The sequence below is a fragment of the Macrotis lagotis genome, chromosome X, assembly GCF_037893015.1.
Source record: "Macrotis lagotis isolate mMagLag1 chromosome X, bilby.v1.9.chrom.fasta, whole genome shotgun sequence".
In the NCBI taxonomy this organism is placed as follows: domain Eukaryota; kingdom Metazoa; phylum Chordata; class Mammalia; order Peramelemorphia; family Peramelidae; genus Macrotis; species Macrotis lagotis.
Window position 1 is genome coordinate 226,701,376 of NC_133666.1, and position 144,179 is coordinate 226,845,554.

The following is a 144,179-nucleotide window of genomic DNA, read 5'->3' on the forward strand; positions in this document are numbered from 1 at the left end:
CAAAAGCTTTTGGAGTTTACTGAATAAGATTGGGAATAGCATTTTCAGATCTGTGCTTTAACAAAATCACTTTAGGGATTGACTATATTTTCATAGTTTTAATAGACAGACAATGAGAATTTGTATAGCACATTTTAGTTTGTTCATTGCTGTTGCATTCCTTATCTTCTTTAGTCTATGAAGCCAGAACTTTTGATTGGGCAGATATTATTATCCCCATTTTACAGTTGAGAAAACTAAGGGTCAGGGGTGGCTAGGTGGTACAGTGGATAGAGCACTGGCCCTAGAGTCAGGAGTACCTGAGTTCAAATCCGGTCTCAGACACTTAATAATTACTTAGCTGTGTGGCCTTGGGCAAGCCGCTTAACCCCATTGCCTTGCAAAAAAAAAAAAAAAAAAAAAACGTAAAAAAAAGAAGAAAGCTAAGAGTCACTTAGGCTAAAGAATGTTTTGTCTAAATTAGATAGTAATATACATCTGGGACTTGAATTAGAATCATTTCATCTTAAGTCTAGGACTCTTTCAAATTTACCAATTTACTGCCCTTTCCAGTATACATTGAATATGAGAACCACAACAATGTGATTACTCTGTTTGAAGTATTTACAAACTTTTGCCACTGGAAAATGTCAATATGGAAATGACCTTAATGTTACCACATTTATGTTAAGCAATGAGCTTGACTTTGCCACCTGTTAACTACATGAATTTGAATGTCACTTAGTCATTCTCTAAGCTTCTTTAGTTGTAAAAAAATATTATTTAACAACTTTCCTTCCTAATTTATAGAACACATTCAAGTAGCAAACAAGTCTATTTTGAAAACTCATGGAGTGCTATTTATGTGCACAATGTTCAGGTAAGTGAAAAGAAGGTAAATTTGAAAAAAAAGAAGATATTTTTAAGAGGAAAGAAAAGGAAAAAAACCTCAGTTATGAAGGCTTGAGAACCCTGAGATTGCTTCTTTAGCTATTGTACCAAATAGCTCTTTACTTCTCTAATGAATGAATTCTCATTAGTAAGACTTTTTTTCCTCAGATCTACTGGTTTCTAGTTGATCTATACTAAAAGTAACTAAAAAGTTACATTGTAATGATTAGTAAGAAGTCTTTTGGAGATTTCTAACTCAAAAAGGAAATTTAAAGGAGAGAGTAATAATCAGAGTAAGCCATGTAGAGACTCTCTTGTAGTTTAAAGTCATGTTATAACCTTAAAAATAAACTAACTGGAAATTATGATGGCATTTTGCCACTTTGACATGTTAGAAGGATGATACTGTTATAAAACCTGATATCCCTGAAGATTATTTCATTATTACATCTATTGAATATATTGAGATTTTCTAGAAATATTTAGCCTTGAAGCAATGAAAAAGATGGGGAGAACCAGGGTGTAGGGAAAGAGAGGACCATAGATGGAGAAGAGTAGTAGATTTTTCAGCATATTAAATTTGGAAGATTCTACTCTAAATCTTAGGACTTAACCATTATAAATTTTAGGCATGGAGTCAGTCAGATTGTGCATCAATGTCTTAATAAAATAACAATATCAACAATTTCTAACTTCATTGACCAAATTGATTCTTATGCTCCCACTTTGACTATTTGCTATGTCATGACAAAAATGACATTTCTTTGGCTAGTATGGTTAAGATTAAAAAAATCAGTGACTAATACTAAAGACACATCAACCTTTTGTCACATTGGATATTTGATATTTGTAATAAGACTTTGAAAAATAGTTCAACTGGGAGAGAGGGAAGAAAAGTCTCTTTTTTAAACTGCTTAAACTGCTCACCACTTGGCCTGTCATTGTGCTGTGTGCTATAGGATATTAATTTTTAAAAATGAGACCATCAATACTCTCAAAAAATTACTACTGATAACATGCATGGATTAATGTGGGAAGCAGAGTATCAGGGGCATTTTTTTCTTTTTTTAAAATTATCCATTTGGTATCTCATTTTGCTCAGTTACATATAAAAATAATTTTGAAGATACATTTTTCTAAAGGGATCAGAAGAACAGATCGAAATACGAACACATTTCTTTTTTAAAAAAAACTTTGAGGGGGATAAGAGCATAAGAGATAAAGGAAGACTCAAAATTTTGAAGGTAAAAAGAGAAAAATAAAATAGTAGCCAAACCATGCCCATTCCCCTTGCTACTAAGAATATGGCTATAGTAGAACCTTCTTTATACAAAATGTATTTAGCATTTATCTTCCATCTGGGCCACTGTCATATTGTGTTTCTGCTGTTGCTTGCTAGTATTGTCTGATGATCTTAAATTATGCTTGGTTTCTATTTGTCCACAGAAGCTTCAATCACCAAAATATAAGTTAAGATACCTCCCCTGCCCCAATATGTGTCTATAAAAAGGTGGGAGATAGGGGAGGGACCAACCTGACAAAAATAAATCTAGAATCCAGAGAGTCAGGAAGATCTGATCACTATGTTGCCATTCTGTTCCCATCTCTTTCACCCTCAAAACATTACTATTTCTTCTGGAATAAGCACTTGATGAGCCAGTCCTATTTTAAAAGGTTCCTTGTCCTCAGTTTGTTCTAGTAATTCACAACGATTCTAAGACCTACCTGTCTGAGACTCTGTGGGTAGCTGTGATACATATTTATGTTTGTAAATTTAGTATCTTTGAAAAGCAATTACCACTTATGAGTGATACATAATTATACATGCATGTATATTTATATAACGTGTTATGTGTATATTGCATATTAGTACAAAAGCTGATGGAATATATTATAGATGTATATAATTACGTGTGTGTATATAGGTATAGCTGCACATATAAATTATATATATGAGTATATATTATATAACCATATATAAGTATATGTATGCATGAATATAGGTCAGTTAGGTGGTATAGTGGATAGAGAGCATCAGCCCTGGAAGATATGAGTTCAAATTTAGCCTCAGATTCTGAATTTCTATGTGACTCTGAAAGAAAAAAAATCAATTAACCCTATATTATCTAGTTTCTCATCTATATAATGAGCTAAAGAATACAATGACTGATCTCTGAAATATATTTGCCAAGAAAACCCCAAATGGGATCATAAAAAGTCAGATACAACTGCAATGATTCAACAACAGTACAGAAATAGGCATATAAAATAGCATATATACTATATAAACATGTAAGTATACATCTGTGTGTGTGCGTATATATATGTATGTAAATAGATATACAAGTTAATGTATGCATAGCAAGTTGATGTCTTGTTGTAATGGTACACTTGGGACTTGATACATGGCATTACTTTGCAGGGAAATTGCTTTGAAATAAGGTGCTTCTACTGCTTCTATAACTAGACTCCCTCATATGTAACAAAGAATAGTAAAGAGGAATTGTTGGATTAGGTGAAGTACTTTCCAGCTCTAAATCTATGAACTTATAAACCCAGTATAAATTTAATGAACTTATCAGTAAATTTAAGTCGTACTGATACCTGCCAAATGAAGAGAAGAACTGAAGCTTTTTTATCTAAATCACACAAAAGCACTTTGGTCCAAATTACATGAATGCTAAAGTTAGCAGGGCTCATAGTTGTTGTTGTTATATTGGTTTATTTTTTAGTCTTCTTCTGTTTTCCTTGGTCTAGTAAGTCAGAATAATTGCCTTCATTCTCTAGTATACTTTTGTGACCTCCCCCTTAAAGTCAGAGAAAAAAGTAGGGAGTGACAATGGGGGTGCGTAGGAGGAGGAGATAGCCATTAGCTAGTAGCTACCATTTATATAACTTTAAAATTTATAAAATGGCTTACAATTAACATCTCATTTTATCCTCTTAAACTGTAGAAGATAGGTGTGTTATTATTTCCATTCTGAAAATGGGAAAACTGAGGTCTAGAGATTAAATTACTTACTCAAAGTCACAGTTAGTATCTGAGGCCAGGTTTGAACTCAATTCAGCTGTCTCCTGCATAATCTTATTGCCTCAATGAACAGATTGAATATAAAATCCACAGGCAGAATCCAATAAAGGGCAGGAAGATGCATTTTGGACAGGACACAAGAATCACTCCTTCACTCTCGGGAAAAGAAGTGAAGTATTGACTTTGTCCACACTTTATTGACTGCTAGTTTTATTTGAAGGGCCTGTGTGATTTGGGATTTTGAAATTCAGTTAGGTCAAAAGACAATCTGTAATTAGACTGATCATTTTTAGGAATGGAGAAGGATTTGTGTCAGTTTAAAAAAAATCTGAATGAGGAGAGAATTTGAGAAGTTGGCTTAATTGCATATTACTTTAACCTTTGAACAGTACAATTCATAACAGTCTTACTTCAGGACCATAGCAAAATTCAAAAATATTCAGGTCCTCTACATAACAGGAACTTACTTGCTCCAATGATAAACACACACACATGAAGGAAAATTCCACTGACCTCCTCTTCACCTCTCCCTCAGAAACCTAGCCTTCTTAAAAAGTTGTGTCAAAAAAGAATAAACACTTCAGTTTCAGCAGTTTGGGGGAGGAAGGAGGTGAATACTTTGCTTTTCAATGAACCATACTATGGCTGAAGTTCTATGTAGTGGAAGGCCAGGGTGACTGTGCTAAGAGGAACTAATGTGCCTTAAAGAAAAATTAAGAAACTGTTTGCCTAGTTTAACAACCAATAAAGCTCATGTAGTGGTCATTTTGCACAATAATCCCTGGAGGAACTTTTCAACCTTAGAAACTTTTGACTGGGAAATGGTTTATATCTTTCCTGATCACCTGAGGCACTGAATGATCATAATCTGAAAGAAATAAGACTTGTTGTAAGTCATATCAGATGGTTTTCTAGGCAGGATCTCTCCCTTAGTTATTCAAAGGCATTTTATGCCTGAGAAACTTACAAATGAATTTATAATGCAAAGAATCATAAAAGGATAACTAACTATTCTGATATTACTCTGCCAGGTGGATAGCCCTCTTCATGGAATGTATGTGGACATTGGACATAAAATGTTTATCTGCTTTATCCTCTGAGGCCTTGTTTTCCACACTCAAGGCCAAATCGGATGTGACTAAAAGATTCAGTCAAGCTGAATAGTTATGGCAGCAGGGAGTCCAGAAGAACTAATACCAGGTCTAGTGGAGATGTGGAAATCAGCCATGGCTAATTGGTTCACCTCTAGATTTGTGTTGTATCCAATTCAGTTTCAGCCATGTAGACATAGATGAGGTAAAACACAGCATGCATGAGTAAAGGTTCTTACTAGTCTGTCTGATTGCTCAGCATTCATCTGAAGTCAAGATTTAAAAAAAAAAAATTTAAAAATTAAAAAGAAAAAAACCAACAGTCTGCACCATAAAAATGGAAAGAGGTGATTTATTTTATTTCTCACTTTTCATTGAGATTTCTGAGATTGTGTAGATGAGCAAAAATAGATTCTGTGAAAGGTTCACAGAAGGGTTCGATTTGAAGAAACAAATATTATTTTCCTACAAAACACTAAAGAATTATGAGAATACCTTTCGTCTGTATGTTTGCAGAATACTTTTACATAAAAGTATCTTTCCAAACAAATCAATTATGATATCTTTAACTTTAAATTGTGTAACTTATGCCTAAGATCAAGGGAGAAAGAGTAAAAAATTCAGTTATCAGAGTATTTCCAAATATCATTTAAAGGCATCAATTATTATGACTGGAAAATATGCAAAGAGCATACAACATGATTGGGCAAAAATTTATTTAAATGAGTTTACCAAGACAATGGAGAATTATGGGGTCAGGGTCAACAGGAAATGATTTAGGTGGACATTAAGATGGAAAACAGCAACAACAGCAAGAAAAGTTGATAGGAGTTATCATAAACAGATAATAAGACAAGAAAAATGAAAATTTTTTGAAGGAAGATTTGTGATAAAAATTGTCTTTCCACTCGTTTGTTACCTTTACATTCTTTGATATAGTTAGGGCAGTTTCATTTCATGCATATGACAGAAATTGTTTGATGCTGTGTTATAGACAGAACCTAGTTCATTTTAGGTAAATAATAAATCAAGAACAAGCTCTGTATTTGAATTGGGTTTCTCGGCTTGAATCAGTTATGGATGGGGTAGGAAGGCAGAGAATAAAACAAAAAAAAGAGCAAAGTGGGAGGAAAGAGGAAGGAGAGAGTAGGTGGGTGGTTGTTTTCTACAACATCAAACTGCCACTTCAGTTCATATCTACTGTAAATCATTATTTCAAAAATGCAATTGACATAGAGGGAAGGTTTATTAAGAATTCTGAGGGAAAGACTAATTCAACTCATAGGTTTGTTTCCCCCTGAACAGAGCTATCTTTCCATCTATCTTCCTACTCATCTATTTTCTATTTTTCTATCTGTTCTGCTATTTATAGGAATTCTACTTCATTTTGGTCCATTTTATAAGTTTATATACTGAAAAAGTTTTCTTTTGCTAGCCAACTTTCTGGTGTTGAATTTCTGACTTAGCTAGCTGGTCTGTCAGTATACAAGTACTGGAAATCTTGCCTTGTTGGGAGGGTTTTCCAGAGTTTATGCTTCACTTCATTGTGGCATCTCTTTTGAGAAGCCAAGCATCCATCCAAAAATCATCACCTGGGTATTATCAGAATTACCCAGGATCACAAAAACTAGAAAGACATTGACAAAATTTGATCTTTCTTAAGAGAGGTAACAACCTCTTAAGAGAGTTTTCAAATATTGGAGACAATTGAAGTTAGAAATAATGGAGTTTTCAAACTATTTCATTAGAGGCAGTTAGGTGACACAATGGGTAGAGCACCAGCTCTGGCATCAGAGAACCTGAGTTCAAATTTGACCTCAGATATTTGAGACTTACTAGCTGTGTGACCTTAGGCAAGTCACTTAACCCCACTGCCCCACAAAAGTCAAATAAAAAGAAGTACTTCATTGAAAAAGAAAACTTTAAAGATAATTACTAGTTTTAATCTGTAAACACCAGAAATTTCACATTTTATCTTTAGTCATTTGAAAGAATTATGAAATTCTTTATAGCGATTCAGTATTTGTGCCTGGCTAATGAGAAAAGAAAAGAAAGAGAAAGGAGAGAGATTTAAATTCACATTCAAATTTCTGTTAAGGGCTGTGTTAAGTTAGGTGGTGTCCTCATCACATTATATAACAAAACAGTTGATTCATTTGGTCAATTCAGTCAAAACAATCTTTCAGTTCTATAAAAATAAATAATAGTCTTTTCACTGATTCAACTAAGTTATCAGTGCTGTTATAATTATATTCATAATTATATTCATTGGTATTTTATTTTAAGAATATCTTTGCAGCAAGGACATTTACAATGTCTATGTATTTTGATTACCCTTCAATCAATAAACAAATATTTATTAAACACAGCCTGCTAGAATATGTTCTATCAAGTTGTATTTACTACATGATAAACTTTGTTTTAAGTCCCAAGATAATAAAGAAAAGTGAGTTCACTCCTGTCCTCGAGGGGCTTACACCCTTTACAAAGAATCATGGATGGGAGCATCTAGGTGGTGCAGTGCATAGAGTACCAGACTTAGAGTAAAGAGGACCTGAGTTCAAATTTGACCTCAGACACTTGATACATGCATACTTACTAGCTGTGTGACCTTGTGCAAGTCAAGAAAAAAAAAAGAATCATGGGTTCCAAAAAGCATAAATGAATGGGGGGGGGGGGTGGTATTAAAGGTATAGGCAAAAGGTAAAATCTGTGCAAAAATGTGAGATAGAATATTAAAATGAATAGTAAATACTTCATTTTGACTGAAATGTAGAGTAGATGAGGGGCAAAATGTGCAATCAACTGAGACTGATAGGTTGGAGCCAGACAATGAAGGACTTTATTCATTTTGGAGGCAACTGGGGTTATGTGACCGTGCCCAGAGTAACTATCTGAGGTCAGACTTAAATTCAGGTCCTCCTGACTCTAGGTCCATGCTCTATCCACTGTATCATCTAGTTGTCCTATGAAGGACTTAAAATGATAAACAGAGACTCATGTTTTATCTAAAAAGCAATGGAGAAATCTAAAGTCTTCTTTGAAGAAGTGACATGCTTAGATATGAATTTTAGGAACATCAACATTAAAATGGAGAGAAATTGGAGGTAGAGAAAGCAATCAGAAGCTATTGCAATACTCTGAGTAGGAGGTTATGAAGACCTCGTTTTAATTGTAGACTGAGAACAGATAGACATAAGTGATATTGAAGAAATGATATTGATAATGTGACACAAATTGCATATGGGTAGTGGATAATTGAAGAATCAAGGATGATTCTTAGATTAAGAATCTGTGTGGGCCACTACCACTGCCCAGAGTCTGCTGAGCCCTCAGTCTGTCACCACCACCACTCACTAAAAATGAACTGCTGTAGAATGCCAAAACGGCTGAGCGATTTGATAACATGGCAGCCTGCATAAATTCTATAAGTGAGTAAGGAGTTGAATTATCCCATAAGGAGAGGAATCTTTTCTTTGTTGTTTGCAGAAATGTAATAGGAGCCCAAAGTTCATTTTGGAGGGTTGTTTCAAGTATTGAGCAAAAGATGGAAGGTGCTGAGAAAAATCAGCAGATGGCCTGAGAATACAGAAAAAAAATTGAGACTAAACTAGGAGATATTTGCAATGATATACTGTCTCTATTGGAAACAGTCTTGATTTCTAATGCTTCACACAAGTTTACTCGTGAAGAAAATAAGCAATTGAAAGTGAAAGGAGATTGGCTGAGGCTGTTTCTGGTGATGACAATAGAGAAAAATAGTGGACCAGTCACAAACATATCAAGAAGTATTTGAAATCAGCAAAAAAAAAAAGCAGATGCAACCAATGCAACCTATAAGATTGGGTCTGTTCTTGAACTTCTCTGTATTCTATTAGGAGATCCTGAACTCTCCAAAGAAAGTCTGTTCCCTTGCAAAGACATCTTTTGATAAACTCATTGCTGAATTTGATACATTAAGTGAAGAAACGAACAATGACAGCATACTAATACTGCAATTACTGAGAGACAACTTGACATTGTGGACCTTGGACACCCAAGGAGATGAAACTGAAGTAGGAGGAGGGGAGAATTAACCAGCCTTCCAACTTTTGTCAGCCTCATTCTAAAATTTACACATTAGACCATTTATCATCTATGCTGTCCCCACAAATAGTTTTGGTTGATGATTTATGACAGGTTTATATTACTTCAATTTAGAGTTCCATATTTCCCATGTGGTTTTTATGTTTAATATTAGAGGAGTAGAGTCAGTTAACATTTGGGGACTTATCTGTTTTTTTCCTGAGGTGGCTGATTAGGTAGATATGGAATTTTTATAAAAGGTTTACATGTTTGACATAGTTCTTTTGGTACACTGTGATTTCACAAAGCCAGTGTTAAAACAGCTTCCATATCCAAGAAAAGAAAACTGCCTGGATATTGGCCTGTCATGGTGGAGGAGAATAAAGGATAATTGGTTCCAGATACAGGTGTAGCTATTGTGGGTACTTTAGGGCTGGAGCACTCCTGAGTGTGGTAAAAACAGATGTCCCATAGGTATTGCATGTCATACCATGTGTATCTAAGAACTGTACAATTTCAACATGTACACTTCTATGATTGAAGTTGCTAAGATTTAACTCAATCAATTTACTCTGGAGCTGCACAGACATGATTCATATTCTATTATTTGTGCAGAGTTACCTGCTCTTTATTTTCATTATTTTTGCTTATTCATTTAATTTTTATTTAAATGGTTTAGGCAACATAAGAAAATAAGTGCAAGTAAAGATACAGTTAAAATGAATTGCTTGTTATTCATAAAGTCACTTAAAATAAAGCTCAGTAGTAAAACAATAACTCATGTATTTAACTTTTTTAATTTTTTTTGCTTTTCTGATTTTTTTTTATACTTGCCTAAACATGCAAGTGCTATAAAAATAGTTAACAGGGAAATAATCTGAGATGATGGTTAGTTTTCTTTAAGGTCTTGCGAAATTTCATGAACAATTCAAGCATAATTGTTACAAACATATGTATTAAGTTGATGGAAGTAGAATAAACTTTTATGAATGGACTTTTCAACTACTTTCTCTACAGCTTCTCATGAAAATCAAATCTTTAGTTCTGAAACTTCTCTAAAGGGAATTTCACATTTTGAAGATTTACTTTCCACTTGGTAGTCATATATTGGTCTTTAAAAAATAAAATTCAATATAAAATTATAAAATGGCAAAATTTCCATGTGTTCCATATTGTTCCAAACATTATTCCCCTCTCCACCACACTGATTTTCAGTTTCTCTTTTAAAACAAAAGATGGTCTGAATAAAATCATATATTCCACTTACCAAGAAAAAAAGAAAGAATCTGTGTGACTAGAAGAATGATTGTAGTACCTTTGACACGTATAGCGAAGTTAGGAGGAGAATTTCATTTAGAGAAAATGCTAATTTAAGTTTTAAACATGTAGATTAAAATATATGGGACATCTAGGAGGCAATGACAAACAAGAAATCTGAAATGCAGGGGTGAAAATTAGATGTCAGTTTGAGGATCATCTGCATTGAAATGACAGATGGATACATAGAAGTTGATAAAATCAGCAGTAGGAGATGTGTAAGGAAAGAGTACTAGATGAAAGGAAGCTAAAAATAAAAATAAAATAAAAGACCAGTTCAGCAGGTAGGGAGAGAAACAAGAATAAAAATGTCATGAAAACCTAGAAAGGAGAAATCTAGAAGGAAATGAGTCGTCAACATATAAAAGCCTTCAGAGAAACCAAGAAGGATGAGATTTTGAGAAAAGGTCATGTGATTTAATAATACAAAAAGCAATGGTGAACAAGAAATAAAGACTTTCATTTTTTAAGGGTTGTAAGGGAATGAGAAGTGAGTGGAAGGTGGGAAAGTAGAGGAATTTTTCTTCTAAGAATTTGGAACTGAAATGGAAACTTCAAGGGATATAGGACCAAGTAAAGAGTTTTTGTTTAAGAGAGATCTGAAGATATCAAGGAAGGAACAAGGGCATTAGGGAATAGAATATCAGGGAGGGCGAGGGGAATATTTATGTGATAGTCTTCTGGAGGTGAGAAAAAAGGATGGGATCAAGGGATCAAGGAAATTTTGCCATTTTATAATGGAGTCAAGAAGTACCAAGTTATCTTCTGCAACTAGAGATGGAAAAGACAATGAGGATGATCATAAGGTAATTTAAAGTGTCAAATTTATAAAGATTATAGATTAAGAGACCTTAGAGGCAAATAATCCAACCTACTTATTTTATAGATAAAAAAATGATAGCCAGAGAAGTCAAGTAATTGTCCAAATCACACAAGTAATAAGTACCAGAGATAGGTCATCTTGAACCTAGGTCATTTTACCCCAAATCCTGTGATCTTTCCACTGCACAATGTGCATCATATAGCATGTGTGATAAATTCCTCTCACCTGTGCCGCTCCCAGCATAGCTATTGCAGATTTATTGTGTTCTTTGGTTTTATACATATTCTCAAAAGGATAGCTATCTTTTTATTCATCATCACAAAGGGCAGAATTGATTTACAATAGGACATTTTCCCCCAGAGAACAAAGAAAATTCACTCTGCTACAAAACATCCCTGGAGAGAGTGGATTGCATATGAGGATCCTATGGGGAAACAATGCTGGTGGAGGGGTAATTCATACCTCCCAAAAAAGTGCATTTTAAAATATATGAAATATAAAATACTATATTTCCATGTCCCTTCAAAGATAATAATAAAAAATAATGTGATTATTCTTCACTGAAGAAAAATGAAGGGGAGGCAGTTTAGTGATAGATTAGAGTCAATGGTAGAGCAAACTGGTGGGGTTTCAATGGTCTAGTGAGACCTGCATTCAATGCATGGAATGACATCTGTCTTCTCTCCCTTTCCTAGTATGATAGCAGTTTATTATAGATAATACTATTGATATTATCAATACTACAAAACATTGACCTAACATTTGACTTCCACTCTATAATCATGACAGTTCCACATTAGGAAATATCTCAAAGCAAAATGCTTTAACTCTCTCAGAAGGAGCAGAAAGCACAATGGCTAGACGATCTGGAAGAGGCTGCTCTTAGTGATGAGTGGAAACAAGGCAAATAGCAACATGCCTACACTATCTTAGTCCTGGTGTCCTAGTGGGATTGGGGGGACAAATGAAGCTTTAAAAAAATTTAAAAAGAAAATTTCATAGGAAACTTTGGTGAAATTGAAGGAAAGAATCATGGGATCTATAGAGTTCAGATCTAATTAGGTAAAAATTAAATCACAATCTTACCACGATTATTTTTTTTAAGGAGAGGTGGAAATAATTTCATTGTAAAGTAGTAGAATTTAATTTTATTAAATACTCTTTAAAAATACATGTTTTCTGGGCAGCTAGGTGATGCAGTGGATAGAACACCAGACCTGGAGTCAGGAGTACCTGAGTTCAAATCCCCTGCCTCAGACACTTAATAATTACCTAGCTGTGTGACCTTGGGAAAATTTAAATTTAAAAAATACATGTTCTCTCAGAACAGAATATTTTACTAACTGTTCACTACAGCATTTTATAATTCATAAGGCACTTTTTTGCCAACACTGAAGAAAATAAGGCATGTACAATTAGAGAGATTTCTACAATTGATTCAAGAAATTCTCACTTGATAAGGCTTCCAATACTTTCATCATCTTGGTTAGTCTCCTCCAACCCTAAAATATAGTTCCTGGAACTGAACATAGGATTATAGCTGTAGTCCGAACTGGAGAGAGTAAAATGCCATGTCATATTCTTGATTCCTATTGAAACAATTAAATGATACAATATTAGTTGTTGGAGGATAGATATTGAAGTCAAAATTTCTGAGTTTGGGAAGATCTTAGTTCAAATTCTGCCTCAGACACACTAATTCTGTGATTCTGAGCAAATTATTCCTTCTCTTTGGATTCATTTTCCTCAAGTAGCTTTGAGGAAATAGGACCTCATCAGTTTGGCAAAGGGAAAGGAATAAGTAGACATAGTCTTAGGTACTGGGTGGTAGAGAAAGACAGGGCTGCCAAAAGGTAGCAATGGGAAAAGAATAATGAAAAAAAACATGTTATTCAAGAAAAAATATTTTTGCAACTTTCTAGCACTTACCATATCTTGATTTGCATTATAGATGTGACTGCACTGTCATTTTTGAGTCCTCCAGCTTTCTGAGAGCAAGACTGCCTCTAAACAAAGTGTGTGCGTCTGCCTCAGCACTGCTACAATGCATTGAACACAACGTGGGCTTAAGAAATATATGATGAATTGAATCAAAATGAAAATTAATAGGATTAGTATCTATGATATTAGCTATCTGTTACTATTTGTTATCATCTTTATCAACTTTAATTAGTTTTAAAGAAAAAAAATGTGGTATAATAAAACATTAATTCTGCAGTAAGAACTGTTTTCTAATTCCAACCTTGTCACAAACTAATTAGATGAGTTACTTCTCTGACCATACTCTTTGTCATCCGCATTTTGTACAGTGGGCTGACCAAACAGTTTCCAAGGATCATTATGGCTTATAGAATATTAGTAAATAGAACTAGAACTGGGAGAGAACTGAAAGGTTATCTCTTCCAACCTTCTCATTTTACAGATAAGAATAAGAAAGAGTAAGTGACCCAGGTTATATGGGGCAGAGTTGTGATTCAAACTCAGTTCCTTATAACTCCAAGTTCAGAACTTAAGTCATAGATCTATGATCTAAAATGTATTCAGTGATAGTACTCCTCAAAACTAAAAATCAACCATACTATTACTTTTGAGCTGGGGGTTCATTTTCAAGGTTGGACATTATCTTTATTAACATGATCATCAGCTATGAATATATCTGAAATTCAAGGAAAATTTTTGTTGCTGCTTTGCCTGGTTGTGTATGATAGAAGCTGAATCATGCAAGAAAAAGAAAGTTCACTTGGTCCGATTCCTGGTGGAATTTTTACAAAAGTGCACAGAGACCATCAGCAGTGATCAGATTACTGTGAGAATTTTATACTCAGTCAATTCAATTTGGGTACTTTTCAAATTTATGGGTGACATTACATGGGAAAAGATGGTCATTGGATGACAGAGATAGGAATTGAAATGTTCTTGACAAGATAGAAGGGTGACCTAATATCTATTATAATGAAAGGTAAAAGGGATAAATGTGAGATTTTTTTACTTTTAGATTCATAAAATCAATTATCCAAGTATAGTATTGAAAATGTTGAACTTTTTTTAAGGTCAGGATTTTGTAGACTATAACAAAAAAAATAACAACAATAATAACAACATTCACATAGTTCTGAAAGGCTCACAAAGTGCTTTAAACTAATAATCTATTAAATTTTTTTACAAAAATTACATGCAAAGGGGGCAGCTAGGTGGCTCAGTACATAGATCACTGGCCCTGGAGTCAGGAGTACCTGAGTCCAAATCTGACCTCAGACACTTAATAATTACCTAGCTGTGTGGCCTTGGGCAAGCTACTTGACCACATTGCCTTGCAAAAAAAAACCCCTACCAAATAACGTACAAAAATTGCATGCAAAGTAATGGCAGGTTTTATATCATCAGTCTTCCATCAGTATGTCTTTGCCCAGGTTGTCCTCTGCAACTCCAGTTTTTATAACTTTTTACTTTCAAGCTCAGTTCCTATACCATATGATTTTCCCATCCCCCTCTAGCAGCCAGTCCTTTGTATTGATTTTCATTTAATATATTTTGTATACATTGTGTCTTTCCCCTACAGAATGTAAGAGCTTTTAGGGAAGGAACATAGGAAGCACTTAAATGTAGGTTGGTTGTGGAATTACTTCATTTTGTAAGTGAAAAATAGATCTTCAAAAAAAGGGGGTCCTTGATTTATCTTAATGGTCTCTATTGAACAGATGGGGAGATATAGGAATACAAATCACCTGACTGGAGGAATGTGTGATCCATCAGCAATACATTAGGAACATGGATTAAATTTCCATCCTTCTCAGTCAATTTTGGGATTTGTTTCAAACAGTCATTTTCCAGTCATATCTGACTCTACATTACCCAATTTGGAGGGAGGGAGGGAGGAAGGAAGGAAGGAAGGAAGGAAGGAAGGAAGGAAGGAAGGAAGGAAGGAAGGAAGGAAGGAAGGAAGGAAGGAAGGAAGGAAGGAAGGAAGGAAGGAAGGAAGGAGCTGTGTTTCCCAACTGGCCAGTAGTGTGAGGTCTCCTACTACTCACAAAGGTTGTTGTTTGTCCTCTGTTCTCAATGAAGACCATGACAACAGGAAGATGATGCCATGGATGCAAGTGAACTGTATTTAAGTGAGAGAGGGTTTTTCTCACTTTCTCCCCTGGAGTCATCTGGCCAAATATGGATCAAGAAGACAGGAGATAGCCCTGAATGGGAGACGTAGGCCTTCTTAAAGCTAAGGTCTTTATAAAGCAAGCCTCAGACTGAGGCAATGACCATTCTGTGACTGAGGGTAAATAAGAATGAGATGAAGCAAAGAAAGCAACTTTTCTTAAGCATCATTCCTTAAACCCAAATCACACTGGATGTCATTGATTGGCAATCAAAGTCAATTCCCATTTGGTCATTGTTTGGGCCCTGATTGGCTTAGTGTGAATGAAAATATTTTTTTTCTGTTTTGTCTAGAAACCCTGAGGGACTTTGCCTGCCAGTTTGATTTTTTTTCTTTTTTGGACCAAGTTAAAGTGAAATTTACATGAAATTTATAGCACATACCTTGCTTTTATTTTTAAATAAACAATAGATTCAACATGTAATTTTAAAAGCAGTCCTGTTAGTTAAATGCCTGGGGTGGGGCTAATTTAGCCTTTTTTGGTGCTGGATACCAATCATTGGTTCTGAGTCTGCATTGCTTACATTCTTTGCCTTTTACCTGCCTTGGTTTATCTCTTCTCAGAAGTTCTTCAGAATTTTGCCAGTCTTATGTAGTCTTGATTGGAAAAGGCACTTATATCTCTTCTCATCTCCCACCTTTAAAAAAATTCTTTGTACATATTAACAACAACATTGTGAGATGATCAACTATGATGAACACAGCTCCTCTCAGTTCAGTCAGTGATCAAGGACAATCCTTAGAGACTTGTTATGGAAAATGTCATCCACATCTAAAGAAAAAGAAAGACTATGAAGTCTGAATGCTGAGCAAAGCATATTATATTCACTTTTTAAAACTTCATGGTTGTTTCTTTCTCTTTCATGATTTCTTTATTTCCCCTTAGTTATAATTCTTTTTTCACAATATGCCTAAAATGGAAATATGTTAAATAGGATTGTACATGTACAATTGTACATGAGATTATATTATGAGAATGTTCATGGCCATAGGGAGGGGAGGCAAGGGAGTATGGTAGAAAAATGTGGAACTCACAAGCTTACAAAAGGATAAATGTTGAATTCCATCTTAGCATGTAATTGAAAAAATAAAAATAAATAAAAGGAAAGAATAAAACATCCATTTCTTCTGTTGATTTTTTAGTCCATTAAGTCCATGTTTTCCCACAATTCCTCTGTTCAAATTAATTCCATTATTTCTTCCTCCTCCCCAAAGAAATTCTTCCCCATCTACATTTCTCCATATCTGTGGCACAAAGCTCCATCATTTTCCATTTTGGTCCATGGAATCATCACTGTTCTTGATCCTGTACTTAAAATTAGTTGGCATATCTTGTTATTTCTATATCCACGATGTCTCTTAATCTTTACCTCCATGTCCATGCAAGCTGCCATTACCATAGCTCAAGTAATAGTCTCCTAATTGGTTTCCCTTCCCCTAACACCTCCCCACTCCAATACATCCTGCGCAACTGCCAAAATATCTTCCAGAAAATAGTCAAGTCATGTTGTTCCCCTATTCATTGTGAGTAACTCCCTAAGGATTTTAGGATCAAATATTATTCCATCTTTATAACATCCTTTTTAATATCTGTTTTTGTATACAATGTACATCTGTATTAGTATACATTTATATAATCCATAAAAATGTAAATTATACTCATATTGAGAGTATAAGCTCAAAATGTTTTACTAAAGAGAGTATATGATTAAAAATGTTTGGAGACCTCTGGTATAACACATTTAGTTCACAAACATTGACCCCAGTAGGACCAGTTAACCACTAAGGGAATGCATTCAGGTCTTTTGTTGACAAAGTAAAATATGCCCCAGCAATATAATTTCCAGTCTTTTGCAAAGCTTAGAAATGGGGACACAGCAGGATAATAATGTCGTCATTCAGATAGTCCTCTCTGGGGGGAAGGAAAAAAGGCCTTACTCATTTTCACTAACTGCCTCCTACAAACCAGATTTGGCTGCTATCCCCCACACTCTGACATCTAACTCTTTAAAGCCAGTATGCAAAATGCTTAGGCGGTATTATTCATCAGCTCCCTTAAAAAATTCATTTGAACTCCTATATTTATAGCATTACACAAATAAAAATACCATGAAGCAAGAATAAACACTGTCTCAAAAGTATTTCAGGCCAGTGGTGTGCAGGAAACTTTAGAAGTGGGCAGCAAGGATACTGTACACACTGATTTTTATTTATGATCCACACCTTGAGTCTTGGATGGAGTAGGAAAGTTGTGTATTCCTTCAGAAGTCCAATTTATCTGGGAGCCAAACAAGGGGGACAACTGAAAGAAATGGCTCAAAGTTAGTTGAGGTAAACCCTGGAATGTAAATGAGTGTAATTTAAGTTATTTTCCCCCTGGCTCACACAGTATTCTGAACTGTCAAAAGGTGAGCATGGTCATCCCACCAAAAATAAATTCACTCTATTCTTCATTTAAACACTTGAGTTAATTCTGTTTCATGACTCCAAGTTGGAAACATAGGTGTGATTTCTAACCTGATCTTCCCATCCCGCATCCAAACAGAGAACTGATGTTTTTATAGCTCCAGTAGCTTGGTTGACCTGGTAAGGAAGTCAATCACCACTCAAAAACCTGAAGATCAGTATATCCTAATAAGCTGGTATTGAATTGAGGTAAATTGATAACTCAGAAGAATTATGCCCTATTCAGAAATAACTACTATCTGTAACTTCTGATAGCAGAATGCTAAATTGAATCATCTAGGTTCATTGCTTCAAATTTGATTTTTATCAGAAAGAGGTCAGAATAATTGTCTCCATTTTGAAAGAAGAAAGTTGCATATGAGTTAGGAGACTGAGATTTTGTGAGTATGATATCATACTCACATACATCACAGTGAGACTGTGATGATCCAGTAAAGGCTTAGGAATCAGGAAGACTGATGTTAAAGTCCTATCTCTGATATAGACAAACTATGAAACCCTAGACAAGTTACCTTACCTCTTAGGGACAAAGATGGTTCCCTATGATTATAAAGATATAGATAGATTTGTGTGGTTAGAGACTGTCCATACTGAGAATTCTCACTAATAAGAAAATCATGTCTTGGCTTCCATAAATCTATCTATGGATCAAATAGATATGCCTAGCAATGCCCTTCACAAACACCCCCACCCTATTCTCTCCTAAAAAAATGTTTTCTAGTTTCTCTGGTGGCACTGGAATTAAAAAAATAATAATAATTTATTATAATGTATCACTTTCATTGAGGAAGATGAGGAAAAATATGTTTCTTTTGGTTGCTCCCAATAATTTGAATAGCAGTAAAAGGTGAAGATGAAGTGATATCTAGACAATGCATTACCACATCTCTAAATAGAGGATTGATTTCTGCATAGTCAATCTTCACAGAACCTGATGGTAGAGGAAAGTGGGAGAGAGACATGTAACAGTCAATGTCAGTAGAAGGAAAAATCTGCACTTAAGTCACATTCATTCCCTCTTCATGCTCAGTTTTATTTTCATGGTCAAATTGCAAGACAATAATAGGTATATGTGTTTAGTTTTTGTTTTGTTTTGTTTTTGACAAGTTTACCAATATCTATCAGTTTCTAGTATGTTACCTGATTGGGGGGTGGGGGTAGGGGAATTCTAGATGTATTTACCTATAAATAACCAGATAATGTCCAAAAGTAGAGAAAATCTCTTCTCCAAATGGTGGTATCTCTTGAGATTGGTCTAAAAAAATCTCCCCAAAGCAAACTAGTTCTTTCAATCTTTCAATATGATTACTGGGCTGGTGGAGTGAGGGTGGCAGTAGATCAGAGATGGAAAGAAACAAGTTTAAACAAGTTTGCCATTTTGCTTTTGAAAGTTTTAGAAAAATTATCAAACTTTTAATTCTATGGTATGTTGCTATCAGCATTTTCCCCTCATTGGAAAATCAGCAGATGTAAATCTAGGAAACTTGCTTTGATTATTTGTTTTGGAGAATTTTGATTCTTTTAAGAAGAAAAATCAAAGCAAGGATCTTTTCTAAGCAGACTCCTGGAGGAAATCTCAGTGAGAAGGAAGTCTAATGTAAACAATTTTTTTAGAAGCCTATCATATATGGAATTCCAGGTTGGATGAAGATTTTTTTTTTCTTATGAAGGGGGTACCAATTTGTCCCTCCTCAAAAGTCCATTCTAACCTATAGATGTGAGATGGGGAAGGATAAGAAAAAAAAAGAGTTAGAAATCAATCATCAATTATTTATTCAGCACCTACCATATCTCAGACTTTGTGTTAAGGATCTGAATGCAGAAATTAGTCAGTTCTTGCCCACTGTGAGCTTAAATTCTTCTAGAATCAAACCTTTCTCTCAGAGCTATTGTCAGGAAAGCAATTTATAACTGTTAACTATACTCCTATTATTTCTCCTTCAAGAAAGCTGCAAACCAAGATACTAATGATGGACAGGGATTAATACCACTGACTCAATAGCACAACACAACTCTGAGACAGTTTAGTTTAACTTTGCTCCAAGTGGATAGTGTTGTGGGCCTTTTGGGCAAGAAGAGAATCAAAGTTGTTTGTTTTTCCCCCACCTTCCTTTTACTATTGTTTTCTGTCTCCTGGGGAAGAGAACTTTTATGTATACTTTTCTCCTTTAACTTCTTTTACCTGAGAACTCAGGAATATTTTTCAACACAACCATATATATAATAATTTAATCAATTACTATAACCATATAAGAATATGATTTGTTTAATCCTTTGGGCTCTAAGTGATCCATTACACCTGGTACAGATTTTCCTAAACCCTGAAGACCTGCTCAGATGTCACTTTATGGTGTGAAGCAGGATCTCAAAGGCTATGTTGTACAAGTTCTGGAAGTTTTACCTGACAGTTTGAAGCATCAGCCCAGAGATGAACTATATCTGTCACCCAAGAACCATATCATTAAGTTCAAAGAAACTCATTACCAGATGTTTGGAAACCATGGAGCAAATTGTTTTGGACATTGCAATTTATGAAACTATCCAGAATCATCATCATCATTTCATCATGATTTTGTTTTGCTTTACTTTGTTTGTTTTATGTTTCTGGTCTGGACCATAATTTCTTTCTGTAGGTTGATCTTTCGGAGGAAATAGACCTTCCATCAATGGAGAACAGCAATTATGTATTCTTAGACAGTTGCCTGGGGAATTGAGAGGTTGACTATAGTCCTACAGATAAAATGTATTGAGGTCAGGTGTTCCTAACTTCAAGCCTGGTCCTCTATCTACCATGATATAAACATAGTCATGAATTGATGGTGAACAATATAAATTGCAGAGAAAAGGAGAAGGTTGCCTTATTTGTGATCATCCTAGTAAACTTTACTGTTCTACTTACTCATTCCAATTTTCATTTGCTGCTCCAAGTGATCTGAAGTGCACAAACAAGATATGCCTCCCAGGTTAAGATCATTACTTTTCCACTCACCATCAGGCTGCTAATTCAAAAGTTGATTGTCACCACCTCCCTCAGTCTCCTTTCCATTTGAATGAAAAGCTTTATCTTAACCTAAAAAAAAACAGATTAAACTTAGAATATTAAAACTAGAAGAGATATTGTAGATAGATAACCTAAGGCAACTCCATTCCTCCATTTTAAAAAATTAGGAAAATAAGAGGTTGGAATATGCCTAGGATTATATAGCCTGGGTTTTTTTTTTTGTTTATTTTATCTGCACATCTGAAATTTCTATTATAGGAAATCCCAATGCAGATGAGCAACAGCTCTGTGATTTAATACTCTTAGAAAGTTGGCTGGGTACTCACTCAAAGATTACCTATTTTGCTAAGGAGTCACATAACTAGTAAATGTTAGAGAAAGGACTTCAACCCAGCTTTCCAGAATCTATATCCAACACTATTCCTACTGCACCAATGTCTTTCTCATGAGTCCTTTTTGAGTTCAATTCCTGCCTCAGACACTTATTTGTTATGCAACCCTGATCAAGTCACTTAATCCTATTTGACTCAGTTTCCTCAACTGTAAAATGAGCCCATATCTTTGCCAAGAAAACCCCAAATGGGGTCACTAAGAGTTGTATATAACTGTACAAGTGAATAACAACAAATGAGTCTCAAAATAAATGTAAGATTACTCAAGAACAAGAACCTTCTTATTTGTTTGTTTCTACATAAGATCTAGGACAGTGCTGTGAATTTAGAAGATATTCAACAATGAGTTTACTAATTAATAATACATCTATCAAGCACCTACTCTTTGCTAAGAATGGGGTATAAAAATGAAAATGCCTTCTTTGCTAGGAACTCACATTTTCATAAAGAACATATATGGAAGGTAAACCAATATTTGGTCAGTTGATTAAATTTAGCCAGAAAAGTATAGATGACTACAACCATGGATTTTTTTAAACAACTGACATTTTACTGCATCATATGGCCACAATAAAATATTTTCCTTTCCCAGAAAGCAGAACTAATGACAATGGGCAGAAGCTGAAGGATAGCAAATTTTGTTTCAATGGATGGGAAATTTCCTAAAAATTAGAGCAAGTCAAAAGAAGAATGGATTGCCTGAGAAGTAGAGAATTCCTTCTCATTTGGGTACAAATCTAGGATGATCACTCATTAGGTTTATCATGTATTTTTTTAAAAACTTGCCTTGATTAGGAAAGAACAAGAGACCAATGTCAAGAAAGCCAGTGAAAGGGGCAAGATGGTATAAGAGTATGGAGACAATGAAATATAAAGTGATTAGATATAGATATTTTTTCCTGATTCACAGCTGGTGAAGAACTAACTAGGTCTCTCTAAGAGGATAACTATAAAAATAAATGTGGATGAATACAGCACACAATGTATAAAGCATGAAAGTCTAAGGAAATGTAGAATAATAGAATAACGAGTCTGGAGGAATTATCAGAAGAATTTGGGGAAAGACTGAATTTAAAGTAAGGGTTTTTAAAGAACCTGTCCTGGAGGTAAAGTCATTTCAAATAAGTCATTCAGTAAACATTAAGAATGTATTATGGGCTGGGAACTGTGCCAAGGGCTGCATATGTGAAGAGAAGTAAGACAAACTGATTTCCAGTAGCATATATTCAAAGGGGAGAGGCAATGTACCAACCACGATGTACCAACAAGCTCTATATGGTATTAATTGAAAATAGTCTCAGAGGGGAAGGCACAACAATTAAGAGGGATTGGAAAAGGTTTCTTATAAAAGGTGGGATTTTAGGTGGAACTTGAAGGAAGTCAGGAAGCCTAGATGAGGAGTGAGTACTTTCTAGGAATGAAAATTCTCAGAAGATGAAATGTCTTGTTTGAGAAAGAGCATTGAAGCCAGAGTCACTGAATCTAAGGATGTATGGAGAGCAAGTGTAGGAAAAAGTGTGGGGTGGGAGATCAGGATGGGAGTTAGCCATAGATTTTGAAGGACTTTGAATACAGAGCACTTTATAATTATTTTGGAAGTGATATTATTTCACTGCAATTCACCGAATTAGGGGGAGATGAGTTACATGGTCAGACCTGAACTTTCAAAGTAAGTGAATAATGGCTAAGAAGCAATGCTGTGTAAATTAGAAAGTGCATCAAAGAGATAAAAATGGGAATATACTCAATCATATATGACATTTGGGGCAGCTAGGTGGCACAGTGGATAGAGAGCTGATCATGGATTCAGGAGGATGGGAGTTTGAATTTGACCTCAGATACTTGCCACTTACTGGCTGTGTGACCTTGGTCAAATCACTTAACTCTGATTGCCTCACATTCAGGGCCATCTCCAGTCATCCTGATTCATATCTGGCCACTGAACCCATATGGCTCTGGAGGACAAAGTAAGTGAGGCTGGTAACTTAGGACTGAACCCCCTCATTCAAATCCAATTCATGTGCTTGTCGTGGCATCACCTCCCTGATGCCATGGTCCTCTTTGAAAATGAAGGGCAAACAAATATATGACATTTATATTACTAATGCAAGAAATCTGGGATTGAACTGTTATTCTGAAAGTCATAATATCTCTTGCATTCACCCCCTACTTCCCATCTGAACTATTTCAATAACCTGTATAGGGTGGTCTCCCTTACACACATCTCCCTTTATTTCAATCCATCCTCAAGTTGTCAGAGATCTTCCTAAACCATAAGTCTGACCCTGTCAGTCTCTTATTCAATAAATTCCAATGCCTCCCAATTATCCCCAAGATCAAATTGAAAATCCTGTTTAACATTCAAAGTCTTTCATAAACTGTCCTCAGTCTTTCCAGTTTTCTTATATTTTATTCCTAGATCCAATAATACCAGTCTATTTGTAGTTGGTCAGTCAGGATACTCCATCTGCTTACCCATTTTACTATACTTGGAAGATGTGTTTCTTACAAATTAAAGTTGTAGTAACCCTGCACCCAGTAAGTCTGTTAGTGCCATTTTCCCACCATGTGTTTATATCATGTCTTTGTCACATTTTCGTAATTCTCACAATATTTCAAACTTTTTCATTATTATTAATTCTGTTAGTGATTTGTGATCAATGAACTTTGATGTTGCTTTTGGAATTATATCAGGGCACTAAGAACTGTGCCCATATAAGACAATGAACTTAATGGATAAATGTGTGTGTGCTGACTATTCCACTAACCTGCCCTCCTAAGTCTTTCTTTCCTTCCCCTTCAGCCTCCCTATTCCCTGAGCAATAACAATACTGAAATTAGGACAATAGTTCTACAACAGTCTCTAAGTGTTTAAGTGAAAGGAAAAGTCAAACGATGCAGCAAACTTCTTTGTCTTATTCTAAGAAATTGTACCAGTCACCCCCATTTTCAGCAACACCCTGTTCAATCAACTGCAATCAACATAGACCCAAGACCTTCCACCAGCACAAAAGTTCAAGTCTTCGGAAGGCTCAGATCATGGTCAGCAATTTTTAAGCAATAAAGTTTTTTTTTTTTTAATTTAGGTATGTACCTTTGAAATAGATGAAAGAATAACATAAATCCTGGAAGACAAAAAAAATTGTGTGACTTAACTTGAATGTGATATTTACTTTATTGCTGTCCTCTAGAAGCAAAACTGTGATATATCCTAGGTATGCATATATCTTTTCATTGGCTATACCCAGACTTGGAATATTCTCCCTCCTCATCTCTGCCTTCTGGTTTCTCTGGTTTCCTGCAAGTCCCAGCTTATAGAGGAAGTCTTTCCAGATTTCCTTTTATTTCTAGAATGGGAGCTACTTGAGGTTAAGACTGCTTTTTGTTTGTTACTTTTTATTGTTTTCTTTTTTAACCTTTATTGTATCCCCAGCACATAGCAACATGCTTAGCACATAATAGGTATTGAAATAAATGTATGTGGATAGATTGCTACCTGATTACTATACTGCCAGGGTGCTACTGGCCATAAAAATGGGGGGGAGGCTCATTTGATGAGAGAGAAAGAAGAAATGTCAAAGCCTTTCAATTAATGCTGTTTGGACTGGGATTGGGGCAGGGACAGAACTCTTAGTGGGCAGCATTACTCAGTTATTTCCCGATCTGGGCTGCAAGGATGCTTTCAAGTTTTGATTCCATGACCGAGATCATCTCCCATCCTGCCTGTTATAAAAGGCCTGCTTTAGCTCCTTTGATCTCGGCTGGGAGGCCACTGTTCACTACTGTTGGGAAGCGGTTTCAAATCAGCAGGTCAGCCAGATCTTTTGAAGCTCGAGCCATTTATTCAGTAGTTAGGACACCAACCACAAGCAGCCAGAGAAACCTGAATGGGATGTCTGGAGCTGGTCATTAAGACAGGGCTTTACTGTTTGTGGTCTTCAGCTGCCTCAGGAACACCATGGGGAAAATGAAATGATAAATGTGTATTCAGGGCAGTTATATAATTTACTTACAGAAGATCTATATACAGAGTAGCTGTATGAGCATTGAATGTTTGATTGCAAATACATCCCTAGCACCATTGTAAATAGCTGTTTTAGGGCTGGAGTGGGGGAAGGGAAATCCAATGGTGATGACAGCTATGAGTAATCTACCTGGAACTTAGCAACTAATATTACCACAGGTATTTTATTGTTCACAAAATAGGATAGCTCCTGGCTTAACACATTCCCAAAGAGCTCAGTTAACTCTAATTGCACACTTGTAGAGAAAGGGGCCAGAGTCTCTCAGTTTATTGCTCAGGATTTCACTAGAAGTATTCTACTTCTGGTTGGAGGCAAATCTTGAGTGAGATCAGGTGTTAAATAATGACTAGAAAGAGGATAATGTTCCAGATTTGGGATTCAGGCTTTTAATCTTAACTTACCCAGTCAATTTACTCAAGCACAAAAATATATAAAAATGTGAAAGCAGGGTCCCATTTTAATTGGAACAAGAAACTTCCTCCACTATAAAACTGCAAAGAAATATATGGAATATATTCATTCTGAGAGGTTGAATGGAATAGTGAATAGAGAGCAGACCTCAGGAGTCCCACCTCTGACTGGTTATGAGATCCTGTGTGGTTAAATCCTGACAACTCTGACTTCTTTAAGGATTCAACTGAAATCCCTCTCTGTGCAAGAAAGCATTTCCAGTCCTCTTCTTAAGTATCTTTTTTCTGAGATTATCTGCAACTTCTACTGTCTATATCATGTTTGTGAATAATTGTTTACATCTTATCTCCCCATTAGACTGAATTCTTGAGATAAAGTCTGTCCTCTCCCTTCCTATCTTTGTGGTGGTTTTGTGAATAGGGACAGCCTGGGCCTGGAGTAAGGAAGACCTCTGTTCAAATTCAACTTTAGATGCCAACCTTGAGACCTTAGAGAAGTCATTTAACCTCTATCCATTTCCTCAATTGGAAAATGAGAATGAAAATACCTACCTCCCAGGTGCTGTGAGGTTCAAATGAGATAATATACATATGTATACATATACATATGTAAAATCCTTAATGCAATGTCTGGCAAACAGTAGGAGCTTACTAAATGCTTGTTAAATTGATTTCTCTTAAACTCTCAAATCCCCCTCCTCTCTAAGATCCTAGATTCCAGTACTGATAGAGCCATTTCCTTCACTGAACAAGAAATTACTTTAATTAAATCGAAGGCCCCTAACAAAAACAAATGAACAAACAAAAACAAGGGAATCTGTTGTTTTTAGTTGCCATCATTGAAGAAGACTAATGATTTTGAATTGAGTAAAATAGTCCTTGACAATGTTTGGTTCTTGCAGCTAGAGGCAGATGTGTGGAAGACTCTCTGTTTTTGTGGCAGTGTGTGCCAGGATCCAAACTGTTTTATATTTAAGCAGATTACATCCTGTGGAAAGATACATTTTCATGCTAGAATTAGTGTTTAATCCACACAATTGATAAGATCTGGTAAGGGAGCAAGGAAGGAAAATACCCCATCTCCACCCCGTCCCCCAAAGCCCATTGAATTGAATTGTGTGTTTACATTGCAATCAGGCAGCAAGACCAACAGCCGAGGATTCTCTGCAGGTACTGTTAGTCTTGGAAGCTATTGCATGACTAGGTCATTAGAGAGACCATATTTTTTTTTTTTTACTCCGTGGATCTTTTAACAAAAATTGCGTTTGGCAGGGAGGAGAAGAGTGCGTCTTCTTAACATTAAAACCTTCTCTCAGAGGCCTTTCCAAGATGTTTTGGATTGCTTTTTGCCGTTCACTTTCTGGCAGCCTGACTCTTCCATCAGTGTTTACAGAAGGTCAATAAACCCAGCACATTCTGGGGCTGCGAAGAAGTGTGTATGTGAGAAAACCTGCTGTTGTTGCGGTAAATGCAGTGTCCACAAGTTCATTAGGCATGCATTTGTTCCTGGAAGGGCTGGCTATTCCTGTAACTGGCTGCCGCCAATGTTTTTAACCATATTCTCCACTTTTATGCAGACATTACAGGGGGGGAAAAAAACCAGGCTTCTGTTCTCAATGCCTGCATCAATTTGGAATTGGTTATTTGATCTGCTCATTTTACCTTTCGTCTAAGTGTCTAGTGTAAAGGGCAGTCTGGGACACTGCCGTTATGTCTGGAGCTTTCTGATGAGGCTTTGGGATGAAGGGCTCTGTGGCTTGGGGAATGTTCCCAAAGTGCTTATTTTGTTTTAATGAAAATAAGGGAAGAAGTACTGAAAGAATAACAGTCACCATCAAAAATGAGAAAAAAATCAATCATTTATATAACCTTGATACGACTTCCCCACACATATTTAAGTAAGTAAAATATTTACTTCTTTCTTTAAAAAAGAAGTCTAAATTGACAAATTATTCTTTTCAGCTGCTTATCACTAACTATAGAAACTTATAAGATTTTGCTTTCTGGTATTCAAATTGTCTCTGAATGATAGCATTCTGTCCTTAACCCTTAATGAATGCAAACATGTCTACTACTACTATCTAAAATTAATCAAAGTAAAATTTCATAAATTACCATGGTAAGAGTGCATTAAAATCAGTGTTATGATATGATTATGCAGCCCCAACCTAAACCTAATCTAATTAGAAATGCTTAAATGATCATGGAATCTTTCCTATTTTCCCATAAGGCAAAAAGCTCCTGTCCTTATTGATCTCGTGTCACCTTAAGGCAATGACAACCTTGAATTTCCTATGATAACAGTATCTGACAAAACATGGCTCCAGTTTACTTATAGCAGGCATGTTAGAACTCTTGAGAAGTGCAAGACACTTCCATCACGAATGGAACACATCTGTCCAGGAAATACACTTCACGGTGCCAAAATGCTTTTAGTGTATCTGCCCCCAGAGTGCCCTATCAAGCTACAGTACCCTGTCAGCAAGTGCCTTGTAATTCCTTTCCTTTTATGTTGATGAAAGTCTTGATCTATTATGCCAATATTGCATACTTTCCACAGTCTCCCATAAACTATTACTCAGTGATGTGCATAGGAAATCACGCTCTGTTCTTTCAATGACCAACCTCAGTTAAAAGCATTAGGCTCGGCAGAAAAGTAGTAGCAGGATGGTCAGACTATATAATTTGCTCTAGCTCAATTTCCAATTTGGAAAAAAATAAATCAGGAGTGTAGGAAGGGGGGTAGGAAGTGAAGTACCCACAATGGAATTGGACACTACTGGAAATAAATACATTACTTTCTTTGGGAGCCAAGTATAGTGAGGAAAGAAGCTATTTGACTCATTCCTTCCACTTAAAGGGTGACCTGATTCTGCCCCTATTCACTATTGGAGTTAGGAACAACTTGCCTTGGGATTTCCTGAATAGTAGTGGTTCCTATCTCTGAGGCATGGGGCTGAATGATCCTGGATTAACCTTCAAAAGAATTTAAGGAATTCAAATGGGTCTTATTATAGGGAATAAAAGCTTCACAGATCCTATATTATACCCTAGTTTTTCAGAATAAAAAAGCACCCCATTTTGGAACCCAAAAAAGACCCAAATCCTGATGAGCAGATTTAAAAAATGGAAGAAGCAGAAGGACAAAGGTTGAGCAATTTTTATCTAGATCAATCTTGACTGAAGCCCAAATTGTTCAGTCAGAACTGGACTGGACTCAAGAATAAACCAAGTTATTTCCCTCTGACAATTTCCAAAGTAAACATATATTGAAAGCTATTAGAGAAAGTTTCAGATGTTACTATGCTGCAAATTTTCTGTTATTCAATAAAGAATTGAACTTCAGTGTTGCCCAGATGATGAAGGGAGGAAGAGGGTCATAGGATAGATATAGAGTCAGAAGAGATCCTAGGGGTCAACTGTTCCTATGTTATAGATACAAAAGAAATAAAAACAAAAATCTGAGCCCACAGGATTGAAGTATAGTCAAGTCTGTGAAATATTCAAGATTTGAACCCAGCCTTCCTTCTGATGTAGCATGCTACTTCTACAGAAATCTCTGTGGGGGGAAAAATGATACTCCTAGTTACCCTTGAAGAATTTATTTATATTTGTGGATAAAATGTATAGATTTTGACATTCCTTACTAAAGAGAAGAGCACAAATTGGACCAAGGACTTTAGAGTGAGGAAGTGGTTGAATCCCTTAGCCAAAGATAATAAAAATAAATTTTTAGTTTTTGTTTTTAAGGTTGTGAAAGCACTTTCTCACAACCCCCCATGAAATAGGTAGCACAGTTATCATTATTATCATTGTAAATATGAGGAAACTGAAACTAGGTTATTTTTATTAGTATCATCATCAATCATCATCACTATTAATCATTATTATCTCATTTTGGTTATTTTTTAATGAAATTTGCATAGAAACAGTCCTGGAACAAGTCTCTTTCTCTCTCTCTCTCTCTCTCTCTCTCTCTCTCTCTCTCTCTCTCTCTCTCTCTCTTTCCTGTGAGATATGTATGTATATACACATATTTGTTCATACATACACACACATGTGTCTACACACTCATATATTGCTGGAGACACAGATGGCTAATTTATTTTTATTTAATAATTATGGTGCCCATTTACTATAGCTTAGAAAAACTGTAAACCTTTGAGAATAAGAATCATTTCATTTTTGCCTTTATATCTCTAGTCCCTAATAGTTCATAGCAATTAATAGGTGCTTAATAAATGTTTGTTCATTAATTAATTGGTCCACAATTTTTGAATTAACTTTCATTTGCTTTACTTTCTCTGCCTGAGTTCTTGTGTCTCTGTAAGACCTAGAGTGGGGGAGGATGATAGAACAAAATACTGGAAAATAGTTTACAATTCAAACAAAATAAGACTTGACTTTGATTTTTTGATTGCTTCCTGAGATATAGGCATGGATAAATTTCCAAATCAAGATAATACTAGTCATGGGACAGCTAGGTGGCACAGTGGATAGAGCACCAGCCTTGGAGTCAGGAAGACCTGAGTTCAAATATGGCCTCAGACACTTAATAATCACCTAGTTGTGTGACCTAGGGCAAGTCACTTAACCCCATTGTCTTGCAAAAACAAAAACCAAAAAGATAGTACTGGTCACAATTTGTGCCATGCTCAAAGGAAAAATTACCTCCCAAGCTAGAGTCAGACTTGATTTTCTTTTGTTTTGTTTAATACTGCCTTCCTTGGTCCAGACTTGTGTCTTCATCTGTGAAGAAATCCTGCTCTGAAGAGTCCCACCATTGATGCATATCTACAACTATTCTGTAGCCTAGAGAGCCATGAAGAACACTATGAAATGTTAAATAATCTGTCCATTGGAAAGTTACCACTATGTCTCAAATATGTCTAATCTAAGTCTTCTTGATACTAAGCCCTTTATCCTCTTTACCATATTGCCACTGCTCTTTTATTTTCTTGGACTTGTAATTTTATCAGTGAAGGGACATGGAAGAAATTTCTTTTTATGTTAGTAAGTAGCAAAGCCAAGAATCAAATTCATTCTGAGTATAAATAAATAGCATATTCTATGATTCATATTGCATCTTCTTACTTTCACATATATTTCTTACTCATTTTTTCTTCTGAAATCAGTCAACAACTTATTTTATCTTTCTATTCATTTCATTCATTAACAATTTATTGAAAGCCTATGTGTTTGAGATGTGTGTATGTTTACATATGAGACATATCTACAAAAGAAAATAGAAAATATTTTGCAAATTATCAAAATAACTTAGCTTTGGGACCCCAGGTATCATCCCACTAGAAAGAATATGTTTCTAGTGAAATTGAGGCAATAAAAGTTCAAATGATTTTGCTCAATTATATCTGTGATAGGGACGGCTAGGTGGCACAGTGAATAGAGCACTGGCCCTGGAGTCAGGAGGACCTGAGTTCAAGTTCAGCCTCAGACACTTAATAATTACCTAGCTGTGTGGCCTTGGGCAAGCCACTTAATCCCATTTGCCTTGCAAAAAAAAAAACTATATCTGTGATAGATGGAGGGAGAGATTCATATGCATCTAATTCCTGACCTGTGGTTAAACCCACTGAGCCACAATACTATGTAAGAAAAATTCTAGACTCATAGTCAAGACTCATGCTTCCAAACAATTTTAAAATGAAATAGTTGTATGAGATAATTTTCAAAATTCCTACTAGAATCAAAATTCTATCTTTCTAAAAAAAAGGAAAATGGATTTTTTTCTGACATATAGGTCAAAAGATGCTGGTCAAGGTTGATAGGAAATTCTTATTAAACAACATTCATGTATGACTTCTTAGACCAACACATCTAGGATTTTTTACTGCCTTGGTGTAGGTATTGAAAGGTCAAAAGGCGAATCCTCAGTAAAAAGAAAGATGTCGATATAAATGGAAGTGAATGCAAAGCTGTTTATTGAAGGAAAATACAGTGGACTGAGTCTGAGCAGACTCCAGTCATAGATAGTGGGGTGAACAAGTCTTTTTTATAGAGTATGGGATATAGGAGGCAGGGTGGCATGGTTTCTGTAGGGATTGGGAGCTACTGGGTTCTCAAAGGAGGATGTGCTTTGTTTAGGGGTCAGCAAGTGAGATTGAGAATTGTTTGGAGTTTCTATGGAGGTTAGGATTCGTGTCTTCAGGAAAGAATAAGCACTGGGGCTGTACTGGACAAAAATAAAACTCAAACCTGGATCCGACAGGTATTCCCCTTCATTGATATAAATCCTAACCCATCCAATATTTAGCAGATGGCCTTCAAGAGACTGGCCAAACGATTTTCCCCTGAAGACAACTAGGTGATGGGATTCTCTATAGTCAAGATGCTTATACAGGTAATAGCTTTCCAGTCTAACACCAGAGTTATACACGAAACTTTCACTGCAGAGTAGGATTTACTAGAGTTTGAGTGTCACTACATAATCCTTGAACAGCCTTTCACACCACAATGAGTCATAAGAATACAACGTTAATACTGTGTGGACTCACCTGCTAAGAATCTGCTTAGTCACTTATTAGTCAATAATGCAAAAAATTTAGTGCTGTATTAAAAGCAGTCACTTGCATCCAGTTGAGCTTTTTAGTTGTTTGAAAATGACTACCCATGGTTATAAATTATAGCTTAGCTTATTGGTAGTAAGCATTTGCCTTTTATAATTTTGAAAATTACATTAATATATGTATATATTAATTATTATTGTGATATCTACTTACATATATTAGCAGGTATACACATATGTATATATTATGTACTTGATGATGTTTGGTTTTTGTTCCAAAGAAGATTATGATATCAGGATGATGCCAAGACAAGCACATAAATTGGATTTAAAGCTGTGCTAAGTCACCAGCCTCACTTTCTTCTCCAGAGTCATCTGAGTCCAGTGGCTAGATATGAATCAGGATGACCAGAGACACACACATATATTATGCATATACATATAGATAATTGTGTGTGTATATATGTATATATACATATAGACAGAAATTCAGACTGACCAAGCTTCAGCTTTAACCATGATTTTGTGAAAAATGGGTATATACCATAAGACCTTTGGACCCCTAAAGAGATTATAATTACTACGAATCTAATATACTGTATTCTGATTGAAACTTTTCTTGGCTGACTAGGTTGGCTCCATAGGATAACATACTAATGAGCTAGGGCTGATTCATTAGCACATCATGATCACCTATGATTGGTTCATGACATATCTGAGTCATATCATGAAATCTGGTTCAAATTTCAGTCAGGTAGCAAGGTGGGCTCAGTGTCTAAGGCATTCATGTGTTTGAAGCATAGTATTAGTATGACTCAACAATACCAATTCCATTTTACACCTAGTCCAATTGAGTAGTGCAGAAATATCATGGATCTAGACCTGTAAAATTTGAAGGTAATACATTATCATTTGTTTTATCATTTAAAACAGTACTGACTTCTCATTATTGCCTTTTTTCCCCAATGAAAATAGAATGGTGATTATGGTTTCATCTTTTAATTAAAAATTTCTGAACATTGGCGAAAGTCCCTTGATGTGACCCACAGAGGATTTTTACCAATGAATAACATTGGGTTTATAGCAAACCTTTTAGATCCCCAAAATTCAGGCATCTTAAAAGAACAAATTCCCAGTCTAGATAGAGTTCAGATTAATATTTCTTATCAAGTACTGCATGCTAGAGGCAGCAGACAATTGCAAAATGCCTACTATGGACACTTCCAGAATTCCAGGCACTTACAGAAAGATAAAAGGATAAATAAGACATGATCCAAACTCAGCTACAGCAATATTTTTCTGGTAGAGATCAGGAAGTTCAGTTAAGAGAAACTTCTTTCCTAATTATTTTTAAGCATATACATGCCTCTGTGTGTGTATGTATTCTTAAATTATAAACATAACTGCTAAGGAAACATTGAAGTTTGTGTTCTATTTTAGACAACAGTCTACAAAAAGCCTCCAATACAATTTATTATGAGACAAAGTAGTGGGTGGAAAAATCCTTAATATTATTCTTTTGGTAGCTAAAGCAGACAGAGGAACACTCCGCTTATAACTTATCACTGCAGTAGTGCCTTTTAATTATTCATTTTTGCCTTCTGAATCATGTCTTAAAGTTCTGTAACCCTTGGGTTAAGAAAATGCCACAAACATGTGGTATTTTAGACTGTCTTCTCCAGATCAAAGAAAGCAGAGGGGTTAAGTGAACCAAGTTATAGCTCGAATAACTGAGAAAACAGTGAGAAGCTTCTGAAGAAGATTCAGTCTAGGCAATATTACATTGTAATCTGTGTTAGACTTTTCCTCTTCTGCAGTGTATCACCTGAAGTAGGATGACAGGGAGAGCAAAATTAAGATAACCTGGGAAGATGCAGAGAAAAAATATTTTCTGTGACTTGGGATGGTACTAAACACAACTGCCAAGTCTGGACCTGTTGGATAATGTTTGCCTTTCATGCTATAGTTGATACTATTGTTACTTTAAATGTGTTTTTCATGTTGCAGAGTGTGACTTCCTGTGGGTGAGTCTATGACTGATAAGGCTAATGTATTATGAAGTCCCCTCAAAAAGGTGACAAGTTTAGTCCTCCCAGAGCTTAGAAAGACTAACCATTGTTTACAGTAGCTGCCACAGTTTGTGGTTCAGTCTACCACTGTGATTTATCTCCTGATGGCTCAGTATTGTTTTATTTTTTTAAAAAAATCAGAACTTATGAGGCACCTACTGTGTTCAAGGCTGTTGCCCTATACATTGGAAAAAGAAATATGGAAAGAAAAAAATTGTAGTCAACTAATTAAAGATTTTCTGTTTTAGTTTGTTAAATTTTGAAATATTTTATTTAAATTTTTATTGACATTTGTGAGTTTTTTTATTACATTGTCCTCACTTCTATCTCTTCCCTATCCAGAGAGCTATCAGATGTATCATGGAAGGAAGAACAAAAAGAAGGAAAGAAGAGAAGGAGAATGGGAGGGAGGGAGGGAAGAAATAAGGAAAGAAAGAAAAATTAAGAAGAGAGAAAACCAAAAAAATTAAGAAAAGAAAAGCAATTAAGCAAATCTAATCAACACATTGTCAGTCCATCTGTAATGCATCAAACCCATAGACACCTAACAAAATGCAAATGCTCATCTCTTCTTTGTTGACAAGTTTGTTATAATGTCAGTGTTCAGGGATTTGTGGTTGTTATTGTTTTCTATTCTCATTGTTGTCATCTTTGCACAGTATTTTCCTTTTCTTTGCATGAATTCTTTGGTCTTAACTAGGCAAATCTCTGGTCTTCATTTTTATCATTTGACTTGCTTCCATATGACCTTGAAGAATCTAGTTATCAAACTTTTTTACAGTTGGTACCTTCACTTTAGAACAATTTTATTGGAGCTCTCTTCACATATAAATATACAAGTTCAGCTTCTCTAAAACAGTACCTCCAGATTGCCAATGAGTAGATTAGACCACAGTTTGAAACTCATTTTCCCATAATGGTTGAAATGGATCTATAAGATTTCAATTCAATTCAATTCATTTCAGTTCAATAAACCTTTAATAAGTGACCACAATAAAAACTTTACTAAGCACAGAAGAAGCAAAAAAACCAAAGAGACAAATAAAACAATCTCTTTTCTCAAGAATCCTACATCTATATACATTTTATATGCATTATATGAATATAAAATATATTCATTTTAATTTATACCCAGAAAATCATCAATATGATAAAACCTCCTCCACTAATGCAGACAAGTAATTGGTCTCAAATCTAAGACCATGGAAAGATCTTACCACACCTAGAAGTTAAGCAATGTGTCCCCAGGAGCTAGAGTGGTACAGTGAATAATGTGCTGACCTTGGAGTCAGGAGGAAGGGAGTTCTAGTCCAGTCTCAGACACTTGTCATTTACTGGCCATGTGACCTTGGGCAAGTCACTTAACCCTGATTGCTTCTCATCTAGGCTATCTCCAATGATCCTGATTCAGATCTGGCCTCTGAACCCAGATTGTTCTGGAGGAGAATGTGAGGCTAACGACTTTGCACAGCATCTCTTCATTCAAATCCAATTCATGTGCTTGTCATGGCATCACCTGCTTGATAGTCATAGTCTTCTTTGGGAATGAAAGACAAATATCATCAAGGGTCAGAGGTGAAAAGAAAGTCAGGAAGAGTCAGGAAGAGCCTTTCCGACCCAAAGTCCTAACTGTTGTCCTCCATGTCTACCATGATGCCTCTCAGATATATACTAAGAAAGCAAAAAACAACTTCACTTATGGAAGTGGTTGCCAAATCTTTTCATTTCTGTCTTACCCACACTGATCACATCCCATCTCTCTATTGCAGACCCTTATCCCCTCTCATGTGGCCTAGTGCAAAGGCCTTCTAACTGGCCCCCTTCCTATAAGTCCTATAGTCTCCTTTGAAAATGAAGGACAAACATTATCAAGTGTCAGAGGTGAAAAGAAAGTCAGAAAGAGTCAGCAAGAGTCTTCCTGACCCAAAAGGCTAAGCTGTTGCTCCCTTGTTCTATTGTCACTATTTTGCTCAAGGGAGTTCAATGGTTCACTTTGCCTGTCACATTAAATTGAAATTTCTTATTATGGCTTTCAAGATTCTCCATAATCCAAACCAACCCCATCTAGGTCCTAGACACTTGGCATTAGTTCAATAAATGTTAGGATTAGGATTCAGGAAGATCTGATTTCAAACCCCACTTCTGTATATTTACTAGTTATATAGTCAACATTTGTCTATATCAGTTTCCTCATGTAAGGATTATAATAGGAGATAACTCTTAGGGGTCTTTTGATGAGAAAATAACATATGTATATTAATATAATAATATGTAACATAAAATATATTATAGTTCTGCAATATTAATACAGCAAGTGCTGTATTAGCACTATCTATTTTTATTATTGTCAAATTGAAATATCTTTAATGTCTCTCTACATGACATGTCTTATATTGTCCAGTACCCAGGACACCATGCAGTCATTCCAAACCAGATTATGATGTGCATGTGAAATTAAGTATTCCTGACTCTCTCCCAGTTCCATCTTTATATCTTGTCTTCTCCTATTAGAACATAAGCTGTTCAAGAAAAAAAAAAATGACTATTTTGCTTGCTTGGCTTTGTATCTTCAAAGTTTAACACAATGCCTGGCATGTGGAAAATACTAACTGGCATATTTTTTCACTCATTCATTCATGTGTTCAGTCCTTCTTCCTCTTTTTGCACATGAAACCCTCCATCTAAAATGCTTTTTTCCCTTAGGATAAGAGGTATGCCCACAGGAAGTGGGTGTGCCCAGGCATAACCTGATATCTCAAAAAATTTATGTTTCATTTCTTGTGTGTATTGTTAAGGTAAAATTTACTTTTTAATTTTTAAAAGAAATGCTGAGCTTTAGTTTCTTTAATTTGCTTGATGAATATAGGTAATAACTTTTATTACTGAGTAGTTAATAAACATTTACCTTGAAATAATTCCTTGGATCCATACCCTAATGAATCTGCTGCATACATACCTATGCTTACAATCATAGATTTGAAAGGGAACTTCATCTAGCTCACCTCCCTCATTCACAGAAGAGGAAAGGTTCATAGAATTCAAGAATGTACCCAAGGTCACATAAGGAATAAACAAGTAACCAATATTTGAACTGGATCCCTAATACTCCAAATACAGTGCTCATCCCCATTTCCTCCTACCTTTCATCCTACCCCCAACGTTGCATACCTTCTTTCTGCTTTATCTGTCCTCTAAGAGTTTTCTCTATTTACACTTTATTCAATTAAAAATCCAGGGCCATTCCAGTTTTCATTGCTGTTCCTCTTCTTTAAATTCTTATAACATTTTCTATCTATATAATTTAAATTTAGACAATGAAATTGTTTTGTAATTGTATCCATTCATCTCTAACATTAAATTGTAAACTAATGTAGGGACCACAAAGTGGTAAATAGGTTCTCTATTGGAGTGATTGAAGTCTTATTAGTAGTTACCTTGTACCTATCCTTGTAAAGTTTGAAAAAAAAAACAATTTAAATATTTAATTCTCACTAAAAATTCTCATTTACACATGCCACTTTCCTCCTCACCTTCTCCTGACATTGCCTATATCACTAAATTCCAAGAATTAAGTATTTGTCCCTGAGGATATTTTAGGTTTTTCAAGCTTCCAAGCAAAGTTAGAAAAATGATGATAGAAGTAGCAGACTTCTGACAGTCCTCTTAGATGTATATGTACATGTATGTCCTCCATATGTGTAGTAGTAGGGGTGAGGACAGCAACTAATTTTCATGTTTGTCAAAATTAGTTTCTTTGTCCCTGTCTTTCTCTTCTCCTTTTCCTTTTTTTTCCCTCTTCACTCTCCTCTTTTCCCTTTTCCTTTCCCATCTTCTCCTTCTATTTCCCCTCCCTTTCTCCTACTTCACCTTCCTTCTTTCTCCTGTCTTCTCTCTCTCTCCTCTCCCTTTTTTCCTCTTTCTATTCCTTCCCCCCTCCCTCTCAGTCTCTCTCATAAAAACTTAAAGTACCACTTCTTTCTTTGTCAAAATTCCTATTCCTATCATAAAGTGACTAAATGTGATGAAGATGGCTCAAGCCAGTAGAAACAGCAATCACAAAAAAAAAAAAAGATTGTTATCCAGTACTATATTTGATAAGGAATCCTGGCCTCTGTCTCCAAAATTATTCTGATATTTTAAAATTCTAGAACTTGATTTGGAAAGGTATATTAGCTTTTACCTAAGAACTCAAAAAATGTATTTTAGAATAATTACAAATCACCATTTCGCTTCCTTTTCTTTTCCTTCCTCTCTTTGCCTATCTCTCTGTCTCTCTGACTCTCTCTCTCTCTCTCTCTGTCTCTCTCTCTCTCTCTCTGTCTCTCTCTCTCTCTCTCTCTCTCTCTCCCCAGATTGACAATACTAAAAGGCTCAGAACTGAGTTTCAGTAATAGCAACAGCAACCAATATGTACATGGGCAGAATGTCTAGGTTACTATGTGTGAGTAGGTGAAATTTCTTTCCTACCCATAGCCAGATGCTCATATTGAATTAGTCAGCAAATGAGCATTCTGGATACACATATGTTCATGAAGGGTGAGAGTTCATTCCTTTTGCTCTAAACCCCAAATGTTGATAAATCAATAATGTTTTGCTTTTGGTAAATCACCTAATCTCCTATAAATCAGATATTTAAGCCAAGTCAAGTCAACAAGACATCATCATTCTCATTTTTACTATAGGTTATCAGTCTAATAAATGTAGAATAGATAGCAACAAATGCTTGAAGTGTATTAAATGCAATATAAATATAAATCACTTATCAATTAGTATTTATGTATAAAATTATAAATATATATATATATACATATATATATATATATATTTTAAACAAGTAAGACAGTCATGGCTTTCAAGTACTTTACATTCCAATGGAAGATGAGATAGGACAACTGGAAAGGGAAGTACATATTACAGTAGATAATTGGGAATTGGCTTTACCACTAGATAAAATCTCCCTTATCAGGGTCAGAGTCCAAGATTCCTCATTAGTCATGAGGGCAAAGGTAGAAATTAAAATGATGGCCAACTAGTTGGTATAATGGATAATAATGGATAAAGTGTTGGACTTGGAATCAGATAAACTTTAATTCAAATTCAACCTTAGATATTTAGTAGTCAGTGGGCATAATAAATGGGATATTTTTAATACAATTTGTACATTTTAAAACACTATATAAATGTCTAGTGTTTAGGTAGCATGTAAAGAAAATGAACAGAAATTATTATGAAGCCCTGGATAGACAAGGCAAAGCAAAAACCCACCAATCAGAACTAGGCAGCCTAAACAATCTATCATCAAGTATTCAAAAGTCTAGTTATGAGTCAGACCCCTGCTAAGGATTGAGGATACAAGGAAATGCAAATACACACGCGCACACACACACACACACACATACACAGACACACATACACACAGATATCCCTATCTTTGATACCTTTACATATTAATATGGAAGAAAAAATATAAAGAAATTGTCATATGCATGATATAGTCATAGTAAAGCAAATGTAACTTTAGGGGGAAGTCTCAAATGGATGAGGGAGACTTGGAAGTTCTCCTCTGAAGGCAATATCTGAGCTAAATATTGAGAGAAACTAGGAATTTCAAGAAGTAAGAGGAATGGGAACAAAATCCAAAGTTCTTGTCTAACAAAGCAAGAACTTCTAAACAAAGCTGGTATGGTTTTCATTGAGTGTTCAACATAAGTGAATAGCTCTATTGAACAAGAAGAGGAATCCATCACTTTCCCCTACTGTGCCTGTCTGGGTAGAGGTAGGTGGGTTTAATGCTTACACCTGAAATAAGAAGCCCAATTCTGAGGTTCAATGGTTCTTTGTGGTAATTGCAGGACTTTTTCTTTCCTATAGGAAAAACTCTTTTATTTCTTGTCTTTTCTTAGTATATGGCAGGAAGGGAAAGAAGATGTGGTAGCCTACCAGCATTTATAGAGCTGAGTGGGCTGCTGTACTGATTCTGATCTGAAGTACTAGGAAGCAAATGTTATAAGGGGCCTGGGGAATTGCTAGACTGAAAAGCATTGCATTCAGTTTGTAAAATAATGTGTGTCTTTTATTCTGGTCTGCTGGTGAATTAACAGAGCAGAGGAACCTTATCTTTTAACATCTTCCTCTGTAAAATGGGAATCATAATCCAGTTTTTCAAGATTCCTCTGTTGTTTCATTTCCCCCCCCCCTTTTTTATGCACACACAGCCTAGGAACTTTGTAGGTATTTAATAAATACTTGCTGATTGATTGATCATAATAGTTAATGTTGGTAGTAAGTGTAACTTTCTAAATGTTTCTTAATTGATAAACATAAAGATTGTCCAAAAATACAGACCTCACAATTTTTCTTGGAAATTTATTTAAAATGTTACATGGGAAAAGTGGACACTATGTTTGCTCAGTATATCTCTACGTGACAAACAGTAAGTGTATATCTTTCACCCTAAGATATGAACTTTATTTTGTCTCTTTTAAATAAAAACAAAATAATACTCACACATGCATTTGAGACCACATGTTTTTGAGATACCATAAACTAGGTAGCAGTTAATGTGGGCAATGCACTGAAACCTGATGAATTCAAGTAACAATAAGTCATTGTAATATTCGGGATGGGAATCCTATGCAATGTCCTTTTGCCTTATTAACCTTCCAGTGGCATTTGTTATGTATCTGTTGTTATCATTATTGATAAGCACTGTAGTAAATATATAAGAGATAAATCATAATCTCCCTTCTTTTCAAATTCATAGTATGGTTGAGAGAGAGAGGAAACTGCAAGAATTAGAAGATTAACTAGAATTAAAGAATTCTAACTTGTCTGGTATAGACAAAAAAATTGTAGGAGACAGAGATGAGTAATGTCCAGCTTTATTTCATTACTTCTTTTCATTAACTACTCCTTTTCATTGACACTAACTTTTGGCCAGAGGGAATAACTCAGTCTTGTTTGAAATCATTCCTTTCCTCCATCTGTGCAACTGTAAACACTGCCATGTCAGGAATATACACCATCCTCATCTCTGTCTCTTATAATTCTTGTCAACCTCAAGCAAATTAAAACTCTTCAATTATGTTTTATCTTCTAATGCTTGCTAGTTTCCTGTGTATCATTTTTCTCTCTCCTTACTATACTCTACCCAAAATATAAAGGACTTTAAATGACAAATTGAAGAGTTTGTATTTTATCTTAAAGGTAATAGGGGTAGTACTAAAGATTTTTGAACTAGAGAATGTCATAGATTTATGTTTCAAGATTGTTTTGGCAGTTGTTTAGAATACAGTTTTGAAAGAGAAAAGATTACAAGCAAGGAGGGGAATTAGAAAGTTAGAAAAACATGAAGACTTGCACAAAATAATAAAAAAAATGAGAACAAAAAGGACATTGTATATACTATAATAGCAATATTGTTTTAAGAACAGCTTCTAGGGGTGGCTAGGTGGTGCAGTGGATAGAGCACCAGCTCTGGAGTCAGGAGTACCTGAGTTCAAATCCTGTCTCAGACACTTAATAATTACCTAGCTGTGTGGCCTTGGGCAAGCCACTTAATCCCATTGCCTTTCAAAAGCCTAAAAACAAACAAACAAAAAAAGAACAATTTCTAATGACTCAGTCATTTTGTTTATTATAAATACCCAAATTAACTACAAAGGACCTATGAAGGAAGAGACATCAAGAGAAAGAATTCATAAATAGCTGTAATTAGAATGATTTTACTACATATATACATACACACACATATATTTAACATATATCTATTTGTAAATATAATATTTTTGTCTAATCGTCATCAGTTTTAGGGTGGTAGAAAAAGGAGTGAATAAAGGAAAATAGAAAATTGTATGATAACTATTATATATTTAAAGGAAATTGTAAATTACATATAATAGATGGGCAATTTCACAAACAACCATCTCTTTTTTCTATTCTACTGTTATAGAAATGATTATTTTAAGTTCAGAATAAAATAAAACTGAAAACTACAGTAACATAAAACTATTATCACTACCTTAGTGAAAGATTTAGGGTAGTAGCAAATGATATCTACAAGAATCTGCAACTTCTTGGGGTATAAGGATGAAAAATGAGATAGAGTCAGTTAATTCTAAGATTATAAATTATGTAAATAAAAGTATATAAACTCTCTTAAACCTGGTGCCTAAAAATGGTGTTTTAAAATATAGAAAAGTTTCTAGGAGTGAATTTAGCTTTTTTAAAAAACACAATGAGTTGGAGATCTTTTTTCTTTTTTAGGTTTTTGCTAGGCAATGGGGTTAAGTGGCTTGCCCAAGGCCACACAGCTAGGTAATTATTAAGTGTCTGAGGCTGGATTTGAACTTAGGTACTCCTGACTCCAGGGCCGGTGATCTATCCATACTGCACCACCTAGCCACCCCCATGAGTTGGAGATTCTGACAAGATATCTAAATGATAAATGAAGCAGGCACCTGATAATGAGAAATTAAAGTTTGAAAGAGTTAGGAGATCTGGATATAAAAATTTGGAAGTCATCTGAAGAGAAATGATAATTTATCCTATGGGTTGACTATATCTCCAAAGGAAATACAATACAGAAATAAGAGAAGAGTATGGGATAGAGTACTGGGGAGCCTGCATTTGAATAGATTGGAAAATCACAAAGAAAGTAACATGAAAATCAAAGGAGGTGAAAGTATTGGAGGGGGGAGGGAGCAAGTAGTCAACAATATCAAAAGATGAAGAGATTAAGAAGAATTAAAAGAGATTAAAGACTCTCTGAACTAATCATTAGTACCTTAGTACCTTAGTATCTGGGACAGAACAAAACAATTTCTTTTTAGTCCTAGGGTCCCAAAACAGATTGCAAGGGTTAAGAAGACAGATAATAAGGAGCCAAAGGCAGAAGGTAGCTGGTGTGATATGGTGTTGTGGTTGTTTTCCCTAATATTCTTACACTCACCTAGGTGGTGCAGAGAGTAGAGCATGTGCCCTAAAGTCAGGAGGACCTGAGTCAAATCCAGCATCAAACACTAGACATTTAATAGCTGTGTGACCCTAGGCAAGTCACTTAACTGATTGCTTCTCATCCAGGGCCATCTCCAGTCATTCTGATTCATATCTGACCACTGGATTCTGATGACTCTGGGGGAGAACATGACACTGGTGACTTTGCACAGTACCCCCCTTAAATGCAATTCACATGCTTATCATGGCATCACTGCCCTGATGTCACAGTCTTCTTTGAGAATGAAGGGCAAAAAAGCAACAATATCAACTCTTGCATTGAAGTCAATCAAAAATATTTATCAAAACCAAGATATTGTGTTAGGGATGTGCCTAAAACCATGATTTTGTTAGTTAAGATTCAAATTTTTTTTGGATTTTTTTTAGATATTTGCAAGGCAATGGAGTTAAATGGCTTGCCCAAGGCCACACAGCTAGGTAATTATTATGTGTCTGAGGCCAGATTTGAACTCAGGTACTCCTGACTCCAGGGCTGGTGTTCTATCCACTGCACCACCTAGCCACCCCCAAGATTCAATTCAAAATGAGGCCAGAGAGCCATCGAACTATATGAAAGTCTTAATTTTTTTTTCCAGAGAAAGAATGAATAGGTAACAAGCTTATAACAGAGCTTAAACATTATAGAAGCTCCTATCCTTAATTTCATAGGGAAATGCATCTGATTTGCATAATCTAATTTAATCTTCAGACATCTACCAAATTGGAGATGATGGGTTCTATGTGAGTGGGATTTTTCACACCTTTAGATGACCAGGAAGCAATGTCAAGGGTATAAGGGCCAATCAGAGAGAGAGCTTTGTTAACCCTATAGGAAAAATAGTTCCGTCTGGTAATCTTCATACTACTACACATGGCATCAACTTTTGACTTTAACTTGACACTTACCCTCATTCAATCAAGTTCCTGGAATCATCCATTTTATTTCTACAATACATTTTACAGTCAAACTCTTTTCTGTACTCTTACATCTTCATACAGGACTTCATCACCTCTCACCTAGGTGGCAAAATGAACAGAATGCTTGCCCTGAAGTCAGAAGCATCCAAATTTAAAATCCAAATTCAGACAGTTATTAGCTATATGAACCTGGGCAAGTCACTTGACTTCCATCAGCATTAGTTTCTTCATCTGTAAAATAGGAATAATAATAGCACCTATTCTACTCTTCCCCCCTCCCCAAGTCTATTATGAGGATAAAATGAGATTATATTTTTAAAAATTTGTAAATCAGGCTTAGAGCGTTACATGAATATTAGCTATTATTATTATTGATTTATTGTACCTACTTGATCATCTTATTTCTAGTCTCTCCCGTATATAAAGAATTCTCTATGCACCTTAGAATTCAATATTCTTAAAGTCTTAGTTGGACCACATCACTTTCTTGCTCAAGAAGCCACAGGGATTCTTTGTTTACTCTAGCACAAATGATAAACTCCTTTGACATTTAAAACCCTCCATGCACTAGGATTTCAAACTACCTTTTCAGATTTCTTACACATTAATTCCCTTCACACCATGCTACAATCAAAACTACTTTTTAATTTGTCATAAACAGCATTTCATCTCCTATTTCTATACTTTTTCTCAGTCTTTCCTCAATGTATGAAATATCCCTCCTTACCAATGCCTCTTAGGATCCCTGTCTTCCTTTAAAGGTTAACTCCAATGTCACCCCTTACATGGGACCTTTGCTTACTCTCCCAGTAAATAATCTCCAAAATTAGTTTGCATATATCATGTATGAATTGTGTAATTCCCTACACATTGTCATGCTGCTTCCACTCTTACAATATAAGTTCCTTAAGGTCAGGGATTGTTGTGGTGTTCATCTTTGAATCATTTTACATTTTAGTGGAAACATTCCATGACCACATATAAGGACATTGGTAAGAACAATGTCCTCCAGACCATTGGTCCTGCTGTCAACACTGTCTAACAGCTATTGTCATAGGAAGAAATCTTATGGAAACATAACCTGGAAGGCTCCTCAGAAGTTTTATAACTCTATCTATTTATATCTACTTCTAATAGATATTGATATACATATACATATACATTTTATAGAGAGAGAGAGATTTGTAAATAAATAGAAATAGATCTATAACTGAATCAAGAAACTCCAAGGATGCTGGAGAAAATGATTTCATATTTTTAGGTATTATCATAAAAAATCATTTATTGGCCACATGTATCCCATGGCAAATAAAGAGTTCTATGTACATCTTCTATTCTATCCTTTTACATCACATTCTGGATATCTAAATTTTCAAGTTTAGATGCCTTGGAACATAGCCAGAGTCAATCCATTTATCTCTGGTTGTGGATATTGGGGCCAGGGAGGAACCTTCTCTCCTAGACTGCTTATAAGTTTCAGCTATGAAACTGCTAAAGATCTGTATATATGGGGAATTGAGCTTAAGAGACATCTTACAATTACCCTAATTTTTGCTTTCTTCTTTTATACATACAACTGTATTATTTGTCATTATCAGTATATCATCAATATCACCATCATCACCATCATCAATACAATTATTAGCACCACTATTTTTCCATTCAATAATCATTTATGAAACACTGAGCTGGCAAAGTAGATAGAGTGTCTGACCTGGGCTCAGGAAGACCTGAGTTCTAATCCTACCTCAAATGCTTACTAGTTGTGTGACCCTGGCCAAGTCACTTAATCTAGTTTCTCATCTGTGAAATGAGTTGGAGAAGAAAAATAACAAAGCATTCCAGTATCTTTTCAAAGAAAACCTCAAACAGGGTCCCAAAAAGCTTGACATGACTGAAAACAAGGACAACATGTACTTAGCATATACTTGGAATGGGAATAAACAAAAAGATAGCCCTTTTCCTCAACAAGCTTGCAATCTAAAGGAAAAAAGACAATACACAAGAGAACCAAAAACTTATTGGAGACACTAAGGGGTAACTGGCATGGACACATCATGTTCCTTGGAGTTCAGACTAAGAAGAAATATAGATGGAAAGTGGACAGTTAACTGAAGAGTATAGATCTAACCTTCTAATGAAGAAGACCCTCCAGCCCTTAATCAGAGAGAAGAGGTTGAGGAGTTGTAAAGGTGCTGAGTATTCAAAGCTGAATTAAAATTCATGCTTAAGAGATTTCAGTTGATCAGTTTGTCCTGGGATGAGGATCACATTCCTTGGAATTAATACTCATCATCATCATCATCACCACCACAATCACCATTATCATTATCATCATTTCCACCATCACTATCAACACCATTATCCTCATCAGGACAGGAATTCTGAGCACAGTTAATTAAGACTCTTTCTGCTAGGACTGTGACTGCAAGTGGAAATTAGGTCATTCTCATTTCCAAATGAATCAGACATAATCCTATAGTGGAAGAGGAGGGAAAGAAAGAACTCTCTCACTGTAACACAAGTAATATATGTTAAATTCCTCCTAGATATGAAATCTGATTTTTTTCTCTTTTGTCTATTCTTCCATAATATGGTTTGTCCCAACACAGGCAAAATGGGTAACAGTTTCATTATAAATCCTATTTTTCAAGGAGTTATAATTTAGTGCTAAAAAAAATACCTTCAGGCTTTAAGTTAGCAAATAAGGCCTCAGTTTGGAGATGAATTATTGGTTTTCTTTGAAAATCAATTTAACAAAACAAGAACTGTAATATTTTGCGTGGTTTTTTCTTACAAAAAAATGTAATGTTGCCAAAGAAATAGAAAGTTTGTTCATGTTTAGCCTCTTAATTGCTACAACTACAGAATATTTGAGCTAGAAACTCAGAAATCATATAATCAGAAGTCCTTTGTTTAGCATCAAATTTATTTTTTAAATATATCATGAAGATCAAGAACTGAAAAGGAACAGAACTATTTTATAAAGATGCATCTAAGAGCATATATTCCACATTTTTGTCTTTCTTCTCTTAAATGACTTTTCTGATGCTATGGACTTTTCCATAATCATATATAGCTGAAAAAATACTGTGGGAAAAAAACGAGTTGATATCTCTCAAGATACATTCAGTTTGTCCTTTAATAAACATCTTTGGTGCTGCTCTCAAGAACCTCCTGAGCCATTATGGGATTTCTCTGTTCACTTCACAAGTCAATGCATTAGCTTAAAATGAGTCACTCAGTTACCATGGTGGAGTTGTTGCTATTACTTCCAAGAAGTCAATACTAATCCTCTCTTGTTTGAATTTATGTGGTATCTGACTACATTTCATCTTTCCCTTGGCCCTGGTTGCTATCTTTCACCTTAACATACAGCTGTTGCTTAGGGATTCATGATACCCCTGACCCTGTTTCATTTTCAGAGATACTCTATTGTCTTGCCATTTGATGTTAAGTATGGCTCCTGGCAGTTCCAAATAAAGCTATTCCAGAAACTAGATGTAAAAGTAGCTGTAATTACCATTTCCCTGACCTTCCCATTAGTTGATGCTATATGTGAATTATAAGTGGAGAACTGATATAACCAGATATACAGATGATTCATATGATCATAGATTTAAAACCAGAAAATATCTTAAAGGCCATCAAGATTAGCCCTCACATTTTACAAATGAAGAAGCTGAGGCACAGAAAACTTATGCATTGTTACCCAGTCATACAACTATTAAGTATTCAAGTTCGGATTTGAATACATTTTTTTTAGGTTTTTTGCAAGGCAAATGGGGTTACGTGGCTTGCCCAAGGCCACACAGCTAGGTAATTATTAAGTGTCTGAGACCGGATTTGAACCCAGGTATTCCTGACTCCAAGGCCAGTGCTTTATCCACTGCACCACCTAGCCACCCTGAATATATTCTCTTGATTAAAATTCAGAGGGTTTATTCATTTACTCCATGCTGTTTCTTCAAATAAACACTAAGTGCATTTATATAAGACACTATATTATTGGGGAAAGGGGTGGGGGGGGCGGGGAGAAGAGGGGAGGTTTGACTTGATTTACATTGATAATTCTTTTAATTTTCCATTTTGGTAGCTATATATAGTTGTTATTATTGTTCAGTCAATTCAGTCATGCCTGACTCTCCATGATTCCAGTTTTGGGGGTTTCTTGGCAGAGATACTAGAGTGATTTGTCATTTCCTTCTCCAGTTCATTTTACAGATGAGGAACTAAAGCATAAAGGGTTAAGCAACTTGCCCACAGGCATACAGCTAGTAAGTCTGAGAGGTCAGATTTGAACTCAGGAAGATGAGTCTTCCCAATGCTCTACCCCTTGTGCCACCTGGCTACTCAAGGTGTGTCCTAAGAGAGATCAAATAGAAAATGGAAACCAGGAATTTATATTAAGTCAATTGATGAATGATACATATAATATATATATATATATATATATATATATATATATATATATATATAATGTATGTATAAACATGATCAAAGACTGAGAAAGACAATAAAATATTAATCTACTTATGACACTGGTGTAAAATGATTAACATATAGCCTTCTCAAAATATATAATATATGTTATTGTGTTTTTAATAAAATCTTTCATATTTTATAAGGTACCAAAGTTTGACTTAAGAGTCAATAAACATTTATTCAGTGCCTACTGAGTGCCAGGAACTATGATAAACTCTGGGGGATACAAAAAGAAGCAAAAGACAGACCCTTACCCTGGAGGAACTCACAATCCAACAGGGAAGACAACATTCAAAAATGACTATGTACAAACAAATTATATACAGGATACAAAGGAAATAATCAACAGAGGGAAGACATTAGAATTCAGAAAGTTTTAAAAAGTTTTCATTTGGAACATATAAACTTGAAGGATGCCAGGAAATATTGGAGGCAAAGATAAAGAGGGAGAGTATTCCAGAGATAGAGGATAGCCAATGAAAACTTCTGGAGCCTAGAAATGGATGTCTATTGCCCTCAAGGAATCAATCACCTTCCAAACAAATTTTCACAATGATGTGAACAAGATTTCTCCAGCTTGTGAAAATATAATTAAGAAACCAATAAATTCTAGTTTGCCCTTGAATACAATGATTTATGTGGGGGGGGGGAGAGGAAAGGAAGCTTGCTTTAGCCAAAAAGAAGAATAAAACCACCCCCAGAGCAGTGTTGTGACATCTCCAATGTGTGAAGTATTGTGAAATACAGTGTTAATGTAGTGATGTCTGCAAGTAGTGGTTACTGTACTAATATCTTGGTATCATGCAGCACTGTTTCCGGATCTACTTCCCTCTTATTGCTAAAGGAAACAGTTCCAGGCAGAAGATTTGATATTTGTCCCTTTTTGTTCTTTTTTGTCTTTTGCACTGATAGATGATTCTCTCTGAGTGTTTCTAAACATTTTATTCTCTATATATTTAGATTATTTTCAATTTCTCCTGCCCAACCCTCTTAAGTGTTTAAATATTGCAAGGTTTTCTATTTTATTGAGTCTACAATTCCTAATCCCAGGCTGTCAAGTGAATGTTTGGTTTTATATTACAATGGTGCTGTGACCATTAAATCAGACAACTGGAGAGTGCTTAGTGATTTTCAGCAATGGTCAAAACGTCAATACCTAAAGAAAAAGTTAGAGTCAACCTAAAAATAATGAGGCAGAAAATAAGACTCATGAATTAAAATAGAAATGATGATTCATTGAACTACTACTTCTTCATATTCCTGACATTCCCTATAATCAGATGCATTATTACTAGACCACTGATAAATCTAAAGATGGTTGATTTGAAAAAAAAAATGTGTAGTGATGCATTGTGTGTAGATGTTAGTTAGATAGATAGATAGATGATAGATAGATAGAGAGAGAGAGAGAGAGAGAGAGAGAGAGAGAGAGAGAGAGAGAGAGAGAGATGGATGGATTGTTAGAGACTATCCTCTGGGTGATTATCTCATACTACCTAGTGTTTTGCTCAAAGTACAGAAAACTCTGCCCATTCATTTCTTAGTTGCCACAATGACAAGGTTTTCAGTAGATATTGAGTTAGTATTAGGCCAGAGAACTTTTGTCTTCTAATTACACTTTAGGGGGAAAATGTATCCTAGGAAACAAATATCTGGTTTTAGACTAGTTAAAATTGGTTTTCTCATCAAAGAGATACCACAAATGATTTTTACATTTTGTGCTTTGTGAATAGGATTGGACTGGAAGAAAGAGGAAAAATTTATTTTTCTTTGTTTTGTTTTTTCCTTGCTCTGACCCATTTGATTCAAATATTTATGATGTTTTGTGGGCATGAAAGACACATTGTGCAAATTGCCCAAAACAAAGTGAAAACATCAAATTTATTGGCATACAATAAAGTTTGCAACTTTTTTTACATAACTAAGAAAACTTTTTAACATATTCCAAGTTATCCTTTTATGAATTCATTTATTTTATATAATTTTACATTGATTTCACAGTATTTTGACACATTCTTTAATTCTTCATCCTGAAACCCTGCTATACTGAATAGTAAACATAATTTTTATAATTAGCCCACTTTCTTAAGTGTAGTTTTGATTTTTAGCCCCTTTAGCAGTTTTATATTATAAGAGTTACCCGAACAATAAAGTGCATTTTCTTCAACTTTGGACAAACTTATCAACCTTGTATAATATGTGACATGGCATAAGTACATCTCTATGACTTTCTATAATTCTAGAGAGATTATACTTATAAATATGAATATATTGACCATAATTCAGCATTTCTTAATAAAAACAAGACTTTCTTGTTTACAAGAAGTAAACCCTAAAGATTTTAGTTGGTAGTTTACAATCTAATGAAGATGTCCAGATGTAACAGATTTGCCTGGATTTCCATCACTGATTTTGAGTGAATATAAAAGCATTTATCAAAAGTAAAAATAAATCTTCTTTTCTAATATTCAATATTCCAGGCTTTCTGTAATCTTCCTTTTAGCAAGTTTTTTTAAATTTCAGAGCAATAATCCAACTCCAAGAACTCTATATCACACTATAGAGAAATCCATAACAACTTCTATAGCTGCTAGATTTCTCTGAAGACCTTTGCTTGTTTTCTATGGCTCAGTAAAGTTGTTTCAGAGTAATTAATAATTTTTCAATTTTAATGTACTTTAATGTACTTTCAATTTTAATGTACTTTATTGTACTTTCATTTGCACTTATGTATGCTTGATATTGTTTCATGATGTACTTGAAAATCTTATAAACACTTGACTTCTTTACAAGAGTCAATGAAATAGCTCAATCATTTGAAGTATCTTCTTTAAGAGTTACAATTTTTGTACATTTTTCTTGGAGTAAGACCCATTCTTAGGAGAAACAGAATTAAAAACAAAACAACACCAACAAAAAGAGTGATGTAATACATGATGCAGCACAAATATCCAACATGCATGCAACCTAAAGGTAGAGACACCAACTTACTCCAATTGTAACTGGTCAAGATCACTCAATTTAAGTCAGTTTGGTGTCAATAGAAGTACTCAGGAATGACTATTGCTATCACAAAATAAGAGTATTTTCAAATTGTTCCACAAAATACAAATTGAAATGGGCATATTAATGCTCTACCCTTTCCTCCATCCTCCTCGAAGTCCATCCATATGAGCGCTTATGAATCACAGCACTGAAATCATTTAGTTTGCTTAAATTTAAAATCCTGAAATGTGAATAACATTTTTCAGTTAATTATTTTTAATTCTGTCACCTGATAGGCATTCAATAAATGTTTATTGATTGATATTGAATGAAAATTCTCTGGGCAGAGATATTTTCTATTGTTCTACAGCACATCCTATCCAATTCTTATTTTAATTGATTCCTTCAGTAAAGGAGTCAGTTCTTAGAGAGTTATGAGTTCAAGAGGGCCAGGTGTTACAGAGAAGAATATTCTGTGGGTTTTCACTGCATTTTATTTCATTTAAGTCCCGAGAACACTGAAACATATTTATCCTCATCTCTTGGAAAAATTCCTTAATCTTTTCTGATGTGTGACATAAGGACATCTTTATTTGGGACCTTCTGTAATTCTGGAACAACTTTGCTTGTTCCAAAATAGAAAGATATCCAGCAGGGGGGAGAAAAGGTTAAATACATACCTTGCTCTTTAGAAAAAAAAAAAAGAAAAAGGAAAACATAGAAGCAAAGTGATGGGTCAGTAGATCGACTCATTTGAATTATCTTAAGGGAATGAAACTCCTTTCTTGCCTCTTCTCAGCATCAGCCAAATGGCAGGTGGTGCAAGTCCAGTTCCCCAGTCAGTTCCTGTAAACAAAGTTGCTTATTTATAGCTGTGCTCTCAGTAATGTTCTCACAATCTCAGTCAGACAGCAACCCCAAGCCCCCAGACAACACCCAGACAACAGCAAGGAAAAAAAAAAAAAGAAAGAAATGAAGAACTTTGGAACACATTGACTTTGAACTCAGTGCTAGTCACTTGGCTTGGGTTGTTAGGTGTTAAATCAATGCATTGGAAAACACCTTTAAAATGAGCTTGGAGGTTACTCGCCAAAAAAGATTTAATAAGTGCCTGGCCTTGGACCCAAGACACTTACATAGTCATCTGATCTCCTAGAAATCAGGCAATAGGCCTAAAATAAATGGCTTTTTACATACAAGTTCTCCTTTCTAGTTTATTCTTCTGTTTGGTAGTCACCAAATCAGCCTTTTTTCTAGATCTCTGAGGGAAAGTGGATATACAAAAACCTAAATTCTCAAAATAAGTTTTTGCTTGCTTCAATTATTTAAATTACAGGAATTTGCTGGGGGGTTTGGTGGGGAGAAGAGCTTGTTATAAAAATAAGGAAAATAATAGGAAAAAATGGTATACATACTATTTTTCATAATATTTTCACATATAAATTTTTAGGTCTTTTTATTCTTTCTTATTCCCTTCTCTGAAACTATATTAATTGATTTCCATGGCTGTGAACTATCCTATTTCTCTGGCTTGGATCACCAACCTTCATTTCTTTATATGTTCCTCTTCCTTTGTCTCCCCCTAAATGTAAGTGCTTCCTATGAATTTGCTTAGTTCTTTTCTCTAGGTAATCTCTCTTAGAGATCTTCAATCTCATGAATTCACATTCCCATGTAAATGACTCCTAAATCCCTATCTTTGACCTCTCCAAAATTCACATCAATCAATCAATAAGCATTCATTAAGTACCAAGTGGGTAAGGATACTTTGTTGAATGCTGCAGATTCAATGCATGAAACAATTCTTAGTTGCATGGAATATGAATTCTAATACATGCATCTCCAACTGTATTCTGATAACATCCAGGTAAATGTGTCATTTGTCCCTCAATCTCACCAAAACCAAAATGAAAACTGCATTCTTTCTTTTTCAAAATAATCTTTTGACTGTGTTGTTTCTGCTAAGATTCCACCATCCTCTCTATTCTCATATTCAAAAATGTCAGTGTCCTCTGACTCCTCTCTCTTCTTTACTTCCACTTAGTTGCTGAGTGCTATTTCAAACTATATATCTCAAATCTGTTTCCTCTCTACCTGTCTGGATGCCACACCACCTTTATGTAGACTCTTAGTGCCCCTAAATCAGAGTATTATAATAATCTGTAAATAATATCTAACTAATATCTCAGTTATAACAAATACTTCACTATTTCTCCTACCTGCTTAATCTTTCAAAATCATAGGTATGATGCCGCCACTTCTTTCCTCATATTTTTATCATATGAAGTCTAGAATATTAACCTGATTCACAATCAAGATGGGAGGCTAAATTGGAACCATTTTATAGATTCCCTTGAATGCCAGATTAAGGAGTAGACAATGAGGCAGTGCATGTTGTATTTATATAGGAAAGTGAAATACTTGATAAATGCTAATTTATCTAATTAAGAATTCTTCTGGAAACATGACTCTCCCTACCTAATTCACAGACTCACCCATTCATTCAACTCCCCTATTATGTAATATTGTATTTAGTTCTGGATGTCACAGTTGAAAAGGGTTATTGACAAGCTGGAGTTTATGGGAGATGAGGGAATTTGAGGGAATTTGAAGCCAACTCATATGAGGTTGGAGAAAGGAACTGGGGTTGTTTAATCAGGAGGACTAAATTGCTACAAAATAGCTGACCTCAAATATTTTGAGGGTTTTTTTGCATGAAAGAGACATTAGATGTTTTTCATTGCACCAAAGCCTAGAACTGGGACCAATGGATGGGATAAATGAATGGATGAATGAGAGAGTATTCATTTTAAGTGTTTACTAGATACTAAATACTGGAATCACAAATAAAAAAATTTGAGGAATTCCCTGAACTAATGGGGAGATAAAACATATAAAGGATGGTAACCAGAGAAAGGTATTTTGGGAAATTTTCAGTAACAATGACTAGAACAAAGGGGAATAGATTGACATATTGTCTCCAGTAGCAATGGCAGTATTGATTTAGCTATCTTTGCAGACCTAGAGGTTATGCACCAAGTAGCAGGGAATGTGAGAAGATCATAGCAGGGTATCAAAGTGAAACATAGCTGATGCCGCATTAGGTACTCAGCAATCATCACAATGCAAGTTCCAGAAATGAAAGAGTTATGTGCTCCTGGGCAAGAACTCTGGTCTCAAGGTATAATAGCATGTCAATAGATGAGAAAATTGCCAGTGAAAAAGGGTGAAGTTATAGAGAGGTAAGTTTTAGCTAAATATAGCATAAGGAAAACTTTTGAACAATTAAAGTTGGCCAAAATGGAATGGGTGTGCTCTAGAGGAAATAGTCTATTATTGGAAGAGTTTTAGCAGAGACTAGATGACCACTACCAAAGATGAAACCCATATTTGTTTAAGAGATTGAACTAGATAAAATTTAGATAAGACTAAGATTCCATAGGGGATTTAAGAAAAAAAACTAAGTAGAAGAAAAACCCACCCACGGGAACTAGATTTAGATTTGATCTGCTAGAATATTTTAAGCAACCTATTTCATGAGGAATGACTGTAAGACTACTACATCAGGTTGTTTTTCCCCCATGCATCATATGCAAATATCAATATCAATAATAACTGGAATATACATGAAGTTCAAAGTTTGTAGAACATGTAATTTTCTTTGAACAGCAAACCTATAAGGCAGGTACCATGGGTTTTATTATCCACTTTTTATAGATGAAAATCCTGAGTTTCAGGGAGATTAAAGGCCAGAGCCAAAAGCATAAGAAGTCAATGTTGAATATGTCTTCCTTTCTGACTCAAAGTTTCATAGATTATTTGATAAAATCAAGAAAAACCAACTAAATCAGTTAAATATGAAAGTCCACAATGGAAGTGATATAATTTTAAAAGAAGTCAGGAACTATTATTCAATCTTTGAGATCAAAGAGGAAGCTATTTGAAAACTATATAAAAATGACCATAACATCATAAATATAGACAGAAGGTATCTATGGATCTAAAAAGGAATCTGATACATACACTCATTGTACAGAAAAAGAAACTAACACTCAGAGATTTAATCAACTTTCAAAGCATCACTCAAGTAATGAATAGCAGAAGTAGAATTTGAACCCATTTTTCACAATACCATTCTATCTTTAACATGGATGATATTTTTATTAATAAAAACAAACAATAAACTCAACACCCCACAAAAAGTAGTCAACTATCATGAAATTCAAAACTACAAATCCATATCACATGTGTACTTTTCATTGTCCATAAAATATGCATATGAATAGACATGCAAGGTATTAAATCTATCCTAAAGAGCTATCCTAAAATGTATCCTAGCATGCTGGATGGAACACTGGATAGAATACTTAGGGACAATTCATTTGGCTACAGATACTTGCTAACTGAGTGACCCTGGACATGTCATTTAATAGAGTTCCCCTCAGTTCTTCATCTGTAAAATGAGAGAAGGAAATGGCAAACCATACCAATATTACTGCCAAGAAAAATCCCAAATGGGGAATGAAGAATTAAACATGACTCAAAACTACTGAACAACAACAGACGAAAATGTGAGCCAGACAACTGATAGAGTGTTTAACATGAAGTCTGGAAGATGTAAAATTGAATCATGCCTCAAACACATGATCTTGAGAAAGTCACTTAAGCACCCTGTCTCATTTCCCCAATTTAAAAGAGTTGAAGCTGATGGTCTCTAAGGTCACTTCTAATTCTAAATATATGATTCCATGAAAAAGGAACAAAACAGAATTTTGCACATGATTTTCTCTACGACCAACACAACCTTTACTGCAATCATTGTGTGCAATTACCCGAAAACTGTTGATATCCCAGTTGTTATATTGCTTCTTGATTTCAAGAAAGCATTTTATTTGGTAGAGCAAATTTAAGTCTTGAAATTTCTCCTCTAATAAAGTATCTTCCATATTCATCTCAAAGAATGCCCTGATAGTTGCATAGTTGCATCTACAGATAGAACTATGCAGTAGTACTCTGAATTTCAATATTAAATGAGGTAGTAAATGGGCAATATGATTTTCAAAGTTTCCTCTAGAGAAATGCCTAACAAAATGATTCACTATTGATAGTGAGGTTTATATATATATATATATATATATATATATATATATATATATGTATATTATTATTAAGAAATTATCCTCTGCATTGACTTTAGGAGTCCTGCAAAGTTTCCATATGAATTCTATAACAGTGTAAGAGGATCCTCTAAAAAGATAAAATGACTTGAAAATGCACATAACCCTGATGTTGAGCAGAATATTTGGTATCCTCTTGGCCTAGTCCATTTAGTGTGTATATCTAGCTAGGTAAAGTATATACAATATTAGACCTGGATTCCAGTAGTAGAAGGATATCATGCTAGATTACAAGGTAAACTGAATTATGTTCAATGATTCCCTATCAGTAACACCTGCTTTTAGTAAAATTACTTTTTACCTGTGATCAGTCAAGAAACCCCATGATCTTGGAAGAAGCAAGATTTCAAATAACTCAAATAAAAATGGAAAGATTCTTTATGACCATATCCAAATTGTAGCATGCTGTCAATGACAACCTGTATGCCAAGAGACATAAAAAATTCTATAAACAAAAAAGAGAGATGGACTGGTCATATATTAAGAAGAGGAAACTATAGATAGCCTCAATAATAAATTGCTACTTCTCTACCCTCATCCCAGAATGAGAGACATAACCAGCTCATTGGGTACATCTTCTGTAGCAGTGTCACGGGAAAATGTTATAAAGAATCTCACAGAATGAAATGTAGTGAACTGTCATTGGCACCAATGGAAGGTATCATTACATCAAGGAAATCAGTGACCTACAAAACTTGCCTATACCATCTCACACTCTCTGGCTTAGCCTATGTATCATGATGAATTCTTCTCAATCCATTCCAACTAAAAGTCACAAAATTTGGGGATGTTTTGTTACTTGCCATGCTCCTTCATGAAAAAGGATAATTTCTCTCAGATATCAACAGCAAGGACTATATGTGGTTTCAGGGAGGAGTCATGAGGAATCTTTTCCTTATAATTCTGCTCCCACAAAAGGGAGGGAATGTGTGTGTGTGTGTGTGTGTGTGTGTGTGTGTGTGTGTGACCTAATCTCTGATTTCATTAGTATATGGGACTTTTTCTGAGAAACAAGAGATTATGTGATTATCTAGAATCACACAGTTAGTGTGCCTCAGAGGCAAGATTTAAATCTCTTTTCTTTATTCCATATCTTTAGCCATTATGCTATACTTCCTCTCAATAATACTTCTGTTATTGTTGCCATTGAGTCATTTTTTAACTGCATCCAACTTTTCATGATCCCATTTGGAATTTTCTACATAGAGATATGAATGACTCAACATTTTCTTCTCCAGCTAATTTTACAGATGAGGAACTGTAACAAACAGGGTTAAGTGATTTACCCAGGGTCACAGAGTAAGTGTCTGAAGTTAGATTTGAAATCAGGAAGATGAGTCTTCTTGACCCTTAATATTAAAAACAATAGCCTAAATCATAAATATATAATATAAATACATATACATGTTTGCATATATATTATATATTTATATTTTACATATATATGTACAGATATACATATATACATATATATATACATATATATATATATGTATATATATATATATAGTGGGAGACAGACGGACAAAGACTGAAGGATAGAGAGAGGAGATGCTTTAAAAATAACCTACAATAACCTAGTAAGGTAGGCAGTTTGAGCATTTTTTACTTCCATCTTACTGATAAGGAAACTCAGACCCAGAGAGGGAGAATATTTTACCCATGATATGCTTAGTGACTGAGCTCAAAGTTCTTGGTTTTATGAACATTTATGTAAAGTTGTGTAAGAATGCAATGAAGTTTATCTTTTGGAACACTAATTCCAAAATTTATTTTGGTTTTGTTTCTATATGATGATGTCTCCAGGTATTTAAGCAAATGTTAGAAAATGTTTTCCCCTAAGTTATTAAAATAAAGTAAACTTTATTTTCAAAATCTCTATAGCTTTTCCACTCTCCTGAAGCATGATAATTCTATAAAATTTAGGACTATTGCTCTGAAGTCATGACAGAGCTGAAGAGAAATACCTCTTGTATTTCTATTTTGTTCTAAAATGAGAAATAGGGAATCTTTACATGATGCAAAAATAACCAACTTGTAAAAACTGAGAAGTTTTACAAGGGAAGAATAATGAGAAATGAACCAAAAATATCATTCTCCCTATAATGAGGTGGGTTGAAAAAACTAAACCCTAAGGTTCTTTCCATGTAGGATTCTTTTGATGCAAGCATTATTAATCTGGAAACTATTTTACAAATATTACATCAAAAGTGAGCTATCAGCATGCCATTTGCTTGTAACTATAACATCTCTAAGGTGTTTTGCTTTTTTTGTTTTTTTCCAAATGTCTCACGATTATCTGAGAGCAGAAACTATAATAACAAAACACCAGGACAATAAACTTAAGATGCTGTGGTCAAATCTTAATATGCAAGACAATACATTGTCTTTTTTTTAATAGTCTTCATTTTCACTTAGTATAAGTACCATTTAACCAATCTCCAATGTTTGAGAACTTGAGGTTATCTATAATTTTTTCTTTTTCTTTATCTCTCTTTCAATCTGTCCACAAATCATGTAGATGCTTTTCTGTGGCATCTATAGTTGCCTCCTGCCTATTTTACCTACAGCTAGCCTCGCATGAGCCCCCATCATTACCCTCCAGGACTGCTACAACCATCTCCTAAAATTTTCCAATCTTTACTTTTTATCCCCTCATCTCAAATCCACAGTCAAGTCAATCTTCTTTAGATACAAATCTAGTCTGGTCACTGGAGTGTTCCCCAAACATTTATGACTCTGTATTATCTATCTAGGGAAAGTTTATATTTCTTTACCTAACTTTTGGAACCCTCAAAAGTCTTGTACTACTTTACCTCATCTCCTATAACCATCTCCTTCATATGTTCTAGTCAAGCTCTATTCATCAAACATACACAGTGTTTCCATGTCTTTGAACCTTTCCTTATGCCCACAAAATCTTGCTTCTCTTTCTCCCCTTGTGAATTCCTACCGCAGCTATTTCCATCTTGAAGCCTTCTCTCATGTACCATTCCCTTTTGACAGTTCTCATGGACCTTAGATAGCATTTTGTTGCACAGTCCCCTGATGCACCTATCATTTAATACTTTTTAACATAGTTACTCATTTTCATATCTTCTACAGTCTCATACTTATTGACTAGATGGTAAGCTCCTTGACAGCAGCAAGTAAAGTCTAAAACTCCCCTAGTCCTAAACAGGGCAGTCAACATACAATAGGTGCTTAATTAATGTTTATTGAATAATAATAAGTGAATGTGCATAGTAGATTCTCAAATTCTCTGAATCAAAATTACATTTAGCTGGTCTTAAATGAGGCTGTTTGATCCCATTAGAAAAATAAATATGATGAAATCCATTTTGTAAATTGTTTTATTTTTAAATTCTATAGGTAACACTATAGCATTCAGGTCATTTTTTAAACTTTTGTCTTCAATGCATGACCAGCTCATGCTTTTTTTTTAATTAATATATTTCCTCCTGGATAGCATCTTTTACAGCCCTGCTTGTGAATAAGTTATCAATGCTAATAGGCTACAACCTGCATCTATCCATCAAGTATCTCTTTGTTGCCCACTGGGTCATCCACAGTTTTGATTCTTCGGAGATTTTAGTGTTCTATGATTTACAACCAAATTGCATTTACCAGAATGTTAGTTTTAGCAAATATGGAATTTTTGTGCCAGAAAGCAACTTGAGATCATGAAAAGAACTGTGAATTTTCTAAGGCCAATCCAAATTTCTGTTATTACATTCTGGGGCTCAGTTAACTACACATTTACAATGCCTGTGCCAGTTAGAATAACACAAGTTAAGCTAACATGATGGCCTGTAATCTAGCTGTGCCTCATAGCCTGGATATTCTTCATCTGTATTCATCTATGGAACTCTCTTTTTAGGATAGTGAGAGAGCACTTGGTTGTCTCACTGGCTACAGAAAGAATAGGATTATCAGGATAGTTGAAATTATAGAAAACATGACAGGCAGTACTAGACAGAATCTAGGATCCTAATTTGTAAAAAAATGAAAGAAAATAGTAGTGCATGGGGAGGGATTCTAAAATAGATAATTAAAGAGATAATTAGTGAATATCAAAAAAGGAAGCACTGATTACCAATACCTGGAACAGCAACATCAAGGATACAATTGTACAAGTTAAAATTTATTCCAATATCTTTTCTTTAAAAAAAAAATTACTAACAAGTAAATCAGGAAATATAATCTAGATTTTAAAATTTGATAAAATTTGTCATCCTTTGTTTGTTAAAAAAAAAAGATGAAGACATTACCAGACTATAATACAGTCAAATGAATTTGGAAGCTTTATGTCTCAAAGAATATTCTTTAATGATTCAATGTCAACTTGGGATAGAGTTCTCTAATGGATTGTCCCAGGAATCAGACCTGTTTATTGACTTTGATAAAGACATAGATGCCACGATCCCTAAGTTTGCTTATGACATAAAGAATAGTTACTTAATACACTTATGATGTACACTCAGATGACACTCAGACATTCAAGATGACTTTCAAAACCTAAAAAGACTTTGTACAGTAGATAGAGCACTGGTCCTAGAGACAGGAGGACCTGAGTTCAAATTTGACCTCAGACACATAATACTTACTTAGATATATGACCTTGGGCAAGTCACTTAACTCCATTGCCTTGCCAAAAAAAAAGATTTTAGCAAGATAAAACATTTGGTTTATGATAATCAGATGAAATTTAATGCCAGTAAATGTAAAGTCTTATACTTGGGTTCAAAAAATTAACTTCCCAGGAATAGGATGAAGGATGTGTGATTAGCAGCTTCTTTGAAAAAAGAACTGGGGAACTGAGTCAACTATAAGTTTGATTTAGTCAGAAGTATTACTTACAAATCAAAGAAACTAATGTAGTAAGTAAGCTACATTGAGAATTATATCTTCCAGGAATAAGGAGGCAACTCCTGAATTAGATAGGTGACACAGTGGATATGAGGTTAGATCTGGAGTCAAGTTCAAATCTATCTTCAAATATTTATTAGCTGTGTGACCCTGGACAAGATGCATGAGGTTCCTCTGCCACAGTTTCCTCATCTGTAAGATAGGAATAATAATAGTTTTGAACTGCTAGGATTGTTTTAAGGATAAGATGAGACAAAATATAGTGTTTTATAAATCTTAAATAACTATATAAATGCTTTCTATTTTATGGTCCATCTGTACTTTGTTCTTATCAGCATACATTTAAAATAACATGTTTGGTTCTGGGCAGCATGTTTTAGGAAGACATTGATACTTTGGAGAACATCCTGAAGAGAGCATGCAGGGTGATGAAGAGTTGTGTCATATGAAAGATAGTCAAAAAAATAGCCTAGAAAAGAGAGGATTAACTTGAGATTGACTGTGAAGCAGAATGATGGTTATCTTCAAGTATCTGAAGGACTTTCTTATAGACAAGGGATTAGACTTTTACTATTTGTCCCAGGAGGGGACAGAGGAAACAGAAGAAACTGCTAAGGGACAAATTTGGTCTTGATGACACAACAAAAGGAATCTACAAATAGAGTTGTACAGAGTTTTGGGAGTGCCTCTTCTCTCAAAGTCTTCAAGTAAAAGCAATATAGCTATTTCCTGGATATGTTATGGTGGGGATTCCTTTCATGTATACATTGGATTTTCCCCTTTCAATTCCTAAATTCTGAGATTCTGTTATTTCATTAAAATGCTAAGGTATTACTGTATTTCAAGTTATCACAATGTCAATCTCAGATAGAAAAATTTGGAGGATTTCATAATTTATAAGAAATACCTTCACCTCTTACAATTTATGGAGATTATTCTCTAAATCTAAAATATAGGCAAATCCCTGTGCATACTGTTCTATGTATATTGAATTAGATAATATTCTTGGCAAAGGTATTATTCTCTCATTTCAATTGTGTCCAATACTTCATGATGTCATTTGGGGTTTTCTTGGCAGAGATATTGGAGGAGTTTACCAATTTTTTCTCCAGTTCATTTTCCATATGAAAAAACTGAGATAGACAGGATTAACTTGCCAGAGTTACACAGGCAGTAAGTGTCTCAGGCTAAATTTGAACTCAGGTCTTCCTGACCAGACCCAGTCCTCTATTCATTGTGCTATCTGTTTGGTATGAACCAAGAATAAGTAGACTTCCTGAAGAAATAATTATGGATCACATCTTTAATATTTCATCATTAAAGATGAAGGGCAATATGACTAAAAGATGAAGAGAATATGAGATAATTTTGTGTTTATTGTTTTTGATTATGAAAAAGCATTTGAATTAGAGGATCAGGACAGTGCTTTATAGATTCTTTTATTTTCATTTATTTATTTATTTGTATATTTACACATTACTAAAATAGTCTTGTTGCAATAGTAAACATAATCCTCCCTCCCCCTCCCCACAAAAAATAGGAAAACGTCAGGAAAAATAAAGTGAGAGGAAAAAGAAAAAAATGTACTTCATGCTGTGTGCATATACCATCACATCTCTCCCTAGTTTGGATTACATTCTTTATCATGTCTATTGAAGAAGTTGCTTCCATATTTTTTCCCACAGTTCCTATTTCTAATTGTATTTCCCTCCACCCATTCTTCCCCCCAATCCCATTTATTTTATTCTTTCTCTCCTTTCACATTGTCCCTCTTCAAAAGTGTGCTATGGGGCAGCCAAGTAGTGCATAGGTCAAAGCACTGACCCTGGGAGAGTAGTTTCTTTTACAAGAAAGTGTTTTCCATCCACCTTCAGGATTCCTTAGATGATGTAACAACAGAAAAGACTCCAAAAACTGATAATAGTTGTCAGGTGAGACAGAATAGGGAGTTGCATCCTCAAGAAACTGTGATGTAGGATAGAAAGTCCAGGCTGAGGAATGATTCCCTACAATATAACATTATGCTGATTGCATCAAATCCCAAAAAATCACAGAATTTTCTAGATAAGATCTATAATCATTCAAAGGAATTTGGCCTATCCATCTACACAGGAGACACCAAATGGATAACTAATGCCTATGACCTAGATTTCACCATACATTTGAAAAAAGATCAAGTAGGGCTTGTCCTATAGAATATATATCTGGGACAGACACTACACATTGTGACTGGATCACAGATACTTTGAAGAATTGGAGTATATATGTAAGACAAAGAGTACGTTGATGCCATATTTATGGTCCTATTTGAGCTCTTCATGGAATTTTTTCTTCCACTTTATTCTCTTCTAATAACACTGGCATGTAAGTTCTAGTTGCTTTCCTGGTGGTCTTATACTTATCATAGGGAATGCAGCCAACAATCAGGTAACTACCACTGTATTTCCAAAATGGTGCATAAAATATTAAATTTTAGAGAAAATCAAGCCATCAAACTGACATGGCAGACAAAGCTTGGTGTTTCATCATAGAAAGAATTTGAATACATTTAACTACCTAAAATCTAAAGTCCAGATAGTTCAAGGTATTGCGCAACTGATATAGTGCACATAAACTGAAAATTATTACTTTAGATTCTGTGAAATTTTACCTTTTTTCTTTAGTAGAGACTAAGGAAGCTAGACTGACAGAAGAGTGATGTTAAGTGACTGAAGGACAAGCACCTGTAAAATTAGTTGTAGAACCCAAATGAAAGCTCAGAATTCTTCATTTTCAACCAGTATTCAAGGTAAAAGGCCATTGTTTGTAATTGTTGTTTTTTATTTTCTACCCCCACACCCAACCCCACAGCTGAAGCATACACAGTAGACTTATAACCATTTCTGGAAGAACTCAAAGGAAGGGAAGCATCTGATGGAGCATGTGTACCCTGCTCAAGAAGAGCATGTTATTTTCAAAGGTCTAAGATATGAGTCAGTGATTAGAAACAAAAGTTTCTTCTCTCCTACACCCGTATAAATATCTGTCTAAATTTTGATCTGTGCTCTACTGAAGAACATGACTAGCATTCACCTTGACACGCCTAGTTATAGTTTACTCTAAAAAGACATGTTTGTCTTTAGAAAATGTGTACGAAACAAAAACACAACATGTACATGAAGAAAATTCAACAAGACTTCATAAAAAGGACTTTGAACTTTCTTTGAAAACAGACAAAAGAGAGCTCTTTTGAAAATACCCACTGACTTTCATTTCATAGTTTCTTTTTTATATGCAGTGTATGAATCAATAAAATTGCCTGCTATTTAAGAAAATGACAGATTAAAGACAAGTTAAAATATTAAATTGAATTCATTACTTTAACGAATTTTAAAGGAATCCCTGAAACCTGCCAATAAGAAGACATTGAAGACAAAACTTATCCAAAAATAAGTGCTGAGAAGTCACTAAATTAGAAAATAATTCTCTAAAAGTATAGAATATTTGTTGAATTTATCTTCCTTGAGTTACAGGACTAAGATCCCCTTCAACAGACATTTAATAAGTGCTCATTAGGTAAATTTGACAACTTTCCTGTCAAGGAACAGACTTATAGAAGGTATGTGGACTAAGTCTAAATCTTCTTTTATAAACCTCTATCACCTCACTTTTTCTTGTTCCTTCTACTTCCTTTTCCTTTAACCTTATTGGATGGGTGGTTGGTGGTCAGTGGAGAGGAGATGCAGCATTAACAGGAAAGGACAATGATTCCAGGCTGGACCTGGGTCAAAAGAATTAATTTAGTGGTCTCTTCTCTTGACTCTGTAGCAAAAAGGCCAAACTAAACAAAAAAGCAACCTACCAGACATCCTGGGGGCAATTTGTTGTATTTGATGAGTAGAACTACATAATTGAAATAACAAAATGTCTCTCTGTTTTCTACAGTGATGCCAATAGTATTTTTCTAAAAAATAGTCAAAGAGCTGTGAGTAGGAGTGACCAAAAAATGGAGATAGCCTACCCACAACCACAAAGCAAGAGTCAAGGATGGGAGCATGATTGCTTCCCTGACATTTTATGGAGATGGCTGACCAAGAACACCCAAGTCCAGAGTTATTAGGAATATGCATGAAGAGAGGTTGGTAGCCCACAGAAAAAGTTTTGCATTATTTTGATTTCTTTTCATCAAGAGTCAAAAAAGCAAAAGTGAGTTTTCAATCAAGAATATTTTATAATTTGTGTTCATAATCAAAGAAAAAAATTCTTGATAATGATAGGTGAGGTGTAGATAGTAAAAGAATCGGGAAAAGATCATCTTTATGTAAGGAAAACTCCACAAGTGGGTAGATAATGAGATGTAATTGATTATTGACAGTTTTACATAAATAAAAAAGGCATGTGGATCATAAAGTTAAAAGGCTTCCCTTTCTTCACTTAGGCTCTATTTCTGCTCAGAGTCATTTGCCTATCAATTGGGAGAGGGTCTTAAGAAATGAAATTAGCCCAACTTTCATGCAGTTCCTTTGGTGCTTCTTTGATACAATCCTCCAAATGAGTTCTATGGACATGGGTACATAACAGAGAGTTTCTAACTCTAAGAAAATTGTATAGGGATATAGACTTCATATCAGCACCAGTCTCCAGCAGTAAAAAGAATAGACTTAATCTTACCCTGGGTCATTCTATTTGGCTAGTCTGGCTGCCCTTTCCCTATTTGGTGTCTTTTGGTAAGGAGTGTGCTGGAAATGTTTAACAAATGACTTTGAAAAGAGATATACTTTTAGTTTTAGTCTGCATCATGAACATTTTCCATCAATTTTCTAGATTCAAACTCTGATTTATTGCTTTTGTCAGTGTCTGAAGGGTATATGCTCACATTGAAAATTTAACAATTGGCTCTCTAGATTCAGTATTAAATAACCCTAGTAGTTTATGCTGGGAATATAGATCCAAAAGCTATTCATTAAAAGAGTTTTCAGGATGCTTTAATCAGAAAGAGGCTTTCTGCTAGTAATAGCAGAGAGAAAAGAAGTCTATGAAAACAGCAAAGCAATGAACAGCAAAGTTAACTCATCTACTGGACTGCAAGCAAATATCTAGAAAAGATCAGCAGAAAGTGATTTGGGATCATCATAAGAGATCCCCTAAAGAATCTAAGGTGTGAAATAACATTTTTACTTTATATGTGCCATGAACACACTTGACCCATGTGTGCATGCTCTCCATGTATGTTCCCTGTTATCTGCCCAGCACCACACTGATAATCTATTTGCCTCATGTGCCTTTTGGGGAAGGAGAGAAATAATCTCTTGTCATTTTATTTTCTATAATTTTTACTTAAATGTATTTTTAAAAAAAATTCCTAAGATAAGGTTAATTGGTTAAAGTAAGGATATTAGTTGGAGGCTTTAGTTTTGAATAACTCCTAATCCATTGTGCATGATAAACTGAAGGTATTTTTTCCTCTGGTCCTGGCTGTGATATGAAGTCAGATGCTATGTATAAAGAAATAGAAGGCAGTATGTCTCAGTTTCCCCATCTGTAAAATAAGTTGGAGATGAAAATGATAAACCATCCAAATAGGATCATAAAGAGTCAGATATAACTGAAAAAAATAATTGAATAACAAAAGCATGGCATAGATGAAAAATAAGGGCCCTAGCCTTAAATAACTCTCCTTTTTCCTTCAAAATTTATCTTCGTGAAATAAGTATTATTCACTCCAAGTTACAATTGAGGATACTGAGGTTCAGTGGTAGAAAGTGATTTGTGATCAGTACCAGATCTTAAATACCAGAAATTTTCAGAATTTAAATAGTTCTCTACCAGAGACAATATTTGAACCCAGATCTTATTTTATTCTAAATTTAACCTCTTTCCACTACCCAAAACTCCATCAATTGTAATTGTAAAATCAGTATACTTCCTATTATTCTGTCATTCTAATATAGCTGAAAATCTCCATCAGCTGACACTCCCACATTTCTATAATACAATGATACCTCATAATAAATACACTGATTCCAATAAGATTCTGAAATGTCTTCTGAATAATAAAAATTAAAACATATTCATTGATGCTTGTATACTATAAGTATATTGTAATGACATTCTAATTCTTTGAAGATTCACAAAGATCCAATATCAGAATATGTGGTTAACCAAAATTACTATGATTCATTTCTCTTTCCTCTGAAATGAAAAATTTGTAAGTTAGGTAGATCTTTTCCTCTCAGATATCTTTACAAATGGACAAGGTTACAGTTTTAAAATCATAGTTAAGTTTCACAGTGCTTTCATATGATTATCATATTATTTAATCATCCCAACATTGTGAGATACTTTGAATAAATATCATAATCCTGTATTACAAATGAAGACAGATTTCTAAAAGAAACTAAAAAGTAAAATGCCCCAGGTCACATAATTTCTAAATAGAAGATGAACAGGGAGGGAGGGAGGAAGAAGGAAGAAAGGAAGGAAGGAAGGAAGGAAGGAAGGAAGGAAGGAAGGAAGGAAGGAAGGAAGGAAGGAAGGAAGGAAGGAAGGAAGGAAGGAAGGAAGGAAGGGGAAAAGAGGACAAGGAAAAAAAGTAAAGAGGGAGAGGGAGAGAAAGAGGAGAGAGATAGATAGTGTAATTGGAATGGGAGAAGGTGGTGATAGGAAAAGAGGTGAGTGATTCTTAGCTTTTATTCAGTCTCCCAAGATGACATTTCTATAAGGATTGAAGGTCAAGCTATTTTCACACATTCTGTCAATTTAGTTTCATACTTCTGTTTTTATAGGGAGGATGTCATCATCTCCTGGTTCCAGAATTGAATATAAGTAGATTCCAAAGTGAAATCTGCGTATGTCTGTGTAATTCCTTGGGGAAAGTCTCTAATTTATTTGAGAGTATTTTACAGGCTTCAGAAAAATTAATGTTTCATTGTAACCTGGGAAATAATTAAATAACTTAGTGGCAACTTAATGGCAGTCTCAAAACATCATGAGTAGTATTAGATTAATTTTTTGATTATTACAAATGCACACTTTTTGTCATTTATGCAATACGTGTGTATATATATACAGAATATATGTAATATGTATATGTTTGTAGTAATGTATAAATTTTTTAATTGACAAAAATACAAGATTCACTCAAAAATGACTGTCTTCTAACTATCTAATAAATCCCAAATTCTTCAGCCTTTAGAGTACTAAAGAACCTCTCCAATCTGGCATTAACCTGTATCTCCCATCTTAATCTCTCAAGAGGCAACATAGAATGAATTGACAGCAGCATCAGAGTCAGGAAGACCTGAGTGTGAGTCCAAGTTCTGAAACATACTGGCTATGTGACTCTGGGCAAGTTCTATGACCTTTTAATATTCCAAACAACTCTTTAAGTCTCTGACTAGTGGGGCAGTTGAAGATGTGTTTTGGCATAGGGAGGTGTATAACTATACCAATGAAATCACAAATTCAGACTTGCAACCCTCCAAAAAAAAAAAAAAAAGGAAAAGAACCATACTACTTGCCTTCAGGTATCCTACAAGTTTCCCATCTGGAAAACTGAGAATTCTACAAATATGTCCCTCACTTTCCCATCTACATGTTTTTGCCCAAAGAATTCCTTCTCCCTGGAATACCTTATCTCTATCTCTACCTATAGAAATCATATCCATGATTCATAGGTACTAAAATACCATTTCCTCCATAAAGCCTTTCCTGTTACTCCCTAGTTGAACAATTCTTTCTCAGTCTTTTTTTTTTTTTTTTTTGCTTTTTCTTTTCTATGCCTCTCAAGAGGGTGTTGTTCAGTTTTCAATCATTTCTGACTCTTTGTGGCACTATTTGAAGTTCTCTAGGCAAAGATACTGGATTTGTTGGCCATTTCCTTCTTCAGTCCATTGTGTAGATGAGGAAAGTGAAGCCAACAGGGTTAAGTGATTTACACAGGGTCACAGAACAAGTACATGTCTGAGATCTAATTTGAAATTAAGAAGATGAATATTCCTGACTCCAGTCCTAGCATCCTATCCACTTTGTCCTCTAGTTGTCCATGCCTGTCATGCTTTTCTTATAATATTTTTTATTATAGTTATTATTGTAACTTTCTTATCTCCTTTGTTAACTACTGAAGTTAATGCTATTTATCTGTATACTCTCTCAGATCTTGACACACAAGAAGCCTTTTGTAAATGTTTGATGAATTATTTGTTATATGACCAGAGACATAAACTGAGCAAAAGTTCATATGCAATTATTTTATTTCTCTATGTCCTTTTCTTTCCTACTAGTCTTTAAATAGACCCATACTTCATGATTAGAACACTCATCCCTATTGAACATCCACTCGATACTATACCATGGTGTGCTCTACAGTAGTCATTAGCTGTATTCTTGATCATACTTAATTAGGAGTATTTATTGAATGTGTTTTGGGTATGGTTATGATTTTGTGAGATCCCAAAGGGACCAGCTATTTTCTTTCTATCATGTCAATGTTTTTCACTTTATGACTTCTAATTTATCAGATCCACTGAATTTTTCACTGCAGGCAGTGCTTTCATAGATATGTGATTTTTTTTAACATCAGATCCACACCCTAACCCCTACTTAAAATATTCCATTTTTTGTATCTAGAACCCAAAGATAAACTATTTGAACTCTGTGCCTTAAGGTGAGTTATTCATGACCAGAATTGTTTAAGATTGATAATGATGTATTATGGATTCTAGACAAATTGCAACTATATTCCTTTAAACATGGGCTTCTCTGAGACATAATGTAACATAATAAATGGTTGTGTCCTCAGACTTTTCTCTCTAGGATTTTATTTCAAATTGAACACATCCAGTGAAATAACTATTCTAGATATATCCATGTTGAGTGTTCCAGTTCTGATAAGAAGAGATTTAAGGTTCTTAATTTTCTTTAATGGTTACTTGATTCTTCATCTCTTTTTACGGCTAGAGGGGATTATTTGAAAGGAAAGAAAATAATGCCTCATTAATGACTTTTGGAGTTGAATATCAACTATTTTCTATTCAAGAAGTGAGATTAAGTAGAGTACATTATATACATTGGAGAAATTCTGCTTGCCTAAAAATTTGGCAATCAACATTCCCCAGCCCATTTTCCATTTTTATGTGTTTTCAATTTCCCAAGATTTAATGACAAAATTCAAATTTTCAGTTGCTTCCAGTTTAGCTTTTCCTTGAGGCATTTCAAAGTGCTCAAAACAATTAACAAAGATGAACAAATAGACAAGGGTGAGTTTCTTTTCAGTCGCTTACTATTTGGTTTGCTCATGTGCCATTTCTGTGACCTCTGCTAATCACCACAAGCACAAGGCTTTCACTGTGCATAGTCAAGACTAGACATGTGTGGTGGGATACAGTCAAAATATTAATTTAGACATTTGGAAATCATCACTTTCTTGAGAAAATATAAGATAGAGTGCATTAGTTTTCAGCTGAGTTTGATTCCTGTGTTCATGGATTGCTCAACCCTGTTAAAGTCAGTAAATGTCAAACTCTTGAGCTATGGGCTAGACGACATTGCCCAATAACCACAATTAAGGTTTCCAGCATCTGCAGTTCCTCTTTTGCAAATCTGAATTCTTCTTCCTAGGCTATCCCTTATATACATTATTCATGTTCATGTTGAAATAGTGATAATTTATGAGGCTGGTTCAGTATTTCTGTATTGCATTGGAAATCACAGACCAACTAATAGAAGGGAATCTTAAACCAGGAAATTACTTCATAAATGCTTTTACAAAATATATTAATGCTCTTATGCTGCTTTCTTCTTGAATTTGCATAGGATAATATTTTATTTCCTATTTGATATGCCTGAAGCATCATTCTCAGATACTAACCATCCACTTGAAGCTCTTTCATGTATTTTCCACCAATGTCTCGTTGCCAGATATTTTCTACAAATACCTGCCCTAATTCCACTGCTCTCACTAGGAGAGTCACTAGGACAATCTGTATCTGTTCCTATCTTCTCCTGGTTTTCTCTCATATGCAATTGGCATGTAAAATATTTCTTCTTTCCTATGTTCCCTTCTTTTCTATAATTCAAAGAACACTTGAGATCCCACATCCAAATGAATCATTTCTTAACCAAAATCATAGAAGTAATTCTCCCTAATTTGCTCCCTCCTTTTCAGGAAATTGAGCTCACACATTTCACTCTTTACTACTTAATACACTTTTCTTAATGATATTAATGCCTATATATGTACATCAGTCAAAAAAAAGAGTAAGCCATAAAACCAGGGTCGAAAGTATGATTAGAAGAAAAATTGTCCTCCTTCTCACTTCAGTCCATCTTACTTTCATTAGATATTTCGATGGAAATCTATATTTGTTTGGAAGATAGAAGTTTTTTGCTCGGGGCATTTAATTGTTCTCCCATTAATCTATTAATATAGAAGTAGTAGGCTTTAAAGATGGAAAAGGAGTGAAGAAACTTCATTGCTTGATGTGGAAGAGAATATTGTAGACAAAATGAAAATTTAAAATTAATATTTGATTTGCTTTTTCCCATATTCAGGAACTTTTAGTTTTGTCTACATCTGAACCATTTCCTACTGAATACTTATCCCTGAATAGCATCAGTCATTCATGGGACCAAATATTTGATAGTGATGTACAAATTCCAAGACCAATGATGAAACCAAAGAATTTCATTATGTACCTTGGGGTGCAGTTTTATATTTCAGCAGCTTAAAACATCAGAATTTCTATTCTAGAGATTTAAGGTGAATAGATTCTGATCTTAGAGGGGAAAATTCACTCTGACCTCACAGATTTATTCTAAGGACATCTCCTAGTGTATTCCTCAAAGTGGCTGGACCATAAATTTAGCAATGCTCAAAAAGAATCCAAAGGTTTTCACCCACTCCTTCTATGCAGACCACAGTTGTCTTCTGTAATCCCTTTTCTTTCTCCCTCCCATAAACAACAGCTGCAATCACTATGTACAACCCACCCCCTTTCTCTCCTCCATTCCTTCCCCTTCATTCCTGCCCTCTTTCCAACTTCCTATTCTTCCAGTCTCAACAAAAGCTGCTAAGTCACTCCTTAGGCAGGCACTAGAGGGTGCCAAAAAGTAACCTTCCTTTGGAGGACCATAGAATCCTAGCCATTGTTCACTGAGTTGGAAGTCCTCACCAAAGAACGATTATTGAGAACCTACTATATGAAAATGATTGTGGAAGACATATAGGGAATATTAAAAAGGAAAAGTATAGCACATAATTTCTTCTCTTAAAGTCTAGATGGAAACTACTGAATTTGCTCATGCAACTGACGTACAACACAGATTTCCATTAGGCTAACGTAGTCAGGCCAAATAAATCATATATTAAATTCTACATAATTACACATTTGTTACACATCATTGGACACTTCAATGCATAAGACCAGTGTAGTGTATAACACACTGGATTTAGAGTCAGGGCACTTGAGTAAAAGTTATGATTTTGGTCTTTACAACCTAGGTGATGTTAGACAAAGAATTTAATGTCTCTAGGTTTCAGTTGATGAAGGATTTGATTATACTAGAGATCTCTTCTAGTTATAAATCCTGTGGTGCTAAGATTACTGCATAATCTGCTGTGTGATTACCTAAGATTTTTAGTAATGATTTAAAAATGAAGTTTTAGGCCATAATTCACACATTTATATAATTATACTTTATGAATCTTGTGACTATGATTGGATTAGGGGAAACTCTGCTACTGTATACTATAGCACCTGAATTTGTAGGATGTCTTTGTTATTTGAGGCTTGGAAAGAAAGAGCCTCAGGAAATAAAGAGAATTTCCTGGTGGCCTGGTAGCCTGTCTGGGGATTAGCATCTCTGAATTATACTAAACTGGTCAAATAATAAGGCAATAGATCTATAATTTATCACTGGATCCATACTTGAAACCTTTGCAGTGTGGTAGGCTCTGCCTGAGATTGCCTTCCCTTGACAAAGAATCAAAGAAGCTCAGGATCACCTCTACACTATGAGAAATAGCTCAGCCTAAAATGAAGCTAAGAATCAAGGAGTTTTGTGATTGTGAACCCAACAAACCATTAAGAGCACAATGGGAGCTCAATGTAGTTCCAGAAGGAAGAGAGGCTTAATGGATTAACTCAGTAGCCTTATAAGCTAGATATTAGAAATATAGTTGGAAACTATTCCCAAGTCTGTTCTTATAACAATATACTGAATGTTGCACAAAGAGAAATATGGGGACTATTTTAAGCCACCTGTCCCATCTGAAGATCAAGATCCATTTGATTTCAGATTGTGCCAGCTGCTATTTTCCATCTTGCTTTCTTGTCCTTCCTTATGACTGGATATCCACTCATCTAAGGTCCATAAACCTCGAACTGCTACTGTTTTTTTTTCTTGGCCTTGCTATTTTAACTTCATGCAGGCTGTTTCTGTCCTTTCTCAAACTTGTAAAAATAATGCCCCTAATAAGGGCTAAAATCTATTGCATGCCTTCCCAAACATAAATCTTTCTCTCCCTCTGGCCAAGAACACAAGGCTCAGAAAGATAGGCACTGAGGTAGAATATTTTAAGTGAATTATTTATCTTTCATTTTAAAGTTTGCAAAGTACTCTCTGAATATGAAAACTCTCTTTGTATTTTTAAAATGCTTCCCAACCATTAGTTTCAGTACTCCATTGCTGCTATACTTACACCTCACTCGTTATATATTTACTTTTTATATAACTAAGCAGCACCCTGTCATAAATGAAATATTCATGCAAAAAAACTGAGCTCAAAATGAATTTATAAAAAGAACATATAAAAACTACCATCTGCTCCCACTACTGGCAAGGCCTTAGATCCCCCAGTGTAAGCCCTTTGATTCCTCGCAGAGGTGAGGCAATCCTGTTAATGCAGTATTTCTGGGAGCCAAACCTTTAGACACTGTATTAAGATGTATATAAGAGCTTTGGCCATCAAAATGCTTAGATCAACATTGATGTGCTTAGCTATTGCACATAATGAATTCAAGTGCTAGCATCTTGTAATGGGTAGTCTATCCCCTCTCCTGATGTGCTGAAATGAGCTGACCCTCTTCTGGGAAGTTATGAAAGCATTTTGATGTTCTATTGATATGGTAGAGAGCTCTATAGCCTGACTTTTTAAAGCATATATAGCATTCTAGATTCCCATGGTGAAGGGCTGGTACTTTGGCTTCCTATGGAGTTTTCTCATTATTGTTATTGCTTGGTTGTTGCAGTTATGTCTGATTCTTCATGATCTTATATGGTGTTTTTTTTTTTTTTTGTCAAAGACACTGGAGTGCTTTGCCATTTATTTCTCCAGAACATTTTATAGATGATGAACCAAGGCAAGATTAAGTGATTTGCTCAGGGTCACACAATTAGTAAGTGTGTGAGGTTAGATTTGAAGATCCATTTTGTCACCTATCTGTCTAGGGATCTTGTACTATATGGTCCAAGTAAGAGGGCTAAAACCCTTTTGGTCCAACCCTTTCCATAATCTTCCACTTCCAAATGTTAGGGCAGCTAGATGGTGCAGTGGATAGAGTACTGGCCTGGGATTCAGGAGGAAGGAAGCTTGAATCTGGCCTCAGATAACTTGACTCTGGCCTCAGATACTTGACTCTAACTAGCCATGTGACCTTGGACAAGTCACTTAACCCTGATTACTTCTCATCCAGGTCATCTCCTATCATCCTGATTCATATCAGACCCAGATGGGTCTGGAGGAAAAAGTGAGGCTGGTGACTTAGCACAGCATCCCCCTCACTCACATCCAATTCATGTGCTTGTCATGGCATCACTTCCCTGATGTCATGGTCTTCTTCAAAAAAATGAAGGACAAACATTACTATGAAATGCTTTTTTTGCTGTATACCATACCACATCACCTCTTTGTTTTAATGATTTAATGTTTGAAGGCAAAGGGAAAGAATGTTGCAGAATTTGAAAAAAATTATTCTAAAAAAGTGTTAATGATTAATTGTAGATTGATGTTGCAACGAACTTTTACAATACCAGAAAAGGCTAATGGTTCAGAAATCAACCCATGTCACTGCTGAGGCATGAAGTCAAATCATAGCTAAATTGAGCATGCCTCTCCCCCCGCCAATTGCTCCCTGAAACAAGTATCATCTTCAGTTTCATTCTTTTAAATGATTCTTTTAGTTTGTGTATAAACAACGAAATATTTCCCAACTATTGTTAATCCAAAGTTGCTCTTTGTATTGTTACTATCAACCCCTGTTGGTATGAAACATCATGATGAAAAACAGCATAACAAAAACAATTAGCATTTATATAGAACTTTAAGGTTATCAAAACACTCTACCTATGCTATTTCCTTCAATCTCAAAATCCTGGGAGATAGCTATTATTATTATTATTTTTTTTTTATTAATCATCATCATTATTATTATTATTCCCACTTAATAGATGTGTTCATTGTGACTGAGACAGTTTAAGAGACCTGCTCAGGACCAGAAGTTAAATAAATATCTTAGACAGAATTTGAATTAGGGTCTTCTAAGTTCTATCCACTATTGCACCTAACTGCCTCTGATGTGGTATGATAAAAAAAAAATAAGCAAAATTGTCACAAGTGCGGCATTAGAGGAGCATCTAGGAAGACTTATCTTCCTGAGTTTAAATCTGGCTGCAGACTGTCTGTGTGTCCATGGGCAAGACATTTAAAACCCTGTTAGCCTTACTTCTTCATCTGTAAAATGAACTGGAGAAGAAAATGATCAATCACTCCAGTCTCTTTGCCAAAGAAACTCCAAATGAGATCATGAAGAGTTAGACACAACAGAAACATCTAAACAACAAAAACAATATGGCACCAGATAAATGGTCAAAAGGGACAAGGGTCCTATCTTCAATGTTGTCTACATATTTTGCCCCTCCATTATAATTCTCTTTTGTCACAAGTTTTTCTTTTGCTGACTCCCTCTCCTCTCACCTCACCTCCCACTCCATTAAAACTTGTTCTCATAATTATTTCCCTTTATAAGATGATTCTTTAATTCTGTTTTTACAGATCATTCTCAATTTAAGGATCTTCCAAGCTTTCCACAGCTAGCAAGTGTCAGAGACAGGTCTCAAACTCAGGTGAATGTCTCCTAATTCAAGTTCAGTACTCTTTCTAATTTAATATGATGATACCTTAGACTGCCACGGTGAAGATTTGCTGACAAGGCACATGGAGTCAAGTAGAAGTGGAATCTTGGTTCTTGGCCAGGTAAGATTTTTGAGGAGAATTTCAGGAAGGAGAATAATATGACTTTGCCTTACTTTTGAAATCATATTTTTTAGCACTTTTAAAGTACTTGACCTTATGTAAACAGTTTACCTATGTAAAATGTAGGTACTTCCATGTAAAATTGGCCCTAGTTGGTGGACCCATGCAGACTAACTAGTCGATGACTGCAGTAGATGGTGGACACTCAACTCCAGTGCCACACAAAGATAGCCCTTCCTTTGACATCAGAGAGTCATTTTTACCCAACTGAAAAATGATTTAAAAGTTCTCACTCTGGATTCTAAGTCCTTTATTCAGTATGATCATTATTATGATTATTACTATAAAGTTCTCCATTTTCATGAGAGAGTTCAGACAGAAACAGTCCTGGGGTAACTCACTCTCCTGCCAGTATTCTTTTATATTCAATGTTCAGTGTACTATTATACAAAAGCATGAAATATATGGGTTTTTAAAATTTGATTAAAATTTTGATATAAAAATTTATCTTCCACAGGCATATTCAGGAAAACTATAGGAACAAAAAGGATCATATCTCTTCCTATATATAATACAACAAGTATTTATTAAATGCCTACTATGTTCCAAACACTGTACTTAGTTTTGGTGATAAAAATAAAGGCAAAAAGTTCTAATTATCAAAGATTTCAATGAATAGGAGAGATGACATGAAAACAGCTTTATTCTAACATGATAAACACAAGACAGATTGCAAATAATCAATAAAAAGAAACTACTAATATTAAGAATGTTCAGGAAAAAGCTCTTACAGAGAGTGGGATTTATCTAGGACTTGAGGGAAGCCAAAGAAGCTAGGAGATAGAAATGAGGAGGGAGAAAATTCCAGTCATGGAGGATAGCCATTGAAAATGCATAGAGTTGGGAGATGGAGTGTCTTTTTTATGCCCAGAAAGGAGACTAGATCATAGAATAAGAATAAAGCAAGAGAGGTGGAAAGTGGGAGCGAGGTGTAAGGATACTGGAAAAGTAGGAGGTTTTAAATTTCAACAGGAGGATTTTATACATGATCTTAAAGGTGGTTAAGTCACTAGAGTTTACTGAAATGGGAATGACCTGGTTTGATTTTTTTCCACTAGATGTCTGGTTTTTGAAAATTGCTAAATTCAATGTAATTTGAAGATTGTGATTTGGGTGGTATAGAACTATCAATCAAAATGAGTTTTTTTTTTAAATTTGTATAGATCAGTGTTATATTTGTGAAATTGTGGGCAACCATTTTATCTGTGATAATGATCCTTTAGTAGAGTCTTTTCCAGGATACTTTGTGGTCTATATTTCCAGTATGGATATTTGCTCTGTTTTGGCTTATGAAGGATTATGAACATCTGGTGTATAATTCTAGTCATTTAATTATGCTTTTTCTAGATAGCTGTTAGGGGCTAAATTTTTGAAGCCTTCAGTGAAAAAGAAAATAGTTCCTATTGCCTTATTGCACAGTTTGAATATTCTGACCAATAAATTCAGGCTTCTTTAAGATATCTTGATTATGAAAATCAATCAATAAATATTTATTAAGTAACCAGAATGTGCCAGGTTAAGCTACTTATCACTGGGGGGGGTGGGGGGGATCAAAAAAGAATCAAGACAGTCCCTGACCTCAAGTAGTTTACAATCTAATGAGTGAGACAGAATGCAAACATATATATTCAAAGCAAATTATATATCACATAAATAAGAAAATTAAGATTACATTACATGGCATAGTGCATACAGATGTGATCTTAGGACAGGATGAGTTAGATTCAAGTCACATCTATGACAAATATTGATTATGTGACCCTGGGCAAGAGAAAGTCTTTAAAACTAAAGATGCAGAATAGGTGATGACTGCCTGGGTAGAGAGTTTCTCAATATAATTACCTATACTAAAGAAATCACAGTTATAAATAAAAAACATTGTCATTAGCTAGCATTAATAGAAACAATGCAAGTAGTGGATAGAAAGCTGGCCATGGATCCCAGAAAACCTGAGGTCAAGACCAATCTCTGATGCATACTTGACTGTGCAACTCTGGGAAATCACAAAACTCTTAACTCTATAAATTTCAGAGAAGGTATGAGGTCCTTATATTAGTGAATCCAAAGTCTAGTTTCTAATCCTAATATGTCTATAATGTTTTAAGGTTTATAAAGTGATTTATATATATTATCTCATTTCATTTTCTCAGCAACTCTACAAAATAGTACTATAATTATATAATTATTTATATTTTACAGCTGAGGAAAGCAAGTTTCGTAGAGATTTGCCTGATATCATGCAGTCAATCAGAGGCACTTCAGTACCCAAGTTTAGTCCAATTTTCATTACATCATGATACCTTTTATTGCCAAGAGGACTTGCTGATAATAAAATCTAGATTTCTGCTCTAAGTTCATTTTGTCCTATTTTTAAGAAATTTGTTCCTCTGAATCTTTTTTAGATTGTAATGATAATATGCCTAGATTGACCTGTCTATTCAATAGAATGTCTTTCAAAAGAAGATAGAATATTAGAAAGAACAGAATTTAAGACTACCTTCATGGACCAAGCTAATTCAACTGATGCAGTGCATTGTTTGACAATAAAGAAAATAAATATTAGGATAAGAATTATTTCAAAATAAAATTATAATATCAAATAATAATTAGTTTCATTTTAAAGTTCTTTTTCACAGATAATAGGAATCATGGTAAAATAAATTAGAACTTTTTTTTTTTAAATCCATGCACCAATCAATGAGTTTGGTCATACTGGTGTTTCAATGGCAGGGATGGACATGAATAATAATTTTAGAGAACTTTTGTAGGTTTGTTTTTTTCCCATTGTATCTTGAAGATATAAAAAAAGTTACTTTAGGCCTCCTTGTACCTCCAAAGTCAATCACCTTGTATTTCTAAAGTCAATCATCCTGTGCTAAAATGGGTCAGAAGAATGAGACCTTGGTTGAGGGCTATGTTTTTTATCTGGGGGAGCTGGATTTCAGTTTAAGGGGAGGATTGTTGATGTCTCTGGGATACTGCTTAGCATTTCTGAAGTCTGTCACTTTACCGTGCTACCTACAGCTCACTGACAGTTGACAGCTGTCGAGTTGGAGAATTCACTCTGGCCCCTGGCCAGTCAGAAAGTAGGAGAAAGGGTGGTAGAACCCAGGCTGACAAACTGTCTTGGCTTTCTTCATGGGACACAAAGGAAATGTTTTGGTTGAAAGCTCTCCCAACAACCATGGAACCTAAAATCTGGTTCCACTTTTAATACTCTGCAACCAAGCCCTGTTACTCCCCTTCCTCTCTCCTCTGATATACTCATTTTAATGTATTTTGAAGTAGCATGAATCCACAATTTGTTAAGAGTGGTACTGTGGTTTGGTGTAGCTTTAGAGGATTCAGAGAGAGGAGCAAGAATCTTAGAATTAATCTAGTCAAACTCTTCAAGGGGAAATATGCTGTATTTAAGAAATAAATGCAACCCTTTCCTAGACCAGCTTTTTAGTATTTTGTAAGCATGGTTTATAGAATCAGTTACCACTAGAGAGAACCAGCACAATTAATTAATTAATTAATTCAGTGTACCTTCATTGATTACTTTCTTTGTGTTTTGTACTGTATCAGGCACTGAGAACGCAATAGTAAGATGAATATTTCTTTTAATAATGACTAATTATAATAGCAATTAACATTTCTATATTACTTTAATACTTACAAAGTGCTTTATATATGTTGACTCTTACAATAACCCTGTGAAGTACATGTTATTCTCCCCATTTTCCTAAAAAAAGGAAACTGAAGCAGAGAGTAGTTAAGAGACTTGTTCAGGGTCACACAGCTAGTAAATATGTCAAAATTTTAACTCAGCTCTTCTAACTCCAAGACTCACATCTAACTGCCACAAAACTTAGCTGACACTAAAAGCTCCCTTCCTTTAGTTCACTAACTACTAAATACAATTAATAGCATTCCAATGATCTTGAAGACTTCATCCTTTCCAAAGATGATAATTTGCAACTTAAAATTAACTTAGGAAATGGAAGGAAAATACTAATTATCGGAAATATTTAGTGAGACACGTTTATTTATTGCTATAGTAAGTTTTAGGGGAAGTCTTGTTCCTCTATAGCACTGAGAAACTAAAAAGGAATATGAGACAGAATCATTCACAGAAACAGATCCTCCACAGCCCAGGTCAACACAAGTCAAGATGTCAGTAAATATTTATTAAATGTTCAGGATTTTTCAACCATTTCCAAGCACTGGGAATACAAGCAGAAAGCAAAGTTTCTGCCCTTAAAGAGTTTATCTTCTAAAAGGGGGAAAGGCAACAACATAAAAGGGAGTTAGGAATCACTGTGAGAAGGGGTTATCTACAAGAGGGAGGGAAGAAAGCTAGCTGGTCACTGGAGAGAAAATCCTTGTGGAGAAAAATCAGAAATAAAGCCTGGGGAGGTCTCCTCCTTAGGATGGAAGTTATGATTACTCTAATGTTATAAAATAAGCTAACTTTCAGGGCTGTATTGGTTCTTTCAGACCATCACCAAATTGCTGAAGTTGCCAGCAGCCATTGAGAATTCACCTTTCACCCTCTTTTCCTAGGATAATAGAAGGGAGACCTACTGTATTCAAAATTATTATACATACATCACCATCATCTAATTAGGGATTCAGTTGGATTAGCTAGCTGTTAGGAGGACTGAGATAGGAATGACAGACAATATGAATTACTTGAATCAGATAATCAAGTAATGAACACCTAGCTGAGGACAACCAACTTAAGTGAATGGGAAATCTGATTGGGAGGAAAGGGCTATGTAATTGAAAAGCTTGGAGTAGTTGGTGGGGAAAGAATGACCTGGATAGATTTTGGGCAGTTAATGTAAACTACATGATGGATATGGGTAGGATGTGCAGAACACCATTTTTATGTATGTTGTGGAAGGGGGCCAGGGGAAGTTAGAGGTATGGAAGATGCAAAAAGTAAAAGTAAAACAGGAAGGGCTTGTTGTTGTTTTTTTTCAAACTCAACAAACCTATCATTTTGCATATGATAAGAATGTCCAACATTCTAAAATGCTAAATATACAATATACAATCAAATGTGTTATTTTTAACAGTACCTAAAAAGAAGAATAGACATCTAGGTGGAACTCTGGATAGGATACCAGACCTGGAGTCAAGAGAACCTCAATTCAAATCTGTATTCAGACACTTAGCACTTGTCATCAACCCCATTTTGTCTTAGTTCCTCATAGGTAAAATGAACTGCAGAAGGAAAAGGGAAACCACTCCAATATTTTTGCCAAGAAATAGAGAGTCAGGGGTCATAGAGAAACAGGCATGACAAGATTCAGCAGCAACAGCAGCAGCAGCATCAACAACAATAACAACATGGAAAATACAAACAAGAATCACACTAGATGAGAAGGTGCAAACAAGTTATGACATACATTCATGAAAAGAGTAATCAGTCTTAAGACTGTCAGTCCATTAAACCAATGAATAATTAATGATTACTTTATACTAAGTGAACTATGTAACTAAAATGTAAAGTAAAAATATACCCTTCTATCAACTGACCTTAAATACTGATTTGTGCAAACTTATTAGTAAAAAGAATAGGGAGTGGTGAAGAGGAGGTGTGAGAGAGGCATTTGATAATAAGGTCAAGGAAAGATGAATGCCACATCTGAGCTTATTATGTCTTCCTTTCAGGTAAATTATTCAATGTACTTTCAAATGTAGAACTTTTGATGAGTTCACAAATAATCAGTTGTTTCTAGTATGAAAATGGGTTTTTTTTAAATGTGCCTTACAAAAATCAACTCTTTCCAATATGAAAATCTGCTTTAAAAATAAATTCTTCAACTTAAAAAAATCCTGTCGTTTTATCAGTTTTCATTAAGCCAAAAGGTAAGAAAAATGACTTTTTACCCCAATCCTTAGGAGCACATATTGTTATTATCCTTTAGAATATAAAAGAATAAATTTCTTTGTCCTATTAAACTTCCAAAATCCTCATTCATTAAATAGGCATACAGCAATAACTATCATTTTTGAAAAGGAACAGTTCACATAATAAAATATTATGCAAGTTGCCTAAAGGTCACCCCAAAAAGCCATGCTAGAGCCCCAAAATAGATTCTATCTTCATCCCTAAGCTAGTGCAGTGCTGTTGATTAAATCTGACTTTGTTTAAAAAGGAATCAAGGCTGAAAACTTGCGTTCCACAATAAAAATCAGCATATATTAGAAGATTGCTTGAGCTGTCTGGCTGCTGAGCATTAGAAAAACTTAGAAGCAATCAAGGGGTCTGGAGCCTAAAGGTTTATTTTACCAGCAGCGTGGAAAAGGTGGAATGGCTTCTTGCAAATGCTTTCATGGTATGAAAAGGGGGAAAAAAAAGTTCATTTTAAAGTGTCCTGGAATTGGAGTTAGCCTCTTTTTTTTTTTTAATATCAGGAGATTTGAGAAAAGCAACCAGTGAATCAGCATGTTTATCATTTATTACTTTGAAATTGTCGGATAGAAGGTATTTCTTGGAAGGTTGGCTTGGTAACTATAACTTTGTTCATTATTCAAGAAAAATAGCACCTTCTTTAAGTGAAATACTTAACTGTATATTCATTATACTTCTATGTTTTCTGCTACCCAAATCATAGTAACTGTTTTCATGGTTTCATCAGACGACTGGCAATTTATTAGCATGCTTGACTCCCCACTTAAAACCCTCACACAGTGCTGCAAGTGGGCTCTTCCCATTTAAAACAGCATTGAAAATAAAATGTCAAAATAACATAAAAGAATATGCGAAAAGAACAAACAATTCCTACTCCACTGAAGATCATTGAATAAGTAAATCAGCAGAGCATAAAATGATACAGTATCTTTATATCTAGTATTTTATTCAATGATTCAATTCATTATTTATTGGATAAAGAAAAAGGAACAGGAAACTCAGCGACTCAACTCTGCTTAATGTTTTAGAGATGATGCCAAGAGATTAACCACTTGAAGTACGCTTAGAACTCATAACATTATATAAACTCACAAAATCTAGGAGACTATATAAGTTCATATTGTCTAATGACCTAAAGAAAACTAACCACTATACAGCTGCAGCCAATTTTTTAAGAGAGAAGCCTAGGCTGTCATTGGACTTTTATTTGAAAAGAACAAAGATGGAATTCCAAATGAAAACAAACTATTAGACCACCTGATCCTGCAGAATCAACAGAAAGACCTCTTAAATCAGAGAGAGGTTTCTCTTGGGAAAAAAAATCAATTAAAATTTCACTTTTTCTTCAATCTGAATCTAACTCTCTCAGGAATGGGTAGCCCATCATGAATGGTCCATTGTGAATGTGCTGGAAATGTATTAGATTGTGGTTGTTTATTTTATGATCAGAGATCTAATGTCTTTTAAAGTTGTTTTCATCATAACATTATTGTATAATCCTGATTCTGTTCATTTCAGTCTATATCAGAGAAACTTTAGAAAGTTTAGAAATCCTATTCATTACTTTTTATAGCACAATAATTTTCCATTACATTCATATTCCTCACTTGTTCAGTCACTCCCCAAATAAAGGGGACCCCTTTGGTTTTCAAGTATTTGCCAACTCAAAAGACTACTACAAATATTATTTACACATTCAGATCCTTTTTCTTCTTTCTTTTTATTCCTTTGGCATGTAATAAACAAATTTTCCCTCCATTCAGTCTGCAGCAAGTATGGCTAATAGTCAAGATGAAAAATACACATATATGTACAATATACATATGTGCTGTGTGATTTGGGCTAAGTTTTTTTTTTTGCTTCTCTATACTTCATTGGGCTAGATAGTTAATTTCTAAACCTCTTCCTCCTTTGATATTCAATGTTCTGTGTCCAATTTTGTCTTTAATAAGACTGTCAGAAGTTTAAGCATTAAAAAAACATTGATAATGAAATGAGATGACTTATATAAAGTGCTTTGTACCCTTAATTTGAATAATAGCTTACATTTATATAGTATTTTAATGTTTACAAATATTATTTCATTATTCTTTACAACTCTGGAGGCAGGTAATATTATTTAAAGATGAAGAAACTGAGGTAGGGGCATCTAGGGGTCACAATGGATAGGATACTGACCCTAGAGTCAGGAGGACCTGAATTCAAATATGACTACCTAACTGTGTGACCTTGGGCAAGTCACTTAACCTCATTGCCTTGCAAAAAGAAAAAAAAATTGAGATATGACAAGTTATGTTACTTGCCCAGTGAGTGTCTGAGGCAGGATTTAAACTTAGGTCTTCATGACTTCAGGTTGATTGATCTATCCACTAATACCATATGACAATGAAGGTGATGATGATGATGATGATGATGATGATGATAACAATGAAGAAGCATTTTGTTCAATTGGATCCAAAACTTCAAAGACTGATTTTGGTACCCAAGAAAAACTTTGCAAGAGGTTCCTGAGACAAATAACATGAAAAATATCCTTAAATCAACTTCTAAAGGCAACCTTAATTGGGGGTGACGAGATAATCCTGGGATATTGCCCCAGAAAGAGATATAGAGACCCAGACATAAGGTGGGATATAGATGCCAGGTAAAGAAGACAATCCATGGAAAGGAAAGAAATGAGATGGAGTGCTGTGTATAAGAAGTAGCCAGCAGTCCAATTAGGCATGTATGGGCCAGTAAATACAGAAATGTTGAAGAAAGTTTGCGAAATGTTTTAAATGCCAAGTGAGGAGCTTGTGTTTGATCCTAGAGATAAACAGAGTTTATTGATCAGGATGTAACATGATCATTTCTTTGACTTTTGCAAATATTGTTAGGCATTTGTTAGAATATGGAAAGATTGCCATAATCAACTATAAGTTCCTTCCCAGTCTGCCTTAGAGATGTTCTTTTCACTTCATTTTAAAAGGCATAATATTTGACTTAGAAATGGGATATATAGAAAGATAACTTACTTTTAGGGAAGAATGAGAGGCCATATGGTGCAATGGATAAAGGCTAGATAGAGTCATCTTCCTGACTTCAAATTTAACCTCAGGCACATAAGGGCTGTTTGATCCTGGGCAAGTCACTTAACCTCAGTTTTCTCATTTGTAAAATGAATTGGAAAAAGAAATGGCAATAGGCCATTAAGTGCAGGCTAACTTCCACAAAACAGCCTTCTGAATTTCTAGAAAGAAACATGTTTTAGGTAAAAAAAAAGTTCAAAAATCATGCATTTTATATTTTTAAATTCTCTAAAAATCATAAGGCAGGACTGTACTTTCCTCCATGGGCCTGTAGGCTGCTCCAACAGAAAAGCAATCTTAGTTGGCAATATTTTTTTTTTTTTTGGTGGGGGAAGCACCAGGAAAAAAAAAAAAGACAAAGCACCCTCAGGAGCACTTCTTATTAAACCTGCTACTAATCAACATTGCCACATGGTTTCTGTCCTCTTCCCATATCCTCACACCCAAACCCACAAGTCCAGGCAGAATTTTGGGTTTTCTTGGCCTCCAGGGATATTTGCCTAGCATGACAGAGTTCCAGATACTCACCACATTCTACTCTTATCAATTTAACACTTTTGTGGTTTATCTTGGTGCCTAAGGCTATAATCATCTTCCTTCCACCACCACCCCAACCCCCACTGCAATGTAGAGCTAGTTGCTTTGTTTTTCCCTCAGACACCCTTGTTTTGGCCTAAATTTAACTATTCTACATTAGCATTAATATCCAGCAGCTCCCAGGAGCTTGCTGCTGTGCATTACTTCCACAAGGTACAGTAGTGTTTTTCTTCTAATTCTCAATGGGGACAATGGAACAGATTCAGATATAATAAGAATAGGTCAGAACTTCTCTACACCTCAGTAAATTGAACACAATTCTCTGCAATCTTCTTTAAAGGTACATGCCTTTATTTTTCTGAGCTTTACCTGCCTTTTGCTCCTGATTTTGGCTGCTAGACAATGAAAATTAACACGAGGATGGATGTTGAAAAGAGAGAATTAGCTCCTGAAATTAGCTTGCTAATACTCAGAAATATAGGCAATTTCAAATGCACTTTTGTGAGTTTTCCAACAAAAACCAAAAATGACTCCTCTATTGAACCGCATTTCTTTATTTAAGTTAGAGAGATATCCCTTTGGCATTTAGGAGGATTCTATAGCAGCTTATGCGGTTATTTTAGAATTATTTCTTCCTTTAGTTTCTTTTTCTTCCATCTTGCTAACATGATTATCTACCTTTTTTTCTATTGATTATCATTGATCCTTTGGAAGTATCGGCATCTATACAAATATCTATATTAATACAAAGAAATTAAAAAATACACTTATGTTGGATTTTTGTTGGAAAAATGTTAGTTTTGTTTTGGGATTTTCCTGAGAGACAGGAGGAACAGTATATAAGATTAATTTACCTAACTTTTAAATGAGTGGGTTATATGCCAATAAATTCTACAAAGACAGTTTTAAAATGTAAATGTAGACGGTAAAGTTAAAAAAGAGACAGAGAGAAAGAGAAATGGAAATGAATAAACCAACAAGTATAAAAAAATAGTTTGTAATAGGTACTATACTGATGCTGGTGACAGAAAGAAACGAGATAGTTCTTGTCCTCAAAGAGGTTTATATTCCATTTAGAAAAATACATAGAAATGTATACAAAAAAAAAATCTATTCAAAGTAAACACAACTTCATGAATTGGATTGGGGAAAGCCAATGGGATTGGAGAGGTCTCATGTCTCTTCCAGCACTTAGCAGTGTCTAGCACAAATAGTAGTAGGTAATTTAATAAATGATGTTTGATTGATATAGGAGGTAGTAGTTGACCTGAGTTTTGAAAGAAGCTAAAAGGTCTGCTCAGCTGAAGTGAAAAGATGGAGTATTCCAGAAATGGAGATGACCCAGAGAAAAGGCAAAAATATAGGAGACAGAAATCCATGTCTGAACCAGAATGCCAATTTGGGTGGATCATGAATTGATTAAGGGGAATGATGTGCAATATAAGGGTGGTTGTTGTTTGCCCTTCACATTTGAAGAGGACTGTTATATCAGGAAGGTGATGCTATGATATGCATGTGAGTCGAATTGAAGTGAAGGAGGTTCACTCAGAGTCACCAGTCTCACTTTCTCCTCTGGAGCCACTGGGACCAGAAGGACAGGAGATGGCCCTGGTTGCAGTGGGAGAACTCTGGTCTTTTTAAGCCAATGTCTTTAAAAGGTTTCAGTTTAACTGTGCCAATGCCCATTCAGTGATTAAGGCAGGGTGAAAAAGAGAAAGGCAAAGAATAGTCAATTTTGACTTGTTTTGGGGTTTTTAATTTTCTTACTTAAGGACAATGCCTTAAACCCATATCACTCTGACTCTCATTGACTGATTTACAACAGTTTCCGGGCCACACCCCATGTGTTCATTGTTTGGACCCAGATTGCTCAGAATGAATGTAAATAGCAACTGTTTCTGTTTTGATCAGAAAGATACCCTGAAGGTATTAGCCCTCTCAGTTTGATTTTTTTGCTTTTGTTTTGTTTTGTCCTTTTCTCTATCTTCAGTTGTTATTAATGATCTTCTTAGTACCCATGGGATCATTTCTGTACTAAAGACTCTCACTTCTTATGCTCCAGACTGGAATCATCGACTGCCTCTTGGATATTTTGAAGTGATTGAACCAAAGGCATTTCAAACTCGCTATTTTGAAACAAAATTTATTATCTTCCTCCTCCATAAAAAAAATCCCCCTTCCAAATCTTCCTCTTTTTGTCAAGGACCCAATCATCCATCTAGTCATCTTGGGTCCATCCCATGTATCCATATATCCAGTCAGATGCTATATCTCATTGATTCTACCTCCACCATGTCTCCTTTTCCTCTTTCTTCCTGACATTATTTCAGAGCCTGTTTCCTGGACTATGGCAATAGTCTCCTAGCTGACCTTTCACCCTTAAGTTTCTCTCATCTCCAATTTATTCTGCACAGAAGTATATTCCTATAGCACAATTTTGAACATATTGTTCCAAAGCTGTATCAATTCGAGTCTCTACTTATTGTCTCTATTATTAAATAAAAACTCCTCTGACTGTAGAGACCTTTTTGATGCCATGGTATGCAATTATTCTTGGGGAATATATTGTAACCTGTTCATTTCCACCACATATCTCTCATAATTATGTCAAGTAAAAGAACTGTAGCTATTATTTTAATTCACATTTTAAAGGCGTTAAGTGATCTACTTTTTCAATTCTTACCCATCCTTCAAAGCCTAGATCAAACGTCACCTCTCAGTTTCACCTGATTTTAAAGGCCAGAAATTATTTCCCCTTCTTGAAAAATATCAGTCATTTTATATTTCTTTTATTGTACTTTTAAAATGAACTTTGTATTCAACATTATAATTACTTGCATGTATGCCATCTCTCCTGCTAGACTCGAATCCTCATGTCTTAGTCTTCTTGTATAACTTAGAGTGACTGGCATGGTGTCTTACACCTATGTGATATCCAAGAAACCCATGTAGAATTCTACTTATTGGCTCACTCATCTCCTTTCCAGATCTCATATATATATATATATATATATATATATATATATATATATATAATATATATATATCTTTGATGAGAAAAAATGCATAGAATGACTCATTATATATTTTTTTTCTTTCTTTTTCTTTTAAGGTTTTTGCAAGGCTGATGGGGTTAAGTGACTTGCCCAAGGCCTCACAGCTAGGTAATTATTAAGTGTCTGAGACCAGATTTGAACCCAGGTACTCCTGACTCCAAGGGCTGGTGCTTTATCCACTGTGCCACCTAGCCGCCCCAACTCATTATATATTTACACTGACCCAATTTACTAATGTTTTTTATGAGAATAAAAAGGACCAGGACCAGAACTGTTCAATTCAACAGACTATACTGCTAACTAGCAGTACTATCAATTAAATGTGTCCTCTGCAATAGTGCTTCTCAAAGTATGGAATGGGGACCCCTATGAGTTCTCAAGATGCTTTCAGGGGATTGTTGAGGTAACCACTATTTTCAAAATAATTACATTTCTTATGTAGCAAATATCAACAAATCAAGCATATAAACAAAAGTTCTTTGAGATTTTCAATGATTTTTAAGAGTGTTAAAAGATGCTGAAACCAAAAACCTTGAGAATCATTGCTCTAGATTAAGTTATAATAGTAATCAGCTTCAAATGAGTCATCCTTATTTTTAAGGCTATTGATATGAAAAGACATAAATATTAGTGTAATTGACTTTAATATTTTTTAAAAATTATTTTGACCATACTCATAAGAATAGTTTTATCCAAAGAGAAGGGAACCCATAGTTGCGTTACAATGTTTCCATAATTAATAAACAACTTATAAAGGAAAAATTATTTAGAAATTATAGCCCCACCACTACAGAAAATTTGATGAGTTAATGATCTCTTCAACGATGATAACCCCAGCAAATATTTGTACCTCACAGTCTGATATATATGTATATATATATGTATATATATATATATGTTTTTATGTATATATGAATGCATATGTGTATAAGTATAGGTATAGGTAAAGGCATAGGGATAGGTGTGTGAATAAATATATATCAGACATTTTTCATAAATTTTTGTCTATTCATTCTTTTGCATATTTATTCATCTATATCAACATGATATATATTCTGGGGTTGTGATAGTGGCTTCTAAATGCAAAGAGAAATTAATCTAGTTTGTTTGTTTTTTTAGGTTTTTGCAAGGCAAACAGGGTTAAGTAGCTTGCCCAAGGCCACACAGCTAGGTAATTATTAAGTATCTGAGACTGGATTTGAACCCAGATACTCTTGACTCCAGGGTGGGTGCTTTATCCACTGCTCCACCTAGCTGCCCCTAATCAAGTTCTTTTCAGAAATATCCATCAGAAATAGTGTGGAGATCTCAACCCACATTGTCCTTGAGGATTTTTTTTGATCTATGTATAGATGAGTTCTTTCCTAATGTCTGACTGTCCAGTATTCCATAAAAGTGGGGATATTTCTGGTACAGATAGTGCTAGGGATTAGTACCTGGGGTCAGAAGAGAGATCTATAGATTCTACCTCTGGTACTGTCTTTGTTACTATAGACACCTTATATCAGACACAACATACCTTTCCCCAGTCATTTCTATGATCAATACATTCTCACTGCCTTATCTTTTGAGAATAACAGTCAAGTCAACTGAACCATTTTTGGCAAGGACATATCAATCAATTGCCCAGTTACTCCATTACTGTTCAAAACACTCTTCTTTGGTCACTATTTTTTTGTATGGATTTTTTTCTCTTATTTGAAGTAACTTCTAATCCCAATGCTTCCTCTAGCACTACATAAGAAGTAAACAATAAATGTTTTCCCCTATTCAAATTCCTTAAAACTTCTGAATCTCAGATTTCTTATCTAGAAAATGAGGATGATTTTACTTGCTGTTCCAAATTCCTAAAGTTCTTGTGATAGTTAAGTAAAATACTATATGTAAAGCACTTCACAAATCTTAAATTCTATGGAATTTATATGAGCAATTATTATTCTCACAAAATTGATGAGATTTTATATAAGCACAGTTCCAGCTACTATTGCTCAAGATACAACTGAATCCTTCAACACAGTACTGTTTATAGGAAACAGAAAGTTAGAAGTCTTAAAAGTACATCCAATTCTCAGGCTGGATCTGAAAGCCATTTGATCTTCTTACTCCTCTACTCTATCTCAACTAAGCAGCTAAGGGAACCCAACAACCTCTTGGGTATAAATTGTACTTTACAAACAAAAAGACAGGGTCAGAGTGCTTTTCAGAGCAGTAAGTCTTGCTGTCTGGACATCAGGATAAAATGTCCATAAATCAATATATTTATGACATACCTGCTACATGCTACAACATACCTGCTTGCTGCTAAATCTTGCAAACCTGATTCAAGAATTTGTGAGAGGTGTCATCAGTTCCATTAATTTGACTCTGGCCTATTTAATGGCCAAAAGGAAGATCATAGAGTTCCTACAATCTTGGCACCAAGAGCTGGTACTAGGACAAGGAAGAATCTCCTTCCTCCCCCTTTATGTTCTTTTATGCTAAAATAGCACTCTTGTCAAAGTGTGTAGGTACTATGGTGATAGCTGCTATATAAATACAGTGAGAGAGAGAACAGGAGGGGAGGGGAAGGTAATTAACTCAATTGTATAAGGTTTTCTTTAAAGAAGCAGGAGAAATAGTCTCCGTAATTTCATTCCTGTCTCTGAAGAAGCAGCAAGAGGTGTCACAGGAGACATCCATACAATCAGCACATATAGTGGAAGGCTGCCACAAAGACACAATCTGTGCACACACTTTCCCACCCAGTTTTGTAATGTAATACATTTTTCCCTTCTTTTTGCCTCTTCTATGTAAATAACTGTTTTACTATTTGGGGGTGGGGTGGGGAGAAAGGAGAATGGAAACTGAGGGGACTTTCAAACTGCCATAAATTAGAATAAACTACATTAATTCAAAATGTAAAACTAGGAGAGGCAGGAGAACATGCAACATGTTTTCCCCAAATAACACTGTGAAAAAACACCAGTGTACATTGTGGGCATATGTGTGGTTTTTCTCTGACTGACAGCCTGAAAGGTAGCCCAAGCAATTCCTTTGCTTCTGAGGTGAAAACAATCTTTATTTGGCTTGAATCACAGAATAAACAGGGATGTATAAGGCCCCCCAGAAATTTACAGTACAGATGGTTTTCCAAGGCTAAAAAGAATCAATACTTTATGGATAAAAGGTGTATTTTTTTGTTTATTATGGCTGACTGACTTTGTTTCCTGTGAATGTTGGGGATGACAGGAAATAATAAAAGTTGTATGCCAAGAAGACTAACCAGTTTCATTGAAGTTTAACTCCTCTGCCCACTATTACTAAGAAGTTAATGCCCTATATCTTACCTTCCAAAGACAACTAGAGTTCTTGATACTATTATGAAGGCCACAAAAAGGTCTGGATAGAGAACTCCCATGAGAAGCACAACTTAATGCAGTAAAATAATTGTTAACTTTGCAGCAAAAATTATTGTGATGATGGGCCTGGGTAAATGATCTTGATGAATCATGAAAAATTTTAAAAGGTGTGCCAAAAGTAGTCTCTGAAGGCACACAAGAATTTGATTAAACTGTAATTATGCCTACCAACAGGCATCAAACACCTGTGTACCTGAGAACCTTTTCCCTTAAAGCTGATGAATACTTTACCTCCAGGAGGGTGTTGACCTCTAAGCTAATATCCCAATGGTTAAAGTAAACTGGGACACCATTATAGCCTGTCTTCTGTTCTAAATGATATCTGAATCTTTAGTCATTTCTAAATATAAGCCATTTATTGGATGAATCCTGGAGTGCATTGATTTGAACTCTTTTCAGGGGTTTTTACTCAACCAATGCATGTGTAAAATGGGAAGTGTGGTCTGGTAACTAGACAGCTGGCCATAAGTCAAGAAGACCTGGATTAAAATAACACCTCTGACCCACACTAGCCATATAATATCCTGCAAGTAGCTTAGCCTTCTCATTGTTCAAGCAACTTTACAACTGTCTAAGTTGAAGGAAAGATGCTTACTTGAATCAATAGAGGAAGTTTCCTACCAGAAGTTCATCATACCTGTATCATGGGTCACATTTAAAAACAGAAAGAATGTGCTAGAACAAATGCTGTTGAATTCTTTCAGCCATGTATGACTTTCTATGACTCCATTTAGCATTTTCTTGGAAAGATAATCGAAGTTGTTGCCATTGCCTTCCCTGGTTCATTTTACAGATGAGGAAACTGAGGCAAACAGAGTTAAATGATTTGCCAATCATTTTGCCAGATTTGAACTAAGGAAGTTGGGACTTCCTGATTCCAAACCTAGCACTTTATCTACTGTGACACCTAACTGCCCCTACTGTTGGAACAGTAGCTGGGATTAAAATGATTCTGCCTTAATATTTACCTGACATTTATTTATATATAGCATTAAGTTTTTTTAACGATTTACCTTTAAAACTCTAACAAGTGAGAAAAGCATTTTTATGGTGACTGTGAATTAGAGAAAAGTAGCTAGTTAAATGGTTCGTGTTCAAGGTCATTCAGGACATCTGTAGCATCAAAGGAAGGGCACACAACTTCCCAGGATTGACTTGATCTCCAGTCTTGAAAATACCAGATCCCTGTTCTTAAAGGTGTTCTATTCTGGCTCAACTCCCACAGAACACTCAATGTCATGTCCTCAGGATTTTTTCCCCCTACAAAAAGACAGGACCCATAGAAAATAATGCACAGGTAGGAATATTTTGAAAGCATAATGCATATAGGAAACTCTTCTGCTTGATATCAGCACATCAAGTTACCAGATATCTGTCTTGGTCAGTAGTTAGTCATCATTTTCTTAGGATGAGCCATGCTCTTCACTCAGGATTTATGTGTCTCCCTTTCCTCTCTTCTCTTCTACATAAAGAATTAGCTGAATAAAGTAAAAATAAGAGTACTCTGGGGCTGCAGATGGCTGACCAGCTGTTTCTGGGTGACTCCCATGAATCAGTGGCTCATCTGAGCTTTAGTGCTTCCATGTTTTGGGGGCAAAATATTCCACATTCTGAAAAACTGGTTCATGGAAAATAATGCAGCAAACTAACATTTATAGAAAACCACAGTAATCTTGTAACAAATGTCCTAAATTATGTACTCAAGAAGCAGATCCAATTTTACTGAAGGTTCTCTGTCTGCATTGCCGGCAGAACCTCTTTTGCTTCTGGTTGCTTTTCTTCCCAGCCCACTCTTCATCCCCGCCCACCCATCCCACACCCCACGCCCCACGTTTTTATTTTGGTATATGTGTACTGAATGCCAAAATCTATAAGAAAGAAAGAAAAAAAACAGGCGGTAGAGAGGACAGAAGAAAGAAGTGAATTGCTTAGAGTCACTTATTTCAAAAATACCATGCAATTGTCAAGTAACTTTTTCAGGCTCATTAGAACTTCAAGGGGGGAAAAATGTCCATATAAAGGACATCATTGTTCCTAGCTTTGGAAGTTACTCTTATGTTTGCATAGTAATTTGACATTGTTAAGGTTAAAGCTTCTGGATTCACTATTGTAGCATATTCATTTTGTCAGACTTTCAATATAATTCTATTATTGTTCATTCACTTCAATCCTCTCTGACTCTTTGTGACTCCCCCCCCCCCCCATTTGTGTTTTTCTTGGTAAAGATGCTGAACTAGTATGCCATTTTCTTCTCTGGTTCATTTTTTGTAGGTGAAGAAACCGAGACAAACAGGGTTAAATGTCTTGCCAGGGTCACATACCTAATCAACATCTGAGGCTGTATTTCAGTTCAAGAAGTGGAGTCTTTGGGACTTCAGATCCAGTTCTCTATCTACTGCATCATATAGCTGTCCCAAATGCAATGCTGAGGTATTGATAAAGTGAATTAAAAAATGGAATTTTAATAACAGATGAGTCCTGAACCACTGGCACTGTAGCTCATTTTCTGATTTGGATTAGGAAAAAAATATCTGTGAGAGCAAGAGTTCTAATGAGGAAATCAGTTAGAGCCTCTTTCTGCCTGGCTTCCCCAATTTTTAGTTGTATTATTTGGATTATTCAGAATGCGAAATAAAGTAACCCTAAGATAGGACATTTAGATCTGCGGGGGAAGAGAACATCTTTGAATTGCTCCTATATCAGTTAAAAGTCATTTGTGTAATTAGGAGGAAACTCTCTTTGTTCAATGACAGGTCTTGCTTTGGGTGGGAGAGTCAATGCGGGTACCCACACATTTCTGCCTGCATACCAGCACAAGCCTAAGGAATTCAGATTTATTTATCTGAAAGCAGCTGCTCAGTGAAATGGAACGTCCAACAGATGGCTGCATTGTCATTGTTGGGGGGGGAAACTATTTTGGGGTGTGTTCGTGTTTTAAAAGGATGTAATTGCTTGTTGTTGTCATTGTTATTTGGTCATTTTTCAGTTGGGTCTGACTCTTTGTGATCCCATTTGGGTTTTTCTAGGCAAAGTTACAGGAGTGGTTTGCCATTTCCTTCTCCAGCTAATTTTACAAATGAGGAAACTGAGACAAAAAGGGTTAAGTGACTTGCCCAGGGTCACATAGCTAGGAAGGCTGGATATGAACTCAGGTCTTCCTGACTCCAGGTTCTGTGCTCTAACCACTGTGCCACCTAACTAACTACTCCATAATAATATTCACAAGATATCAAGAAGTAGTAACTGGTCACAAGACTCAAGTACTGAATTCTCACAGAATGAAGAGGATAGTGAAGAGGATTTGAGGTAGAATGTTGATTATATTACTGAGGGAATGTAAAGCAAGTGACTTAAATTCTGTGAGTACTCACCTCCTCATCAGTAAGATGAGGGTATTAGATGACCTTTAAGGTTTCTAACCAGACCAAATCTATGATCCTTCGCCTGGTCAATCAGTCAGTTATTATGTATTTATTAAGCACTTATTATCTTCCAGACCCTGTGCTATGATGCTGGGGATACAAAGGAAGGGAAAAAACACAGTCCCTGGCAACAAGGAGCTTACTTTCTAATGGGAGAGACAACATAATATGCCACATATACACAGGGCAAGTAGCAGGTAATTTCAGAAGGAAGGTATTGGCACTAAAAGGAAATATATTATAGTATATAGCAATCAGCTTCAGAATTTTAAGTAAGTTTTCTAATTATTATTATAAAGTATTCTTTTCAAAACATTTCTTTTTATTATAGAGGACAAACTCAATGTTTGGGTTAATTGGGTTATATTAGGGTTTTCCTGTCTCTAGTTACATTTGACTGTGATATTTCCAAATCTATGAGATGATGAGCCAAGTTCTATTGGCATTCTACTGTATTTTTATATTTTACCACACAGAGAGTTACACATCAAAGAGAACCCAATAAAAGCAAATGGTAAGAAGCACACAGAGTTTTGAGGTTCCCACCCTGACCTGGCTGTGAAAGGTCTCGGTCAGCCCCTTCTGCTGGCGCGTTTGTTCAGTTGTACAGTCACATGACTCACACATTGGTCTTCATGTGTTTTTTTTTTCTTCCAGAAATAGAATCAATACAGAACAGACAAACCCACAGTTGCCAGTGTGTAGAGTTTTGTGGTTTCTGTCGGGGGCTACAGGCTCGAGCAGGTCTACCAGATAATGAAGACAAACAATTTCAGTTCCTGTAGGTCCACATGTTCCTCCAGAACAGCTCTAGTTTCACAAAATAACAATATGTGAAAGGGACAATAAAATAAAGGGTGGTTGAAATCATATTAGCTAAAATCAATGGAAAAGAAACATCGCTAAAAAATAAAAAACCCTCACATTCTCAGCATTAGCTGCAGTGCATTTCGTTAATCTCCTATAATTTATGTTAAAAGCCTTTTAACAGAAAGTCAATATATTTTAGGCTGTCCTTTGAGTGTATCATACAGTATCAGCGGCATTCAAGGTTGTATGCAAGCATTATCTTTAGGAAAAAGAATGCAGGTCCGAGTAAAGTCTCAGGGAGGCGATAATTGAAGGGAATTTTCCTAAAACTGTTTGTGGGGTTAGCTGAGCTAATATGTGCTCCTTCTATGCCCATGTTTCTCACTGACGTCAGTGAGAATTCTGGACATGAGAAGGGATCCGAATACCAGAATCAAAATCCACTGTGCTGTTCCCAAAGGAGATGCACAACCTAATAATAGAGTAAAAAATGGAGAGCAGATGGAAAATAAAGCTTCTCGGGTAAAGTGTGACCTAATGTTATAAATGTTCATGAAAAACAAAGCAAAAAGGCCTGGTAAGCAGATTCTCTGGTGCTAAAACCCTGGAATCTGTGGCTGACTAGAGGAACACCTAGATCCTTAGAAATGACCTGGAAAGGAGTGTAGCACACACCACACATTTTAGAAGAGAGGAAAGGAGAAAATGTAGAGAAGTAAGCAGATAAATAATACCTGCTCAATTCCTCCTCTTCATTAGATAACCCCAAATATTCTCCTGTCCTTAAGAAATTTCATTTTCTGTGAAGAGGGAATAAACATTAGGGAAAGGTGACGTAATCAAAGATATCTCTAAAGGTATCTCCAAAAAAAGTTCTGAAAAAAGGATTATTTCTCCCTCATGGCAAATACTGTTATTATGATATCTTGAGAACACCCTTTTCCTATGGGATCCATAAACACAATTCATGCAACTAAGACAATAATTACTCTCAGCATGCTCTATTCAAACCCTATGCTTGCTTTTTTCCTGTTTGAGGAGGAGCGCATATGTGTGTATGTATGCATAATGTGTAAGTTTGTGTATATATGTATATACATATATATTTATATATATGTATATGTGTATATATATATACATATATATGTATATATATATGTGTGTGTATATATATATACATATATATATATATATATGTATATATATATATATATATACTGTAACAAGGAGATTTCAGTAGACTATAACCATCATCCCCAATTAGGGAAGACTAAATTTATCTTTGTAATGAACTAAGAAAGCCCAATCAATACAAAGACTTATCATATAAAAAATATTTGATCTCAGAGGGAAGAAGCAAGACAGATAAGTGGAACTTACTATGAAGAAAAATTTAAATTCAATGTCAGAAGAAAAACAAAGAACTACAACAAACTACAACAAAAAATAACTCCTGCAATCAGAGTTTACAAAGGTAGAAAGGATTGCCTCAAAAGGTGATGAGTTAGCTGTCACTGGAGGTTTTCAAGCAGAAGTTGGGTGACCATTTGTGAGGTATGTAATAATGGGGACTCCTTCCTTTTCTTTTTTTTTTTGGTCTGGGTTGGCGAATTCCCTTCCATTTCTCGAATTCATTGATTCTGTGATTCTTTAAAATTTTCTCTTTGATAGGGAACTGTGTAAATTTTACTTGTAATTTCTTTTTTTTTTTTCATAATTTGTAATTTCTACAAGCATTCTCTTTACTAGGAAAAACTTGCAATGAAAAAAAGTGTTTTCTTCTTTCATGAGGATGACTCTTCATTGTTCCTATTTTCCTATAGCAAATGTGAAAAGATTGTACAATGGAGAAAGTTATGCGGCAGGCTCTGGTTATGTTGTGCTTTAATAAGCCAACCATAGACTTATGAGGAGAAATACATTATACTCTATGCTTTCATTCTATCTAGGATATCCTCTGAGGTTCTCAGTTAGATCATGATTATACAGTAGTAGAACTTTTTTAAAAAATACACTATAACAGCATTTCTCTTTAACCTAACCATATCAGGATTTATTCTAATCTTGTTTCCATTGCTCAAAACATCTCTTTTGAAACTGCTTTCAGAGCCATCTTATAGGCCACACACACACATACACACACACACACACACACATACACACACATACAAACATAGAAACGAATCATATTACTTTATAGCCACACCTCATTTTGGGGGCCAAAAAAAGCATCACTGCATCACCCAGCTTGACCACCCACTGGATCAGTGGTTTCAAATGACCTTTGACTGTTTTCCAAAAAATAAATCCAGCCTCTAAGTATGAAGACTAGCCACCATTGATGATATTCCAAAGAAGGAGCAAAGGGCTCTTAAGTCAATCTGTCAGTTCCCAGGGTGTTTGGGGTAAAGGCAGTATCGTTGGAACAAGTGTATAGCAGCCAAAGGTAATATTACAGAATCATAGAACTCTGAAGTTGGAAGGGAATTTAGAGATAATGGAATTTAATTATCTCTACTTATAGTTGAGAGAGCTGAGGTTAAGGGACTTACAGCTAGTTAGCAGCCAAACTGCCAAACCAGAAACCAGGATTTCTAATTCCTAGTACAGTGATCTTTCTACTGTACTTTTTTACTGACCATCTTTGGATGTTTAAGTTCAAGTTTATAGTTTTGCTTTTTTTTCATTTTGGGGTGTTAGGGGTTTTTTTGGGTATAAATTGGTTACGCTATTTCAGTCATACATTAGATACTTGAGAAGGGGGAAGGAGGGAAATAAACTTAGCATTAAGTTTTAGCTTATGTGTAGGCTGTTCAGTGGTGACAGTGACATGAAATGGAGGACAAACATGTTCTTCACCCAGTCTCAGGCACATGTCTGCATGCCATCTGGTCCTTGTCCCCTGTTGAGTAAAATAGTTACTCAGAGCCAGTAAAAATTCAGTCATATGGAAACATTTTGGGGTGGCTAGGGTGAGAAGAATCTGAGATTTATAATCATTGTGCTCTAGTGAAGACCTTTGTAGGTGATGTGACAGCTTCATTACCACTGCTATTAGTAATCACTGTAACACAACTATATACATATAATATATATGCATAAATACATATTTACATAAGTTATATATATGCTTTTCTGCTATATAGGGATATAGGTGTGTGTATCAATATTATTATGCATACTGGTTGTAGTGATTATTAATAGTAGCAGTAAGATGTGGATAAATGTTGTGTTGTTACTGCATTGTAGTGATATGTGATTGATTGATTGATTGATGATGTTTTCTCTTTGTTCTCAAAGAAGACCATATCATAAAGGAGGTGATGCCATGACAAGCAAATGAATTGGAACTGAGTGAGGGGGTGCTGTGCTAAGTTACCAATCTCGCTTTTTCCTCTGAAGCCACTTGGCTCCAATGGTCAGATATGGATCAGGACCACTAGAGATGGATGGAAAGATCACATAACTAGTAAGTATCAGGTTCCTGAGACCAAAGTGGAAGTACTCCATCCACTGTTCCATCTAGCTGAGTTACTTATAGAGTAAGAAAACGTGTATATATGCATGTTTGTTATGTATATAGATACTAATTTTAAGTACCTACATAACTATTTATGCCAATCTGTTCATATATACATGCATGTGTATTATATGTGGGCAGCTAGGTGATGCAGTGGATAGAGCACTGGCTTTGCAGTCAAGAAGATGGGAGCTCGAATCCAACCTCAGACACTTGTCACTTACTATCTGTATGATCTTGGGAAAGTCACTTAACCCTTATTGCCTCATATCCAGGGCAATCTCCAGTCATCCTGATTCATATTTGGCCCCTGAAGGTGAAACTTTTGACTTCATGCACCATCCCCATCACTCAAATCCAATTCACCTGCTTGTCGTGGAATCACCTTCCTGATGTTGTGATCTTCTTCAATAACAAAGGACAAAATATTATTAAATGTGCATAAAGGGCATATAACACAGGATCTGTGATTTCATTGATATAGGTGAGGAAACTACTGTCAATGTAATTTCTTTGTAACTTGTAACCTAAGAAAACTGACTAGAATAAAATTATGCAACTATTTTTGAGGGACTGTCCTGTAAAAATCCTGAGTATGGCCTGAACTAGATTAAAATGCAATTTGGAAATCTTTAACAACATAAATAAAATACAATACAACACAGATAATGTTAATTTGTGATTTTTAAGTCAAAGTGAAGCTCACAAAAATCTGTTACTTATTTGCTTTTGACACAAATAACCTAGAGCACTGAAAAGTTAAGCCACTTGCCCAGGGTCCTGCATCTACCATATACCACAATTGTAAATGCAACCTAAGATTTTCTGTCTCTGATACTGACTCTCTAGTCACTACTTGCCCTGGCTCTTATGGTTATCATTAATTAATAATAACTGAACATGAGATTGCCATATATATCATTAGTGAGGCAAAATCCTTATTCATATCCATTATTATGATAATTATTTGACTAGGAAAGCAAGAACAGAACATAGCGATATCTACATTATATAATTATGATATAATATGTGGTATGTGGACAAGGGGAGAATGCCATTGTCATAAATAATTTTTTAAAAACTAGGTTGCCTAATTTTTTTTCTACTCACAAAAAATATACATTCAAGTTTCCAGCATCACCTGCTCTATATACCATCTTTATTCTTCCTGGGTTAAAAGTATAATTTTCACACTTTTCTTGAATCCCTCACAAAACCTGAAACAGTGTTGAGAACACAGTAACTTAAATATTTGTTAATTTGAAAATTTAATGAGAAAAGTTTGAGGCGCTCCAATAGAAAATACAGCACATTTGTGTTCCTCAAGCACAAATTTCCATAAAGGTGAAATAAAATTGGCACAGGACAAAAGGAACAAAGAATCTCTTACTTCTCACCAGCCCAATAGCCTGATCCTTATTAAATCTATTATTTGGTAACCAAACATCAAAGTTCAGATTCATAGATAATATATGGTGTGGCATCCCTAGAAAGACCAAGAGATATTCTAACTAGAAACAGCAGATAGCAATGTGTCTATTGGGAAACTTGAATTCTTGGTGTCTTCACTAATGTAGCTGGATTTTAATGTGCTTCTGAAAAAAGCAGAGATTTGAGGAGGGATCTGAATCCTATAGTTAGTGCAGTATAATTTAGTATACATTTTTATATATTTTATTTTTAATTTATGAATAAAACAAGCATTTGCATAACATAGTATAATAAAAGAATGATTGCATATGAAATTGTAATTCTATTATATATAAATTGCTATTCCTTTTAAATAAATAAAAATTTTATGTAAATTTACTTTTTTTCTTCCCCTTACCCTAGAGCTAGCTACCATTACACAGACACACACAGACACACACACACACAAACACACACACACACACATACAACATCATGCATTTATGTAAAACACAGAGGGAGAGAATCATTCCATACTTCTGTTTTTCAGTTATTTCTCTTGTTGCAGATAGCATCTTTCTTCAAGGGTCCTTTAAAGTTAATTTGAGTAATTACAGTAGTCAAAATGACTTAATGTGTACAGTCTTTTTTTTTTTGGCATCCCTTTAGCAAGAACTTGTCTTTGGAGATAATAAGGAAGAAAAATGGTCAGTCAATGAATCAGTGCCTACTAAATCAAGGGCCTATGTTATGAAGGAAAGAAGGAAAGTGAAGCCTGTGTTACTATCCTCAGAAAGCTGCCAGTTGAAAAGACAAGCCATATATCTATAAAGAAGAAGACAAATAAACGAAAGCAAATAATTAGTGCCTAATGAGTGAAAGCGATCACAAGAGCATCAGAATTGTGTTTCAGAGCCCATACTACACCCTGGAACCATAAAGTATCTAAATGCTCATATCATGTTTTGTCTGCCAAAGCCTTAGATCATTGGCCTTCTAGGACTCAAATACAAATTCCGACAGCAGCTGAGGACAGAGGAATTTGAGGTGGGAGGAGCAGGATTCAAAGAGGAGGAGGAGGAAAGGGAGGCAATTTTATTAGTTACTAAGTTTTAAGAAGTACTGACCTTTGGTAGTAAAATTTGGTGGACCAGTTAAACTTTTTGGATCAGAAAGCACTTTTCAAAGGTCTAGGCCAGTCCTTCATTGCAGGCTCTGTTAGAAGCTGCTGTTCTCCGGGGAGGGCAGGGTTGCAGGCTTGGTGGGCATATCTTCCTCTGTAAGAGAGCCCCAACTTGATTAGCTAAGGCTGTACATACCTAGCAATCATCACTCTTGATAATATAGTGTTTTATGCTTGTACCCCACCAGGAAGAGAAGAATAGTTTTGCTTATTTGTTTATTTGCTTTTGCATGAAAAAGAATGAGAATACTTCACTTCTGAGTCACAGAGAAACTGTGGTAAAAATGGAATGAAGAATATTGGCAGATGCCATCTGGGTTACTTCAGTGTTGTATGCACACTTATTGGAGTACTAAAGAGCTATAAATGTTATCCATTTAATTAAAATGGTCATAGATAAATTGACTATGGGGTCCTCATTGCATTGAAACTTCATATCAAAAATCCAAGAAATATGACATGTGCTATCAGCAAAAGTAGAATTTTCTGCCAGCAATGAAGTGTTTGCCTTACAACCTTTATTGGAGGGTAAAAAATACCACCCCTTTCCAACTGTCGACTATTGCCTGACCTATACAAAGCCACCAACAAGTCATGTCCCTAAACTTTAAATAAGACCATGATTCTTGAAGCATTTGTGACAGCACATGGAGTCCAGGTGGAGTTAGATGGGGGGGGGGGGGAGAAAAACCAACAACAACACAAGGAAATGGCTCTTCCCAGAAATAAGAGATGAGCATGGGAAGACAGATTCAGACACCCCAGGCTTCAGAACCCCCATTGCGAAGTAAGCACTATATTGCTGATTTTTTTTTTAAATCCAGTCTTGCTTCATAGTGACAATGATGCATTTTATTAGGGAAAAGAAACAGGAAAAAAGAGTATAAAGGTGGAAAGGAAGAAATTATCTTCAGATGATTCTTCTGCCTCCCTTGGTTCTAAGATGCAGAATTGCTTTTTTAATTTGTCATTTGATCTATCAAAAAGACAACAAGAGATTAGTGAATCAAATAGACAATGAAATTGGAAGTGGAAATGTACCTGACTGGAGAACCACATCTTGACATGGATTTGTACCTTCATGATTCAAAATGTCCCCGGGCTGCCTTTCTCTGCTTGGCCACCAACCAATCTGGCACTGTGTCTAAACTTGTTTGTCAAGGTGATTAGGAAAATATGAGAATACAGTGAAAAAATAGTAGCCCTTTCTACCTGCAGGGAATAGAATATTTTCACATTTAGTCACTTAAACAGGAAAGAGAATATGTTTTCCAAATCTAGGTACTGGATGGTAGTCTTTTCATATGGTAACTCACAGAATCACAGGCATATTTTTTTTTCTTCTTAATCACATACCTCTTAAGATTCATAATTTGGGATGAGCAAAAGGCTCGGCAGGAGGTGGGGATGAATTAAAAACCATAAAATTGATGCTATCACTCTGATTGACATATGAGTAGAGCAGCATACATTTCCTGTTTGTCAGGAATGAAAGGTGTTCACATTCTGTAATAATACCTAATAATGTTTTGGAAAGACACACTGCTGTCTGACTACATTTTAAGCAGGGTATGATTGATATATATATACATATATATATATATGTATATGTATATATGTATATATATGTACATATATTTGATACATATATACAAGTGCAAGCATACATTTATACATACTTGAATCATATGTATATTTGTATATCTAATGTACATATACATAAATAAATGCACATATATTTCTATTGGCTCTCTTGAAAGGAGAAGCAGATCTTTAACACCCTAAATGAGGATGACCTAGATACTTAAAATCTATAGCTATTCCAGAGCACTCTAATTTCCTGACATCCTCTTCCTAGAAAATTTCATTCTGCTTCCATCAGTGAAGTGCCTAAAATGTATGGGGCAATGTGTAAATGCTGAGAATTAAAAAATAAAAACAATAGTAAGACAATTCTTGTACTCAAGGAATTTTCATTCAGTATAATTCATGATATATCAGTAAAACAAGAGGCTCTGAGTAAGTCTTGTAGACTCAAGGAAAGTTGTAACCATTGGTACTTATGGACAGGGCATACTAAAGTCACCTCTAATAGGTTCCCCATTTTGGCATTGGAATTGGATGTTGGCAAATGTTACAAATAAGGATTTGATTTATTGTTCTGTTGATTATCTAGACTTTGGAAGGTGATGGAGAAAATATTAATGCAGATTAAACTTAAAAGTATTTTGCAGATCTGGTTGTTAGGTACCTTCAGAAAGGTGATTAAATTCCATATCTTATACTTCTGTTCATACTAATCACAGTACATGACATTGAGAAAAAAAAATTGGACTCAGGACTCATAATATTCAAATTCTAGTATACATACACATATGTGTGTATTTGTTATGCAACCCATTTAATCCCTATGCAAAATAGCAATAATTGCATCTGACTTGCCTCCTTCAAAATATCCTGTCCATAAGCACTTATTAAATACAAACCATGTGCCTGGAATGGTGATATAAAGACAAAAAAAGTGAATAATCCCTGACCTCAAGGAGGTTGTTGTTATTTGTCCTTTGTTCTTGTAATTTGTCCTTTGTTCTTGTAAAGGGCCATGACATCATTGAGATGATATCATGACAGTCAAGTGAATTGAATTTAAGTGAAAAAGGACTGTGCAAAGTTATCATACTCATTCTCTCCTTTGTAGTCTTCTGAGTCCAGTGGTCAGAGACAGATCAGAATGACTGGAGAGAGATGTCCCTGGATGTAGTGTGAGACCATGGTCTTTTTAAGTTGTCTTTAATAAGTCTCAGTTTGACTGAGGCAATGCCCATTCAGAAGCTTTCAACAGGTTAGAGGAGACAATGTGTGTGTATGCACAAAGTTAATTTGATAATCCATTAAAATCATAGGATCTCTCATTACATTGTAAGTTTCCTTATGAGAGAAATTCTATTGCCTTTCTTCATATCCACAGCACTTAGAATATAGTAGAAGCTTACTATTATTGACTGACTGACATAGACAGACCAATATGGTCATTTTACCAATGAAAACAGGTTAAGTTAATTGACTTACCCAAAGTCTGTTGGCTAATAAGTGTAAAAACTGAGATTTGAACTCACTTCCTCTTGACTTCCAATATTCTTTCTGCAGCACCATGAGTAGCATAGATCATTTTTAAAAATGAATAGTATTTTCATTGTAATTGTTCAAATTCACTGTATTTATTCTATATCCATTGAAGGGTTTTCTATCATTTGTTCTTTTAAAGGAAATGCTCTTGAAGGCCAAAAGATAAGCAATATAGTATGGTTAAGCAAAAGGGCTGGAAACAAAGTGAGCCAGTGAGGTTGTATTTATAATATTTTGTGATAGACCATCAACAAGAAGTCAGAATTAGGAATATTTAGGAGTTATTTTCACAGTAAACTTTGAACAAACTGGAATTCTTGATACATAGTTCTTTTTACATTTTACATTACATTTTACATTTATATTTTACATTTACATTTTAACTTCCTGGGACTTCAAAAATGCCCAGTGTTATTTATGGAAAAGGAAAATAAAAGCAAAGGGTAAAAGAAAATCTGAGAAATTCAAGTCACATAAGCTGTCTAACTTTGGTGGGGGGAAGAGAGAGAAGGTATTAAATCCTTTTTGACCTTTTGGCTAAGTATTTCATTGATGGGTTTTGCATTTCATTCTCTGGGATTCTATTGTATTAACAGGAGGGGCCAAGGAGTTAAGGTATATGATCAATGCCACAGTCATTATCCAATAATACCCAGGTTTCAATTATATGGCATTAAGGAATAAGCATTCTTTGTGTCTGTTAACCACAAACTAAGTCTGTGTGTTTTTGGAAGTCTTACGAATATTGCCCCCCCCAAAAACTAAAGATTATTATACCATTAGTATTAATGTTGCCACAAAGTGATAAAGACATCTTTTGACTTGGTTTCTTATTCTTTTCCTAAATCTAATAAAGTCTTTAAGCAATAACAGGTTTCAAACTTTCTGCTTACAATTTAGGTTCTTGTGGGTTGAGTGCTGATTTTCTGTGCAATTTTTAGTCAAAGAAAAATCCTAGTTCTTCAAAGTTGCCTCCAATAAATTTGCTTATTGATGCACATGCTTACTTATACAGTGCAAAATCAGTTGCAAAAAGGCTCAGCATGTTCCTGTTTAACACCAAATTGGTCTCTGCTGAAACAAAAAAAATGAACTAATCTTTTTTTACTAAAAAACATTTCTCTAAGCAAATACAAAAGTTATAAATTATTTGGAGACTGAAATTTTTAAGGGCTTATATTAATTGATTACTGCTTAGAAATAAAATTTATGTTAAAAAATAGAACAAATTTTTACTAGCTTCTCATACCATCCCTTACCAGTTGTCTATTTCTGAAGTTAGCCTGGAAAGAACTGGACAGAAGACTTTAGCAGAATGGACTCGATTGATTCTTACAGAAATCCTGAGCTCTAGTATCATATTACCTAATGCCTTTGAAATATCTTGAACTGAATGTCCCATGGAAACCTCATATTCAATATATGCAAAACAGACTATCTTCTGCCCCACCATTTCCACAACCTCTCTTCCAAAATTCTGTAATGTTATTTAAAATAGCAACATTCTCCCAATCATCCAGGGCCATGCCATTTTGCTAGCCTTAACTCCTTTCTCACACTTTCCCTACATGAACACAATATGTTGCCAAATTTTATCATTTCTACCTTTACATCTTTCAATAAATTCTCTTCACTCACAGAGCCACCACCTCACAAGGGGATTATTGCCATCTAGTTTTTCTCCCTACTTCAAGTCTCTAGGCACTCCAATCTATCCCTCACTCAGATGCCAAAATCATCCTCTGAAACCTCAAGTTTTACCGTGTCATCTTCCCCTCCTGCATTTTCACCCTAAATCCCTCTCAATTCCTGTGGCTCCCAAGAGCCTACTCCTAGAAGTAAATATAAAATTCCCTGTTTAGAATGTGAAGACTTTTTTGATAATCTGATCCCCTCCTATCTTGCCAAGTTTCTTGAAATTGATTCCCCTCCTTATGCTCTATAAACCAGTGACACTGGCCTTCTTGCTGGGGCTAGCACAGACTATCTTTTGACTATGACTTTTCACTGGCTGTCTGGGACAGTCTTGGGATACCCTTGATCTTCAACATCACCTCCTGGTTTCCTTGGTTTTATTAAATACTCAGCTCAAATGACACCTTCTCTAAGAATCATCTCCACTACTCTTCCATTTGCATTGCATGTATTTTGTATTTACATAGTTATTTGGTCTTCTTTAGAATATGATTTCCTTGAAATCAGTGGCTATATATCCTGTTCTTGACACAGTATCCATCACAGAATAAATGCCTAATAAATTCTCATTGACACCATTAACATGAATAACTGATAATATTACTTAAAAATACATTAGATACAACATAGTATCCAGGTGTCAGAATCAGGAAGACCAGTGTTTAAGTGTCCCATTTGACTTATACTAGCTGTGTATACTGGGTAAGTCATTAACCTCTCTTGATGACTCAAGTAACACTGTAAGATAATAAATTGATAATAACCAGCATTGATAAGAAAAGTTTCCTCACTGCTCTCCAAAACCCATAGCCCTCTCACTAAATTGTATGTATATATACACATTCATACACACATGCACATATACATGTATATGTATATTATATATATACCCACTTAGAAGAGAACATTCAAGAGTAGTTCCCTACACATATGAAATTATTATCTATCCCCTAATCCTATAAACTATATATATACATGTGCCATTGTGTGAATAATTATGTGTATTATAAAACACAAAAAAATAGACATTTTAAAAGAATGAAATAAAGATGACATAATACTTGATCCTATAGTCAAAAGGGAGACAATGGAGTTTATTGAGAGGCAATGACATGCACTTTAGGAAAATCCCTTTGGCAGTTTAATGGAGATTGGGTTTGAAATAGGAGATACTTGAAACAGGGAAACCAATTAGAAGCCTATGGCAATAGTGCAGGTAAACATTAATGAGCACTTGAAATCAGGTGGTCATCCTGTCCATGGAGAAGAGAGGTCAGTAGATGTAAGTTATATTGGAGATATAGGAAAGAAAGGTGGCAACTGTTTGGATATGTGGGGTGAAGAAGAGTAAGGAGCCAAAATCTCACCAAGTTTGAACCTGGACAAATGGTTTCCTCCTCAGAAACAGAGATGTTGGGAGGGATGGGTTTGAGGGAAGAGATATTATAATATGAGACACATGGTATATACACTTGAAAGGCATGCTTGAAGTGTTAGCTTTACATATTAGGCTAGAGGGATGGGGCAAAGAGGAAGGAACTTGCTTCAGTGACAATGCTATCTGAGTGTGTGTATTTCTAATGGTAAATACACAGCTATTGCATTTGGTCAACTGTTAGTGCTTGTTATCTGCCAAGACCAATTAACTCCTGGAGCAAAAAAAGATGAATTTGAGAACTTGCCCAGAGTAGGGAGGTGGTAGAGTGGGGAATGTTGGAAGATGAGAGAAGGAAGTGTGGTTTTCTTAACAATTCCAATGACTGATTGACTATCATAGGGAAGATAGGATGCCACCTTTCTTTCTCTCTGTCCTCTGATTGCTTGCTTACATATTAGGATCAGACCATGACCCCTGTCCCCCAAAGAGGTCCTTCCCCTATTTATAAGACTACTCCTAATGAAATGATAGATCCAATGGGGGAAAATGCAGCAGATGCTTAGAAAAAAATAGATAATACTATGTGAAATTTGGGACAATAGACAAGTTGTTAGTAGGGAAATAGCAATAGATTTGAAAAAGTTTCTTGGAAGGGCAGACCTATACATTCAGCATTAAACATTTTTATGGAGAAGGGAAGATTAAAAGAGTTAGAGTGAAAAAAATAAGGTTGAACGATGAGGGATTATTTAAGGGACAGAGAATTATCATATTAGACTGAATTACAGTATGAAAGATTGAGATACAAGGATCTCAATGGCAGGAAATATACATGACCGTCATCATCTTGATAGAATTAAAGGGTAGATAGCAAAATAGGAATTGTTTTGCCTAGCTTTTTATACCTCCTTTCCACCTTATAGACATCCAATTTCTTTCTTTAAGTCCAAAGAATCCTTTACTGTCCTTTCATTGTCCATCACCCTATATGGGTGCTATACCAAGTACTAAAATTTATTTTCCTTTCTTGTTTCCTGCTCTGTCAGTTCTCTCAGCATAAACAAACATTTATTAAGTTTCACTGTAGGTAGAGCGTAGTTATTGGCTCAGGAAGAGATATAAATATTAGGTAAGACAGCTTCTGGTCTCAGGGAACTCAAAGAATACTCCTCAAAGAGGAGTTTTTCCTGGTTCCAAATATTAGCAGATTATCCTATTAAAGCAATTCACATGAAGGTGTGAAACATATTGGCTTAATTCTTGCACTTTAAAAGGGAAATTTGTTAACCCAAATTAATTTCTTGTTAGAAGAATAGCATGTACATGCAAGAAATTGTTGGAAGATGAAGTTTTGGACCAGACTCTTAGTATATGTTTAATGTAATTTAGTTGATTTCCTAGGTTTGAAGTCAAGAAGACTTATTATCCTGAAGTCAAATCTATCTTCAGTGTAATTCTAGGCAAGTCACTTAAGCCTAACTTAATCTTTAAGATTATCTGGAGAAAGAAATGGCAAACTCTCCAGATGATCTAAAATTAAATTTTCTTGAACTTATCTTTGAACTTTTTTTGAAAAGAAGTAAGCTAGTGTTTTTTAAATTAATTGAGTAATTACTTTTAATTTTTGTACAAATTATTTTTATACATTACTAAAATATACTTGTTTAAGAGTAAACATAATAGCCCCTCCCCAAAAAATATAGACCCTCATGAGAAATAAAGTAAAGAGAAAAAAATGTTCTTCAGTCTGTGTTCCAAAACCACCAGCTCTGTCTCAGATGGATCACATTCTTTATAATAAGTCTATCACAAAAGCTGTGTAATATTTTTCCACCATTGCCAATGCTGATCACAACTCACTCCATCCATTACCTCCCCACTACCATATACTGTATTTTCTCTCTCCTTCTAAAATGTGCTGTAGGGTAGATGAGTGGCTCAGCAGACTGATCACTAGCCCTGGGGCCAAAAGGTCCTGAGCCCACATACTCCCCCCCCCCACCCAGCAACCACCCAGCCCTGTGGTTTGGGTCAGGCCACCCAATCCCTTGCAAGAAGTAAAAAAGGATATGTAATATATCTGACCACTCTCCCCACGATCCACCCTCTCTTCCATCTCTCACATCCCCTCCTTCCCCCTGTCCCCCTTCTCTCCTTTGTTACACTAGATGTCTATACCCCATTGAGTGTATATGCTGTTTCCTCTCCAAGCCACCTCTGATGAGAGCAAAGGTTCCCTCATTCCCCCTTGCCATCCCCCCTTCCATATCATTGCAATAGCTCATTGCAATAAAAAAATCTTATTATAAGAAATATCTTAGCCTATTCCACCATTACATTTCCCTTTTAGTCACTGACTCCATTTTTACAATATATTATATCTTCAAATTCAGCTCTCTCCTGTGCTTCATCTATAAAAGCTCTTTCTACCTGCTCTATTAAATGAGAAGTTTTATATGAATATTATCAGTATCGTTTTTCTATGCAAAAATACATGCAGTTCATCATCATTAAGCCCTTCATATTTTACCCTTCTCCACCACTCTCTATGCTTCACCTGAGTCCTGTATTTGAAGCTCAAACTTTCTGTTCAGCTCTGGTTGTTTCAACAGGAATAATTGAAATTCCCCTGGTTCATTGAAAGTCCATCTTTTCCCCTGGAAGAAGATGTTCAGGTTTGCTGGGTAGCTGATTCTTGCTTGCATTCCAAGCTCTTTTGCCTTCTGTAATATTATATTCCACACCCTACAAGCCCTTAATGTAGTTGCTGCTAAGTCCTGTGTGATCTTGCCTGTAGCTCCACAATATTTGAATTGTGTCCTTCTGGTTCCTTGTAATATTTTCTCTTTGACTTGGGAATTCTAGAACTTGGCTATAATATATGGGGGTTGTTTTATTTTTAGATCTTTTTCCAGGGGAGATCAGTGGATTCTCTCAATTTCTATTTTGCCCTCTGCTTCTAGGATATCTGGGCCATTTTCCTATAGGAATTCTATAAAAATGAGGTTGAGGGGCGGTGGCTGCATTTGAAACGGTCAGTGGGTCCAGCTGCAGGATGAGCGCCCTGCCGCTGCCCCCGATGTGGCAGCTCTACCTGCTCAATATCTGCATCTCCACCTTCCAGAACTGGCCTTTCAAAGAGGACTGCGCCTGCACTCCAGAGCAGATAGCTGAAGCTGGGTTCATCCATTGCCCAAGTGAGAACGAGCCTGATTTAGCCCAGTGCTGCTTCTGTTTCAAGGAACTAGAGGGCTGGGAACCAGAGGATGATCCTATGTTGGAACATAAAAAGCATTCATCTCATTGTGCTTTCATCAGCATTAAGAAGATTGAAGAGTTAACACTCAATGAATTCCTGAAACTGGACAAAGAAAGAGCCAAAAACAGGATTATAAAGGAAACCTCCCGGAAAAGAACAGAATTTGAAGAGCATGCAAAGGAAGTACGGCATAACATTGAACAACTGGCTGCATTGGAGTGACTACTCTCCTTAATTCCTTATCCTGCAGCTTAATCATTATTTCTAAGGCATGTTCTCCAAATATTAGTGTGGAACTATTTGATGATGCCTTACAACAGAAGAGAACTTTGGGAATTTGAAATTAGACTTTATTATCTATTTTTTTAATTTTTTTTGAGGTTTTTGCAAGGCAAATGGGGTTAAGTGGCTTGCCCAAGGCCACACAGCTAGGTAATTATTAAGTGTCTGAGACCAGATTTGAACCCAGGTACTCCTGACTCCAAGGCCAGTGCTTTATCCATTATGCCACCTAGCCACCCCTATTATCTATTTTTTGCTTGAAGATGGTGCCAGATACAATTTGATTTCATTTTGTCTAGCTAGTGTTTATGTCGTTGGTGACTTATCTTTTTTTTACCTATTTTTTTTATTTTTGTATTTTTATATTGCTGCCCCAACCTTGCCAGGTACTAGATACAGACCTGGGTGACAAATAGAAGGGACTAACAGCACTGAAAACATTTTTATATGCTATTCATGACTGATAAACTTTCTCATAGCTAGTGTACTGTTATAGTTATTTGTTGTCTGGCTTCTATCTCTGGATTTTGGGATTTGCAGTTGAAAATATTCTGTATATGGTGAATTTATAATCCCATGGTAAATAATACAAGTAGTTAATCAAGGATGTAGTATTTTTATACTTTGTGTAATAATACTTTGGAGTTATAGTGTATCATTTTTACATTGTACACAAAACAATTTGAATATTAATTCACCTATCACTATGACCTTTTGAAAGTACTGTTGCTTTTGTTTTATCCTGTCAGGAGTATATTTCCAATGTAAGATTTGAATGAAATCACATCACTTAACAAAACCTTTGAATGATGCCATAGCAATATCCATTTTTTATATTTCTACTAGTGAATATATTTAATGATTCAGCAATTTAAAATATAGAGAAATAATGCCTTTTCAAAAAAAATGAGGTTGAGGCTCTTTTTCTGATCATGACTTTCAGGTATCCAAATAATTTTTAAATTATCTTTCCCGAATTTGTTTTCCAGATCAGTTTTTTTTTCAATGAGATGTTTCACATTTTCTTCTAATTTTTCATTCTTTTGGTGCTGAAGTATTGTGTCTTGACTTCACATAAAGTCATCAGTTTCCTTTAGCTCTATTCTACATCTGAAGGATGTGTTTTCCTCAAAGAGTTTTCTTATCTCTTTTTCCATGTGGCCAATTCTGCTTTTTAAAGCATTCTTCTCCTCAATAACTTTTTTGAACTGTTTAATCCATTTGACCTAGGCTGGTTTTTAACCTTACTTTCTTCAGCATTTTTTTGGATCTCCTTGACTAAGCTGCTGAGACTAAGCTGCTGACTTCTTTTTCATGTTTTTCCTGCATCTCTCTCTCATTTCTTTTCTCAAATTTTTTTCTATCTCCCTTACTTGATTTTTAAAATCTCTTTTGAGCTCTGTCATAGCCTGAGCCCAACTTTTGTTTTTCTTGTAGTCTTTAGATGCTGGAGCTTGTACTTCTTCATCTTCAAATTGAGTATTTTGATCCTTCTTGGGATCATAGACAATGTATTTCTCAGTGATGTTCCTCTTTTTTCTCTATTTACTCATTTCTCCAGCCTGTGCCTGGTTTTGGGGTTCTTCCTGAGCTTTTGAGTATTATTGGGACACCCCCCTACACAAGGATCTCATTGTGTGAAGCTCTGACTTCCCTCCTGGTCTGTGAATGACCACAAGTGCACCCCTCTGCCATGTGGCTGAGGTGGGGTGGGGCCCTGTTCTATTTGGGGGGGGCACTAGACTGCAATCAGGATCTGAATGTGGTCAGAGGCCCAGAATCCTGTTCCAGGTACGAGGACAGACCTCTGAAGTCTCTCTCCACTCCCCTACCTTTGGTGGGCTGAGCACTCAGGCTCAGTTGCCTGGGGACTCCTGCTTACCAGCTCTGCTCCTGCTTTCTGACTCCATGCCTGCTTCCTTTTCCTGGATCTGGGCTGCCCTGTGGCTGCTACTGCTGAACTGACCCCCCTGACTGCTGCAACTGCCCTGAGGGCCTGGGCTTCATGTGCTTGCTCTGGCAGAGGTCCCCTCTGATCCTCCAATTTGTGCCTGGTGCTCCTGGGGTGTAGGTCAGGAAACTGCCCCTGCTGCCCTGAGCCAAGGCTCCCAAGTGCCCTGGGGCTGCCTCCTGGAGGCTGAAGTTTCCTCACTCTGGCTGGCCACCCCTCTAACCCGGTGGAGCAGAGCCTTTCCACTATTTTCCAGGTTACCTTGGTCTAGAGAAGTGCCTCACTGGATCTTTCTGTGGGTTCTGTCTCTTGAAAATTTAGTTAGAGCCATAATTTTAAGATTTTTGAAATATTATGGAGAGAACACCTAGGAAAGGGTCTTCTCCTGTCACCATCTTGACTCCGCCCTATGCTAGTGTTTTCAGAGTCTTTTGTAAGGACTTATTGTAAAAGATTAGATCTCTAAAATAATAATTAATATTTAGCCAAAGTCCTATACTGAAATCATTGGTAAATGGGAAAAAAAATTGGAAGAGAGTACATTAAACAAAAAAAGACAATTTCAGACCCTTTATAAAGTTAAGGTGAATCCTCCTAGCTGTGTATACTGACAATAGTTACATTTATTGCCAAAGGCAAATGTGTCTTGGTTTAGGAGAACATGGTGTTAATCACAATTGAAGTGTGTAGGATGAAAAAAAATAACTACTACCTAAAGGCAAACAAAAACCACAAACCAACCCAGTTACCTGTTAAAACTTGCAAGAATTTTCAGTAGTAGAACAAATTACACAATTACCTACTATGTCTCTATCCCAATTTAAATCTTTGAAGAGGTGAAAGAGTAAAATAACAATGATTTACTTCAATATTACAGGAGGGCAAGTGTAAAGATAGCCTTTGGATCATGAAACAGGATGCTGAAATCATGATTAATAGTAAATTAATGCAGTACAGTGGTATAAGCCTTCATTCTGGTTCTCAGGTTATAGGTGTCCGAAGGGCATCTATAGGACGCACTAAATGCTCTTATCCCACCCCTGCTGCCAAAGTGGGAAAAACAGGGTGATAGGAAAGAATGGGAAAAATCACAAAGTACTCCTTTTTCTCTTTCTTTAGTACTGTGAACTTCAATTTCTTCTTATTTATTTAATAGCTCTGACCACTTGAGAGAGGTGTTTGAGGGTGTTTCAAGGGCCAAGAGGGTAGCCATCCTCTTCCAGGGAAAGTGACATTTTCCTGTTCTCCAAGGTTACAGGCATTTCTTGGTCTTTTAATGGTGGCATTCACCACTGTGAAGCAGTTGCTCACTGGTTGGTAGATGCTCTCTACAGCCCTCTTAATGGTGCCATTAACTACATTAGCCACAGGAGTCCCCACAGCAGAACCCTTAGACTCCAATTCAATTCTGAAAACTCTGAGAATTACAACCATACAAGATAAAGGGGAAGAACCACATTTCCATTTTGATTTTACGTCTCCTCTCCTGCTACCAGATCCATTACAATATATGTAGTAATTCAGGAGGGACAAAACTAAAAATCATCAGGATGTATATTATAATATTTTATACAAATTGAAATCAGTATTTAGTAAATTTTATGGTGAGATTTAAATTCTGTGTCAAGGTTTTGATAGTTTGTTGTTCCTTTCTTTAAACAAATCACCAATTACAGGTAATGTTATAAGCCCTAGGATGAATGAAGTTTAGTGTTTTATTTTATTTTGTTTTGTTTGAGACTAAATTTTCCTATCTTACCCAGTGTGGAAGTGAAGAGGTCATTATTGGTCAATGATTCTATTACTAATTGGCATGAGAGGTTTGATCATTTCCAACCAGGGCCAGTCTGTCCCTCCTCAGGTGACACCTCCCCCAACTCTTCAACATCCCCCCATATATACATACATACATACACACACATACACACACACACATACACACACACACACACACACACACACACACACACACACACACACACACTCCTAGGGCTCTAACTATTTTGTTCCTGGACTTTGTGGAGATCTTACACCACTTTACTTCAGAACTTGAGAGCTCTTGGGAGTCTCCTTTTATAGGGATGGTAGGTATGTACAATCACATCTACTCTGAAGGTTGATTCTAACATAATATCAACACATCTAGCCATGCCAGAGCTGCAGGTGGGACTATGTTTTCTGCATCCTTCAAAAGCCTACCTTTATGACTTTGATCACTAATCAGTTTAAGGATCCTGAATTTATTTTTTATCATACCACTGAATTTAATAAGATGGTAATCAATGTTTTGAATACTAAATCTAGACTAGGGCACATGCATTCTCTCAGTCTCACAGATTTGGTCCCATTATACAAATCCCAGCAATGTAAAATGATTATATGACCTACAGGACATGAACAACAAGAAGTTATAGCTAGTTCAATATCCTAGACTAGAGAGCTTCTGTTACTTACTGCTTACATTTAATGTGGTCACATTGAAACAGTCTCATTCAAAGACCTCTATATATCCTGAAGTGACAAATCCCTAAATGAAAATAATTTTGACAGGTAGTAATGTTTTTTTTTAATTTTTAAAGGAAAATTAGAGAAGATAATGATAGCTAACATTTCCATAACACTTATTATGTGCCAGGCAATGGACTAAAAACACTTTACAATGATTATCTTATTTGCTTCTCCCAAACACCCTGGGAAGTAGATGCTATTATTATCTCCATTTTTTAGGTGAGGAAACTAGGGTAAACAGATATTTCTTTACTTGCCCAATTATCACAGTGCTAATAAGTGTTTAAGGCTGAAAATGAACTCAGATGTTCCTGACTCTAGGTCCAGAGTTGTAGGCACTTTTTCATCTAGCTGCCTCTGCCAGGAAATGGTGTCTTAGGTCCTTTCTATCCCCACGGCCAATGACCTAGGAATTATTTCTTTTGCAGGAAAACAAAATCTAATGCAAAAAAGAAATTAAAGCAGATGTATTGAACAGCCTAGGAAATAATGCTTCTTGATCAATTCTCCAAGGGAAGGTCAAATATTGAGGTTTAGATAAAAAAAAAACCAGAACTTAAATCCAAGCCAAAACAAGGTCTGGAGGTACCATATCCAGGTTCAGTCCAGGATGCCAGCCTATTTCAAAATAAACCTAGCCATACAAATTTATTCAGGCTTTCCATTGTTGCTATTTCTCTATACCCTGAGGTTATCCTGATTTTTCCTGATGACAAAAATTTGGAACAAATCAGTCCTTTTTACCATTTTCCAGAATGACTATCCCAGGAACCTCTCAGAATGGCATATTTTTTATTACTCCTCCTTATTAAGCCTCATCCCAGCCTAAACATGAACACCTGTAATTGTGGGAAATGAAGGAAATCTGTGTAATCATGTACCGACCAGAATTCCACTTCCATGTTAGACTTTTCCTGCTTAAAAAACAATCCCAAATAATACCTTTCATAATGCAATAATTCTGTTCTTGCCTTAAGAAAAATATTGAAATAAATCCATGTGGGAAAAGATCCATTAAGCACTATCATCTTTCAAGGAGTCAACAGTAGTAACCAGTTATGATAACTTCTTCAAAGGAAGCTATTAAGCATTTATGGCTCTTTTCTCACATACTACCACAGACTTCCATGCAAAATCCAGTATGTTCAGCTACAATGCTTAGTTGAGAAGTTCTACTTTATCATACCACCCAGGATTTTTTAGTTGTTGAATAATTTTTCTATATCTTTTTTGTTTTTGTTTTGTTTTATAACAACCTCTATCTCTCCACTTTTCTCAGCTCTGCCCTTTTATTATATATCTCCTTTCCATGCAAATTAGATATCATTTGGTTATTTGGTCACATTCACTGATATGATTTTTCTGATTTCACCATCTAAATTTTCTTCCATCAATATCATCCTATCTCTCTATATACTACTGATACCTTCTTATTGGTGTTCCCTTTTCACATAATGACTACCCAATTATTTCATGCATCTCATCTTCTTTCAATGTATCAGACTTTTATTTGTCTTTCTCATATCTCTATATCTCTCCTTTCTTTACTGTTTTTATCTCATGAATGCTTACCCAAATTGCATCGAACTAGCTCTTTAATGCATTATGGATCATAATACTGTATTTTACTTCTAATGTATCCCTTTTGTCAGTTTTAGAGTTGCATATTATTCTTCTCCCCTCCATTGTCCACAATAGCCATGATGTTGTCAAAGCATTTCATTTGATCAGAGCTTCAAGGGAATGGTCTAATATATCTCAACTAAAGTAGCTTAAAGCTAGATCTTAAAGCATTTCCACTCATTTTTAAATGGCTCATTTCCTAAGAGTCAAGTTTCAAAAGTCTAAACTTATTACTTGTAGAAAAAAAATGGTGTCAATAATCATATTGGTGAAGTTGAAAAGGTGTTATTATAACAGAAAGACATCTTTGATCCCGTCTCAATTCACTATTTTACTCATGTTATTGAATTAACAGTGCACCCACCAAACAAGCCAGTTTGAGGATTGCTAATAAGTTTTGTCATTATTTTTATTTAAATTTGAAAACAGAGCATTGTTGGAGTTTTGGCCCACCCCACTTATCACTGGAGAATGAACAATGTCACATTCTCCAGGGGTGACTGAACCTGAGTGTTTTGGGTTCTTCTAAACATCACAAGTCACTTCCAAATGTTTTCAATGCAGCAAAACCAAAAAGGATTTTGGCAAATATGTTTTTCCTTCATTTTAAAACCCATGCGTATTTCAAGGGAAATGTGATCCATATGTCTTTGATTCATTTACACTTAAATCATCTAAATGCCATTGTGTAAGAACTATTTGATGTACAAGAAGCCTACAAGCCTGTTTTATAAGCCTTTTTAAGCCTTTTTTCTTTCAATCAGAAAGTCATGTTTTGCCGGCCCTAAACAGAACATGAACTGGGAAAGGCTCAAGTTCACTTAGAAACTGAAAACCCGCAAAGTTTTGGGTGGCTTCTGTACTTGGCAATATGTTCCCCCTTGCCTAACGATCACAAACACCCAGCATTTCTCTTCTCTGTTTCACATGTAGTGAGAACAGGGTAAATCAATTTTTGAATCACATTTTACTTGTAAAATTCACATTTTGAACCTCAGTTATCTACCAGGCACTGCCAGAAGTTAAAATAGCAACACTTGAAAATTAGGCTTTTGCTCTAAAAGGGCAAAACAGTCTATAAAGTACATAAATTACTGCTTCTGTACATTTATTTGTTTGACAGGTTTAAGATATAAGTGTGGCTTACATATGGATTTTCAGAATGCCAGATTGGATGCTCTATAAGCTACAGTCACAAATGTAACCTCTTTTTTTTTTAAGACTTATGTTTGGGAGAATAGAATTGGAACAATCTTGCTGTTCTGCACAAATCTAATTGCTGTGTCAAAACAGCAAAGGAGCAGGATGAACATTTGCATTTTTCTCATTTATTGGTCTTCTCTATGGCACTTACATTAGTGGTCAAGGAGAAAACATAATAGGATTTTTTCCTTGATAGTAGTTTCATTCTTTATACTCATATCCCTACAGCATCTAGCACATAGTAGGCATTTAATAATATGATTGCTGATTGATTTTTTTTAAATAGTAGAAAGTAATTTTATCCTATATTTGATTGGAGAATTTGAACTTCCTCTTTGAAACTTCAAGATAATCAGAAATGAATGGTATTCATAAAGAGTGACTATGGGTACATTTCTTCCAAATGGACTGGAGCTAGGAAACTGGGGGACAAATTAATCCACCCTGTTTTTCAAGTACAAATAATTTCAGCTAAAGTTGCCTCCTTTTTTGTGAAGAAATATCTCAGTAGTTTCATTTTAGCTAGAGGGGAATAAGGATGGCATGTCTATCTGATAAGAAATGATATTGGAATTTGCATACAAAAGCCTCCATAATGAAGAGATTCTATATGTATATAAAATCAAAACATATCTAATTATTTCTTGTGTTCTGTCTTACTGGTTCACATACATGACATGCCCATCTTGTTTGTTTAATCAGAAGAATTATAAATTTAAAATTAAGGGGGTGTGTGGAAGAGTTGGGTACCAATCTAGCGAACAGTTAATTATGCTGAGATAATTAGATAGCAGAAAGTGCTGGATTTTAACTCTTTTTGCTAGTAGTTTTCATTAACTACCAACACATCATCATTCTCGGCAGGCAGAAATGATTAGTATTCTATTCTTAGGAAGACTGACAAAGAATAAGACATTCTGAAAGTTGGATAGAAGACTATACATTGACCTATACAAAAATTACCTATTTTTAAAAATTTAGTATTATTTGTTAAAGTGACCTAATGAAATTTTTAAAACTAAATTAAATTCAAAAACATATTATTTCAAAATTCTTCAGACAATCATATCAATACCACTATTTCTGGTTCTAATTTAAAATATGAAGAAAAGAATTTGATTTTTTTTATTTTGTTACTGTTTCACCAAATTGAGTAAGAGAGTATTGATTAGAAGTGTAATATAAGTTAATAATTCTGGGTTACCTTACAGCAACTTTAGGTATTTTTGTACATTAGTATATCCAGGGATTTTTAAAGACTTTGCCTGACTTTGGATAACCATTGAGGAATTTAATACTAAACTTACTTAATGTATGTGGGTTATTTTCTGACCTAGGACTTCACTGCTAACCATGTCTTTCTGCTTCTCTCATTGGGAGGATCGCAGTGAAGAGGGAAGCATATTTCAGATATGGGACTTCTTTTGTTATCCTAAAATTACAAACTGCAGGTTCCCTGTGTCTGAGTTAACTTCTTGGTATTGTTATACTACTTCAAATTCTGTATTTAGTGGACCACCAAACATACCAGAACAGTTTTTAACAGGAGTTCTTTATCATTACAAAAAGAAATGGAATCTTATGAAAATAACTTAGTCTTCAAAGTTACAGAAATGCCAACTTTCAACTCAGTTTCAAATATTCCTTCCACAATTTGTGGATATTTTTGATTTTATTGATTCTACTTCAGTAGAATTTGCAATCTCAAATACACCTGAAAATTTATTTTAATTTAAATGAATACACTTTTCAACCAGAAGGAAGAAAAGAATTACAGTTTTAGGCAAAATATCAGATTACTTCTTTTCTAAATCATTTTGTTCAACCCTCATTTATATGTCCTTACTGTATAAAGCTATGAGTTGAATAAGCTCTGATGCTATGGAATGGAAGAAAAACACTTTTTTTTTTAAAAATTTGATTTGAAGCAATCTTTACATAACATTTCTTGCTTTGTGGTTACCAATACATTTTAAAACTTGCTCTCATTCTTTTCTTCTTCATCTTGAAAGCTGAGTAGTCTTCAGCTTGAATTTCTTATCTTGTTTCCTAGATCTGAAATGCGTCATTGCTGCCTATATATTAATAATTATTTGACCTGCAATCTTTTTTATGTACCTGTTTCCTGAAAGTATTCTTTATTCTATAGTGCTTTAGGTCCATCTAATAGGAACAACTAGCTTTACAACAGGCAAATAAAACTATAGTAATTAGATTCAAATTAATCATTAGATAAAATTTCATGATTTTTCAACATGATTTTCTGATATATAGCAGCTGAGTGATTTGGGACAAGGCACTTAACCTGTCTCAAACAATTCTCTAAAACATATACCAAAAGTAAAGTTAGAGATAAATCATCTATAGGAGGTGGAAAGTTCCCATATCAATGAAAGAATAGATCCATGATACTTTTAACAAAGAGGTTATATGACTGAAATTTTCCAGGTTATATGGCATGAAGCAGTTATCCCCCAAGAATTCAAGGATGCCTCCTTCATGTATTTATATAAAGATAAAGGGAATAGATTGTACTGTGACAATCATAGGGATATATCTGCTTTAGTCATTGTTGGTAAGATTCTGCCAGAGTTCTTCTTAATAGGTTGATCCTGCATCTGGATGTTGGTCAACTCCCTGGAAGCCAGTGTAGCTTCAGAAATGGTCAAAGAACACTTGATATGGTATTTGTTGACTGACAATTCCAGGAAAACTACCAGGTACAGAAAACATTTGTAGATCTTACCAAAACCTTTGATACCATCAGTCATGAGGCTTATGAAAAAATATGCTAAAATTTGGTTGCCCAGGGAAGTTCATCAGTATTGTATGTCAGTTCCATGATGGCATGCATGCCCAGGTTCTGAATAGTGGATGATACTCTTAAGGTTTCCCAGTCACCAATGGAGTGAAACATGGGTGTGTTCTTGCTCCCATACTTTTTAGCATGTTTTCAGCCATGTTATCAAACTGCTACACTGAGGATGAACATGGCCTCAAGATCATCTACTGCACAGATGGCAAATTCTTCAACTTGAAAAGGCTACAAGCCAAGACCAAAGTGGAGGGAGTGTTGGTGCATGATCTTCTGTTTGTAGATGATTGTGAACTCAATGCAGCCTCTGAAGTCAAGATGCAACAAAGTATGGATCAATTCTTTGCTACTGATTTTGACCTAACAATTAACACCAAGATAACCCAGATGCTCCATCAGCCAGCACCACACCACCCATATGTGGAACCATTGGTTAAAGCAAATGGAGAAGTTTAGACAACTGTGGACAAGTGCATTTATCTTGGCAGTGTCCTATACATTGACAATGAGGTTGACACAGTCATTGTCAGGACTAGCTCAGTATTTGGGAGACTCTGAAAGCAAGTATAAGAGAGAAGAGGTATTAGACTGACTACCAAACTGAAGATCTACAGAGCTGTTGTGCTGACCTCATTGTTATTTGCCTGTGAAACCTGCACAGTCTACCAGCAGCATGTCAGGAAAGTGAATTGCTTCTATTTAAATTGCCTTAGGAAGATTCTGAAGATCACCTGACAGGAGAAGATACCAGACACTGAGGTCCTTTCTTGACCTAAACTACCTAGCATTCCAACATTACTACAGAGTATAACTACAATCATCTGGTCATGTTGTTAGAATGCCAGAAATACACTTGTCAAAAAGACTATTTTATGGAAAACTCACCTAGAGCAAACACTCACAAGGGGGTGAGAAGAAATGATACCTGGACACCATGAAAGACTTTATTAAGGACTTTAGAACTGATTGTACATACAGCATGGAAGACATTGGCCCAGGACCACCCAGCATGGTGTGCCCTCCTCAGTGAGGGTATCGTGCTCTTTGAGGAAGGCAGAATTGAAGCAGCAACTTTGAAAGTTATGTATAAACTTTACACATAAGTTTAGAGTAAGTTCCTCAGATGTTCACATGGACTATTTGCGCCTCATCTGGTAGAGCATTCTGAGCTAATATAGGTCTGATCAGCCACAGTTAGACACCTTGTAATTTGTCTCAAATTCAGTGATGTCATTGTCTTCTTTGATAATGAAGAACAAAAATCAGGAGGTTATGTGATAAAGCAGATAGAGCATCAAGTCAGGAATCTGAATACCGGATTTCAAATCCTGATTTACATGTACTACCTGTGTATCCTTGGGTAAGTTGCCTAATCACTTTGGACATTACATCACTCACCTGTAAAATGGGGGTGGGGAGGAATAAACTAGATGACTTTTGAGGTTACTTCTAACACTAGGTTCCTAATCTTATGACATAGTTACAAAGTTATTTAGCCTTTGCATTCTTTTAACTGGCAAGTTTTCCTTATGTTTCATTTTGGCAATTGAAAATATCTATGATCTCATTCATGAAGGCACTTTTCTGTCTGGAGAGATTTCAGTTCAAAATAACATGAGCTTTCTGATACCAAGAAACTCTTCTCCATATCCTTCTGTAATTAATTGTATTAAATATGAACTGTTCCAAGTCTTCCTCTAAATCTTCCAACTTGTCTGAGTATGAATGCAACTGAGTCTATCCATCAATTGTCCTATACTCTTTCAATATAATCACTCATTCACTTTGCTGGTCATAAATTCATTTAAGATATCAGTCAAGCAATATTTTAGAATGTTGACAATGTACAAGGTACACCATAAAAGGGCACTGCGCCCATCAATTGGAGAATGACAAAACAAGTTGTGGTATATGATTGTGATGGTATACTAAATTGCTATTAGAAATGATGAGGAAAGGGACAGCTAGGTGGCGTAGTGGATAAAGCACCAGCCCTGGAGTCAGGAGTACCTGGGTTCAAATCTGGTCTCAGACACTTAATAATTACCTAGCTGTGTGGCCTTGGGCAAGCCACTTAACCCCATTTGCCTTGCAAAAACCTAAAAAAAAAAAATTGACCTCAGACAATAATTACCTAGCTGTGTAATCTTAAGCAAGTCACTTAACCCCATTGCCTTGCAAAAAAAAATGAAATGAGGAGGAGGATGGTTTCAGAAAATACTTGGGAAGACTTTATGAATGAATGCAAAGTTAAGTGAACAGAACCAGGAAAACCCTGTACACTTTAACAACAATATTGTAATGATATATTAATTATGATTAATTATCTACTCTGATCAATACAATGATCCAAGGCAATTCCAAAGGACCCATGATGAAAAATGCTATCTACAAAGTGAGAACTGATGAACTTTGAGCGATAGTTGAAGAACACTTTTTTTATTTTCTTTATGTTTCTGACTTTTAATATATTTATAACAAGATAAATATAGAAATGTTTTGTATGAATTATCATGTATAATTGATATCATATTGCTTATCTTCTCAATGAATGGGGAAGGGTGAAAAGGAGAGACATTAGAGTTCAATTTTTTAATGGATGTTAGCAATAAATCAATAAAAACTGAAAAAAATAAATGGGCATTATAAAATATAACTAATTTGAAAACATGCAATTTTTAGTAACACTCATTTTTTTTAAAGAATTATTTGACAGTTCCCTTTATAATAAGTAGATAAAGACAAGGTAACCCAATCATCACCTTCATTAAGCAATGTGTTTGCTTAGATTCATGTAACAGGAGTTCTTACCTTTTTGTTTTTTTGCTTTCTTGGTTATGAACCCCTTTGGAAGGCTAGTTAAAACTGTAGACCCCTTTTCAGAATATTTTTTCCAAAATTCATAAAATAAAGTAGGATTACAAAAGAAACCAATTTTATTCAAATGTAATTGTCATAGTATTTTTAAAAATAAATTTATAGACCCCAAATTAAGAACCTCTGCTCGTGTACATATGTTGGGTACTCATAGAGACAAAAAGACAATCAATAGGTAACTTCTGATTATTATCAGTGCCTAGTTTATATTAGATGTCTAATAAATGCTGATTTTTTTCTTATTTTAAGAGGATATGATTGGATTACAAAAAATATCACTTTCTCTTTTGATATCATTAAATCCTTTACATTGTTACCCTTTAATCTACACCTTTGTGACAGCTGGGCTTAGTTTAATGTACCTTCTCTGTTACACCTCATCTCCCAGCTGCACTATTTATTCTTTTGAATACGTTCTAAGATGATTTCTGCTTAATGGATTGGAAATGATAATAAGTTTCTCAAATAAATATCAGTAAACTATGGAATATCTGGTCTATTTAGTTCTTAATTTATTATTGCAGTTCTTAGTGCATCTAGGACAGTTATTTCATGATTTCAAACTACAATACTAATTCATTCAAACTACAAAATTAATTTATTAATTCACATTAATCTCATTAATTATATGAAAGCAGAATGGATCGTTCTACTTTTAAAATACAAATTAAGGGATATACCTTTTATGAGCAATATTGTTTTCTCCACCTTATATACAGACCTCCTTATACAGCAATCTTGATTAACAACTCTCTCTGCTTTAAGATCTTTTAAGAAAGTTGACCAAGAATATAAAGTGAAATGACCAGAACTAGAAGAACAAGATATACAATAATAACAATGTGAGGTTAAATAACTTTGAAAGATTTGAGGACTCTGATGGATAAAATGACCAGTTACAACTCTTAGAAGACTGGTCATGAAACATGCTATCTCTTGACACAGAGATGATAGATTCAAGATGAAAAATAACATATTTTCAGATGGTCCATACTCAGATCATTTTTTGACTATGCATATTTGCTATGAACATTTTGTTTTTCTTTCCTTATTTCCACCCTAGGGAAGGTAAGGGGAACCTGGTAATCTCTCTTTTTCCAGGCCTTTATGTTGTATTATGTATTTCTGGCACTTTCCCTTAATGCTTAGAGATAAAGGCAATTCCTCAGTTACCTTATTCTGTCTTCTATACATATACATATAAACATTTGATAGCTAAAGTCCATATTCTGTTAAGGTGAGTCTGATTCTGGATTTGGCCCTGCCTCACCATGTTAGGTCTGTTCTGATCTGAGAATAATGAGTTTCAGTTTTGATATGGACTGAGATAGAGGCCACCTCTTAAATCCTTTGATCAGAGATAATTATAGCAGAGGGAGGAGTCCCCAGCAATTGCTTTAGCACCATTGGAGCAAATAACAACCAAGAAGATGAGGCAAAGCCCTGACCTGGATTTCTAGAAGGCACCAGGAAAGAAGGTAGAGTGCCAAGGTGGAATATAAAACATCCATACAAAAATCCTGAATCTGCTTTCTATTCTGATAAGATTTAAGTTTTAATCACCAACCAAAATGTAATATTAGTTAATAATTCTGATTGCTTGGTTTGTCAATATGCTCTGAATTATTACTTTTGAGTATGTAAATAAAATATCTGTGCCATATAAGATTCATTTTATGCCTTGTCTCTTCTACTCCTACCCACTCCTTTTTTGAGGAGTATAGATAATGAGACAAAAATGTAATTTTAAAGGCATCCTAATCCCTCTTACTAGAAATCAGTGTCCCCAAAGCTGAATACAGTCTGGACTACATGTATAGTTCTAGAATTGAGATGACTGAATTAGAACTAATTGTTAGGAAGTGTTCCCTTCTACTGGTCTCTATGCAACCCTCCAGGTATAACTTACACTTTTTTATTTATACCAGTATAGCTCTGAATCTCACACAGAAGTGAATAGATGGAGCTTTAGAGCAACTTGGGGGTGGGGGATAGGTATAGAGAGAGGAAGATGATAAAGTAGATAACCTCAATTATCCAATAAAGTAAGAGGTGAAAACATATGCTGAGAGAATATGGGAGAAATGACACTATTTTATGGAAAGAAGAGAAGGTATAGGGCAGATACTTTGTGGAATGGGTTAGAAAGTTAATCAAGAAATAAAAAGATTGATGAGGTATAGTGAAGTCTCATTCAAAATAAGAAGATACATAGGTGTGGAGATGTAGCTTAGTATTAGAAGTAGGAGCAGAGAAGGCAGTTGATGATAGGGACTAAGAGCTATTGATTGGCAAGATCTGAATGTTAGTAGAACTGGAAATCAAGGGATTGATTCCAGGTAGAGTACAAGTTGCAGATGAACTAGCCAACTCTAGGGTCAAAACTGAAGGGACAAAAGTCAAGAAAAGGGTAATGAATGAAGAGAACAAAAATAGCTCTACAATTCCCAGACTCTCCTTCAGTGAACTCCTTTTCTTACACTTAGTGCATTCTCCATAGTATTCCTGACTGTGTCTGTTCCATCTCCCCTCTATCAGCATCTTTAAGAAAGTTTGATTATAGAACAGGGAACTAGAAGCATCCTTAGCCCAGGCTGAGAGGGCAAGAGAGTCACAGGAAAGGAGGAAGGATATGTCATAAGGAGGAGTGTCGAGAAAAGAATCATTAACTATTTTGCAATATTGCACTGTTATTTTTATCTCTGAGGAGATTTCTAAAAATGAATTATGTTTTCAGAATGCAGTCCTTTAATTGTTATCACTTTCTATGTGTTTTCATTTTTAATATTGATTATTGTGTTTTGTCTTTTACTTCCATCCTGGTCAATTTGCTTAGTTCAAACAGATTGCAATTTGACCTTGAAGAAAGCAATCCCTTGGTTTGATAATCATTAAATTACCTGAATTGTTATGTTAATTACTTCTCCTCACCCAACTCTTTTTTTCCTCATTAACACTTTACTGTTATATGTGATGAGCTTTGGGCTTCTATTGGTCTTTTGATCTGATCAATGATGAACAAATGAATTGAACCATATCACTACCTTGAATTTAAAACTAGTAATCTGGAAATCTTTCATGAATTTTCTAAGTGGTTTCTTCAGTTTTTCTTGAGTCTTTGGGTGCAGTGAATCCCAGACACTGTATCCTCCCCTCTGTCCCTTCCCTTTTCCAGCTCCCTTTCATGGTTTATCCACTCTTGTTAGATTGTCAAGTCCTTAGGAGTAGGAACCATCTTGTTTTCTTGTTTTTATACTTGGCACCTAGCAAATATTAATAAACATTCTACCTTCCACCTATCTAGGTTTCTATTTCTTTTTATTGGTTACTTTTGTTCTTACATCTCTATTTCTGAATATATCTCTACCAATCCCTTATGTAATGAAAAAATCTTTCCTAACAAAAGAAAGAGGAAATAAAAATAAGTTCAATAAAACTAATAGATACATCAAAGGAGTATGACCCTATTTTAGTGTTCCACACTTATAGTGCCTCACTTGTACAAATAAAGGAACAAGTTTTATTTTACTATCCCTTCTTCTGGGCCAAGCTTGGACATTATAATTATACAGCATTCAGTTTTGTTTGTTGTTTTTTCATTAAATAATGAATAAAATTGTTCTAATCATTCCAAAGCAGTCCAGATATGTGGAAGCTTTCCCTTTCAGAATTTGATATTTACTACCAACAAGCTGCCCTTTCCCCACGTATGTTGCTTTGCATTTATCCATACCAAGTTCCATTTGTACATCATTAAAATCCTCCTGTGATTTTTATCAACTTGTGAAGTTACATTTTCAAGTTGGCACAGAGGCATGGGCAGAGCTGATATAGGGAGATTCTGCCTCCTGTTCTAAATACTCCCTTTGAATTGATGATAGTGGCATTGTCTTGTTAGGGGTAACTCTTAAACTATATTATTTACACAGCTTCACAAACTATAATCTGAACCACTGAAATGAAGAGAGAGAAGAAAGCGAAAAAGAGAAGGGAGGAGAGAAGAAGGGAGGGAGAGGAGGGGAGACAGAAGTGTCAGTAATTTCTAAGTCTTGGAAGAATAAGACTAAATCAGAGGTTTGGAAATTATTTATATCATACTAACTACCAGGGCTTAAAACAAACAAACAAAAAAGATCTCCCTAGAACTAGTTAATCATAATCAGAAAAAGATGCATTTATTTATGATCAGTCATTCTTATGATTCTTATGATATTACTCAGCTACTTCAAAATTTTGAATGACTTTCATTGCCTCTTCTCCTTCTTCAATTAAATACAGAATATTTAGTCTGGCAATAAAGACCTGCTTTGTTCTTATTTCAATATATCTTCCTAGCATTATGTTCTACAATTCCTCACAACTGATCTATTCTATTTCAATTGGTCAATGTTAGCTTGAACTTTCCTAGCTTTTCACCTTTGCTCAGTCTACTCTTTCCAACTGTAATGTCCCCAACTGTCAGATCCCTATTAATCATTCAAATGAGTAAGAAGAGTCCAGAATCTGGGAGTGGAGAATGTGAATTTGATTTGCACTCCTTATGTTTCCTACATGTATGACTATGACCTAAAGTAAGTCATTTAAATTTTTCACCCTTCAGTCTCCTTTTTTGAAAGGCAGCTTGGAATAATGGATAGGGTGCTAGTCACAGAGTCTGGGAAACTTAAGTTCTAGTCTCATATAAGACACCTCCTAGCTGCAAAATCCATCTATTATTTTCTCTATGTTGACATTTTGTAATCTGTCAGAGACTCAGTTCTGTAGCCTCTAAAGACCTTACAACTCAAAAATCTATTATCTACAAAAATAATGAAATTATAGTGAAGTACCTTTTAGGTGCATTTCACTTCTGGTCCTATGACCCTATGATGCCATATGAAACCTTCCTTAATTTCTGACTCCACTCACAACCTTCAGCAAGATAGGATCTTTCCTTCTTGAAATACCCTATAAAGCTTGACACTTCTCTTAAGGTCTATCCAATGTCTTTGGTGACATCTGAGTATATATCATAATCTCTTAAATTGTGACCTTCTTCAGGTCAGAGATCTTATCTTAAAAGCATTTTTTCATTATGAACTATATAGTAGTAAGCACTCAATAAATGTGTTGAATCAATGATTATGATTTTAAAAATAAATTCATAGTAAAACTCCAAATAAAACCCTTTTTCAAATAATAATGTATTCCATATAGTAGAGAAATACATTGCATTCATTTATAAATAATTTATTTATGTGTAAATGATGTAAGTCTTTACTCCAGTAAAGTTTTTGTTTTGTTTTGTTTTGTTTTGTTTTGTTGGCAAAAATGGTCTGCATGGATCCATCTACATTCTTTAAACATAAATCCTCAGTATGATTTGCATATGGTCATCAAACAGAGTCAAACTAGCCTCAATGGAAAAAAAAATCCCAACAAATACAAGACCTCCTCTTTACTAACCCTGTGTTCTAACTGAACTAGTCACAGACAATAGGTATTTGTAGCTTAATAATGTAACTTAATATTAATAATTAATTACATTTAAAACAGTGAACTAAATCTTTCATTTGGAGACAGTATGCAATTATAATAACCTTAGAAATAAATATGTGCATTATGTTATATACATATGTATTCAGAGTAAAAGAGAACTGTAACAATTATCTGCTTAATATAATTCACATAGAACCCATTTTGGCCTCAATTAGTTGAATTATTTTTTTTACTTTTTAAATAATTTATTATTTTTTTAACATCCTTTTCTTTTTAAATTTGAGTTCCAAATTCTCTTCCTCCCTCCCACCCACTGAGAAAGCAAGCAATATGATATCAATTATACATGTGAAATCATGCAAACAATATTTCTGTATTAGTTAAAATAGAAAAAAAGCTAAAAAAGTGAGAAAATTATAGTTTAATTTACATTTGATGTTCATCAGCTCTCTCTCTCTGGAGGTGGACAGCATTCTTTTAATCATGGGTACTCTGGAATTGTCTTAGTTCATTATATTGATCAGAATAGTCAAGTCTTACACAGTTGATCATCATTACACCATTGCTGTAACTATGAACAAAAAATGTTCTGCTTCTCACTTCACTTCATATCAGTTCACATAGGTCATTACATTTGTTTTTCTGTAATCACCCTCTTTTTCATTTCTTAAAACATACTAGTAATCCACCACTATAATATGCCACAATTTGTTCAGCCATTTCTCAATTGATGAGCATCCATTCCATTTCTGCTTCTTTACCACCACAAAAAAAGACTTGCTAGAAATGTTTTTTTGTAAATATAGGTACTTTTTTCCTTTTCTTTTGTTTCTTTGGGATACAAACATAGCAGTGATATAACTGGGTCAAAAGGTATATACAGCTTTAAGGTCCTTTGGGACTAGCTCCAAATAGTTCTCCAGAAAGAATGGAATAACGTAAAATTCTATAACAGTTGTAGTAATGTACATGTTTTCTGCCATCTTCACCAGCATTTGTCATTTATGGTTTGTGTGAGGGGATAGTTCAGAGTTGTTTTAATTTAGATTTCCTCTAATTGCTTATGATTTAGAGTCTTGTTTTCATATGATCATAAATAGCTTTGATTTCTTTTTCTGAAAACTTCATAATTTTAGAGAACTGTTCTCTAAACATTTGAGAAATTAAATCTTTAACAGAGAAACTAACTTTTAATTTTTGGGATAGTGTGCAAAATAAAAATAAAAATTTGGATATTACTTCATTTGTATTAGTTTCCTTGATTATCACTTTTAGTTAGGTCTATTATTGTTTGTGCTTTGTCTGAGACAACAATTGCTTCCCCTGTCTTTTTTTAACTTCAGCAGAAGTAAAGGATGCCAACTCTTTATTTTATCTTACTGTTTCAAGTATGTCTCTTGAGAACAATATATTTTTGAATTCTGGTTTCTAATCCATTCTGCTATCTGCTTCTGTTTTATGAGTGTGCTCCCAATGCATTCACAATTATGATCATTATATATTTCCTTCCATTCAAATTTCTTCCATTTCTTCTATTCTCTTTTTCTATTCTGTCTCTCATGGAAAGTGTTTTGCTGCTAAACATTATCCCCTTTAATCCTCCTTCTCTTTTATTATCTCTTCCAAACACCCTTCTTTGATTTCCCTATTGGGTAAGATATATTCCTATGTATAACTGAGTGTAGGTGTGTGCGTGTGTATTGTATGTATATATTCTTTCCTCTTTGAACCAATTCTGATGAGAGTAGGGTTTAAGCATTGCCCACCACCACCCTCTATTCTTCTTTCTATTATAAAATCTCTTCTTTGTGCAACTATTTTATATGATCAAATTTCCCCCTTCCACTACTACCTTCTTCCTTCTTCCCATACCTTAATTCCTTCATATCTTTTTTTTGATTTTCCAACATAATTGACCCACACCTTTGTACTTCGTCTATGTAACTCCTTTTAATTTTTTTTAATAATGATGAAGTTCTGATAGTTACATATATCATTCTCCTATATAAAATGTAAATACTTTAACCTTATTGAGTCACTTTTGGTTTCTCTTTAATGTTTGCCTTTTTTTAATGCTTCTCAAGTCATGTGTTTGATTGTCAGATTCTCTATTCATTTCTAGGCTTTTAATTAGGAAAACAGCAAGTCTTCAATCTCATTAAATTTCCATTTTCCTCCTGAAGGATTATACTTCATTTTACTGAGTAGGTGATTTTTAAATGTAATCCTAACTCTTTTGCCTTCCAGAATCTTGCTTGATTGATTGATCCTTGTCCTTCATTCTCAAAAAGTACCTCAACATCAGGGAGGTGATACTATGCTATGCAATTGAATTGGATTCAAGTGAGAAAGCTGTGCAAAGTCACCAGCCTTACTTTTTCTCCAGATATGAATCAGGATAACTGCCGATGACTCTGGCTGCAGTGCAAGACCTTAGTCTTTTTAAGCTAGGGTCTTTAACAACACTCAGTTTGACTGAGGCTATCTCATTCAATGACTGAAGCTAGGTAAGAAAGAAATGAGACAGAGAATGAACATCATAATCCCAAGTCCTCCATTCCTTTAATATGGAAGCCACTGAATCTTATGTGATCCTGATTTCAGCTACATAATAAATGAATTATCTCTTTCTAGTTCCTTGCAATATTTTAACCTTTTCCTGAGAGCTCTGGAATTTGGCTGTAATAATAATGTGAGTTTTCACTCTGGATTCCTTCAATTTCTATTTTATCTTCTTGGTTCTAATATATATGAGTAGTTTTCTTTGATAATTTCTTGAATTATGATCTCTAGGGTTTTTTTTTAATAATGGATTTTTGGTAGTCCAGTCATTTTTAAATTATCGCTTGCTTTATTTTTCAGATCAGTTATTTTTTCAATAAAATTTTTCCTATTTTCTTCTATTTTTTCCACTCAATTTTGTTTTATTGTTTCTTAATGTCTCATAAAGTCTTTAATTTCCCACTTTTCCAATTCTAAATTTTAAGGAATTCATTTTTAGGGAGTTTATGTTCTTCCTTTTCCTTTTGACTAATTCTGTTTCTTAAGCTGTTATTTTGTTCAGTATTTTTGTGCCTTTTTTTTTTACCAAGTTGCTTAATTCTAATACTCTCTTTATAGTTTTCTTGCATTGTTTCATTTCTTTTCCCAGTTGTTCCTCCAACAAGCTCATCGCTTTAGTTTTTCAGGAATTCTTGTTGGACTTATGTTCAATTAGCATTTTTCTTTGAAGCTGTTTTTGAAGCTGTATTCACATTGCTGTCTTCTCCCAAGTTTGTGTCTTGGTCTTTCCTGTCACCATGACCATTTTTATGATCAAATTGAGTTTTTTGTTGTTTGCTCAGCTTTCCAGCTAACTTCTTGTTGTATTATATTATCTTATATTTTGTTAAAGTTGGAATCTGTTCTCCTGGGGTTGGGGAAGCAGTGCTGTAAGCTTCAGATTTTTTCAAGCTGCTGTTTTCATAGCTGGCTTTGAGGGTCTGAAAGTTTTTGATGCTTGCAAGGTGATATGATCCAAGGAAAGATGTGATCACTCCTTTCCTGGTATGTACTTTGTTTTTTACACAAGAAGGACCCCTACTTCCCTACAGTCATGAGCAATTGCAGTTCTCTTGACACTAGAACTATGACTGGGTCCCCTGCTCTCCTTCAGTTGCTTCACTTCCTTAGAATATTTCTCTGCCTTGAAACTGTGACCAGGGTCTTGGTTCACTTTTGACTCACAAGAGAATTGCTCCTCTCTGGCTTGGAACTGTACACAGAACTGTTTATAGACAATAGAAGTGCCAATAAGAACTAACTTCACACAGTGCCAGTAAAGTTCCCAATAATCTCTTTATGATCTGTTGTCTAACCTTACCATGTCTAGATCAAGATTGCTGCAGTCACTCTTGTTGCCTCTTCACCTATACTCCAGATCAGCCTTTACCTAGCACCATAGACTTCTCTAACTGATCTCTTAAATCTTATTAGGCAAGAAAAATGACTCACCTTGATCTTTTGTTAGGTCTGCCACTGCAAAATTTAATTTGAAGCATTATTCTGAAGTTGTTTGGAGGGGAATATTGAGAGAATTCAACTGGGTTACTGCCTTTATTCTTACATTTTGGCTTAAACCTCAATTGAATTATTTTAGGTGAAACTGTTTTGAAAGAATAGTTTACCTGGATAATATCATCAATTATCCATTTTATGTTGTTGTATAGATGTCGTTGGAGAGTTTTCTTTATATAACTTTAGGAGCCATTGTTGAAAAAAAACATGTAAAGGTCATAAATTCTTAGTCCATAAGGTCAGGGATAATTTCAACTGTAATGGATCATTTGAATAATTGTTTTCCTTCTTGCCATGGGTTCTTTGCAGAATACTAGAAGAGATGGGATATTCAGATTTGTAGAGCACTGTATAGAACTGCTGCTAAGAGTTAAATATTACTTCAGTCTAACACTAGGAAAGACTGGCCAGAGAGATAGGAGAAGACTCTCTAGGTAAGGAGCCTGGGCAAAGACTTGAAAGCTGCTCCAAAGGAATTGCTAGTTTATGTTAGGAAGTATTAGAAGATTGGGTTTTTAAAAGAATACAAAATCTAAATTCTGAGGATTAGGTAGAGAAGCTTGGATTTGAATGATTTTTTTTTAACATTTTATTTCTAGAACTGCCTGTTTACCCCCCACTATTCTTCTTGCCAATGTCCACTTACCAATAATATGACTTCACTGATAGTTTCTTCCCATTCTGCTATTTCTCACTCTAAGAAGCATATGTTACAAGGAAGCAGAGAGTATTCCTCTAACTTCCCCAAAAAAGTTAGGCATACTTGTGCTAAGAGAAATATTCTAATAATTATTCATCAATATATTGACATATTGTTTGATATTTTCAAAAGAGTTTAGGGGGATAAGTTAGAAGACAGAAGCCAAAGCAGGGACATACAAAGGCAAACAGCCTAAGAAAAGAACTGATTGTCCAAATGGGCAATGGAGAGAGAGAGAGAGAGAGCTGAAAAAGAAATTTCCTTATACTGAGACCCCAAACAGCATTTGGGCAGTGCAGCAAAGTCCTGCATCTTGTGTCATCAAAGACTCCCTTGTCATCTCCTTCTGACAGTCCAACCCTCTACCCTCTGTGAGTTGAGAACTCCAGAAGCCTCATTCCCAAGGTAACTGAGACTGGCTTGTTGGGGAACAAACTGAATTGGACTGTTCCTCTCTCATCGAGTGAGATAACTTTCTTGCCAACTGCTAAACTGTCTCTAGCTGGAAAATTGTTTTACACCATCCTTTTATTTCTTCTACCATTTCAGAATTCATTTTGAAGCATTATTTCAAAGCTGTTTGGAGGGGAATTTGTGATAGCTCAGGTGAATTTCTGCCTTTCCTCTCTCATCTTGGTTCCCTATCATCAGTAAATATTAGCTATTATACCTCATTGGGTTGTTATTAATAAAACATATTGTGTACTATGTAAGGTGATATGAATATGAGTTATTATCATTATTGATCTTAAACTTATCTTGAAATTCAGTTTAGTAAGTGCTTTGTATCATAAGTTATTGTAGAAAGATCATTTGCTTTGGAGTCAGGAAAGTCTTGGATTTGCATCTCACCTCTTACCAACTACTTGACCTTGAGCAAGTCACTCACTCAATGTGAATTATAATAATACCTACCTCAAAAAGTTCTTACAATGATTAAATAAGGTATGTAAGTAAAATATTCTGCAAACATTAAAGTGATATTTAAAACCTACTATTACTATCCATAGACTTAGTTTAATATATTACTCAGATAAATGAGCATAAAAACTTTACATTAAGTTCATTTTGCAGAATATATTTTAGTTGTCCATTTTTGAAGGGAGGGAAGAATTGCCTTTATCTTTGAAGACTATCTAGAATGCCTTTTCCATTTATACCTGTTGCTTCTCTAAGAGGATAAATATGCAATTCAAAAGTCCCTTCTGTTTATAAACATCAGCTAATCCTCCCTGGCAATTGTACAGTTAGGTTAAGGGTCTAGAGTGATGTTCAATATGAACCATCACACACATGCAGACTCTGTGTCTGCATAAGTCTTCACTGGATTTAGATCTATTTTTATATATGTGGCCTCAATAGCTGAGCCAACTTGAGGTGAAATTGGTGAAAAGTCTGAACTTTAGAATTTTTGAATAGAATTTTAACCAATTAGATATTGAGAAAGAAGAGTCTAAATTAATGTTGTCACTTGGGCAAGGCACTTAACTTCCCTAAATCTCAAATTCCTCATCTATAAAATGAAAGGGTTCAACTTGGTGACCATGTAGATATCTTCCATCTCTAAATAAATGATCCTATAAGCATTATAGGACATTATTAGAATAGATTTGTCACATTTTGGTTTTTGTTTTATTTTGTTTAATCTGTGAATCACTTGGCTTCCAGCATACTGGTTGTATATTCTTTATAGGAAGGTATGAGTGACAATCACACTGGTCAATAAGTTGTGGAGGGGGTGGTAATCTATAAAGATAGAGGCAATATCCACATTGAGAAGATCTCAGCTTCAAAGAGTTTCAAAGAGTCCTTCTGAAAGGTCAGAAAGACCACATAACCCACACATTTACTAGAAATTTTGTTTGATATTTTAACAGTGGGTTATCTCATTGATGTGGTTAGTTCTCCTGAAAGTAAAGATTAAGGGTTATTTATACCTTCTTGTCTTGTCCTATTCTTGCTTACATCTTTCCATAAATTCTTCTTAGAAGATCGATTCAATGTACTACAAGCTTTTGTCTAATACTTTTAATATTTCATAGGGTTTGTAATTTGCATTTAAAAAAACAGCACCCTCCCCATTCAGATGTCATGGGAAGATTGACTGCTTTTGATGAGATACTAATGAGGTGTTGCCTTATTTTTAATTAAGTAAAATGCCAGAAAACAAAGTACAGACATGAACACATTATAAACATTCAGACCTTGAAATTAACCCATGGAACACATACTAGACATCTGCAAGCTGTAATTTTTGATAACCACTTTTTTGAAAACAATCACCAATACCAGAGACATATACAATAAAATATAGTACTTCTACAACAACTTAATACTGTGAAATAAACATAATCATATCATAAGTCTTCAACAATATAATGTTAATATAATAGAATGCAGAAAACAATTAAATGCCCTCAGTAAAGACCACAGTGTAGCTAGATATTGATGACAATAAAAAATTAAACCAAAATTTGGTACCTGCTCTCAAGGATCTTATATTCTAGTAGGGAAATAAAATTCCAACACAGAAATAATGTGATATTATACACCAACTCCATTATAAAATTGCAAAAGAGTGCTATGTTAGACATGAAGGGGAAGATATTTTCAGTATGGAGAGGGGGGAAATCAGATAAGATTTCTTTAAGGAATATCATTTGAGTGGGACACTGAAAGACAAGAATTTGGTAGAAGAGAGGGAAAGGGGCATTTCTTGTAGAGGAGACAGACTGTCTAAGTGAATGGAGGAATAACATCACAATACCTAATTGAGATTAAGTGGGGGCCAGGAAAATAAGTCATTTTTGGAAAGAGCAGAAGGCCTGTGAATATATAACTGAAAAGGTATGTGGGTGCCAAATTGTGGAGGACCTTGAATGCTTAGCAAAGGAGTTTGAATTTTAGCTGAAAATCTTTAAGATATTTGTAGTTATGTCAGATATTTAGACTTGTATTTTTATCTCTACCACTCAGCACAGTATCTAGCAAATAATAAACCTTTAATAGAGGCTTGTTGGTTAGCTTATTGATTGACTGACTAATAACCAGTCACTAAAAATTTGGCCAGAGAAGTAACATGATAAGATTTATGCCAAAGAAGGATTCTTCTGGTTATGGTATAGAGGATGTATCTGAGAAGAGTTAGAGGAGATGTGAATAATCCTATTCAGGGCTAACACCCTGGAACTAATGTATCATAATTGGCCATCTCTAGTAAACTACTGATAGTGAGAATTAGTAGGATAGGAAGGATGTAAGAGGTATTTTGAGATATTGAATGGGTAAGTCAGGTGATAGAGAAGGCAATGGAAGAGCCAAAATTCACTGCAAAGTTATGAAAATGAATGAGCAAGATATTGAATGTAGTCTACTCCATTTAGAAAAAAGTGAAGTCATAAGAAGAGTCAGTTTTGAAGAAATGAAATAAGGTCAGTTTTAGGCACATGTTTGATAGTGCATATGTGTTTTGATACTCTGTCCATAGTTAAAAATAAAGGCCTAGGACTCAGAAGAGGACAAGAATCGTGATTTATGTAGTCAGAGAGTTCAAAAATTTTCTTGCCTCCCTGCAACTCCCATTGCTGAAGTCTTAATATTGCCCCCCCCCCCCACCTTGCCACTTACCAGAAAATTTGAAGAAGTTCTCATTGAATGTAATTTTGGCATAAAGAAGAGTTTTTTGAACAGTGTATGAAATTCCTTTGGCAAAATTAACCTATTGATAAGCTTTGAAACTTTATCTTATCCTGGATAAAACCAGTGATTGGTTCATGAGCAACTCATCTATTTAGGCTTTGCCTATGGATTTCAACTTTAAAAGAGAGAGGAGAAATGAGCCGATTCTAGAGAACTAGTGATGAGGTAGGTTCCTCTCTTCTCAACAAAGTGATGGTAGACTACAGTCATGGAATGTTATTTGTGCCATGAAATGCAGTTACTCTTGCAGTTTCTTTTACTAAACTGCTTTCCTTTTTACAAGGGAGAGCTTTAGGGGGCAAAAAAGTATCAGAAAATTACAGTATCTATAAAATATCTGTAAAACTTTTCAGGAAAAAGAAGAAAGATCGAGAAGAGAACAAAATTTGGAAAATCAGACAGAGATGTAAGAGTCTGTAAACTAACCAGATACAAATGAACTCAGCTTATCAACCAGTTCTCCAAGAAACCATATGCTCCAAGGAATCATATATTTTAAGGTACATGGTTGTAGTAGAAGGAGGTAGAGGGAAGTAGTTCCTGGGACAAGCTAAGATTTTTATGAATGCAGTTAGCAGCAATGATGTAAAAACAGAAGACTTCACAGATAGGCAGGAGAGTTCTTGCACCAGGTAAAATGTATCGAAGAGTTGAAAGGTTCCCCTAAAGCCAAAGTTTAACTGACACATTCACTTTGTAATACAACCAAGATATTATCATTCAGCTTTTACTTGAAACCCTCATTAAGGTAGAACTAACATTTCTTAGGAACCCCATTAATACTGGGATAGTTTTGATTCTTATAACTCATTCCAAATCTGAATTCATGTAACTTCCATCCAGTTGCTCAGCCCTCAGAAACCTAACAAGAAAAAAAGTTCAATATCTTTTGGAATAAATCATTTAAAATACTTAAAGATAGTTATCATATCCTACTTTTCCATCTCTCCATCTTGGAGTAGTGAGGTGATTCTATAGATAGAAGGATGAACCTAGAGTCAGGAAATCCTGAGTTCAAATCTAGTTTCAGACACTTACTTAGCTGTATGACCCTGAGTAAGTCACAAATGAAATATTTGTAAAGCATTTTAGTAGTGTTTGCCTCACATAAGCATTACATAAATACCAGCTATTTGTTTTATTACTATTAATTCTCCATTAGAATAATTCTGGTTTATCAATATCAGTTTGGCACCCCAAACTGAATACAAGGCAATGACAAGATACTTCTCTTGTCCTAGACATTATTACTCTCTTTATGGCCATGTGAATCACACTATAAACTCACTAAACTTTCAACAACAACAAAAAAAACCACTCAGATCTTGTTCAAATATACTTCCAGAGTCTAGTCATGACTCTTCAGCCTTTGCTTTTATGAAGTTGATTTTTTTCTAATTCAAAGACAATAATTTTCATTTGTCCTTATTAGTTAGCCCATCTCCACCAAGTCCCACTCCCTGATCTGATGGTAACCTTGGGTATTTGAAGGTTGAGTTGAAACTTAGGCTGGACCATTCATAATAAAAAGGTTTCAGATGCAGACCAATGATTGATTTATTTTTTTTTTGACCATAGTAATCCATTCTACAAAGGAAAAATATTTACATGAGTTTAGGTCTTTTACAAAGCCTTTCTCTTCTTTATCTAGGACTGCAGATAGGGGAGATGTGGAAGCTAAGAAGTCCCTAGTTATCAGACTATCAGGGACTTTATTCTGACTGCTAGGGTAGTAATGCAAAATCCATGTCCAATGACCAAGTAGACATCTTGATGAAGCAATTGAAACAGTGTTATCCCCTGAATTCTACCCTGGACTTCACACATTGGGAAATCTCTCCACTTCTGCAGTTTGACTTCTGCTTCTGATTAATTGATTTCTTCCAGAACCTCTACTTATTTTTTTATCATATAAATATTTTATTTGTTTTCCAATTACAATGGGAGTTTCTACCAATTGCAATGGGAGGTTCTACCAATCATTTTGTGCAAGGTTTTGAGTTTTCCAATTTTTTTTCCTCCCTCCCTTCCCTCACTCCCTCCCCCAAACAAAAGGCAATCTGAAATAGGCTTTACATTCACATCCATGATAAGCATAGATCAAAATTGAATGTGTTGTGAGAAAGGAATCAGATACAAAAGGAAGAAAGAAATATTAGAAATAGCAAAATTATACAATACATAAGACAACTTTTAAAAATTGAAGATAAGCTTTGGTCTTCCTGCAAACTCTTCAATTTCTTCTCTGGATGAAGATGGTGATCTCCAACACAAATCCCCTAGTTGTTCCTGATTATTGCAGTGATAGAATGAATAAGTTCATCACGGCTGATAATCACCTCATGTTGTTACTAATGTGGATAATGTTCTTCTGCAGAACCTCTATTTTAAAGAGAAGGTCCAGGATAGCAATATCTTCATTCCTCTCTAGACTGTACTCCTGACTTTCTAGGACTTTCTCTGCAATGCTCCTAATCTAGGTATCTTTATCTTTCCTTCCCTAACTTTTAATCTCCCTTTAATGTGGAAAGATAATAATGTCTTTTTCTACTTAATTTCCTCAGCACTTAGAACAGGTCCTGACAACATACTTATTGACTTGCCTTGCCTTAGGTGAACAAGGAGAGGTTGATTTTTTCCACCTCCTCCCTTCCACACCTCCTAATCCTCACAGTGTTTGTCAAAGGTGGGACTTAGATCTTGGTCTTCCTGACCCCAAGTCCAGCTTTTTTAAATATGGTATATCACATTATTCCTCTTTAGCACTTCTAACTTCACTACAAAACTTATCAGCTTTCTTTTTCCTTGATATAGCTGTGATCACTAGCACTTTTTTAACTTTATAAGAAATGGTTATGGTCATATTCTGGATCACACATTTAAATGAACTAAAGAAAAGAAAGAAACAGATGGGAAGATTTTCCAAAGGTAAGTAAACCAAAATAGAAAGAGATGAGAGAGGCAGGAAGAAGAGGGTGGAACATTATTTGTATATCCATTAGAAAACAAATTTACTGAGGTGGAAAGGACTCATTTGGAAAATACAAAAGATAGAAGAGGAATATGATTGATGCTGGGGCAGGGCAGAGCTGGTGATTCGAGAGGGAAGAGATTTCTTACTGATTCTTTTGTGGAGGAAGAAAGCTGAGAGGGACAGTTTTCTTCTGCCTACCCCAAAGAACATCCACAGCCCAGAACAACTTGATTACATCTGGTGGAAGTGGAAGAAACCTAGAGTTGGAGTGGGGTGGAGGGAGGAAATGTGAAACTGGCTGATTGATGAATACAAGATGCTTATGAGGTAGGTGTTCATAACCTTGGAAAGGCTTTCCACAAAATGTTCGGTTTATACATGTATTACCTCAATTTGTGAACTCTCAAGTTGAAAGTGGTCTTACAGACCTTAAGGGCAGAAGAGAATACTAAGACCAGAGAAGGTAATGAAAAGATCATGTTGGTTAATGGCAGAGTCAGGACTAGTTCTTCTTTTCTCCTGACTTCATCCCAATGTTTCTTCTACTATGTCCATCCTTTTCCAAATTGCACTCTGCACAAGAATGGTATTCTGCACAGGTTACTGGAAGTTCCATGAGAAGATGATAACATCATTTCCCCCTTCAAGATATTGATTTATACATGTCTCAAAAGCACAGATTATATGCAGTGCCTTTCATAGGAAAATAGGCTTCATTCCTCTCAATTTACTCCAAATGATCCTTTTTATTTTCAGGTTTTCCTCACCACAGTCCCCTAGCTCAGTACTTTTAGAGTCTATCAATATATTTTAGACCATAAAGAATTCTGTGACTATATCAGTTTGAGAAAAGTCATACTTCCCCATACATCCCCAGCACTTGCTCAGTGATCTAAATAAATGCCTCAAGCTACCTTTGCATCTGAGACCAACCTTAATTTGGTTGTAACATATAAGAAGTTACATGTTTCAAGTAGACTTTGTAAAGAGCCTAGTCCAGTGCTACTTGTTTTCTGACAGAAATAAATTTGTTGAAACTATCAAGTTTAACAGGATACTTGTATAGAGAAAGGTATAAGAATTTTAGTATGAAATTGACAATTTTTTTTAAAAAATGTTAATGTTTAGTCAAAAAATGGTTCAAATGATTGCTAACTTTGATACCTTCTCTTGGTTGCCTAAATTCTGTCCTGAATTATAAACTTTTAGCTTGGTAGGAGCTTTAATTTACACTAGGGGAGGAGAAAAGCTTCAATTTTTTCAGGATATATATTTCTAGTGCTC

General features: G+C 35.1%; 1 long non-coding RNA gene and 2 pseudogenes across 1 annotated transcript; 2 read left to right on the forward strand and 1 right to left on the reverse strand.

Annotated features, from left to right (window-relative positions):
- Positions 1–8,386: 8,386 nt before the first annotated feature.
- Positions 8,387–9,068, forward strand: LOC141501117 (14-3-3 protein zeta/delta pseudogene; annotated as a pseudogene).
- A 6,596-nt stretch (positions 9,069–15,664) lies between these two features.
- Positions 15,665–103,416, reverse strand: LOC141500310 (uncharacterized). The gene is made up of 5 exons (XR_012471906.1): positions 103,216–103,416; positions 52,302–52,467; positions 20,716–20,886; positions 17,574–17,652; positions 15,665–16,122 (listed from the first exon to the last, which is right to left on the reverse strand). It is a non-coding gene; the product is annotated as an uncharacterized LOC141500310 (long non-coding RNA).
- A 9,109-nt stretch (positions 103,417–112,525) lies between these two features.
- LOC141502762 (baculoviral IAP repeat-containing protein 5 pseudogene) lies at positions 112,526–113,025 on the forward strand (annotated as a pseudogene).
- The last annotated feature ends 31,154 nt before the right edge of the window (positions 113,026–144,179 follow it).